The sequence below is a fragment of the Bubalus bubalis genome, chromosome 4 (genome assembly GCF_019923935.1).
Source record: "Bubalus bubalis isolate 160015118507 breed Murrah chromosome 4, NDDB_SH_1, whole genome shotgun sequence".
In the NCBI taxonomy this organism is placed as follows: Eukaryota; Metazoa; Chordata; class Mammalia; order Artiodactyla; family Bovidae; genus Bubalus; species Bubalus bubalis.
The window spans coordinates 30,877,899-31,022,077 of NC_059160.1; the positions used below are offsets into that span (position 1 = coordinate 30,877,899).

The 144,179-nt window shown below is 36.8% G+C and overlaps 2 protein-coding genes, 1 non-coding gene and 1 pseudogene across 9 annotated transcripts in view; 2 read left to right on the forward strand and 2 right to left on the reverse strand.

Moving 5' to 3' along the window:
- Positions 1 to 482: 482 nt before the first annotated feature.
- Positions 483 to 80,942, forward strand: LOC102403810 (solute carrier organic anion transporter family member 1B3). The gene is made up of 15 exons (XM_025283358.2): positions 483 to 616; positions 3,396 to 3,547; positions 37,980 to 38,121; positions 49,402 to 49,534; positions 53,588 to 53,709; positions 54,802 to 54,948; positions 55,142 to 55,240; positions 58,196 to 58,441; positions 63,535 to 63,699; positions 65,342 to 65,537; positions 69,411 to 69,576; positions 71,956 to 72,140; positions 75,300 to 75,364; positions 79,084 to 79,201; positions 80,351 to 80,942. Exons 2-15 carry the CDS (start codon positions 3,458 to 3,460, stop codon positions 80,544 to 80,546), a joined length of 2,070 nt encoding a protein of 689 aa, XP_025139143.2. The 5' UTR covers positions 483 to 616; positions 3,396 to 3,457; the 3' UTR covers positions 80,547 to 80,942.
- Positions 22,455 to 22,561, reverse strand: LOC112584754. The gene has a single exon (XR_003109161.1). It is a non-coding gene; the product is annotated as a U6 spliceosomal RNA (small nuclear RNA).
- LOC112584502 lies at positions 59,911 to 61,818 on the forward strand (annotated as a pseudogene).
- Positions 80,943 to 94,199: 13,257 nt separating the features above from the next.
- Positions 94,200 to 144,179, reverse strand: part of SLCO1A2 (solute carrier organic anion transporter family member 1A2) — a 52,961-nt gene continuing 2,981 nt past the window's right edge. The window contains exons 2-16 of one of the 7 annotated variants that reach the window (XM_044941227.1): positions 144,067 to 144,179; positions 143,599 to 143,720; positions 138,954 to 139,095; positions 136,817 to 136,949; positions 129,034 to 129,140; positions 124,663 to 124,809; positions 120,157 to 120,255; positions 118,857 to 119,072; positions 116,781 to 116,945; positions 114,158 to 114,353; positions 110,361 to 110,523; positions 107,830 to 108,002; positions 100,401 to 100,465; positions 99,737 to 99,854; positions 94,200 to 94,541 (exon numbers count right to left, since the gene is read on the reverse strand). The exon at positions 144,067 to 144,179 is cut by the window's right edge and continues 77 nt beyond it. In XM_044941227.1, the coding sequence (XP_044797162.1) occupies positions 94,325 to 94,541; positions 99,737 to 99,854; positions 100,401 to 100,465; positions 107,830 to 108,002; positions 110,361 to 110,523; positions 114,158 to 114,353; positions 116,781 to 116,945; positions 118,857 to 119,072; positions 120,157 to 120,255; positions 124,663 to 124,809; positions 129,034 to 129,140; positions 136,817 to 136,949; positions 138,954 to 139,095; positions 143,599 to 143,658 (2,001 nt within the window). In that variant the 5' untranslated portion in view covers positions 143,659 to 143,720; positions 144,067 to 144,179 and the 3' untranslated portion in view covers positions 94,200 to 94,324. Of the gene's footprint in view, positions 94,542 to 99,736; positions 99,855 to 100,400; positions 100,466 to 107,829; positions 108,003 to 110,360; positions 110,524 to 114,157; positions 114,354 to 116,780; positions 116,946 to 118,856; positions 119,073 to 120,156; positions 120,256 to 124,662; positions 124,810 to 129,033; positions 129,141 to 132,955; positions 133,061 to 136,816; positions 136,950 to 138,953; positions 139,096 to 143,598; positions 143,961 to 144,066 lie in introns of those variants that run through there. The other 6 variants (XM_006067626.3, XM_044941228.2, XM_025283361.3 and 3 more) reach the window with 6 other exon arrangements.

Genomic DNA, 144,179 nt, shown 5'->3' on the forward strand with positions numbered 1-144,179 from the left:
GGAAACCTGAGTTTGATACATGAATCAGGAACATACGCTGGAGAAGGGAATGGCAACCCACTCCAGTAGTCTTGCCTGGAGAATTCTATGAACAGAGGAGCCTGGCGGGTTACAGTCCATGAGGTTGCAGATAGTGGGACACAACCGAGCAATTTTCACAACAAAAAGAATCAAACAAAATAGTGTATTTGATCCTTTGAATATTAAAGCAATCTACAGACAAGTTTTAAAAATTGCCTTGTAGTCTTCTTTATATGGAAGAGTTTTAATACTTTAGATAATCTGTTGTATTTGTATTTTTAAAGAAAAATATGCAAACTGAGTAAGCAAATATAAATTATTCTCAGAAATAAAGCTTAACTTTTGAACTTTTATATACAAATATTTTGTAAGTTCTGAGACATTATTAACACAATTTTTAAAATATAAGTATGCAGTGAAGATTCTTATAATAAGTGGTCAATTTTCTTCTATTTTCCTAGGACAATGACCTAATAAGATAGTTAATCATCATTGGACTGAAAAAAGAAATAACCCAGCTAACTATTTAGCAAGAGACTCTGACAACAGATAAAGGGATAGACCTGTGGTTTTTGCTGTGGGATCCTAAGTCCAGGTAAGAAAGAACCTTTGAAATTCTCAAACTTCAGTGTTTCTCTTATGTGAGAAACTTCCACAACTTTCAAGGATAAAAATTGTTTTTATGGACATGATAAATATTACACATTTTATGCTGTGTGTCTTCTACATGCTTATATTCCAAGCCCTTAAAACCTATCTTCTAGAGGTAGCTGAGCCTCAGGCTTGTGTTTTTGAAAATAAAAGACAGAAAATCAGACATTGATAATTTAACAATAAAGTCTGAAATCCCATTCCTATTACTTTCTATCCAAGTGGAACTTTAAGTCTGAAAAAATGAACCTCCAGTTATCTTCTCAAAACATGCTCCAAGGCAATTATTATCACTGACTATATAGAATTATTAAACTCGCTCTTGGTTTCTTTGATTCCAACTGGATAATGTGGGTTGAAGTGTTAGCTGGCAAGCATTGAGAAATGGGATGTGTCTCAAAGCTACTTACCTACCTCGATGTTACTTGTTTCAACTCAAGTTTGACTCAAGGGGGAGAAAATAGGTCTTCAAGATTATTTTGTCTCTGATTCAATGAAAAAAATTCTGCTCAGCCCAGTTCCTGGCACAAATTATGGACTCAAAAATATCAGTTCCCTTCTCCAATTCAGGAAGATGGCTAGCCTAATAATTATTGTTGAGGTTATTTAATTAAAAATTATTAAGTTATTTACAGACTTGTAAAAGCTCTAAGAAGTTAGTGAATGCTGTTTTCCCTTTTTTCCCCCCTCTCAGTACCACCAGTACAGGTCAGACTAAAATGTCGTGATGTTTAGAGTCAACTCTGAATTGATATTCCACTCTTTTAATTAATTTGTAGTGATTTATTACAATTTAATCTTTTTCCAGAAATGAGGTAAAAGTGCCTACATTTCCAACTTTTTTATCTGGATATTTTTCCCAATATGTAGGAGAAAGGTGAGGACAAGTAGTCTGTCTGGGAAAGTAGTTGGAATGATTCTGTTTAATTAATTAAAATAAAGTGGAATTGTGGTTATGGTGAGGTCAGGCATGACCATAGTCTCTCTGAGAGGTGCTTAGAGTACACTAAGCTCTTTTTAACAAGTCCAAACTCTACCTGCTTTTCCAGCCTAGTTCCACAGGTATTTTCTCTATGAAATCATATTAGGCCATTCTAATTATAATTCATTGCATTGTTTTTTCTGCTCATTTTGACTACCTACTATGTGGAAGGCAGCATTTGACACTTTGTAAAGACATAAAGATGAATTAAGGGCTTCTCAGGTGGCTCAGTGGTAAAGAATCTGCCTGCCAGTGCAGGAGAGGCAAGAGATGTGGGTTTGATCCCCAGATTGGGAAGATCCCCTGGAGAAGGAAATGGCAACCCACTCCAGTATTCTTCACAGACAATTCCATCGACAGAGGAGCCTGGTGGGCTACAGTCTATAGGGTTGTGAAGAGTCGGACACAACTGAGTACGCAAAGATGAATTAAGCATGTTTGTCTTCCTAGATCTTGTAATGTAGATATGCAGAAAATGTAACAAAATTTTCTTTCTTTCTCTTTTAAAAAAAATTTATTTATTTATTTGGTTGTGCTGTAAACAGATTTTCTCTAGTTGTGGTAAGTAGGGACTATTCTTCCTAGGGGCTCAGTAGTTGCAGCTCGAGGGCTCTAGAACACAGGCTCAATAGTTGCGGTGTGGGCTTAGTTCCTCTGTAGTATGTGGACTCTTCCTGGACCAGGGATCGATCCCATGTCCTCTGCATTGGCAGGCAGATTCCTATCCACTGTACCATCAGGAAAATCCCCAAATTTTATTTCTAATAGATAATTGCTAATAATTTATTTAATCTAATCTAGTGTGTGACTCTATGTTACCTTATTTGTTAATTCAAGCTTCCCTCTATAAATTTATCTTCCTAAATTATAATCTCACTGAAACTAGAAATTTGTGTGTGTGTGTGTGTGTGTGTGTGTGTGTGTGTTTCCCCTTCATTTTGTGTTTCAGTACTCAGTGAAATGTGAAACCCGAGTTCTGTTCATGGAGCAGAAGAATGAAATCTGCAAACTTGCAAACACTCACACAGGCAAAGTTTATCTTAAAGGATAGAGATACAAAGCTCACAGCCTAGACACTGAGAGGGGGTGAAGAGCCCCCAGAAGGCAGGGATTGCAGCAGTTTTATATCTTTACTAGTATCAAACTGTATATCTTTGGTTGGCTGGTGACTTTAATATACATCATTTTTGACCAATCAGTTTGAGTATCACAAAGTCCAGATTGTCATTTTTATGGCTTTTTTGGATCCCCCATTTCTCAGTTTCTCTAGACATTGTGATGCCATCCCTCAACCCCCTCTTAAGACCCCAGACCAAAAAAAAAAAAGACCCCAGACCATTATTTAGGAACCAAAGGTATGTTTAAAAGTTAATGATCTTCTTAGAGTTTGGTGTTTTGTTTGTTTTGTTTCGTTTTCCCCTTGATAAACTGGACAGCAAGTAATGATTGTCTTATCCTTGGTCTGAATGTTTTATGACCCTCCAGACCAGGGAGGTATTCCTCTGATGTGTAGTAATTGGAACAAAGAGTGAGATGCTTACTTGGGAAGAGAAAAAAAAAAATGAAATTAAAAAGAACCAAGGTCTCAGAGTCTTAGACTGTCTAGCATTTCTGCCTCATCAGGACATAATAAATCCTACATGAATATTTGTGGAATTATTGATTGATGGATGTTGACCTTGAGGTTTTTTTCATTTCTGAATTGTTAACGTGAAATAAAACACTTTTTCTCTCTCAAAAGGTGATCACTTTGAACTAAACATCAACAACAACTGGAAACATTCACATGATATATGCAGTTCAATGATGGACCAAAATCATCATTCAGATAAGACAGCAGAGGCACAACCTTCTGAGAAAAAGAAAACTAGAAACTGCTGCAATGGATTCAAGGTGGAATGAGTTTTATATTTTCAAACTAAAATAAGTAAAAGGGGGAATTTTTATTTCAAGAAAAGGCATCCAGTTTTTTTAAAAGAACATTTATATTTCAAATTAGAGTTTTTGAAAGAAGCATACATTAAAATACAGAATGATACTTATCTTGGTATACATCAGTCTTTAAATCAGAAAAAGTATTTCTTTAGTGACATTTCTGGCTTAGAATCTATTAATGTTGAAAATTTAGAAAGATTTTGGAATCCTCTCTTCATTCTTGATGGAACAAAAGGTACTTACAAAAAATATGATTCAAATAAAAGTAGTCTTTGTATAATGGATAATATGTTTTTTTAAAAATCTTATATTTGACCTATTGACAGAGAAGATTTATCAGTCTTGTGAATCACTTTGTGGTCTTGATCTATTTAATTTAAAAAAAAAATAGCATTTTTATTCTATTAATTTAAATAATATAGTCTGATGGAAAAGAGATCTGTTATAACTAAAACACCTGGCCCAAAAGCCTAGTTGATGACTTGGGATGGTCAGTTAATTTTTCCGTATGCAATGGGTAAAAGTGATAATCCTGTCTCTTGCTTTTGTCATAAAACCATGAAACACTGAATGATATAGACTGTATTGGGATTTTCACAGACAGGGAAAAGCAATCCTTGGGCACAGTATTAAGGAAATCAAGACTAACGGAAATTGAGAAGTTTGCATGAAGCCATCTAGATTGTAAATGGAAAACTCTTGAATCAAAGCCTTTTCATAAATTTATTTTTTTAATGAAGAATAATTGCTTTACAGAATTTTGTTGTTTTCTGTCAAACTTCAAAATGAATCAGCCATAGGTATACATATTCCCTCCCTTTTGAATTCCCTCCCACCTCCCTCCCCATCCCACCCCTCTAGGTTGATACAGAGGCCCTCTTTGAGTTTCCTGAGCCATACAGCAAATTCCCATTGCTATCTATTTTACATACGGTAATAAAGCCTTTAAACCCTCATAGGGCTTCCCAGGTGATGCTAGTGGTAATACAGAACCTGCCTGCCCATGTAGGAGACATAAGAGATGCGGATTTGATCCCTGGGTCAGGAAGATCCCCTGGAGGAGAGCATGGCAACCCACTCCAGTACTCCTGTCTGGAGAATCACATGAGAGAGGAGCCTAGTAGGCTATGGTCCAAGTGTCGCAGAGTCAGACATGACTGAGCACGCACACATGCAGAGAAGACTAGAAGAAATCAAAACTCAACCAGGGCTGACGTTGATCATTATTTAAAATGTTTTCCTCAAATTTATAGTTTATCTAGTTGAATAAAGACCAGAGATTAAACTCAATTGCAATCGTGTTATATAAAGTCTTTTTTAACTTTGTCCAGGGAACATAAGGTCTGTTTGTTTTTCAGAGATTACTGGTAAAGTCTATTCTGATGAAATATTTAAGTAATATTTAAGCCAAGAAGCAGTCACCAGGAGAAGCTACTGGGCTAATGCATTTGGAACAATTCTATTGTCTAGGGGTAGTATGATGTGCTGGATTATTTTGCTTTTAAACATGGGCAGTTATAGTGATTTCATTTGTACATGTATTCAAGATGATGACAAACTAGCTAAAGCAAATAAAGTTGCCTGTGTAGTCTCTTGAAGCATATTTATAGAAAAGCTTCAAGTTAGCAAGTCATCAGTGTATATAAAATATGTTAATTGCAGTCCAATAATAAAGACCAGAGAAACAATCACAATAATAGTCTATTGAGCACTTACTGTTATGCAAGACACTATACCAGTGTTTTATTTTTTGTTTTCATTTTGGTTACACTGGATGTGTAATGATCCAACCAGTCCATCCTAAAGGAAATCAGTCTGAATATCCATTGGGAGGACTGATGCTGAAGCTGAAGCTCCAATACTTTGGCCACCTGATGCAAAGAACTGACTCACTGGAAAAGACCCTGATGCTGGGAAAGATTGATGGTGGGAACAGGGGACAATAGAGGATGAGGTGGTTGGATCTCCAACTCAATGGACATGAGTTTGAATAAACTCTGGGAGTTGGTGATTGATAGGGAGGCCTGGTGCACTGCAGTCCTTGAGGTCGCAAAGAGTCAGATACAACTGAGCGACTGAACTGAACTGAACACTGGCTATGCAGACTTTCTCTAGTTATGGCAGATGGAGCTTCTCAATGTGGTGGCTTCCCTTGTTGCAGAGCTCTAGGTGTATGGGCTTCAGTAGTTGTGGTGCATGGGCTTAGTTGCTCCATGGCATGTGGAACATTCCCAGACCAGGGACTGAACCTGTGTGCCCTGCACTGGCAGGGTTCTTATCCACTCTACCACCAGGGAAGTCCTGTCCTAGTGTTTCAGTTCTGCGTGCGTGTGTACTCAGTTGCTTCAATTGTATCTGACTCTTTGTGACCCTAGACTCTTTGTAACTGTAGACTGCCAGGTTCCTCTGTCCATGGAACTCTCCAGGCAAGAATACTGGAGTGGGTTGCCATGCCCTCCTCCAGGGGATCTTCCCAACCCAGGGATTGAACCAGCATCTCCTGCATTGCAGGCAGATTTGTTTTCATGGAGCCACTAGGGAAGCCTGTTTTAGTACTACTAGTGGGTGTATTAATTATCACAATTCAGTCAGCCATGTGCTATTATCTCCCTTTTCAGATGGGGAAAAAAAAAACTTTAAGAGGTTGAATGACTTTCTCTAGGTCCCTAAGTGGTAAGTGCTGGATCCAAGGTCTGAACTCAGGCAGCCTGAAATCCCATGATCTCAATTGTACTCCATGCTGCTAAAGTATCTGTGAGTTTCCATAATATTGCTATCTTCAAGATGTTCTGATAAGCATGGATTTATAAATGGATTTTTAAATAATCTTTGTCATTCTATACTTCCAAATATTCCCCTTCATACCAAATAATTCAGCTTCAAGCAAACATATGTGCCCACACACATACAAATGCACATGCTGTTTCTGAGGAGTGTATATAGACTCAGCATGTAGAGTGTGTAAAAGTACAAATAGATAGCAAATAATCTTGAATAACAACAGCTTGGTTTGATTCTTTCTTACCCCTTTCCCTCAATTTTTGAGCAGAACCAAGTAAGTTATAAAAACCCTACCAGTACACTGCTCATCTTTATACTTGTTTCTGTGCTTCAGATTTCTTGTACTGCTGTGTTATAATGAAAATTCTTTAAAAACATAAAAGTAATGCATCATCATCAAAAAAATATAAATAACAGGGAAAAGTAAAAGTTGTCTCAGTCCACCTTCATTCCTATTCCTTTTCCAGAAATCATTAGGATAACTATCCTATTTTTATCCACCAACAGAATCACAATCCCACAGTTTTCCTCTGGCTCATTGCCTCTGTCCTATTGCTATTTCTCAAGATGCAAAGTGCAATTCTGACTTGGAAAAACTTGTACTCACTATTTCCTCATCTGAAATGTTCTACTCCCATATCTTACACTTTCATCTCACTCAAATCTCTGTTTAAACTTACCTCATCCCTGACCACCCCATATAAACAGTGGTATGTATATATATATACACCATATATCACCCATATATATGGATAGCATTTCCTGTCCATAACTCTTCAACCAAATTGATTTTTTTCATAGCATTTATCACCACTTGACACTGACATGCAAATGCACACATATGAATAGGTGTGTGTGCATATCTATGTCCTTAATGGAATAAAACAACACAAATTTTTGTAATAATCATACAATTCTGAAGTCGAGAAGTCTGAAATAGGTCTCACTGGGCTAAAACCAAGGTTTTGGTAGGGTTGTGTTCCTTTCTGGAGACTCTAGAGAAAAGTTAATTTCTTTGTCTTTTCCAGTTTCTAGAAACTGTCCAAAGTTCTTGACTAATAACTCTCTTCCATATTCAAAGCTAGTGATGGTCAATCAAATATTTGTTACATTTTATCACATTGTTGTTGAATTTTCTGCTCTCTCATCCATGCTTAAAGGATGCTTGGGATTACACTGAGTTAACAAAGACAACATATGACAATCTCTTCAAGGTCATCTGATTAGCAACCTTAACTCCATTTTCAAACTTAATATCCCCTTACCATGTTACCTAATATATTCATAGTTAGACAGAGTAATGTCATGCAAAGATACGCAGGTCCTAATCTCCAAAACCTGTAAATATAATTTTGTCCTTAGAGGAAGTCATTTATTCTCTCTGTAGCTAAGATTTTTCATCTGTGAAAGGGAAATGTTAGCATCTGAGTGACAGAATTATGCTAAGAAATAAATCCACTAATGGAAGTACAACAGTAGAACAACATCTGGCGTATAGAACTATTAGTAGCTAGCTACCATTGTTTTTATTGCTTCTCTGAGCTTTATTATTGGACAGCAATTAACATGCTTTATACACAAGGCCATCTTGCTAACTCAAAACTCCTCTCCAAATATGCTGCATCAGACCATGCAGGCAATCGTGCGTGCTTTGGCCAGGTTGTCATCCCCTTGTTGTGCTTTTGAGAGTGAAACCACTGTCCCTCCAGCACACTGAAATGTAAAGCTGGGTAGCTGATTTGAGATCTTTCTTCCTTTTATATATAGACACTAATCACTATGAAATTCCTTCTTAGTACTGTATATGTACATCCCATATGTTTTGGTATGTTGTGATTTCAGTTTTGCTTGTCTTGAGGTATTTTCTAAATTCTTTTTAGCATTTTTTGCTCTACGGTTGTTCAAATGGGTATTGCAAATTTTCATGTATTTGTGAATTCTCCAGTTTTTACCCTGCTATTGATTTCTAGTTTCATTCCATTGTGGATAGAAAAGATACTTGGGATGAGAACAATCTTCTTAGATTTGTTAAAATTTATTTTGTGGTGAAACATGCAAAGATATGTGTACACTTGAAAGTAATATGTATTTTGCTAGTGTTGGGTGGGATGTTTTGTGTATGTCTTCTAGGTCAATTTGGTCTTATCCATTTCTTTATTATTTCTATTTACTATTTAAAATGATGTATTCAAATTTCTACTATTAGTGTATTGTGGTTTATTTCTCCATTCAGTGTTTATATATTTAGGTACTCTGATGTTGGGGATAGAAAGATAGAGATATTTATTAAATCTTCCTGGTCAATTAACTCTTTCATTTTTAATATTAAGGTCTTCTTTTGTCTCTTGTGACATTTTTACTTAAAATCTATTTTGTCTGAAATAACTACAACCACTTTTGGTTACCTACTTCGTGGAATATCTTTTCCTATCACTTCACTTTCAGTCTTTGTGTGTCTTTAGTTCTAAAGTGAGAAACTGAGTCTTATACATAGGGAACAGTTGAGTCTTGCTTCTTTTTAATTTTTAGTTTTTTAATTGAAGTGTAGTTGAATCACAATATTATATTAGTTTCCTATGTATAGCAATAGAAACTCAGTATTTTGACAGACTATACTACACTAGAACTTATTACAAGATAATGGATATAATTCCCTGTGCTATATCTTATATCCTTGAAAGTGAAAGTGTTTAGTCACTCAGTCATGTCTGACTTTTTGCAATCCCATGGACTGTAGCCCACCAGGCTCCTCTGTCCATGGAATTCTCCAGGCAAGAATACTGGAGTGGGTAGCCATTCCCTTCTCTAGGGGATCTTCCCGACCCAGGGATTGAAACCAGGTCTCCTACATTGCAGGCAGATTCTGTATCATCTGAGCCATCAGGGAAGACTTAGTGCTTATCTATTTTAACAGTTTGTATCTCTTAATTTCATACCCCTAATTGTGTCCTTCCTCTTTTCCCCTTCACCACTGGAAACTACTAGTTCTTTTTCTATATGTGTCTTTTTCTGTTTTGCTATACAGAAAAAGCCTTTGTTTGTATTAATTTTTAGATCCCACATGTAAGTGATATCATACAATATTTGTTTTTATCAAATCATATTTTCTAGGTCCAGTCACATCACTATAAATGGGAGATTTTCATTGTTTTTTATGATTGAGTAATAGTTCTACTGTAAACATTGGGGTACATATATCTTTTTTAATTAGTGTCTTTGATTTTTCCAGATATATACTCAGGAGTGGAATTGCTGGATCATATATTGGTTCTATTTTTAGTTTTTTTAGGAACCTCCATACTGTAAGTGTCTGCACCAATTTACATTCCCATCAACAACATACAAGTGCTCTCTTTTCTCTACATCATCACCAACACTTATTATTTGTAGTTGTTTTGATGATAGCCATTCTGACAAGTGTGAGGTTATATCTTACATTTGTTGTTTTGACGTGCATTTATCTGTTAGTGATGATGAGTATCTGTTCATGTGTCTGTTAGCCATTTGTATGTCTTCTTTGGACAATGTCTATTCAGATCTTCTGCCAATTATTTAATTATTTTTTTAAATATTGAGTTGTATGGGTTATTTATGTATTTTGGGTATTAACACTTTGCCAGTCATATTATTTTCAAATCCTATAGACTATCTTTTCTTTTTTATCCATGGTTTCCTTTGATGTGCAAAGACTTTTAGATTTAATTAGATCTCATTTGTTTATTTTTGCTTGAAATTTTTTAGCTTAGGAGACAGATCCAAAAAAATTATTGTTGCAATTTATGTTAAACAGTGTTCTGCCTACGTTCTCTGCTAGATGTCTTATGGTTTCAGGTCTTTATTCACCTCTTTATTCCATACTGAGTTGTGTGTATATATATCCATATTGAGTTTTATACATACATATATATATATATATATATATATACTCATACACCAAACATTTAGTGTAAGGAAATGTATTCATTTCATTGTCTTACATGTCACTGTTCATTTTTTCCAACACCACTTGTTGAGAGATCTGTCTTTTTTCCATTGTATATTCTTTCATCCTTTACTGTAGATTAATTGACCATAGGTATTTGAGGTTTTTCCTAGGCTCTCTATTCTCTTCTGCTGATGTGTGTATCTGTTTTTTGTGGTAGTACCAGGTTGTTTTGTTTACTGTATCTTTGTACAGTTGTCTAAAATCTGGGAGAGTGACACATTTAGCTTTGATCTTTTTTCCTCAAGACTGCTTTGGCAAATTAGGGTCTTTTATGGTTCCATATCTATAATTATAACAGTTATGAAGCTGATAATAACAAATTTGATAACAGAAAAGCTCTACATATTACATTCTCCCCTTTCGTATACTTTACATTATTATTATCACATTTTACGTCTACATATACTAACTTTTAGAATATTTTAATAATTATTTTTAAATATTGTTGTCATTAATCTTTTATACTAGAATAAAAACTGATTTGCCCACTATATTATAGTAATACAGTATTTTGTATTTGTCTCTATGTCTACCTTACTAACAAGTTTTGTGCTTTCTTCTGCTATCATGTTGCTGCCTAGTATTCTTTTATTTCAACTTGAAGAACTCCCTTTAGTGTTTCTTATAAGGGAAGTCTGGTGTTGATGATCTCCTTCAGCTTTGGTTTGTCTGGGAGAGTCTTTACCTCTCTTTCATTTGGAAGGTTTCTTTTGCTCAGTATAGTATTCTTGGATGATATGGTTCGTTTTTGCTTTTTTCTAGTTCTTTTAACATATTATTCTATTTCTCCTGACCTATAAGGTTTATAATGAAAAACAACTTGCTCTTAGTTTTCTGGGGGTTCTCTTTCTATGACAAGTTTCTCTCCTCTTGATTCTAAAAAGTTCTCTTTCTTTTTATTTTAATTATACTGTGCCTTCAGTTCAGTTTAGTCACTCAGTCATGTCCAACTCTTCGCAGCCCCATGGACTGCAGCACACCAGGCTTCCCTGTCCATCACCAACTCCCAAAGCTTGTTCAAACTCATGTCCATTGAGTCAGTGATGCCATCCAACCATCTCATCATCTGGCATACCCTTCTCCTTGCCTTCATTCTTTCCCAGCATCAGAGTCTTTTCCAAGGTGTCAGTTCTTCACATCAGGTGGCCAAAGTATTGAAGTTTCAGCTTCAGCATCAGTCCTTTCAATGAATATTCAGGACTGATTTCCTTGAGAATTGACTGGTTGGATCTCCTGGCAGTACAAGGGACTCTCAAGAGTCTTCTTTAGCACCACAGTTCAAAAGCATCAGTTCTTTGATACTCAGCTTTCTGTATAGTCCAATTCTCACATCCATACATGACTACTGGATAAATCATAGCCTTGACTACACAGACCTTTGTCAGCAGGGTAATGTCTTTGCTTTTTAATATACTATCTAGTTTGGTCATAGCTTTTCTTCCAAGGAGCAAGTGTCTTTTAATTTCATGGCTGCAGTCACCATCTGTAGCGATTTTGGAGTCCAAGAAAGTAAAGTCTGTCATTGTTTCTATTGTTTCCCCATCTATTTGCCATGAAGTGATGGGACCAGATGCCATGATCTTAATTTTCTGAATATTGAGTTTTAAGCCAATTTTTTTCACTTTGCTCTTTCACTTTCATCAAGAGGCTCTTTGGGTTCTTCACTTTCTGCCATAAGGGTGGTATCATCTGCATATCTGAGGTTATTGATATTTCTCCCTGCAATCTTCATTCCAGCTTGTGCTTAATCCAGCCTGGCATTCTGCATGATATATGCTGCATATAAGTTAGTCAGGGTGACAATATACAGCCTTGATGTACTCTTTTCCCTATTTGGAACCAGCCTGTTGTTCCATGTCCAGTTCTAACTGTTGCTTCCTGACTTGCATACAGATGTCTCAGGAGGCAGGTCAGGTGGTCAGGTATTCCCATTTCTTTCAGAATTTTCCACAGTTTATTATGATCAACACAGCCAAAGGCTTTGGGGTAGTCAATAAAGCAGAAATAGATATTTTTCTGAAACGCTCTTGCTTTTTCGATGATCCAGTGGATTTTGGCAATTTGATCTCTGGTTCCTCTGCCTTTTCTAAAACCAGCTTGAACATCTGGAAGTTCATGGTTCACATACTGCTGAAGCCTGGCTTGGAGAATTTTGAGCATTACTTTGCTAGAGTGTGAGATGAGTTCAATTGTGTGGTAGTTCGAGCATTCTTTAGCATTGCCTTTTTTGGGAGTGGAATGAAAACTGAGCTTTCCCAGTCCTGTGGCTACCACTGAGTTTTCCAAATTTGCTGGCATATTGAGTGCCGCACTTTCACAGCATCATCTTTTAGGATTTGTAATAGCTCAACTGGAATTCCATCACCTCCACTCGCTTTGTTCATAGTGATTCTTCCTAAGGCTCACTTAACTTCACATTCCAGGATGTCTGGTTCTAGGTGAGTGATCACACCATCATGGTTATCTTGGTCATGAAGATCTTTTTTGTATAGTTCTTCTGTGTATTCTTTCCACCTCTTCTTAATATCTTCTGCTTCTCTTAGGTCCATAACATTTCTGTCCTTTATTGAGCCCATCTTTGCATGAAATGTTCCCTTGGTATCTCTTTTTCTTGAAGTGATCTCTTGTCTTTCCCATTCTATTGTTTTCCTCTATTTCTTTGTATTGATCACTGAGGAAGGCTTTCTTATCTCTCTTTGCTATTCTTTGGAACCCTGTATTCAAATGAGTATATCTTTTCTTTTCACCTTTGCCTCTTGCTTCTCTTCTTTTCTCAGCTATTTGTAAGGCCTCCTCAGACAACCATTTTGCCTTTTTGCATATTTTTTTCCTTGGGGATGGTCTTGATCACTGCCTCCTGTATTATGTCATGAACCTTCATCCATAATTTTTCATACAGTGCCTTAGTGTGGCACATTACATAGATATTCTTAAATTATTTATTTATCATTTTTTCCTCCCAGCATTAGTATGTATTTAAATAATTAAGGAAATAGCTTATGCCACAAGAAGTTCCAATTTTCATAAAGCTCTTTAACATTGGTAAGCACTAAAACGAATCACTTAGGCAACAACCAGTATATTACCAAAAACTCTGGATTATGACAATGAACACATAGAATTTGGCTCAAATTAATCAAATCAAAATGCATGGATAAAAAAGAAATTTACAATGATAAAATCTGTTTAAAAAAAATAGAAAGGAATTAACCACAAGATAGTTTTCCAAAGTGAATTTTAAGGCAATACAATTGCCTAATTAGTACATAATAGAAAAGAGAAGAAATATATCAAATATCAAAAAATTTTAAGTGATTTTCACATTTATTAAAATTACATAAAGTAAAATTCAATCAAAGAGATCAAAATTGAAGACATCAAACACATTAGAAAAACATCAAAATAGTTATTAAAACATAAGCTTAATATTTAATAAAAATTAAATCTTTGGGCTAGGTATTAGATAGTGAAGTGAAAGTCACTCAGTTGTGTCCGACTCTTTGTGACCCCATGGACTATACAGTCCATGGAATTCTGCAGGCCAGAATACTGGCCTTTCACTTCTCCAGGGGATCTTCCCAATCCAGGTCTCCCACATTGCAGGCAGATTCTTTACCAGCTGAGCCACAAGGGAAGCCCAAGAATACTGGAGTGGGTAGCCTATCTCTTCTTCAGTAGATCTGCATGACCCAGAAATCGAACTGGGGTCTCCTGTATTGCAGGCAAATTCTTTACCAACTGAGCTATGAGGGAAGCCCAGGTATTAGATAAGCACTTTATAATATTTTTCACTCTATAATATACATGATTCTAACTTGGTTATGATATGTCTTACAGAGGTGGTAGGAATGGCTTTGGCATTTAACACTCTTCTTCCACTAGTGCAAAGAAATATATATATATATATTTGCAGAGTGTGAATGGAGCAAAGTTTTTTGGTTTTTTTTTTTAGGTTTTTAATCCATTTTGAATTTATTTTTCTTTATGATGATAGAAAATGTTCTAATTTAATTCTTTTACAGGTAGTTATCCAGTTTTCCTAACACTACTTATTTTTTGTTTATATTTATTTTTTTATTTTATTTTATTTTTAAACTTTACAATATTGTGTTGGTTCTGCCATATATCGAAATGAATCCTCCACAGGCATACATGTGTTCCCCATCCTGAGCCCTCCTCCCTCCTCCCTCTCCATACCATCCCTCTGGGTCATCCCAGTGCACCAGAGCAAAGTTTTAAAAACAAATCATATTAATAAAAAGAAAAAAGAGGATAAATCTATAATGGCCTTTCAAATTACATATATTTGGTGCACTGACAAACATTCACAAACACATGCATGACCTCATGAACATAATCTCCTTTGAACCGTGCAATGACCCTATAAAATAAATAAGCTAACTATTTTGTATTACCTTTTAATGGATTAGGAAACTGAAGTTCAGTGAACTGTGTAATTTTTTAATCTTTGTTTGGTTAGGAAATTAAAAACAAGGCAACTGGATCTAGATCTTCTGATTGCAAAATACAGTCTTTTTTCTTTCATCACATGCATACCAGGTAATCCATGAATAATTTTGTATCTTTGCTAAGAAGGAAACAAAGTAGTAGGTAGGGAATATTAGAAGAAAGAAGAGGGAATTAAGAGATATAAAGTCCATATACAAAATAAAGTCAGGGTTAAAAAAAGAGATACAGTATGTCAAGAACTTAGTTTTTCTGAAACATACCAGTAAATTGTATTCCAATCTTGTTTTAATCAATAATACTTCAGGTCAGTTCAGTCGCACAGTTGCGTCTGACTCTGTGACCCCATGGATTGCAGCACCCCAGGCTTCCCTGTCCATTACCAACACCTGAAGCTTGCTCAAACTCATGTCCATTGAGTCATTGATGCCATACAGTCATCTCATCCTCTGTCATCCACTTCTCCTGCCTTCAATCTTTCCCAGCCTCAGGGTCTTTTCTAATGAGTCAATTCTTCGCATCAAGTGGCCAAAGTATTGGAGCTTCAGCTTCAGCATCTGTCCTTCCAATGAATATTTAAGACTGATTTCCTTTAGGATTGACTGGTTTGATCTCCTTGAGGTCCAAGATTCATTTAAAAATTAGACTAAACTTTATGGAAATTGAGATCTAATAGTAATGTCATTCACAAAGCATTCTAGCTAGGAATTCTTCTAAGAAATTATACAATTTAAAGAAGAGAATAAAACAATAGATTTGTCTCAATAATACAAATAGCACAGTGATTTGAGATTATGTGTGTACTCATCTGTTCAGTTGTGTCTGACTCTTCACAACCCTTGGACCGAAGCCCACCAGACTCATTTGTCCATGGAATTCTCCAGGCAAGAATACTGGAGCAAGTTGCCATTTCTTCCTCCAGGAGAGTTGCTGACCCAGGGATCAAACCTGCATCTCCTGTTTCTCCCACATTGCCGCCAGATTCTTTACCACTGAGCCATTGGGGAAGCCCAATTTTAGATTACAAATATTCTGAAAGTAAGACTAATTGGGTGACATCAAAATCATGGTCAAGTGAGAGTCTCCCTTTTCCATCTCCTTAAATCTGCAACCAGTAGAACATCCACAGCCTAGCAAAGCTGACTCTGTACAACACACCAGGATGCCAGAGAAACTATGCATCTGTACATCCAAAGTTGAGTGGACTGGAATACAGAGAAGAGGTGGAACTGGGGGACAGCAGAGGCAGTTTCTATGATCCCAGACCCCCATTTATGGCTGCTGAGCCAACAGCCTCAGAGAATCTAATTGCATCAGGGGAAGCAGTGCACATAGCTGCAACCTCCCAGGCATAGCAAAGCTCAAAGCCATAGGAAATTGGGCAGTAATGGCAACAGGGCCGGTGATGATTTCCTCTAGTCTGGGAGGTGCCTACAACTCTGAGCCACACCTCCCATCCTCAATAGGTGCACCCGTGAATCTGATAACTCTGAACACAGCAGAGGCACTTGAAAACCCACCTTCCAGTCTATGCTTTCCCTCTCTCTGTGGTGAAGAAGTCTTTGTGGTGAAGGAGATCCTGCCATTCCAGTGACCTGCGTGGTGACATTGACAGCAGCAAGACATCAACAATCTCAGAGTCACAAGAAGGTGACAATTTTCTTAAAATGACAAGAGTATAGTGATCTAACTGATAGAGAATCCAAACTAGCTGTCATGAGGAAACTGAATGAGTTACAAGAACACTCAGAAAGGCAATTCAATAAGCTCAGGAATAAAGTTAATGAACGGAAGGGACACTTTACTAAAAAAGATCAAAATTCTTAAAAAAAAAAAATAGAGAGGGGGCAATTCTGGAACTGGAAAACTCAATAAACAAGATGAAGAATGCATTAGTAAGCACTAAAAATAGAGCAGACAATATGAGAAAGAATTAGCAAGCTCAAAGGGGGAAATCTAGAAATGATATAGATAAAAGAGGTGAGATAATTAAGACATAACAAAATGAGGAAGTTCTTTGAGAAATATCTGACTCTTTTATGAAAGGAAATACTAGCATGATGGGTATCCCAGAAGAAGAGAGGGAAAAGAGAACAGAGCTTATTTAAAGAAATAATAGCTGAGAACTCCCCAAACGTGGGGCAGAAATTGGAAATGCAATGAGGAATATTCATTCGCTATAAAGCTAAGAGAATATTTAATTACCTCAACACAAAAAGATGTTCTCTAAGACACATTATATTAAAACTAACAAAAGTCAGTGACAAAAAGACTTTTAAAGGTAATTAGGAAAGAATAGATGGTAACCTACAAAGGAAAGAAGGTTTCTTAAATTACAGAAAATACAGGCAGGGAGAGAGTGAAATGACATTTTCAAAATGAAGAAAAACTGTCGGCCAAAAATATCCTATCTAGCTAATGATAACTTCTAGAAAGTCATCATTCAGATATGGAGAAATTAAGAGTTTTCAAGACAAACTAGGGTCAAAGGACTTCATCAACACTAGACCTGCCTTATGAGAAACATTGAAACTCTTTTACCAGAAACAAAAAGTCTTTTACCAAAAACAAAAAGTCAAAGGTACATAACACTGAGTAAGGTGATAAACAGAGTCTGAAAATTGCAACTATAGAATTTTAGAATTCTATAGAATAGAATTTTAAACACTTCATTATAGAGTAAAGGTTAAAGAAAAAAAGTAATACAAATGACTGTAGCTCCTTAAATTGGTAACAAACTCACAACATAAAAAGGGATAATCTGAGATAACAGAAACATAAAAGTTGAAAAGATGGGACTTCCGTAAGCAAATGAAGATAAGGTGCTATCAGCAGAAAAACGATTATTTTATCCATGAGATATTTTATACAAAGCTCATGATAACCATGAAACATAAATCTAGAGCAGAGACACAAAACATAAAAAAGAGGAAACAGAAAAATCTGATTAAAAAAAACAAACCTACCAAACTGATTCACAGAAACACAAACACAAACAGAAAAAAAAAATGGAGATACAGACAAATCAGAAAACAAAAGACAAAAAGACCAAGTCCTCATTTATCTATAATCACCCTAAAGGTAAATAGATTGAATTCACCAATGCAACAAAACACAGGGTGCCTTTGTTGTCAGTCATTCAGTCACTCAGTCATGTCTGACTCTTTGTGACCTCAAGGACTGTGGCACGCCAGGCTTCCCTGTCCTGCACCATCTCCTGGAGCTTACTCAAACTCATGTCCATTGAGTCAGTGATGCCATCCAGTAATCTCATCCTCTGTCATTCGTTCTCCTCCTGCCTTCAATCTTTCCCAGCATCAGGGTCTTTTCAAATGAGTCTGCTCTTCGAATCAGGTGGCCAAAGTATTGGAGCTTCATCATCAGGCCTTTCAATGAATATTCAAGATTGATTTCCTTTAGGATTGACTGGTTGGATCTCCTGACAGTCCAAGGGACTCTCAAGAGTCTTCTCCAACACCACAGTTCAAAAGCATCAATTCTTCGGTGCTCAGCCTTCTTCGCAGTCCAATTCTCACATCCATACATGACCACAGGAAAAACCACAGCCTTGACTAGACGGACCTTTGTTGGCAAAGTAATGTCTCTGCTTTTGAATATGCTGACTATGTTGGTCATAGCTTTTCTTCCAAGCAGCAAGTGTCTTTTAATTTCATGGCTACAGTCACCATCTGTAGTGATTTTGGAGCCCAAGAAAATAGGCTGTCATTGTTTCATTGTTTCCGCATCTATTTGCCATGAAGTGATGGGACCAGATGCCATGGTCTTAGTTTATTGAATGTTGAGTTTTAAGCCAGCTTTTTCACTCTCCTCTTTCACTTTCATCAAGAGGCTCTTTAGTTTCTCTTCACTTTCTGCCATAAGGGTGGTGTCATCTGCATATCTGAAGTTATTGATATTTCTCCTGGCAATCTTGATTCCAGCTTGTGCTTCATCCAGCCCGATATTTTGCATGATATATTTTGCATATAAGTTAAATAAGCAGGGTGACAATATACAGCCTTGATTTACTCCTTTTCCTATTTGGAACCAGTCTGTTGTTCCATGTCCAGTTTTAACTGTTGCTTCTTGACCTGCATACAGATTTCTCAGGAGGCAGTAGTCTAAGGTAGTCTGGATGGATTTAAAATAAATCCCAACTATATGCTCCTTCCAGAAGACTCATCTCAGCTCTATAGACAAACATGGGCTTAAAGTGAATGGATAAAAGATGATACTTTAAGCAAATAACAGATAGAAAAGCAAGTGTAGCCATATACATATCAGACAACATGAATTTCAAGCTAAATAAAATAACAAGACACTAAGATAGGCATTATACAATGATAAAGGAGACAACTAATAAAGGAGACATAATAGTGATGAATACATATGCACCTGCAATAGGAGCAACAAAATATATAAAGCAATTATAAAAAGACTTAAAGAGAATTTGAGAGCAACACAATAATAATGCGACTTTAACACCCTGCTTACATCAATGGATTAATCATCCAGACAAAATACGAACAAAGAAACAGCAGTCTTAAATGGAACATTAGGCCAGAGAATTTGACAGATTTGTTTAGAACATTCCATCAAAATGAAGCAGAATACACATTCTTATCAAGAGCACATGGAACAGTCTGAAGGATGAACCACATGTTGGGATACAAAACACTAAATTTAAGAAGACTGCAATCATATCAAACATTTTTTCCCAGTTACAATAGCATGAAACTATAAATCAAAGCTGAATAAATCACAAATATTGGAGAGTAAACAATATGCTACTGAACAACTTCAATGAATACTTCAGACAGATGAAAATAAAAATATAACATACTAAACTTTCTGAGATGCAACAAAAGCTGTATTAAGAGAGACGTTTTTAGCAATAGAGGTCTATTTTAACAAATAAGATTTTGTATATATATATATATATATAAAATCTCACATCTAAAGGAACTAGAAAGTGAAGAACAAATGAAGCCCAAAGTCAGTAGAAGGAGTGAAATAATAAATATCAGAGCTGAAATTGATGAATCAGACTAGAAAAGACAATAGAAGAGATCAATGAATCTAAATGCTTGTTTTTTGAAAAGATAAACAAATTGACAAATCTTTAGCTCAACTCACTATGAAAAAAGGAGGGAAGACATAAACTCAGAACTGAGGAGGAGAAATAATAACAGATACCCCAGAAATAAAAAGAATTATAAGAGAATGTTATGAACAGCTATTTGCCAACAAATTGGACAATCTAGAAAAGAAATGGATAAATTCTTAGAATCATACAACATTCCATGACTGAATTGTGGAGAAATATAAATTGTGAACAGACTGATCATTAGTGAAGAGATTAAAATAGTAATCAAGAAAGTCCCAAAAACAGACATCCAGGAGCAGACAGCTTTAAAAAGCAACTCAAAATGGATCAGAATTAAATGTAAGAACTGAAATCATAAAACTAGAAGAAAAGATAGGCAATGCACTCTTTGGCGTTGGTCTTAGCAATACTTTCTGGATGTGTCTCCTCAGGCAAGGGAAGCAAAAGCAAAAATAACAAACAAAAGATCTTCTGCACAGTAAAGGACACCATCAAAAAAAAGAAGAAGAAAGAAAAGAAAAGGCAACCTACTGAATGAGAGAAGATATTTGCAAATCATATGTCAGATAAGGGGTTAATATCCAAAATATATTTAAAAACTCACAGAGCTTAACAACAAAACCAAACTCATTTAAAAAAAAATAGGCAGAGAAGCTAAAATGCATTTTTCCAAAGAAGACATATGATGGCCTTTGAAAGGCCATATATACATAGATACAGAAAGGTACATTGAAAGATGTTCAACATCATTAATTATTTGGGCAATGCAAATCAAAACCATAATGAGATATCACCTTACACCTGTCAGAATCTATATCATTAAGAAAAAAAAAAAATAAGCCAAGTGAGAGATAACAAGGATGTGATTTAGGATAATAAAGAGATGAAGGAAAAGTGTGTGAGTTTATCTGATCCAAGAACTGTTTTGCTTTTCATGTGTGAAATACTTGCATTTCAATTACAGTTCTGCTACATTTTTAGCTTTACTCCTCTGGTTCAATAATTTTGCATCTCTAAACTTTATTATTCTTATTCTGAAGACAGAAATGCATGACAGGCAAGGATTTTGTGAGCATTATAAATAATACTTGTAGAATACCGGGAACACATCCTAGCAAATATTAGCTTCCAGATAATAACATAAATTGTTTTCATGTCCTTCCTGCATTAATTGGAAAAAGAAATATTTAGTGAATGAGGAGAAACTAAGTTTTCTGTAGGGTGTCAGATGCAAACCTTCATCTTTATCTCCGCTATTAAACATTTTTCAAAGGATATATTGACTCTACAGTTTCTGTTTAAGAAAATTTCGATGTATACTAATATCTATGTCATAAGAAAGTACAGATTACAAAGAGAGTACATATACATCTATTCAGAAGATGTGGTATAAATTAGCATCTTTATTATGCATAATATTTTGGATAGTGCATTTTTCTCATTTTTATAGCTTCTTTTCAGTTTTTTTGTATGTGAAATGTTCTGTTTTTTTCCTTTGTTTTGAGATACTTTCCTCTACATCAGAGTGCCCAGTTAGATTAGTTGCTTTAAAATTCTTGTCCAGCAATACTAACGTATGTGTTAGTTACTAACATAATCTAAGGGTTGGACTTGGTTGATTGTTAATTTTCTTGAGACTTGGCTACATTTTCCTGGCTCTTCATGTGTTGGTAATTTTGGACATTGTTATATTCTTCCAAAGTCTGTTGATATTTTTTGTTTGTGTTACAAGGCAATTAAGTTTGTTGACCTGAAATTGCAATGTCTATCTCTTAGGAAATAGTTCAAATCTCAGTTCAATTACTTTATCCTTAGCCGACTAGCTTAAATTGTTCAGAGGTCAAATATTTGGAGAGTTTACATACAGAACTTAAGGCCCCCATTCTCTGGATCTCTCCTTTATGAGATTCTCCCCTGAATTTATTTTTCAGATTAGACCAATATTTATTGCAAAAATACAAGCAGGTTTTCTGATCCAAGTGCTTTGGCTCCTCTGATGCAAGGGTATATTTAGATAAAAAATTGAGAGTTTAAGATAATACAATTCCAATCATACTTGTATACATATACATTTCTAAAATTTATGTTTGTATACTGGGTCTTCATGGGTTTTTCTCCAATTGCAGTGAGTGGAGGCTTCTCTCTCCTTGTGTTCCTGGGCTTCTCATTACAGTGGCTTCTCTTGTGTAGCAGGGCTCTGGGACGCACGGGCTTCAGTAGTTGCTGCACTTGGGCTCAGTAGTTGTGGCTCCTAAGCTCTAAATCACGAGCTCAGCAGTTACGGCACACGGACTCAGCTGTTGTAAAGCATGTGGGACCCTCCTATATAGAAGATCAAATCTGCGTCTCCTGCATTGGCAGGCAGATTCTTTTACCGCTGAGCCGCCAGGGGAGCCCTTATATACATTTTGATCAGAACATTACACTGACGACCTACAGGCTTTTTTTAAATTGCAGGCAAAATGTTAATTTCTTCTTGTCTATCCGCACTTTAATATATTTCATAGACTTTAAGAAGTATCATAAAAAATATGGAACACTTCACACACCTGCATGTCATCCTTGCACAGGGACCATACTTATCTTCTCTGTATTGTTCCAAATTTAGCATATGTGCTGCCAAAGCAAACACCCTCCCCTAAATTTTAATCTAAACTCTTTTTTCTCATTCTTCAGGTCAAAAGAACTGTGAGTTTTTTAAAAGAATTTTAACTTTTCCGAAGAATGCTAACAGTGGCCTCACCTTAAAGCCTAAGAAAAAGAAACTAACCTTAGGTGTCTCCTTTTAAGTGTCAACTCCTCTCCAGAACTTGACAGCTTTTTTTGTTCTCCCACATTTTGGGGTGTTTTTTGTTTTCCCCTAAGACTTTACAGGATCAGCCAAGTGGGAACTTATTCAGCTACATTGGAGAACTAAATGTTTAAAAATCACCCTCAGCCTGCTGAGGGCACTTAAGAATAAGAATGCAAAAAATAAGATTTGATTCATGGAAATGTAAACAAATCTTGGTTTTATTGAGAAAAAAAAAGAGAGAGAGTTATGGAAAAGTTAGGGTGCAGTGGGGCAAGAATAAGCTGTTAATGTAACAAGCCTGAATATGGATTAACTGTACAGTTATCCACTGGTAAATCTCAAAACTGCTTCCATACAAAACTCTCTCTTGAGCACCAAACCTGCTGGGTCTATCAGGTAGAAGTTTATTTTTAGACATCTCAAATTTGATTTGTGAAGAGATGGTTTCATTTTCTTCCCTAAGACTTCTCTTTTTCTCATCCCAAATAATAGTATTACTACATAAAATGAAGCAAACTATAAAACAAAATTAGAATACTTATATTCTGTTATTTCCAAATTTTATTGGTTCTCCTCTTAAACTTTTCCCAAGCATGTCTATAACTTTCTGTTCCCCTCTTTCCATCTCTGTTCATCTTTCTTTCTGAAATCAGCTTCCTAACTAATTTCTTTGCCATAAATTCATCTTCCTCATGACTACAGAACTAGCCCCCTAAAATTTAATTTCCTTAGGTCACATTTAAAAATACAGATTGATCTCCCAGCGGTTGACATATTTCTATCCTTATATTTCACCCACAGATATTATTTTCGTTTTGCAAATGATCTGTGTTCTTACACTACTCTGGGCTTTCTGTGTTCTTCCACTACTCAGAGACAAAGTAATGTCTCTGCTTTTCAATATGCTATCTAGGTTGGTCATAACTTTCCTTCCTAGAGGTAAGCATCTTTTAATTTCATGGCTGCAATCACCATCTGCAGTGATTTTGGAGCCCTCCCCAAAAAAAGTCTGACACTGTTTCCACAGTTTCTGACTTTGTTTAAAATGTTTATTTCTTTTTCGGTTTCTAAGCTTCTTTTACTCCCTAAAGACTTCTTTCAAACGTTACCACATCTATAGGAACTTTGACCTTTGCAGACAGAATTAACCACTGTCCTGTGTACTCATAAATTTATAAATGTATAGCAATTGTGGTACTCCTTACTTTATTATACCGGCATTATTTGTTTATTGGGCTAGGAAAACATTAATTCTTTGGAGGCATTTATTATGTCTTAGTTGTTTTTACTTCTCTTCTTACTCTGTGTCTTTTTCCAACTCCAAGGCTTAGTGGAGTTAATTGCCATACTGTAGTTGCTCAACAAATGTTTGCTGAGTAAATGAATTGAGGTTCAAATGTTGAACCTCAAATGTTTATGTTGTTGATTATGGATGTACACGTGGCAATGTGGAAACTTGGAACTGCCTCTGACCTTAATTCTAGAGCTCTTGCCATAATAAACAAAGAACTGACCTGCCACTTCAGTTCAGTTCAGTCACTCAGTCGTGTCCAACTCTTTGCGACCCCATGAATTGCAGCACACCAGGCTTCCCTGTCCATCACCAACTCCCGGAGTTCACCCAAACTCACGTCCATCGAGTCAGTGATGTCATCCAGCCATCTCATCCTCTGTCGTCCCCTTCTCCTCCTGCACCCAATCCCTCCCAGTATCATAGTCTTTTCCAATGAGTCAACTCTCCACATGAGATGGCCAAACTATTGGAGTTTCAGCTTTAGCATTAGTCCTTCCAATGAACACCCAGGACTGATCTCCTTTAGAATGGACTAGTTGGATCTCCTTGCAGTCCTAGGGACTCTCAAGATTCATGTTGATGTATGGCAAAACCAATACAATATTATTAAGTAATAAGCCTCCAATTAAAATAAATAAATTTATATTAAAAAATGAATAAATAATAAATTTTTTTTAAAAAAGAGTCTTCTCCAACACCACAGTTCAAAAGCATCAATTCTTCGGTGCTGTGCTTTCTTCACAGTCCAACTCTCACATCCATACATGACCACTGGAAAAACCATAGCCTTGACAAGATGGACCTTTGTTGGCGAAGTAATGTCTCTGCTTTTGAATATGCTATCTAGGTTGGTCATAACTTTCCTTCCAAGAGATAAGCATCTTTTAATTTCATGGCTGCAATCACCATCTGCAGTGATTTGGGAGCCCTCCCCCAAAAAAGTCTGACACTGTTTCCACTGTTTCCCCATCTATTTGCCTTGAAGTGATGGGACCAGATGCCATGATCTTAGTTTCCTGAATGCTGATCTTTAAGCCAACTTTTTCACTCTTCTCTTTCACTTTCATCAAGAGGCTTTTTAGTTCCTCTTCACTTTCTGCCATGAGGGTGGTATCATCTGCATATCTGAGATTATTGATATTTCTCCTGGCAATCCTGATTCCAGCTTGTGCTTCTTCCAGCCCAGCATTTCTCATGATGTACTCTGCATATAAATTAAATAAGCAGGGTGACAATATACAGTCTTGACATACTCCTTTTCCTATTTGGAACCAGTCTGTTGTTCCATGTCCAGTTCTAACTGTTGCTTCCTGACCTGCATACAGGTTTCTCAAGAGGCAGGTCAGATGGTCTGGTATTCCCATCTCTTTCAGATTTTTCCACAGTTTATTGTGATCCACACAGTCAAAGGCTTTGGCATAGTCAATAAAGCAGAAAAGAGATGTTTTTCTGGAACTCTCTTGCTTTTTCCATGATCCAGAGGATGTTGGCCATTTGATCTCTGGTTCTTCTGCCTTTTCTAAAACCAGCTTGAACATGTGGAAGTTCATGGTTCACATATTGCTGAAGCCTGGCTTGGAGAATTTTGAGCATTACTTTTCTAGTGTGTGAGATGAGTGCACTTGTGTGGTAGTTTGAACATTCTTTATGCAGGTAAATACCAACTTTACCTTTTATCTCAGTACTAGTTGTGTCTTTCTGCCTGTGATATTTTAAAATGTATTTGATAATTGTAAATATTTGTATCTCTGTTCTGAAATCTCTCAATCTTAAATTCTCTATCTCATGGCATCAGTCTTTTAATATTTTTCATTGAAGAAATTAGTTTTTTATTATTTATTTATGTTCTAAGAAAGTCACCATACCATTCTTTCTCTGAACTTCAGCCCCACATTAGGAACATGGCTAAAATGCTCACAGCTCAGGTTATAGTTAGAATAAAAGAAAGCATATTTAGAAATCTATCTACAGAAACTCATTCCACAACCTTCTAAAATCCCAGTTTATGAAGAATCCTATTGTAGCCCTTGTGTTTGCACCTGTTACTCTTTTCTTCTTTGTAAATCCAATTTAGAATTGTACCATGCGAATTTTGATTTTATTGAATCTCTTGTTTTGAGCTAATCTTCCTTTTAAGATTGAAAATATGGACATTGCAAAACCTTTTTCAGAACTTTTAGAAAGCTGCTCTTATATAGGACAAGTTTTACTTCTGGTCACACTTGTATCTGCTTTAATGAGATAATGTCCTCTTACTTCCTAAAATCCCCTCCTCTTTGATTGTACCAAGTAGAGCTTTGATGATCAGGACTTAGATAAGAGTTTGACTCAGTATTTCTTTAATAATCAATAAATCATTTTGTCAGTGTGCTCATTACTGATTCTGCAGCAACTCAAATAGTGCCTGACAAAAAATGTGTTTGGCTAAATGATCAGACACTGAATGAATTTACAGCCAAAAGCTGAGTGATGATAGCTCGCAGTGATAATAAAATCAGACATTTATCAATGCTTATTACATGCCAAAAATTTATGTATATTATTTTAATTAATCTTCATAATAATTTTATTGTAATTATCTCCATCTAAAAGCTGAAAATCTAAAATATGAGAGGTTTCACTGCATGTAAGCTATATACCATATTTATAACCAGGGAACAACAATTTATTCAACAACCAAAAACCATTTATGGAGTACATACTCATAATGTGTCAGGCATCTGAGTTTGATAAAAAGCCTGATAACATTTTTTTTTCTATTTATTAGAGAATGAAAGGTAGAACTTGACTTTCAGTTCAATACAGCACACTGTGAATAATAAGGCTGAAGCCATGTCCTCCCCCCTCCAATTTTAATAAAAATGTAAAAGATATTAAAAGCAACTTGTGGATGTGCTAGAAAAGAAGAGATATATTGTGTAAATCAGAAACTATAAGAGTTTTTGAAAAACTAAGAAGGAAAAAGAATTAGGCTAAAGAAAGAAATCACAGTCTAATACAAGTGCAGGAGAAGAAAGCTGAAAAAACATGGATGTGACTCCAAGGGTGCTTCAAAGGCAAAAGCCAGTGATCATGGGATCAAGACAGGTCCCAGAGACAAGCAGCAGGCATCTGTATAGTGTGTTCCACTCATTCAGTCAGAGAAAACATGCCTCTTTCCTGTTTAACATTTCACCTGATTGTCAAATTACCCTCCCACCCCAACTTAGTCCAAGCAGAAAGCAGCAGAGGCATCTATCCTGGGCAGGAAAGGTGAGTGTGGGTGGATGCCTGGGCATATGCAGCTAACAGTGTCTTTAGTGGCTGGTGACACCCATGGAGAAGTGAAGGGCCCACAGGCAGATAAACTATTGACTTGTTTTAGTCACTACAACATGCCTGACTCTTTTGTGACCCTGTGGACTGTAGTCTGCCAGGCTTCTCTGTCCATTCAATGCTGGAACAGGTTGCCATTTTTTTCTCTGGGAGATCTTTTTGGCCCAGGAATCAAACCTCTTGTCTCCTGCATTTACAGGCTGATTCTTTACCACTGAGCCACCCTGCTGCCAAAGACTGCTGCCTCTCCATCCCAGAGAGGCTTCACAAAGACTGAATATTCAAAGACAAGGAAAGGGAGCTTCCATATGTAAAAGAAAGCAGGCAGGCAAGAATCACCAGATATTTTATTTACTTCACTACTCTTGAAAACAGGCAACAAACTCAATAAATTAAAAAATTCACCCATGGCTGTACACACACACACACACAGGCACACACACACACATAAGTGTGTATATGTATATATACATATCTATAAGATTTATTTACTTATAGTTATATATATTTATAAAAAGAACAGAACTTTAAAATTAGTAAAGGGCAGGGAAGAGGAATGGAGGAGGAAATGCTCACCAGGAAGTTCTACATCTGTATAAAATTTCATATATCAGGGGATGACAAAAGTGAAGAGAAGTTACAGGGGGGAAAAAAATGAACCTATGTAGTAACATGCCTCTGTCTGTCAGCCACAGTGACAGTTTGAACATATCCAGTAGGACATGTTACTTCTCTCAGCAGAAAGCTACCCACATTTTTTAAATGGGAAAATACATTTTTTATAGTTTTAGAAACATATGATGTTAAATTTATTGTCTTAACCAATTTTTAAAGGTACAGCTCAGTGGTGTTAAGTATCTTCATGTTGTTTACACGAATCTCTAGACTTTTTCATCTTGCAACACTGAAATACTTACTAAACACTAATATTCTCTGTTGTCTTCACCTGGTTTTGGGAACCCATATTTTTACTTTCTGCTTTTATGATTTTGGCTACTTTATTTTTTTATTTTTTTTTAACCCCATCTTGACCCCTCCTCCCTCCTCCCTCCCCGTACCATCCCTCTGGGTCATCCCAGTGCACCAGCCCCAAGCATCCAGTATCGTGCATCAAACCTGGACTGGACACTCATTTCATATATATTATACATGTTTCAATGCCATTCTCCCAAATATCCCACCCTCTCCCTCTCCCACAGAGTCCAAAAGACTGCTCTATACATCAGTGTCTCTTTTGCTGTCTCGTATACAGGGTTATTGTTACCATCTTTCTAAATTCCATATATATGCGTTAGTATACTGTATTGGTGTTTTTCTTTCTGGCTTACTTCACTCTGTATAATAGGCTCCAGTTTCATCCACCTCATTAGAACTGATTCAAATGTATTCTTTTTAATGGCTGAGTAATACTCCATTGTGTATATGTACCACTGCTTTCTTATCCATTCACCTGCTGATGGACATCTAGGTTGCTTCCATGTCCTGGCTATTATAAACAGTGCTGCGATGAACATTGGGGTACATGTGTCTCTCAATTCTGGTTTCCTCAATGTGTATGCCCAGCAGTGGGATTGCTGGGTCATAAGGCAGTCCTATTTCCAGCTTTTTAAGGAATCTCCACACTGTTCTCCATAGTGGCTATACTAGTTTGCATTCCCACCAACAGTGTAAGAGGGTTCCCTTTTCTCCACACCCTCTCCAGCATTTATTGCTTGTGGACTTTTGGATCACAGCCATTCTGACTGGCATGAAATGGTACCTCATTGTGGTTTTGAGTTGCATTTCTCTGATAATGAATGATATTGAGCATCTTTTCATGTGTTTGTTAGCCATCTGTATGTCTTCTTTGGAGAAATGTCTATTTAGTTCTTTGGCCCATTTTTTGATTGGGTCATTTATTTTTCTGGAGTTGAGCTGTAGGAGTTGCTTGTATATTTTTGTGATTAGTTGTTTGTCAGTTGCTTCACTTGCTATTATCTTCTCCCATTCTGAAGGCTGTCTTTTCACCTTGCTTATAGTTTCCTTTGCTGTGCAAAAGCTTTTAAGTTTAATTAGGTCCCATTTGTTTATTTTTGCTTTTATTTCCAATATTCTGGGAGGTGGGTCATAGAAGATCCTGCTGTGATGTATGTCAGAGAGTGTTTTGCCTATGTTCTCCTCTAGGAGTTTTATAGTTTCTGGTCTTACGTTGAGATCTTTAATCCATTTTGAGTTTATTTTTGTGTATGGTGTTAGAAAGTGTTCTAGTTTCATTCTTTTACAAGTGGTTGACCAGATTTCCCAGCACCACTTGTTAAAGAGATTGTCTTTAATCCATTGTATATTCTTGCCTCCTTTGTCAAAGATAAGGTGTCCATATGTGCGTGGATTTATCTCTGGGCTTTCTATTTTGTTCCATTGATCTATATTTCTGTCTTTGTGACAGTACCATACTGTCTTGATGACTGTGGCTTTGTAGTAGAGCCTGAAGTCAGGCAGGTTGATTCCTCCAGTTCCATTTTTCTTTCTCAAGATTGCTCTGGCTATTCCATACAAATTGTGAAATTATTTGTTCCAGCTCTGTGAAGAATACTGTTGGTAGCTTGATAGGGATTGCATTGAATCTATAAATTGCTTTGGGTAGTATACTCATTTTCACTATATTGATTCTTCCAATCCACGAACATGGTATATTTCTCCATCTGTTAGTGTCCTCTTTGATTTCTTTCACCAGTGTTTTATAGTTTTCTATATATAGGTCTTTAGTTTCTTTAGGTAGATATATTCCTAAGTATTTTATTCTTTCCGTTGCAATGGTGAATGGAATTGTTTCCTTAATTTCTCTTTCTGTTTTCTCATTATTAGTGTATAGGAATGCAAGGGATTTCTGTGTGTTGATTTTATATCCTGCAACTTTACTATAGTCATTGATTAGTTCTAGTAATTTTCAGTTGGAGTCTTTAGGGTTTTCTATGTAGAGGATCATGTCATCTGCAAACAGTGAGAGCTTTACTTCTTCTTTTCCAATTTGGATTCCTTTTATTTCTTTTTCTGCTCTGATTGCTGTGGCCAAAACTTCCAAAACTATGTTGAATAGTAATGGTGAAAGTGGGCACCCTTGTCTTGTTCCTGACTTTAGAGGAAGTGCTTTCAATTTTTCACCATTGAGGATAATGTTTGCTGTGGGTTTGTCATATGTAGCTTTTATTATGTTGAGGTATGTTCCTTCTGTTCCTGCTTTCTGGAAAGCTTTTATCATAAATGGATGTTGAATTTTGTCAAAGGCTTTCTCTGCATCTATTGAGATAATCATATGGTTTTTATTTTTCAATTTGTTAATGTGGTGTATTACATTGATTGATTTGTGGATATTGAAGAATCCTTGCATCCCTGGGATAAAGCCCACTTGGTCATGGTGTATGATCTTTTTAATGTGTTGTTGGATTCTGACTGCTAGAATTTTGTTAAGGATTTTTGCATCTATGTTCATCAGTGATATTGGCCTGTAGTTTTCTTTTTTTGTGGCATCTTTGTCAGGTTTTGGTATTAGGGTGATGGTGGCCTCATAGAATGAGTTTGGAAGTTTACCTTCCTCTGGAATTTTCCGGAAGAGTTTGAGTAGGATAGGTGTTAGCTCTTCTCTAAGTTTTTGGTAGAATTCAGATGTGAAGCTGTCTGGACCTGGGCTTTTGTTTGCTGGAAGATTTCTGATTACATTAATTTTGCTACTTTGAATACTTCATGCCAGTGGAATCATACAGTATTTGTCCCTTTATGACTGACTTACTTCACTTAGCATGTCTTTGAGGCTCAGCCATGTTGTAGCATGTGATAGGATTTCTTTCCTTGTAGCTGTGAAAGGAAAAGAAGTGAAAAGCAAATGAGAAAAGGAAAGATATGCCCATATGAATGTGGAGTTCCAAAGAATAGCAAGGAGAGATAAGAAAGCCTTCCTCAGTGATCAGTGCAAAGAAATAGAGGAAAATAATACAATGGGAAAAACTAGAGATCTCTCCAAGAAAATTAGAGATACCAAAGGAACATTTCATGCAAAGATGGACTCAATAAAATACAGAAATGGTATGGACCTAACAAAAGCACAAGATATTAAGAAGAGGTGGCAAGAATATACAGAAGAACTGTACAAAAAATATCTTCATGACCCAGATAATCATGGTGGTGTGATCACTGACTTAGAGCCAGAATCCTGGAGTGTGAAGTCAAATGGGCCATAGGAAGCATCACTACAAACAAAGCTAGTGGAGGTGATGAAATCCCAGGTGAGCTATTTCAAATCCTAAAAGATGATGCTGTGAAAATGCGGCACTCAATATGCCAGCAAATTTGGAAAACCTCAGTGGTGGCCACAGGACTGGAAAAGGTCAGTTTTCATTCCAATCCCAAAGAAAGGCAATACCAAAGAATATTCAAACTATCACACAACTGCACTCATCTCACACGCTAGTAAAGTAATGCTCAAAATTCTCCAAGCCAGGATTCAGCAATATGTGAACTGTGAACTTCCAGATGTTCAAGCTGGTTTTAGAAAAGGCAGAGGAACCAGAGATCAAATCGCCAACATCTGCTGGATCATGGAAAAAGCAAGAGAGTTCCAGAAAAACATCTATTTCTGCTTTATTGACTATGCCAAAGCCTTTGACTGTGTGGATCACAATAAACTGTGGAAAATTCTGAAAGAGATGGGAATACCAGACCACCTGACCTGCCTCTTGAGAAACCTGTATGCAGGTCAGGAAGCAACAGTTAGAACTGGACATGGAACAACAGACTGGTATGTCAAGGCTGTATATTGTCACCCTGTTTATTTAGCTTCTATGCAGAGTACATCATGAGAAATGCTGGGCTGGAGGAAGCACAAGCTGAAATCAAGATTGCCGGGAGAAATACCAATAACCTCAGATATGCAGATGATACCACCCTTAATGGCAGAAAGTGAAGAAAAACTAAAGAGCCTCTTGACAAAAGTGAAAGAAGAGAGTGAAAAAGTTGGCTTAAAGTTCAATATTCAGAAAACGAAGATCATGGCATCTGGTCCCATCACTTCAAGGCAAATAGATGGAGAAACAGTGGAAACAGTGTCAGACTTTTATTTTGGGGGCTCCCAAATCACTGCGGATGGTGATTGCAGCCATGAAATTAAAAGATGCTTACTCCTTGGAGGAAAGTTATGACCACCCTAGATAGCATATTAAAAAGCAGAGACATTACTTTGCCAACAAATGTCCATCTTGTCAAGACTATGGTTTTTCCAGTAGTCATGTATGGATATGATAGTTGGACTATAAAGAAAGCTGAGCAAGGAAGAATTGATGTTTTTGAACTATGGTGTTGGAGAAGACTCTTGAGAGTCCCTTGGACTGCAAAGAGATCTAACCAGTCCATCCTATAGGAGATCAGTCCTGGATGTTCATTGGAAGAACTGATGCTGAAGCTGAAACTCCAATACTTTGGCCACCTGATGCGAAGAGCTGACTCATTGGAAAAGACCCTGATGTTGGGAAAGATTGAGGGCAGGAGGAGAAGGGGACGACAGAGGATGAGATGGTTGGATGGCATTACTGACTCGATGGACATGAGTTTGAGTTAACTCCGGGAGTTGGTGATGCACAGGGAGGCCTGGCGTGCTGCAGTCCATGGGGTCACAAAGAGCTGCACATGACTGAGCAACTGAACTGAACTGAGCTGAAGGCTGCATAATATTCCATTACATGTATATGCCACATTTTCCTCATCCCTTCATCTGTCGATGCACATTTGCATTCCTTCTAACTCCTGGATATTTTGAATAATGCTGTGATAAACATGGATGCACAAATACCTCTTCAAGATTCTTCTTTTAAGTCTTTTGGCTGTATACCCAGAAGTGGGATTGCTGTATCATATGATCATTCTATGATTCTACATGAACGCTTTCCCTGCAGAAAGAAAAGCAAAAACAAAGAACTTGAGACAGTATAATAAACATGGAAGGCTTGAGGTACATACACCAAGAACATCAAGAAGGCTAGGGTTTCTGTAGGGGAAGGAGCAAGGGCTGAAGTTACAGAAAATGAGATTTGAAAGTAAAAGAGAGCAGGGGAGAGGAGAGATTATTTCAAACCTTGGAGGACTTTGCGAAGATGAGATATTACTATGAGCAAGATGGAAAAACAGAGAATGCTGGCCTGATCTACTTTTCATTTTGAAAGAATCTTCCTACCTAATGTGTTGAGAAGAAATAGTAGGCAAACAAGAGCAGAAGCAGAAAGGTCTACACGGATAAAGATGTGGTATCTATATACACTGGAATATTACTCAACCATAAAAATGAGTGAAATTGGGTCCTTTGTAGTGATGTGGATGAACCTAGAGCCTGTTACACAAAGTGAAGTAAGTCAGAGAAACAAATATTGTATATTAATGCATATACATGGAATCTAGAAAAATGGTACTGATGAACCTATATGCAGGGCAGGAATGGAGATGTAGACATAGAGATCGGACTTGCAGACACAGCAGGGGAAGAAGAGGGTGAGATGAATTAAGAGAGTAGCACTGACATATATACACTACCATGTGTAAAACAAATAGCTAGTGGGAAGCTGCTGTATATAGCACAGGGAGCTCAGCACCGTGCTCTGTGATGACCTAAACGTGTGTGATGGAAGAGGGAAGGGATATTCAAGAAGGAGGTTTTATATATATATTATATATATATATATATGTATATACATAAAGTATATATATATATGTATATACATAAAGTATATATATATAGCTGATTAACATCATTGTATAGCAGAAACCAATGCAACTTTATAAAGAAATTATAGTCTAGTGGCTCTGACTATAAGGAATCTGTCTGCAACACAGGGGACCCAGGTTCAATTTCTGGGTCACGAAGATCCACAGGAGAAGGTAATAGACAGAAGAGCCTTGTGTCCTACAGTCCATGGAGTCACAAAGAGTTGGAAACAATTGAGCAACTAACATACTCCAATTAAAAAATAAATGAAATGGGAAAAAAAGAAGCAGAAAGGTCTTCTAGGAGGCTAATGCAGTGCTCCATTCTAGACATGATGTTGCCCACCACTTTGCAGAGTAGGAGGCAATGAGAAGGAGCTGTCTTAATCAGCGTGGGCTGCTATAACAGAATACCATAGACTAGATGTTTTAAAAAGCAGAAATTTTATTTCTCACAGTTCTGGAGGCTAGGCATCTGCGAGCAGGGTACCAGCATGGTTGGGTTCTGTCGGGAACCATCTTCCTTGTTTTCAGATGACTATCTTCTTGCTGTATCCTCACATGGCAGAGAGAGAGACATATCCTATCACGAGGACTCCACTCTCATGGCCCAATTATAGGTATACCACTTTTCAAAACTTCACTTTACATCATTTATGTTTATGAAAGACCTTCATTAGTACCTGTTTTTGCTAACTGAAAGAAATTCAAAAAGAAGTTTTGCTTTTACAAGAAATGGTGAAGAGCAAAAATAACATTTAGCCTTGGTCACCTTGAATAATGGCAGCAGCATATCTAATCTCCTTCCCTGAAAACTACACTTAGCATTTCAGCATGAAGCTGCCATATGTTTGAACTGTGTTTGCAAGCATCTGTGTTTTATCTAGATTTGTTTTGTGCATTTGTTAGCAAGATGTGTCCTAAGGAAATAGATTCTTTCCCATTTTGGCTTATGAAAATTTCAGAGGAATGCTCTGCTTTTGAATAGTGGGGAAAACTTGTATCACCCCAATACCCCATCTTGAAATATCATCACTTTGGGGATTAGAGTCTCAACATATGGATTTTGTGGAGACACTAACATGCAGTTCATAACAGGATGATATTTTAATACTAGATGTAACAGGAATTTGCTAATGGATATAAATGAGGACCGTAAGAAAGATTAATCCATAATTTTTTTAAAATCAAATTGAGAATAAAACATCAATAACCAGTGGGGTTAAAAGTCTTTTTTTCTAAAAACACTGACTATATTGCTTTGTTGTCTTCATGTTAATTTGGTTTGCTCCAATATTAGTGAGGTTTTATAAATGAAAAGTATTTCAGCTTGCTTCCTAGAAATGACTTTTGAAAACGTCTAGTTACTCCCCTCACTGTTGACCTTTGTTATTTACTTGGGGCTAAAGAACAGTTTGTAATCATGGCCATCTCATATCATTATCTAGCTTCTTAGGCCTTACAAATAGCTGTGAAAAGAAGAGAAGCAAAAAGCAAAGGAGAATAGGAAAGATATACCCATTTGAATGCAGAGTTCCAAAGGATACCAAGGAGAGATAAGAAAGCCTTCCTCAGTGATCAATGCAAAGAAATAGAGGAAAACAACAGAATGGGAAAGACTAGAGATCTCTTCAAGAAAATTAGAGATACCAAGGGAACATTTCATGAAAACATGGGCTCAATAAAAGACAGAAATCGTAGGGACCTAACAAGAAGATATTAAGAAGAGGTGGCAAGAATACACAGAAGAACTGTGCAAAAAAGATCTTCATGACCCATATTATCGTGATGCTGTGATCTCTCACACTCACCTAGAGCAAGACGTCCTAGAATGTGAAGTCAAGTGGGCCTTAGGAAGCATCACTACGAACAAAGTTAGTGGAGGTGATGGAATTTCAGTTGAGCTATTTCAAATCCTAAACGATGATGCTGTGAAAATGCGGCACTCAATATGCCAGGAAATTTGGAAAACTCAGCAGTGGCCACAGGACTGGAAAAGGTCAGTTTTCATTCCAATCCCAAAGAAAGGCAATGCCAAAGAATGCTCAAACTACCACACAACTGCACTCATCTCACACGCTAGCAAAGTAATGCTCAAAATTCTCCAAGCCAGGCTTCAGCAATACATGAACTGTGAACTTCCAGATGTTCAAGCTGGTTTTAGAAAAGGCAGAGGAACCAGAGATCAACTTGCCAACATCCACTGGATCATGGAAAAAGCAAGAAAGTTCCAGAAAAACATATATTTCTGCTTTTTTTCTTTTTCAACTTTTTTCAGATTCCATATGTACATGTTAATATACCATATTTGTTTTTCAGATTGGATTTATTTATTTTTTTATTTTTATTTTTTTATCTTTTTTTTTTAATTTTATTTTATTTTTAAACTTTACAATATTGTATTGGTTTTGCCAAATATCGAAATGAATCCGCCACAGGTATACATGTGTTCCCCATTCTGAACCCTCCTTCCTCCTCCCTCCCCATACCATCCCTCTGGGTCATCCCAGTGCACCAGCCCCAAGCACTATTTCTGCTTTATTGACTATGCCAAAGCCTTTGACTGTGGATCACAATAAACTGTGGAAAATTCTGAAAGAGATGAGAATACCAGACCACCTGACCTGCCTCTTGAGAAACTTGTAGCAGGTCAGGAAGCAACAGTTAGAACTGGACATGGGACAACAGACTGGTTCCAAATAGGAAAAATAATACGTCAAGGCTGTATATTGTCACCCTGCTTATTTAACTTATATGCAGAGTATATCATGAGAAATGCTGGGCTGGAAGAAACACAAGCTGTAATCAGGATTTCCAGGAGAAATATCAATAACTTCAGATATGCAGATGGCACCACCATTATGGCAGAAAGTGAAAAAAAAACTAAAGAGCATCTTTATGAAAGTGAAAGAGGAGAGTGAAAAGGTTGGCTTAAAGTTCAATATTCAGAAAACTAAGATCATGGCATCCAGTCCCATCACTTAATAGCAAATAGATGGAGAAACAGTGGCTGACTTTATTTTTTGGGGCTCCAAAATCACTGCAGATGGTGATTGCAGCCATGAAATTAAAAGACGCTTACTCCTTGGAAGGAAAGTTATGACCAACCTAGACAGCATGTTTAAAAGCAGAGACATTACTTTGTCAACAAAGATCCATCTAGTCAAGGCTATGGCTTTTCCAGTAGTCATGTATGGATGTGAGAATTGGGCTATAAAGAAAGCTGAGCGCCGAAGATCTGATGCTTTTGAACTGTGGTGTTGGAGAAGACTCTTGAGAGTCCCTTGGACTGCAAGGTGATCCAAACAGTCTATCCTAAAGGAAATCAGTCCTGAATATTCATTGGAAGGACTGATGTTTAAGCTGAAACTCTAATACTTTGGCCACCTGATGCGAAGAGCTGACTCACTTGAAAAGATCCTGATTTTGGGAAAGATTGAGGGCAGGAGAAGAAGGGGATGACAGAGGATGAGATGGTTGGATGGCATCACCGACTCAATGGACATGGGTTGGGTAGACTCCGGCAGATGGTGATGGACAGGGAGGCCTGGCGTGCTGTGATTCATGGGGTCGCAAAGAGTAGGACACGACTGAGCAACTGAACTGAACTGAGAAATCAACTAATGACATTAACTTAAAGAAAAATTCAACTTGTCCTACTCTAATAATCCAAATGCTGTAACCAAGTCAGAAAATGATGTTTTGTGGATATAGTTATGTTAATGTTAAAAGGACTAAGAAGTACCAATTGAAATAGAAGAAAGTGAGTATTCTTTTAACACACACATGCACACACATACAATACTAAGTAAAGAAGAAAGCTTTTCAAATTCTGTGTATATATATATATATATATATATATATATATATAAGCACTATAGGATCTTATGATTAATCATTTTTCTGTTTCCTGCTTTTCCTTAGATGTTTTTGGCAGCCCTGTCACTCAGCTTTATTTCTAAGGCACTGGGTGCAGTCATTATGAAAAGTTCCATCACTCAAATAGAAAGGAGATTTGACATATCATCTTCTACTGTTGGCTTAATTGATGGAAGCTTTGAAATTGGTAAGTTTTATATGCATTTTGATTATTTAGTAATCAGAATTGCAGAGGTGAAAACTATTCATATATGCTCTCCACCACTGATCCTTAACCAGAGGTAAGGATCCCCACTCCCCTGCCGTGGCAATTTGGTAGTATCTGGAGACAATTTTGTTGTCATCACCGAGGGTTAGGGAATAGTACTAGCATCTAGTGGTAGAGGCCAGAGATGCTTCAAAACATCCTGCAATGCCCAAGGCAGCTCCAAAACAAAGAATTACCTAGCCCAAAATGTCAAAAGTATAGAGGTTAAACAGCTCTGATTTATACAAGCTCACTGTCTGTGAACTAATATTTTGCAGGGTTTTAACCTTTCTTTTCTCAAGATGCACTAGTACCAAAAAAGGTTGGAGAGAGGACTATGATTCTGATGATTTAGGGAGGAAGGAACAGTTTTGAAGCAATGTTTGTTAGGTTGTACTGTTTGAAAAAAGTACAAGTATTAGTCAGTTGTGTCTGACTCTTTGTGACTCCATGGACTGTAGCCCACTAGGCGCCTCTGTCCCTGGAATTCTCCAAGATTACTGGAGTGGGTAGTCATTGCCTTCTCCAGGGGGATCTTTGCAACCCAGGGATCAAACCCAGGTGTCTTGCATTGCAGGCAGATTCTTCACTATCTGAGCCATCATACCCCAATTCCAGGTTCACAAACACACGTTGCCCTGCAGTTTCAAAGCTGTTTAAATGCGTTCCTAGGACACAACGTACTATCTGTGAATGTTGACATCTTTAGCTGTTTTTCCTACAGCCTTAGGAAATAGCTGTAGGACAAAAATACTTGAGGAAAGATATTTACTCAATGCATTTTTCATTCACCTTTCAGTTCAGTTCAGTTCAGCCCCTCAGTTGTGTCTGACTCTTTGCGACCCCATGAACAACAGCACGCCAGGCCTCCCTGTCCATCACCAACTCCCAGAGTTCACTCAGACTCACATCCATCAAGTCAGTGATGCCATCCAGCCATCTCATCCTCTGTCGTCCCCTTCTCCTCCTGCCCCCATCCCTCCCAGCATCAGAGTCTTTTCCAATGAGACAACTCTTCACATGAGGTGGCCAAAGTACTGGAGTTTCAGCTTTAGCATCATTCCTTCCAAGGAAATTCCTTCCATCATTCCTTCCATTCTGAAGGGCTGATCTCCTTCAGAATGGCCTGGCTGGATCTCATTGCAGTCCAAGGGACTCTCAAGAGTTTTCTCCAACACCACAGTTCAAAAGCATCAATTCTTCGGTGCTCAGCCTTCTTCACAGTCCAACTCTCACATCCATACACGACCACAGGAAAAACCATAGCCTGGACTAGATGAACCTTTGTTGGCAAAGTAATATCTCTGCTTTTCAATATGCTATCTAGGTTGGTCATAACTTTGCTTCCAAGGAGTAAGCGTCTTTTAATTTCATGGCTGCAGTCACCATCTGCAGTGATTTTGAAGCCCAAAAAAATAAAGTCTGACACTGTTTCCACTGTTTCCCCATCTATTTCCCATGAAGTGATGGGACCAGATGCCATGATCTTCGTTTTCTGAATGTTGAGCTTTGAGCCAACTTTTTCACTCTCCACTTTCACTTTCATCAATGGTGTAATTGGCCATAAACATTAATTTCCCTGATTTAGCTTGACATCTACCCCAATAAACAGGAGTATATTTAAAGTCCTTATAAGTAAACCCCTTACATTCCTATTTTTGTCCTTTTCCTAGAGTTTTGGTAGTATTGACATGGTTCTCATAAAAGGACAGGGCAGTAAACAGTCCAAGCAATGTGCAGAAGTTCTTTTTTGGAGGCAGGAGGAAAGGCCACGTTTGTCAATTAACATTAATACATAATTCTACTGGGCCTGTGCATAAAGGAAGGATTTCATAGCCTAGAGAAATGTTAATTAGTCTTCCTTCTTACTCAGGATGAGAGGGCCCCTCCAAGCTCCAAGGAGGAGGCATATGTACTGAGTCATTAGTGGATATGATCGGTCCTATATCTGCCCATTTTACAACCTGTAATAAAGGGGGATTAGGTATATAAGCCCAATAAGTGTGATTAATCAAGTCAGCCTGAGCAGGGGAAGCAAAAGCAAGCAAAGCAAGCATAGCAACAAAAATATTTTCAGGATTCCAAGGCATTCCCTGTTGAGAAACCAGATTTTCAGCTTGATTAGTAAGGGTTTTTATCTGTCCCCAAGTAGGGAGATCATAAGGTTGATGACGTTGAGTGCAGCGTTTCTTGGAAAATTTTTAAAGCCACCATGGCTTGTATTGGAATCTCCTCCTCCTGGGGATTTTGCCATTTCTTCTCTATCTTGAACGCCGGTGGCTCCCCTGGGGCAGATCTTCTGAAGAGGGAGCCAACTGATTTCGTTGGATCCATCTGGAGAAATACAAGCATACCCTTTCCCCTGTGATATTAATTTTCCAGATTTTCATTGCTTAGTCAACCTCTCTTGACACCAAATGAGCAGAGGAAGGGAGGTATCCTTCAATGCCTCAAAATGTTTTTCTGCTTTTGTCAAAATATCTCCTTGCAGTAAGTTTAAAAAATTTAAAACAAATAAAGCTGTATTAGCAATAGTTATAGGATTAAACAATATATTGCATTGGAATCTAGTAAAGTCTGCTCTGGATAAGGAAGATAGAAGTGTTCCTGTGTATTCCCCCTTTTTAAATTTTTTTATCTGTAGTTTCAGTGTATGATGTGCTCATTCAATTATGTCCTATGTTTGTGAATTATAAGGAATGTCTGTAATATGTTTACTAGAGAATGAATGTAAACATTGTTTGAATTGTCTAAAAATATAGGCAGGGCCATTGTCTGTTTTTATAGAACTAGGTGTTCTCATTACTGTAAAGCAAGCTAACAGGTGAGTTATAACATGTCGTGTAGTTTCACCTGGAGAGGTGTGGCCCATGTAAAAGAAGAATCAATATCGAGTGAGACATGTAAGAAGGAAGAGGGAGAAAGTTCAGGGCAATGAGTTACATCCATTTGTCATAGTTTATTGGGTTGTAATCCTCAAGGACTGATATCTTGTGTAATTGTCAAAGATGTAGGGGCCTACAAGTAGAGCAATTATTAATGATTTTTTTAGCATACTGGTATGGAATTGTCCAAATTTGATGTAATGAGCCAGCATCATAGTATAATAGAGCATGTTGCTCTTCAGGAGTAGCAAAAGAGACAAGCTTATCAGCTTATTTATTGTCATGAGCCATAGGGCCAGGAAGACAAGAATGTGTTCGAATATGGGTAATATAAATGGGGAAAGTGCAGTTTTTAACAATAGATTGGAGATTAAGAAAAAGTTGTTGGATAACAGATTGATTAGAATTTATGATAGAAGCTTTTATATTTTTTAATACAAAAACTGAATATAAGGAGTCAGAAACTATATTAATAGGATAAGCATGTAGGTGACTAACCTGAATGAGAGCATATAATTCGTTTTGTTGAGCAGAGTGAAATTTAGTATAAAAGACTTTATATTTTTTGAGAGACCAGAATGAGGCTTTGGTGTTTTTAGTCCCATCTATATAGAAAGCATCAGTTTGAGGTATAGGTTGTGATGTGACAATGTTAAGAGATAATAAATTCAGTATTTTTGAAGAAATTTTAAAGTTTGTTAGCAGAGAAGGCAATGGCACCCCACTCCAGTACTCTTGCCTGCAAAATCCCATGGAAGGAGGAGCCTGGTAGGCTGCAGTCCATGGGGTCGCTAAGAGTCGGACACACTGAGCGACTTCACTTTCACTTTTCACTTTTATGCATTGGAGAGGGAAATAGCAACCCACTCCAGTGTTCTTGCCTGGAGAATCCCAGGGACGGGGGAGCCTGGTGGGCTGCCGTCTATGGGGTCTCACAGAGTCGGACATGACCGAAGTGACTTAGCAGTAGCAGTAAAGTTTGTTAGAAGGATAATGAAATGAAAATTTTCCAAAATATTTCAGAAAGCCTATTTGGAAATTGGTAGAAGTTTGTAATGTGTTCTCCAATTGAGATTTATTAATAGGTACTACAATTTTATGAGGATCAGAGCCAATTAGAGTCCTAGCTCTATTTTTTTCATTGATAATGATTAGAGTGATCAAATCAAGATAGGGTGTAAGTGACCTTGTCCCTCTAAAATGGGTATAAATCCATTCTATTGGGTATTTTTGTTGGGTAAGAAGTCCTGTGGGAGAATGGAGAGAGGGGAGTATAAATAACTCTAGAGGTAAATCAAGTCTAATACAAGAAAGAAATTGCTTTTGCAATTTATTTTATATAAATAGAGTTCTTATATCTCTTGTGAAAGTGAATGAGGGCTATTTACATTGGGATCTCTTTTTAAAGTGTCAGTTGACACTTTAATTAGTGTTGATAAATTAGTCAGTTGATAATTTGCAATGTCTAAAGAGGGTCTAATCCAATTTATATCGCCTAAAAGTTTTTAAAAATCATTCAAGATTGATAATTTATTAACATGAATTTGTGTTAGTTGGGGAGTAATACATTATCTATTAACAACAAATCTTAAGTAATAGTAAGGTGTAGATGTTTGAATCTTTTTAGGGGCAATGATTAATCCATAAGCTTTTAAGCATTGTTGAGTTATGTCAAACATCTGTTGAGTTTCTAAAACAGATGGAGCTGAAAACAATATATCATCTATATAATGAATAACAAGAAAGTTAGGAACTTGTTTTCTCATAGGTTTAAGGGCTTTGATTACATAATATTGACACATGGTGGGAGAATTCCAAGGGGAACAAGATTTCTCAATATGTTTTGACTTCAATTGTGTATTTATAAGTTTCTTCGGTTCAGTTCAGTCACTCAGTCGTGTCCAACTCTTTGCGACCCCATGAATTGCAGCATGCCAGGCCTCCCTGTCCAGCACAAACTCCCGGAGTTCACTCAGACTCACGTCCATTTAGTCCGTGATGCCATCCAGCCATCTCATCCTCTGTTGTCCCCTTCTCCTCCTGCCCCAAATCCCTCCCAGCATCAGAGTCTTTTCCAATGAGTCCACTCTTTGCATGAGGTGGCCAAAGTACTGGAGTTTCAGCTTCAGCATCATTCCCTCCAAAGAAATCCCAGGGCTGATCTCCTTCAGAATGGACTGGTTGGATCTCCTTGCAGTCCAAGGGACTCTTAAGAGTCTTCTCCAACACCACAGTTCAAAAGCATCAATTCTTCAGCACTCAGCCTTCTTCACAGTCCAACTCTCACATCCATACATGACCACAGGAAAAACCATAGCCTTCACTAGATGAACCTTTGTTGGCAAAGTAATGTCTCTGATTTTGAATAGGCTACCTAGGTTGGTCATAACTTTGCTTCCAAGGAGTAAGCATCTTTTAATTTCATGGCTGCAGTCACCATCTGCAGTGATTTTGGAGCCCAGAAAAATAAAGTCTGACACTGTTTCCACTGTTTCCCCATCTATTTCCCATGAAGTGATGGGACTGGATGCCATCATCTTCGTTTTCTGAATGTTGAGCTTTAAGCCAACTTTTTCACTCTCCTCTTTCACTTTCATCAAGAGGCTTTTGAGTTCCTCTTCACTTTCTGCCATAAGGGTGGTGTCATCTGCATATCTGAGGTTATTGATATTTCTCCAAGCAATCTTGATTCCAGCTTGTATTTTTCCAGTCCAGCATTTCTCATGATGTACTCTGCATATAAGTTAAATAAGCAGGGTGATGATATACAACCTTGACGTACTCCCTTTCCTATTTGGAACCAGTCTGTTGTTCCATGTCCAGTTCTCTAATTTCTCTTTTGTAAGGGGCCATTGCCTATCTAAATAGGCTTGTCATTTTTCTAAGTTATTTTAAGAATTGTATTGTTTGATAAATGAGCAGTGGCCCCTAGGGAAAATGTAGAATATATATTTGAGTTTGTCATTGTATAATTAAATCTCTTTCTACTAAATTAAGGGGTGCATCTATCACATAAGGTTGTAATGTTGTAGGCTGGCCTTCTGGTCCCTCACATGGATATATTTGGACACTTTGATAAACCTCTTGTACTTTGGTTTGAGAAACTCCTGCAATTTGGCAAGAAATTCTCTATATAGGCCAAGATTTGGGCCATATAAATGTTTGGAAATAATGGCAATATTGGATCTAGTATCAAGACGACCAGAAAATCTTTTGACATTAATTTTGATATTTATATTTGGTCATGTATATTTAGATACTCTTGATGTCCATAAGGATTGCTTTTGATCTGTATTACCAAATTCATCTGTCCATATATCATTACAGGAGTTAATAGAAATGTAGGTAAAATAAGTAATTGGGCAATTTTGTCCCCCTTTTTGAATTGTCACAGTATCTGAGATGACATCATAATTTGAATTTTTTCCTTATAATCTGAATTATTTCAGGATGAACAGTAATTTCTTTAGAAGTCAGACTAGATTGGCCACATATAAGGCCAAAGGTTTGTGGGGGTAGGGGTCCATAAAGTCCAGTAGGTATTCTAGAAGGGACTGCTTGGGGAAAAAGAAGAAAATCGTTTAGGGCTGGTATATCGATGGTAGCACTGTCAGATGTTGAGGGTTTGAGGGAAAAGATGGAGTTTGTCCCTGGTTTTTGTTGATGGGGACCTGGGGAGTCCCCATCTTTGAGTTTTTTGAAATAGGATTTTTTTCAATATCGTATTTAGATCAACATTTTTTAGCCCAATGTACCTCCTTACAACGAGGGCAGACTCCTGGAGGTTTTTTAATAGTTTTAATTTTGTGCTTGTGTGTGTTTTAGGGCAATCCTTTTTTAAATGGTTCTTATCCCCACAAGCAAAACATCTTTCATTTTTTTTTAAAGGTAGCAGTGATCGTTTCAGCTAACATTTGCATTTTTTGAGTTTTCGATCCTAAGTTGCAATAAAGACATTGGCCACCTCTGATGACTTGCTTTGGATCACAGCTAAGTTCACACAGCATTTGGGGCCCCTGTAAGTGCCTGCTTGCCTTGTAGGAATGAAGGCTCTGCCTCAAGAGCTCTCTGTTTGTAGGTTTGGGGGAATGGCCAGATAAACCCACCAGATAGGAGGAAACACATAACCCACCGAGGATAAGGGCTAGGTTTTTGGACCTCTCAACTGCTTAAACTAATTCTGGCCTCTGAGTAGTGCTGAGCCATGGAAACCACATGATGCTCAACTTCCTCTGCATGCCCCATACCTCCCCACCCTGCTCTCTGTCTCCCGTTGAGTCCTTGCCCTTCCTCATCTTGTGACTCTGGCAGAACTCCAGGGTGCTTATTCAACCTGTCTCCAAATATTTCCGGTCTCATGAATGGGAGTGATGGCTCTCTGACATTTCTGATTTGCATTTTCATATGTAAGCAACTTTTCTATTTGCACTTTGGCTTCCTCTTCGACAACACTATGGGAGATAGCAACTCTCAGTCTAGCTAAAAAATCAGCATAGGCTTCCTTAGGCCCTTGTAATATCTTTGTGTAGCTATCTTTAGGTTCTCTTTGAGGAGTAATTTGATCTCAAGCTTTAAGGGCAACTTCTTTCAATTGTTCATGTAACAAAGGAGGGCATAGTATCTGAGCTTCCACCGAATCAAATTGTCCCATACCGGTTAACATTTTTAAAGTAATCTGGTTTGGGGGAGTGCCAGCTCGAGCATTAGAATTGGCACCATCTCAAACCACATCATGAAACCACATTATCTATTGAAGAAATTTTTTTGGTTTAAGAAAAGCTTTTATCAAAATTTGTCAATCATAAGGAATAAAAATGTTAATAGAAGATGTCATAGCATTTAGAAGTTTTTTAGTAAAAAGCGAATGAGGGCCGTATATAGTTACAGCCTTTTTCATTTGTTGCATGTGAGAAAAATCAATGTCTTCGTATTGACATATTAGTTGTCTTTGAGCATTAACATTTTTTAACACAGGAAAGGCAAAAAGATCATCAGCCTCATAGACTCGAGATTGCAAAGCCAGTAAATCAGAATGTCTTTGTCGTGAAGGAGAATGAGTGGATCCTCTGTTTTCATAAATATGAGTGTTGTGTTAGGGGCCTATCATTGTCATCAAAAAAAGTATTGTTGACTTTAGTGTCAAGAGAGCATCAGAAGAATCATCATCAGATTCATCTTGTCCTCGAATGAGGGGACCTTCTGTTTCATGCCCGTTACAAGAGGAGGAGGAATGCTTGGGACAGCCAGAGCAGAGATGGTGGGAAAGTTCTGAAACATTTTATGTTGTTCTAATTGGGCCTTCAGTAAAGTATCATCATCTAATTTATATTCATATAATGAGTATTCTGCTTATTGACGAATATCAGGGGGGCTAGAATTGTCTTGAAATGGCAAGATCATGGCTTTTAATGAGGGCCCACAAGGGCCAGAAATCTATTGGAATATTTTCTCCCAGTCTTGTGTCTCGTTCGACATTTTTTGGTTAACCCAGTTCCAAATTTTTAAATCGAAACTGTCTTCATCAGGGAACCAGGGATTATATACAACCACTGTTTGGAGACAAGCCTCTATCTGTTGACGTGAAGCCAAAAGTCCTTGAAACTTAAATAAATGATGAAGTAAAGTAGAAAAGTGGTGGGGCTTTCCAGCCGTTTGTCCCATAACCCCTCAATTACCAACCTCCGTAGGTCCTAACAGTCATTCTGTCCACTTGCCAAGGGCGTTCACCAGGTCCCTGTTCAGGTGCCAATTCTCACGGTCTTTGTGGACCGGGACCTGGGGACTGGAGTCGATAAGTGGCTTCTTTCACTCAGCATTATATTTTTAGGATGAATTCATATCAATGTATGTGTCAGCATTTCATAGATTTTTATTGCTAAGTAGCATTCTATTGCATGGATATACCACAATTCGTTCATAAATTCACTTGTTGATGGACATTTTGGATTGTCTCCATTTTGGATATTATGAATAAACTTTTCATAAATATTCAAAAAAAAAAAAAAAAGAAGAAGGACGCAGGGGACCCAAGTCTCGAGTGAAACAAGGGCACTTTATTTGCAGAAACGCATGCTTATATATCTTCAATAAAATGATTACTCAGCCATTAAAAAGAATGAAATTCCACCAGTTGCGACAAAATGGATAGTCCTAAAAGGTCATTGAGGGGGTCCCTGAAGGGAGTCACTGAAGGGAATGCAAGCAGATGCTCTTTCCCATGATCTCAGTCCTGAGAACTGTGTGCAGCTTTGCTCGTTCCTGTTATACAGGAACTGATAAGGAACAGAGAGTCCTTGAGAAACAGCACACAAAGGAAGAAAACAACATATTGGATCCCTTAAAGTTGAACGTCCCCTGACAGAGCATGGCATGGCCAAAGAAAAAGAGTATATTTGTAAAAAAAAAAAAATACGTAATCTATAAAGCAGACATAAATTTTCAGTCCCTTCAAACCATTAAAAAGTGAGGGAAAAGGAAAATGGGCAGACTGTTTAACAGGATATAGAATGGGGGTTAAATTGTTTGTTTGTTTTTTTAAGAACATTGAGTATATTGCTTTGTTGTCTTCATTTTGATTTGGATTTCTCCAATTTTCATGAGATTTTATATAATTATTGAGCAATTGAATTATTTCTTTTATTTTATAAACTGGCTGCTGAATGCCTCTGCCCATTTTCCTTTTTTCCCCACTTTTTAATGATTTGAAAGGACTCAAAATTTATGATTTAATGATTTGAAAGGACTCAAAGTTTATGTCTGTTGCATAGATTACATACATTTTTTACAAGTATGCTCTTTTTCTTTGGCCATGCCATGATCCATGTGGGATCCCAATTCCTCAACCAGGGATTGAATCCTCTGTTCATTTATCTACTCGTGTCAGTGGTATGTACTTTCTTTTAGAGCAAATACCATACAGTGTTTATTCTTTTCTTATACTTCTGGCTTCTAGGACCATGGAAGGTACTTAATAGGAATTTAAAGAATGCTAGAAGTGAATGAAAAATGCATTGATTAAATATCTTTCCTCAAGTAAGTTTGTCCATTTTTCTCCATTCCAATACAACCGACTCAACTCCAAATTCTTCATAAAATTTTGCTTCACTGATATCACCAAGTAATTCAAGTCCTTTCACTCTTATCTAAAGTCAAGTCTATTTATTATTAATACCATACAACTGTATAGTGAGCGGCCTAAGGTAAGTGAGTTTTATCCTAATTAGATTACCAGATCTTGGAGGAAAGGCTTGATGAAAGTGAAAGTGGAGAGTGAAAAAGTTGGCTCAAAGCTCAACATTCAGAAAATGAAGATCATGGCATCCTGTCCCATCACTTCATGGGAAATAGATGGGGAAACAGTGGAAACAGTGTCAGACTTTATTTTTTGGGGCTCCAAAATCACTGCAGATGGTGATTGCAGCCATGAAATTAAAAGACGCTTACTCCTTGGAAGCAAAGTTATGACCAACCTAGATAGCATATTGAAAAGCAGAGACATTACTTTGCCAACAAAGGTTCATCTAGTGAAGGCTATGGTTTTTCCTGTGGTCATGTATGGATGTGAGAGTTGGACTGTGAAGAAGGCTGAGCACCGAAGAATTGATGCTTTTGAACTGTGGTGTTGGAGAAGACTCTTGAGAGTCCCTTGGACTGCAAGGAGATCCAGCCAGTCCATTCTGAATGAGATCAGCCCTTCAGAATGGAAGGAATGATGGAAGGAATTTCTTTGGAAGGAATGATGCTAAAGCTGAAACTCCAGTACTTTGGCCACCTCATGCAAAGAGTGGACTCATTGGAAAAGACTCTGATGCTGGGAGGGATTGGGGGCAGGAGGAGAAAAGGACGACAGAGGATGAGATGGCTGGATGGCATCACTGACTCGATGGATGTGAGTCTGAGTGAACTCCAGGAGTTTGTGCTGGACAGGGAGGCCTGGCGTGCTGCGATTCACAGGGTCTCAAAGAGTCGGACACTACTGAGAAACTGAACTGAACTGAACTGACCACATCTTATGGGCTTCCCAGGTGGTGCTAGTAGTAAAGAATTCACCCGGCAATGTAGGAGACCTAAGAAATGCAGGTTTGATCCCTGGAAGAGGGCATGGCAACCAACTCCAATATTCTTGCCTGGAAAATCCCATTGAGACAGGAGCCTGGATTACAGTTCACAGGATCACAAACAGACCAACACGACAGAAGCAACTTAGCATGCACATACTATGTCTTCTGCTTTATTTGTATCCATTCTGGGCTTTCTATTCTCTTGGACACAAATGTGGACTCAGTTACTGTTTGCTATAATGAATCATATAAAAATAATTTTGTTCTCTTTGTAGGAAATTTGCTTGTGATTGTATTTGTGAGTTACTTTGGAGCCAAATTACACAGACCGAAGCTAATTGGAATTGGTTGCATTATTATGGGAACTGGAAGTATTTTGACTGCTTTACCACATTTCTTCATGGGATAGTAAGTGGCTCTATGCTATCAATGATCATTTCCTTGTAAATTAATCATAGAATTTTATTTTTTATTTTTAAATAAGTATTCCCCTTAAGAAGAATGCCCACTAAGCATGTATAGAAATTGATTATACTTTCTATGTAATAATTAACTCATTGTTTTATCTACCGTGGCTCTCATTGATATTGAAATAGGAATAACAATAAATCAGATGCAGTTTCGTAGAAAATAAATAAGCTTTTTGTGACTTTTTACTATAACATATATTTTATGTCTTTGCCTACAAGATTTTGGTAGTATTTAATAGGACTTTATTTACTGACTCCAGGTCTAACTGCTCACCACTCAAAAATCAATACCTGAGAGGCAATTGTTGGTAGAAAGGAAACTTTGCTTTTAATCAGAATGTCAACAATCTGGAGAGAAGATGGACTCCTATCCCCCCAAAATCAATTTCCATGATTCTGTTTAGCCATAAAAGTTTTTGAAGGGAAAAGAGGAGGGATCTGTTAATCATTGAGAAAGTGTCAAAGTCGTTACCATCCCCCACAGTGGTCAGGCTTGTCAACTTCTTGTGATCTTTCTTTAGAGGTTACCTTGTTCACACAGTTTGTTCACTGAAGGGAAAGCTAGGAAAGAGATCTGGTCATCTGTTAATTACTTAATAGATGATTAATTGATTGATTGATTACGTCTTCATTTTTACTTCTTTGATCTATGGAAGGAATAGACAAGTTAGGTAAGATATCATGTGATCAAAACATTTGAAAGGTGTGCTTTGGCTGGAGATTGAGTAGCACATGGGGTGCCTGATTTAAAAGTTAGTTACAATGTAGTTTTGCTAAAGTGAAGAGACAAAGGGACCTCCTGCAGAGACCTCTTTCCTGCCAAAAGCTTCTCACAACTTCCCCACTCAACTCACTGCAGTATGGATTTTCCCACTACCATCTGAGTCTTCTACCTGTCTCTGTGTAGTTTTAATTCAAGTCAGATACTGATGACAGAAAACCAAAAACAGTGATGGCTTAAATAAGATAGGAGCTCATTTTTTACATAAAAAGTTAATGTAGCCAACCTAGGCCTTGACTGGCCTTGACTTCATGGTGTAAGTTGTGGCAATGTTGTTCCTTACAACAGGACAGAAGAAGGGAAGAAGAAGAAGAAACAGAACTCACACAGGCTGAGGCTTAAGGAACATCTTCAGAAGCATAACATTTCTACTGGCTTCAAGCTAGCCAGAACTTTGTTACACCTCACATCTAGATATAAAGTTCTTGGGGAAAAATAGACTTTATTTCAGGCATACATTTCCCAGCTAAAGATCCTAGATCCTGTTACCATAGAAAGGGGAGAATAATGGATACCGAGAGCCAATGAGCAGTTTCTGCTAAAGATATAAATTACTTACTCATTATCAATGCCAACAGCCATGCTTTTTTGTTACTATGTTAATTACTATATTTGATTTTCATAAGGTCTTTCTTCTTCCTGGTACTGTTCCTTCTTATTTCCATCATCTTACTCCCTCTTGATTTATTTCCTCCTTTTGGCTTCTCCATCATACCCACCCTTTCCTTCTGCTTCTGACGCCATAGGGTCAGTCTTGCCTAAGTTCCCTTACCAATCTTCTTCACTTTACACTCTACATGATTTCTGTCAAGTACATGCATTAAATGTAACTATCACTGTACAGTGAGTTTATCTTATACTCAAGATTTATGTAATCAACCACTTCATGGGTATCTCCAGTCTAACATCCTACAAACATTTTCCACCCATATATCCAGAACTGAATTTATCTCTGTGCCAAAACCAGCTCAGATTTTTCACATTCACTCTTTCAGCAGTGATTCATTTATCCACAGAGAGATTCAAACCAAAGGCAAGGATCTCATCTTAGACTTCTTCTTTGCTTCAGTACACATGACCAGTGGTCAGCAAATCTTGCTTTTACTGCCTCCTGTATGTCAAAGTTGTCCCTTTTTTCTTTCTCATCATCTCTGGCCTGGACTTTCTGCACCCCATCCCAACTTCATTGTAACTCACATTCTATACTACAGTATTCATTTTACTTTTTGTAATTTTTATTTTAAAAAATTATTTATTTGGCTGCAATGGTCTTATTGCACCACATGAGATCTTTAATACTCATTGCAGTGTGCAGAATCTTTAGTTGCAATATGTGAAATCCAGTTCCTTGACCCAGGCCCCCTGTATTGAGAGCTTGGAGTCTTAACCACTGGACCAGCAATGAAGTCCTACGGTGTTCATTTTAAAAACAAAAATCTTATTATTTTACTCCTACTTAAAACTCCCAATATCCTAGAGCAGTATTTTTCAAAATTCAGATCCTGAAAAACTTGTTGATCAATAAATCAATTCAGATTATTGAGACTAACAATTTTTTAATATGATAGGATAGAATAGAATAGAACAGAATAGAAGAAAACACAGTTATTCTGCAAAACTTTCTTTTTGGTTTTATAAATTTGTGTGTGTGTGTGTGTGTGGATATGTATGTATTGTGATTGTGATGCAAAATATATTTCTCACTGTTGGTATAGTCAAAGTATTGAAAGCCTCTTGCCTACAAATTAATATCTAGGTTTATTTGCATATATAGAAAACTTATTGATTTGGCCTTGACTATCTTCCCAGTTTCATTTTGCACAGCTTCCCATGGTTGAGGATCGCACTATAGGTCTAGAGTTTTCCAAATGTGCCATAATAGGTCACACTTTTGTTCATAGTGTTTCTACAGCTTTGAGTATTTTTCCTTCTTTGCCTACCTGTTAAACTCCTTTCTATCTTCAAAATTCATCTCTAATGGAATCCTCACTGTGAAGTTTCCTCTAATCCAAACCCTTCTCAATATCCAAGCAAAGTTGATCATCTCGCTTTCCTTTACAACAATTCGGGACCTGACATATTAACATTTTTGTATCTTTCATCATATACGTTTATCTTAGAGGATGTAAGATATTTTGATAACAAAAGCTGTGTGTTTTATTTCTAGTGATTTGGAGTTGCACATAATGCCTGGCATACAGTAGGTTGCCCTTGGAACTCACAGGGTACCTCAGTATTTTTAATTTATACTATTTATTGAAGTATAGTGGATGAATTATAATAGTAACAGGTGCATAACATAGAGATTCATTATTTTTATAGATTATACTCCATTTATAGTTATAAAATGCTGGCTATATTCCCTGTGCTGTACATCACATCTTAGTATCTTATTTCTTTTGTACCTAGTTGTTTGTACCTCTAATCCCTTGAACCTATTTACTCTCTCTTCCCCCAAATCCTCTTCCCACTGGTAACCATTAATTTGTTCTCTGTATCTGTGAGTCTGTTTCTGTTTTGTTATATATGTTCTTTTTATTTTTTTAGGTTCCACATATAAGTGAAAACATACAATCTTTGTCTTTCTCTGCCTGACTTATTTTACTAAGCGCAATACCTTTACATCCATTCATGTGTTTTTAAATAACAACATTTGTACCTATTCTAGGTCCATCTTTCTTGTTCTAATTAAGTTCTTCCTTATCAAATTGAAGTAGACTAGAACTTTTTAAACTAAGTTTTGAGGAGTCAAGCATATGACTCTGTGTGTGTGTGTGTGTGTGTGTGTCCATGAAAGAAATTCAGGTAAATTATTGATGGAAAATGCAGGTGAATCAGTATGACTGTAAATTAAATTTGAAAGTTTAGATTGTAACCATCTTTGAAGATAATTCAAAGGGATGAATAAATGCACTTAGCAATTTTTTTAAAACTTGAAACCAAGATATTTCATACATTGACCAGAATATAAGAATTCTTAGGATGACAGTAATGTGATAATCCACCTTGCCTGGGGAGTATTGCATGATATTTCTTAGTGAACACTTCTATTTTACTTTTACCTATCATTTCTCCTAACATATAGGCTGGGAAACTGATAAAGAGTATCCTGATAATTTGGAGAAGAGAATGGTACAGTTAAAGGGGAAAATTCCTCTGCATTTCTGGGAAAAGTAAAACTATTCAGTAAATATAGTGATGTTCTTACAGTTACAGGTATTCTAAAGACACCACTTTTAATCCATCAGAGAATTCAACATCAAATTTACCAACTTGTTCGATTAACCAAAATTTGTTATCCAATAGAACGTCATTGGAGGTAGTGGGAAAAGGTAAGAATTGAACTCACACTATTGAATATTACTGTCACAAATAAATATTCTAAAATTTAACAATTATATTACATCTATAAAAACTATTATATTATCTATTAGCAAAGTTTATTTAAAAACAATAAGAAAACATTTTCATGTATGTAAGACAAAATTCATTGTTAATATATAAACAGCTTCTAAAGCATTAAGAAAAAAGAAATATTTTGATATGCAATTGGCAAAGAAAATATGCAACTAATGTAAAAGAAGAGGAGGTGGCATGAATATATTTAAATGTAATTTTACTCTTTATGAAAAATGCAAATTATTACACAAATTAAAGATTGTTTACTTACTAAAACACAAATCTCTTTTATTATAGTACTAGTTAAAGATTTTGCTACCTATTAGATAGGAAAAGATTAAAAATAAAAAGAAATGAGGTAGAGTGAAAAGCCACATTTTATGTATTATAGAGAGTGTGTAAATTTCTCTTTTGGAGGTTAATTTTTAAGATAGTAAAGGACAAAAATATGCATATCTGCTTAAATCAGCAATTGTACTTTTATTGCTTTATCTTAAAGGAAATAATCAGGAATATACAGAAGGATTTATTTATCATTATAATCATGGCATCCATGGCACTCCACTACTCTTGCCTGGGAAATCCCATGACAGTAGAGCCTAGTGGGCTACAGTCCAGGGGGTTGCAAAAGACTCAGACATGACTCAGCAGCTAAAAACAACAAACAAGGAAAGAGATTGATTAAAGAAATGATGAAACTTATTCAGCACACTATGATGCAGTCATTAAAATCCTGCTATAAGAACATAAAGAATATTAGGCATGTTTTTGTGTTCACTAAAAATGTGAAAGATATAAGCAAACATCAGAAGTGGCTCCCTGTGTGGTGGGATTACAGATCATTTTACTTGTTTTCTTTGTGTTTCTCTACATTGTCAAATTCTGTAATGTGACTATAAATCATTCTTATAATTAGAAAAGAACAAAACACTTTAAATGGAATAATTAAAGAGTTGCATTAGTTGAGTTTTTAATAGGAATGCTAAGATTAATGTTTAAAATAAAGTATTCTCTTGTCTATGTAGGTTTGGAAAAGGATTTTGGGTCATATATGTGGATATATGTTCTCATGGGTAATATGCTTCGTGGAATTGGGGAAACCCCTATTGGACCCTTGGGGATTTCTTACATCGATGATTTTTCTGAAGAAGGACATTCTTCTTTGTATTTAGGTAATGTACAGAAAATAGTAGATTTTATGGTTACTTTCCCTGGGTGTAACTTGAAATAACATTGCTCCTCAACTCAGTCTTTTATTTAATGAAAAGTTATTTGGAGAAATATATTAAGTAGTATTACTTTTAAAAATTTAATAATAACCGTGTATTATTGGCATTTGATAAAAATGTTTTATAATGTTTCTAGGTAATTTGCTTGCAGTAACAATGATTGGTCCAATCATTGGCTTTATACTGGTATCTCAGTTTTCTAAAATGTATGTGGATATTGGATACGTGGATCTGAGTAAGTACTCTCAGAACAAGGTAACATGATAATGCTTTTGAAGTACATGACAGCATTCTTCCAAATAAGTGAATTCATTCTTTAAGTGGCTTTTTGCAGACTAATCATCAAAAGTTACAAACAGGAAATGTGTTAATATGTATAATAAAAATAAAATACATCTCCTGTCAACATCAGGTGGTGCTAGTGGTAAGGAATCTGCCTGCCAGTGCAGGACATGCAAGAGATGCTAGTTCAATCCTTGGGTCAGGAAGATCCCTTGGAGTAAGAAATGGCAACCCACTCCAGTATTCTTGCCTGGAAAACTCCATAGACAGAGGAGCCTGGGGACCTACAGTCCATGGGGTCACAGAGTCTGACACAATTGAGCACACACATAGCTAGCTAAATCAGGCTTTTACAGCTAAGCACAAAATAATAAAATTTAAGAAACTTAAGATGACTTCATCCAAAATAATTGCAAATTAATTGCAGGTCTCTCAGTAGGCCCTCTGATGTCACTTACCTGCATTTCTTAGAAAACCCTCTCTATCTACATAGTTTAAAGTCTCTTCTAAAATGTGACTCCTCTTCAGAGAAGCCTTCCTTCACCATCTTCTACTGGCACCAAAAGTTAAACACCCCTGTTGATCACCAAGAGCAGGTCTTTACTGTAGTGTTTATCACAATGAGCCACAAATATTTGTACACTGATATGCCATCTCTTTTAGAACATAACAATATAGTGTCTGCATTGACATATAATAAGTAATTAGTATTTGGAAATAAGCAAATCAGATTTTCAAATCAGATTTGCACCAGGGCTACATAGAGTACACCTCACAGCAGTCCAATGATAACCACAATCTTGCAAGCATTTTAATATAAAACTAAAATGTGGGCCTGATGGAATACATTATGTCTTCTATTTTGGATGTGTGAATCATATTCTATGTTTCTATTCATTCACTTCCAGGTTCATCATTGTTTTTACCACCAGGAACCTAGAAGTAAATGGTTATTAAAATCTTTGGAATGATAGTTTTGTAACCTCTTTTCTATAGTCAGAAATTACTACTCATAGTGTTTTAGATACATGGTAATCCCATTTCTACCACTGAAAGTCAAGACTTAATTACATCTTCTCTTAGTCAGTCATGGGTGTGATGTAAACATAATATGGCAAGCTCCAATGCCAAATGAACCAACAAGATGACAAGTGAATAAAGAGTGTTAAGTATGATGGTTAAACTTGTAAGAACTGGTGGTAGTGAACTACCCTCTGAACACACTTGAAAATGAATTTCTTACTCAGGCTCAACCTATCCTTTTCATGCAGAAATCAGGATCCAGCATTGACAAAATCTACTGATTGGTTTTTAAGAAAATCTAGAAATCCAGACTTCCATGTAGAATCTTCCAATTTTTATGATAGTGTGTGAAGCAACACTTCAGAAGGCTGTGTCTAGACAGATTATGATCTCTTGTTCTTTTGTGTAGACCAGGGATAGAGCACAAAAAAAAATGTTACCAAGGTGACATTTCTGACAGATGATGAATAAGTACTTGGCATATACATGGAGTCTCTGATTTTACCAATCATTTCTAAAGTCTACTAGAGTTGCTGATTATGAAATAATATGAACACGCAAATCAATTTTAAACTCAGATCTATGCATAGTTTAAAACCACTTCAATAAACAGAATGAATAATTTACTTCTTTATATCAATTCAATGTTTTCTCGTGTTAAAGAGTTTTTCTTATAGATCAAAGAGTAACAACACCATTCTTGTTCTTAAAATTTCTAGGGTGTGTTTGTGTGTGTGGTACTTCCTTATTAGAATGTTTACTTTATACTCACTGAAACAGTTCATTTATACCTGTTTAGGTATAGCACATGGACTTCCCTGGTACTCAGAAGGTAAAGAATCTGCCTGCAATGCAAGAGACCCAGTTCGATCCTTGGGTCAGGAAGATCCCCTGGAGAAGGCAACCCACTCCGATATTGTTGCCTGAAAAATTCCATGGACAGAGCAGCCTGGGAGGCTATAGTCCATGGGATTGCAAAGAGTCAGACACAACTGAGTGTCTGACACACACAAATATAGCACATACATACCACTCACACAGCTTTAAGGGAAAATATTATTGAAATAAAATGATTAAATTTTCCCTAAAATTTTGAGTTCAGATTTTGAACTCAGAGTTTCAGTATGTATATATCTTCACCATTATCATCCCCTGTGCTGTCAAAGAGTTGGAAATGCAGGTTCTAGTTGGGGGGAGGGGGAACCTTACTATTAGCTCTGGGAATTTCTTGCAGACTGCTATAAGTTTCATTGCTGGTGATTTCTTGACCTCAGAAGATGATGCCAATATAAGTTTTCAGACAGTGAGGGTTCATGCCTTCCATATTGCCATCGTTGTGATGCTCAGTCATGTCCAACTCTGTGATCCCATAGACTTCAGCCCGCCAAGTTCCTGTGTCCATGAAATTTTCTAGGTAGGAATACTGGAGTGGGTTGCCATTTTCTACTCCAGGGGAGCTTCCCAACCCAGGAATGGAACCTGCCATCTCTTGTGTCTCCTGCACTGGCAGTTGGATTCTTTCCACTGAGCCACCAAGGAATTCCCAAGTTGGCCCTTAAATAGCTTGCAGGCTTTAATTGTTCCACAAGGACAGCTGTTCAGTCATGTCAACACAAAAGCCACCAAGTTCACACAGGCTCCATCAATGACAACAGTGTCATGACTGATTCCTAGACAAGAGCAATTGTAAGATGTCTTTAAAATTTAGACTTACCCTTATTTCAAAAATGAAAATGTGTGAAAAAAAGAAAACATTGTCTCAGAATGGATGAAACATCATTTACTTTCTTCATCTATGAAGTACAGCAATTATTACCAATATTTCCCAAAAATTCCTGCACTGCAAAATGATTTTTGACTGGCTTCTTCTAATTCTTTATTCTAGGCACTATCAGAATAACTCCTAAGGACTCTCGTTGGGTTGGTGCTTGGTGGCTTGGTTTCCTTGTGGCTGGACTAATAGCCATTATTTCTTCTATACCATTCTTTTTCTTGCCCAAAACTTTGGATAAACCAAATAAAGAAAAAAAAGCTTCAGCATCCTCAGTATCTTTGCCTATGAAAAATGAAGAAAAGAGTCAAATGGCTAGTTTGATGAAGACTGGGCAAAATGTTACTGACACTGTAACTGGTAAGTATTTCACATTTATAGTCAGTTTGGAGTTGTTAATCCCAGTGAAAGAGAGAGGTAAATATTCCAAAATAACGTCATACTCAAGTCATCTAAAGTGAGTGTTCTTCTGTACTAAATTTGGCTGGATTAGTCTTCTAAGATTCCTACTAAAAAACTTCATAGTATTTTCTGAACACATATCAGATCTGTAGAGAAGAGGATTCGCTTTAGCAGGGAGAAACCAGTTAAAGGTTAAAAAACTATCTATTATTAGTAAACCAAAGAGTATATAGTCACTTCCAAATTATATAGTACAAATTATGAGTTAAAAGGACTCTCTCTCTTTTTCTTTCTTGCTTTCTCTCTCCCTTCCTTCCTTCCTTCCTTCCTTTCTCTCTTTTCCTTCTTTCCCTTCTTTATTTCCCTCCCTCCCTTCCTTTCTTTTGCTTCACAAATGGTACCAGGAATCATATTATGCCTTGATAATAGAATATTGCCTCTGTTTTTCAAGTATTTAAGTACAGTGAGGTTGTAACAAGAAGAATATAGACAACAGCCATATAGTGCCTATATAAGGAATTCTGAGTGCCTATAAATTGGGCAACTTTATACTTAGGTGGAGACATGGAGTATGCAGAAGGAAATCAGATCAAGTTTCTTTCTAGATAATTAGAGTAAGATTGTCTTCTTGGTACTTATATAGAAAATATTGCTTACCTAAATATTCAAAAATGAAGTAGAAACATGAGTAGTAACAAAGAGTATTGGAGTCAGTCATATGAATAAGAATCCTCCATAGCACAGGATAGTGACTTTCCTTTCCAACGTAAGCTGCCAAAGACTAATAGAGAACAATTTAGGAGCACTAACCTGTGATTGATCCAGCAGCAGTCAGAGCAAGATGGTTGAAACAATGAGATGTTAACAGTGCAGTTTTCAGATCACACAGCAATAGTGGAGCAGTAAGAGTCAAAGCAGAGCAACACCTGAACCCTTGGCAACCTTTCAAGTTAAAGCTCAAGTGACGTTAGAGATTGTTAGATTAGCCCAAGTTCTCCCTCTGGTTAGTTCTTCCACCTACTCCTTTTATTGTTACTTTCTCCTCTCCATCGCCCTAATCTGAAAGCAGTGGTGTTACTTGTATGGGCTCATGAGAGATTTAATTTTTCGACTACACTGGTGACTTGAAATTGGCCAAATGGGAGAAGTTGCCACCACTTACTACCAAAATTGGGAGATACTCAAATCAGGCATTGTGCTCCCAAGAATCAGTTGTTAAACATTTACCAGCACATCACTGAAGAGGTTTTTGAAATTAATATGCACAATAAAAATAGCATCCCATTGAATTTTCATCCAATTTATGCTATTTTCATACTGCAGCAAATTAAATCCATTAAAAGTAGTTGATTATTTAAACCTGTAAGGAACATGGTTGACTGTAAGCCCAGAAAGAATGGAGAGGATAATGAAAATACAAAATTACCCCCTCGTGCTGCGCTGGTCATAGCATCCTGCTGGCCAGTTCCGCGTCGCCCTGCGCTGCTGCAGCCGCCGCGGAACCATGGCTGTGCTCGTCGTGTTCCTGTCCTTCTCGGTGGCGGGTGTCTTTGGGAACGAATTCAGTATATTAAGATCACCAGGGTCTGTTGTTTTCCGGAATGGAAATTGGCCTATTCCAGGAGAGCGAATCCCAGACGTGGCTACATTGTCCATGGGCTTCTCTGTGAAAGAGGACCTTTCTTGGCCGGGCCTTGCAGTAGGTAACCTATTCCACCGTCCTCGGGCTACTGTTATGGTGATGGTTAAAGGAGTGGACAAGCTTGCCCTACCCCCAGGCAGTGTCATTTCGTACCCTTTGGAGAATGCAGTTCCTTTTAGTCTTGACAGCGTGGCAAATTCCATTCACTCCTTATTTTCTGAAGAAACTCCTGTGGTTTTGCAGTTGGCTCCCAGTGAGGAAAGAGTGTACATGGTGGGGAAGGCAAACTCAGTTTTTGAAGATCTCTCAGTAACGAACGCTCAGACAGCTCCGCAATTGACTGTTTCAAGAAAACTCTGTTCTCACTTCACTTCCCCTCAATTCTCTGAGTAGAAACAATGAAGTCGATCTCCTTTTTCTTTCTGAACTGCAAGTGCTACGTGATATTTCAAGTTTGTTGTCTCGACATAAGCATCTAGCCAAGGATCATTCTCCTGATTTATACTCACTGGAGTTAGCAGGCCTGGATGACATTGGGAAACACTATGGGGAAGACTCTGAACAATTTAGAGATGCCTCTAAGATCCTTATTGATGCTCTGCAAAAGTTTGCAGATGACATGTACAATCTCTATGGTGGGGATGCAGTGGCAGAGTTAGTGACTGTCAGATCGTTCGACACATCCCTTGTGAGGAAGACGAGGAATATCCTTGAGACAAAACAAGTGACGGACCCCTCAATTACCTATAACCTTGCATATAAATATAATTTTGAATATCCCGTGGTTTTCAACCTGGTACTTTGGATAATGATCAGCTTGGCCTTGACTCTGATTGTCACCTGTTACAATATTTGGAACATGGATCCTGGATATGATAGCATCATTTATAGGATGACAAACCAGAAGATTCGAATGGATTGAACTTTCCTTATGACAAACTTGGAAAGAAAGAGGGTTTGAAAATTGGCTGTTTCATTAAAATAAATCTTTTAGTGTAGTTTAAACTAGATAGTACACTTTAAATTTATAAAAAAAAAACAAATTTTGTTCTCTTTTGTGTGTGCCTGTGATGTTCTTTTAGAGTGAGTTATATAGTATTGATGTGAGTTGACTTGTGTGATATAGATTCCATAATATGCTTAAATACGATGATATAACCATTTAATATAATTTCATTCCATCTACTATTTGGAAATATGCACTGTAATAAATGTAAAACATTTAGAATAGTTTGTGTTATTTATGTTGGGAAAATGCACTGAATTTGAAATGTTTAACTTCCTTACACAGGACAGGTTAAAAGTGACATTTGGGCTGTTATATACTATGAAGCATTTGTAAATGTCTTAATGTAAATATCTCTGAAACAAGAAAAGGTTTTTAACTTCAAGCAGCTATTAAGTTTGAATGTGCTTCCACAGTCATTCACATTTTCAGTTGCATCTGATTGACAGATGATAGCTGTTTTTTTAAATCTCTTCTGAAATTTTGGTGATCTGAATGGTCAAGTGTGGATATTAAACATACTACATTAATCTAAGAAGGAACTAGCTTTGTGGGGTTAAGACACTTGTAATCATATACACAAAAACATTTGGGGGACATCTTGGGGCATGATTTCAGTCATTTTTCCCCTTGTGTAAGTTACTCTGGTTTACGGTACAAAATTGTTCTATATAGAATGTTAAGTTGTTAAGTGGAAGTAGATACTCCCTACTTTTTATGTGAAAGTGGACCAATGTCTATAAAGAGTGACAAATAAAGTTAATGATGATTAAAAAAAAAGAAAATACAAAATTAGAACAATTGTTAATATCATCTATATTATCAACTGTGTTTGCAAGATAGTGACCAATACAAGATAGCAAAGAGGTCCTTCATATGTGCTACTAGGAACAGGTGAAATAACTAAGAAGTTTTAGTCAGAAAAAATATATATCTAATTTGAACAGAAATAAGACTAATTGATTAGAAAGAAATAAAGCTTTCAGTAAAGAAACAATTTGTAAACATGCAGAATCAACCAAAAATGGAGCAATTTCTTTCTGAAATAATCAGCTTAATGTCACTTGAGTTGTTTATTGATCCAGTTATTGAGGTTACATAATGGATCATGATTATGTAGAAGTACAAATGATGTCCAAGTTCTCAGTCACCTCAAAAATTCAAGGATTTGATGAACCAATATGTCTTATTTCTTTTGATCAAATATCACAACTCACATAGAATGCCTCACAAGTCAATGGTTCTTCCTGATTGGGGAGTCTCATGGAGCACAGTTTAGCATTTTGACCTAATAATTTTAAATATTATTTATCCCTGCTATAAATTTCCATACATCTTCTTCTTTCCTCTTCTATGTCCTTTGCCCTAATCTTTTTTCTTATTATTATAAGCAGATGAAGCTATTTCTTAATTACCATTGAATAGAAGGTTTGATTCTGACCATGCTTGATGGAAACCGTTAGAGTTGTACAGCACAAGATCTTTCAAAGTCCATACCATCCATTTCTCAAGAATGATATCTGGTTTGGTCTTGCTAGACTTTGATACTTCCCACTGTTTTTCTAAGTAGTTCTTTTCACTTTAACTCCCATTGCAGCTGGTTAACCTGGTGATCATAGACTGAAATCACATAATTCTTGCTAGGTACAGAAATTATGGATTTGTTGCACTCCTGTCTGTAGGCATGGCTTTTTGCCTACTGTTGCAATAATGTCATTTGAGACACAATATCTCTTTAATAAAGGTGATTGCTCTTACTGCCAGAATTACTGAGGCAATATTTTATGGTAGAAACTATATACCAGAAAAAGAGTTTTGAGTCCTGGTACTAAATTAACCTTTATAATTTTTGAACCTTAGTATTCTATTTTTGTGAGCTTTGGGTTCATACTATTCTTAAGGTAAATTTCTACTTAATCATTATATTATTATATAATCATTTTACTATTAAATGCTAATAAATAAGAGACATTTCATTAGCTTTTGTTCCTTCAGTACCTAGCATATTACCTGGTACCCAATCAAAACCCAAATATTTGTTAAATAAATGAATAAATGAACTAACATGTATGCAGGTATAGTAGAGTGCTATTAGTCAAATATGAAGTGAATGAGCAAGTTGCTATAACAAACAGCATGAATGCTTGATCCCATTTGGGAATAAAATGAACAAAATAAATAGTTCATTTTATTTAGTTTATTCATAAAAATATGAATGTACGTATGGAAAGAATGGAAGTAATATATTTTAAGAAAACTGCTGGCAGTAGAATTGCAGAGTACTCTGACTTTTTGTGCTATATACTTATGGAATTTTAAGTCATATAAATTATATTTACCAGATTAAGATATTAATGTATATTTAAGCTGCATTATATTTTCTTTCTTTTGATGTTTTTATAGGTTTCCTCCAGTCCTTGAAAAGCATCCTTACCAATCCCTTGTATGTTTTAACATTATTTTTGACACTGCTACAAGCCAGCAGCCATATTGGTTCTATTACTTATGTGTTCAAATACGTAGAGCAGCAGTATGGCAATTCAGCATCTGAGACGAGCATTTTGCTTGGTAAGACCCATTGTTTATGTTTGCTTTATAAACGACAAACTACCGAGTAAATGAGTTCCAAGTGATATTTTGTTGTGAAGGCAATTTCCTGTTTTATTAAACATAGTTTTCCTTTTTTCAAATTTTATCAGATCCATCCATCTTGTGATATTACCATTGTTCTGCCTTTTGAAGTTGCATCTCATGTAATTTTTTATAATATTATTTCTTTATTTATTGGCTGTGCTGGGTCATTGTTGCAAGGACTTTCTCTAGTTGTGGTGAGCAGGGGCTACTCTTGATGGCAGGGTGCGGGCTTCTCATTGTGGTGACTTCTCTTGATGTGGAGCACCGGCTCTGTGGAGTGCAGGCTCCAGTAGTTGCAGCACACAGGCTCAGTAGCTGCGGCTCCTGGGCTCTGGAGCACAGGCTCAATTGCTGTGGGGTCAGTTCAGTTCAGTCGCTCAGTTGTGTCCCACTCTTTGCAACCCCATGAATCGCAGCACACCAGGCCTCCCTGTCCATCACCAACTCCCAGAGTCACTCAAACTCACGTCCATCGAGTCAGTGATGCCATCCAGCCATCTCATCCTCTGTCGTCCCCTTCTCCTCCTGCCCCCAATCCCTCCCAGCATCAGAGTCTTTTCCAATGAGTCAACTCTTCACATCAGGTGGCCAAAGTACTGGAGTTTCAGCTTTAGCATCATTCCTTCCAAAGAAATCCCAGGGCTGATCTCCTTCAGAATGGACTGATTGGATCTCCTTGCAGTCCAAGGGACTCTCAAGAGTCTTCTCCAACACCACAGTTCAAAAGCATCAGTTCTTCGGTGCTCAGCTTTATTCACAGTCCAACTCTCACATCCATACACGACCACTGGAAAAACCATAGCCTTGACTAGACGGACCTTTGTTGGCAAAGTAATGTCTCTGCTTTGAATATGCTGTCTAGGTTGGTCATAACTTTCCTTCCAAGGAGTAAGTGTCTTTTAATTTCATGGCTGCAATCACCATCTGCAGTGATTTTGGAGAACTTAAAACTATAAATTTAACTCCTAATAAGGTTCTCAGCCTAATTTTTTTGTTAGAAGAACCTTCATCTTTAACAAATCTTGCAGGACTATGAAGTGAAAGTTATAAGGGGAATCAATTATTCGTGACACCACATACAGGCCTGTTTATCACCTCAGGGCATATGTGTGTTTAGATGAATAAAGAAGAGATATTAATTTAAGTATTCAAATCTGAAGTACTGGGAAATTTTATAGTAAGTTTTTAAGGATAGGAAATCCTCATTTTAACGAAATATATAGGATTTAGGTGATAGGATAAAAAGTCTCAGAGTCAGGAAGATGATACTTTGTTGTAGTTTTCCAGGGAGAGAACAAAAAGTACCTTATAGAAACAATATGTTCAGATATACAAATATTCTCAGCCACTGACTTTTGCTACTGGGAAGCTAAACCTTTAGCATTGGCAGGGGGAAATTATTTTCGTCTCTTCCACATGGTACACTAGTCCCCTACCTTCATCCTAGACTGTGAGTCTTCTGTTTAAGAAATAATAAGCTTGGATTAATTTGATTGATAGATAGCATTTCACACATAAAGACATTCGGGATAACCATATTTATATAATTACACAATTACATTTTTTTCTCTTCTAGGATCCATAAGCATACCATCTTTGGCAGCTGGAATGTTTACAGGAGGATTTATTGTTAAAAAGTTCAAGTTTACCTTGGTTGGAATTGCCAAATTTGCACTTTGTGCCCATTTGATGTCCTTCCTATTTCATCTAATAAATTTTGCACTAATCTGTGAAAACAAATCAGTCGCCGGACTAACCCTGACCTATGATGGGTTTGTATATATCAATATATCAGTTGCACAATATGTAAGCTATTTAATGTAAGAGAATGTAAGAAAAGCAAGGCAGATGCCAATCTTTACTAAAGTTTAAGCTGAGAGGACTTTCAATTTATAAATTCTTAAAACATTTCTTAAGATCTCAAAAGATTCATTTCTTAAAATCCATTTTTCCCTCCTTAAAGAAAAATTATAACTAACAAATCATTGTTAATCAACTGTACTCCAATATAAAATAAAATTCTTTAAAAAATAGACACATAAAAGAAAATCTACATAGTCTGTAATAGTAATAGTTATTACTTATGGGGTGTTTACAATGAATGATGGGTACTTTTGTCACTATTTTATAGATAAGAAGAGCAAAACTTAGAGAGAGACACAGATTGTACGATTCTGACTCAAATCTGAAGGTTTTGACTCCAAAACTCTTAGTCCTAACTACTACAGTCTTGGATGACTCATGAGAGAAACATAAATGACATTTCCCAAAAGTGACTAAAAAATCTTTATCTGCAGTTAATTTTGATGTTTAACAATTATCTTTATAAGAAAACTCTTATATTGTGCTGAGTTCTCCTCTTCTGCAAACCTATTATGTTTTCTGGTATTATCTTTATTAGCACTAGAATTGATATTCTATACATATAATAGCACATTAGGCCTAGAAAACTACTTTTCATTATTATCACACATTGTGCAGTATAGCTAGTACTACAATGAAAAGTGGAAATGTTAGTTGTGTCCAACTCTTTGTGACCCCATAAACTCTAGCCCACCAGGCTCCTCTGTCCATGGAATTTTCCAGGCAAGAATACTGGAGTGGATTGCCATTCTATTCTCCAAGGGCTCTTCCCAACCCAGGGATCAAACCTGGGTCTCCCAACTTGAAGGTAGATTCTTTACCATCTGAGCCATCAGGACTATGGTCTCTATCCCAAATCAAAGGCAAGCCTTCTGTGCAGCTTTCTTTGTTTGTTTATTGTGGTAAACATCACATAGCGTAAAATACACTATTTTAACCATATTTAGCTGTATAGTTCAGGGCCTACTAAGTACATTCATATTTCTATACAAATCTCACCAAAATCCATCTCCTGAAATTTTAACCTTCCTAAACTGAAACGCTGTCCCCATTAAACACTAGTTCCCCATTGCCTCTCCCCATGCCCTGCACCCCAAACCTCTGGCCCCTACTAATGTACTTTCTGATTCTATGAAGATTTATTGTCATCTCCTGAATATAACCAACAATTTTGGTTTAGGAAAGTTCACATCAAGTAACAAGCAAAGATCCCTGGATCATAGTTTGGTGACCATGGTTCTTAGCGCTGCTTATTGTTGGCTTTGAGCTTTTAAACTCTGGATCTTATAAGGTGTCCATTTGAACCTGTTGAATCTTCCCACATTCACTTAACATCATCTTATTCTCAGAGGCTCGCCAACTTAATCTTGAATTATCTCCCCACTCTGTCCTCATCCTCTTTGTTGTTGAATATTCCTATCAACTATCACTCACTCTGGTTAATCAAAATACAGAGTACCTAGAACATTGAACTTTAGGGGGAAAAGAACCCTGGAGATTACACAACCCAACCCTCTTATATCCTCTTTCTTTTCTAGTTGACACCTGGAGAAACTGACTTGTTTGAAAACAATCAGTGACTCCAGAATGATGCTACTTCACATATCACAAGTATATAGGTTTTAACCTAAAGTCGAGTCCCTGAAAACAGTACAATAACAGTGCTGTCTAGTCAAAGAAGGCAGCTCGACTTCTATGTTTCTTTTAATTCAGTAAAATTGCACTAAGTGCCTCCTTAAAAATCAAGATTTACAGGCTATATCAGTGACCTCATGAAACTCATCCTCTAGTGATGACTATTAACAGAATGTATATATGCAGCATTTATGAAATGCTAGTCACTGGGGTAAATTTTTAAAGTATGACTTAGTGCAGAGGTTCTCAGAATGTGGTCTGAGAACCTATAGACTTTATCAGAGGGCCAACAAATTCTAAACTATTTTTATACTAATACAAGATAGTGTTTTCCTTTTTTTAATTTATTTATTTTAGTTAGAGGCTAATTACTTTACAATATTGTATTGGTTTTGCCATACATCAACATGAATCCGCCACGGGTGTTCACGTGTTCCCAATCTTGAACCCCCCTCCCACCTCCCTCCCCATACCATCCCTCTGGGTCATCCCAGGGCACCAGCCCCAAGCATCCTGTATCCTGCATCAAACCTGGACTGGTGATTCATTTCTTATATGATATTATACATGTTTCAATGCCATTCTCCCAAATCATCCCCCACCCTTCCTCTCCCACAGAGTCCAAAAGACTGTTCTATACATCTGTGTCTCTTTTGCTGTCTCACATACAGTGTTTTCCTTTTTCATTTTCTCATGAGTATCTAGTGATATTTTCTTTTTTTTTAATCTTATATTGGAGTATACTTGATTAACAATGTTGTGTTAGTTTCAGGTGTACAGCAAAGTGATTCAGTTATACATATATGTGTATTTATTCTTTTCAAAATTCTTTTCCCATTTAGGATATTACAGAGTGATGAACAGAGTTTCCAGTGCTTGTATAGTGATATTTTCTAAGGCTACAAGATATGTAACAATAATATCAGTCTGATGGCTAAGGATGTGTGCACTTGTGCATTCTCATGTATTAATTTTTTACTGCTATTAATTTCTAGTAGTGTGTGTGTGTATATATATATATATATTTCACTAAATAGAACCCACTTGAAGAAAAAATCTTTAGGATCCTCAGTACTTTTCAAGAGTGAAAACGCTGCTGAAAACAGAAAGTTTGAGAACAGCTAAACTAATACTTTTCCAAAACAAATTTCAATGAGGATTTATGACTTACAAATGGCAAAACTGATTTTAGAAAGTGAAGTCACATTGCTACGAGGTGGCAGACCTAATGGGAGCACAGGACTGTCTAATTGAAATGTCTGGACTGGGTTATTAATCATTATGCTAAATTACTCCCCATCTGTTATATGTCTCCAAGCAGGATTAGACATTAGATGCTTTTAGTAAAATTATTGATTACAGAATTTCTGAGTCTACCTTTTTCTTTCTTTGTGAAAATTATTTTCTCATTCAAAGATAATTTATCAAGATTTTTACCAAAAACAAGAATTTTTTTTAATCTGTAGTCAGAAAATTAACTGTGCAAATAGTTTGTTTTATAAATATAGCCATAAGATTATATTTCATAAGCACAACTATGTTTTACAGTAAATTATTATAAAATTTGTTGTAGTTTCTTATGAAGCTTTTCTAGTCTCTCTCAATTGATTATATTGCTCTTGATTTAAAAAAATTGATCCTTAAGTATTCTCCTTTGTCCATGTTGAATTACTTTCTTCTGTAGTCAAAGTATAGATTTTAAAATTCAAACTAGTTGAGTAACATTCACAGATTCATGGGACTTTACAGGGAGCTGGGAAGAACTTTAGCCTAATGCCATGACCCCACTGAACAGAATCATTTTCAGAAAAATGAAGTGATTTTTTTAAAGTAATTTTTTAATAGCCTCGTAAAGACCTACCCTCTTTGGTCTCTTCTTTATGTTTTACTTTTTCTACATAATAAATAGTGTCCGGGTAGTGATAAAAGGTGAGAAAATTAATAAGCACCAAAAATAAACTTTGTCATTTTGGAAAAGCAAAAGCAAAATTTCTCTAATTTAAAGACAACACTTTCCATTATTCCTCCTCTCCTCTTCCTCTCTCATCCTTTCCCTTTCCTTCTCTTTTTCTCCTCGTCATCTTTTTTTCCTCTTTCCCCTTCTTTCTCTCTTCTCTCTCTGATACATGTCTATCATATATTTCCAGAAATACTCCAGTGGCATCGCATGTAAATGTACCACTTTCTTATTGCAACTCAGACTGCAATTGTGACCCAACTCAATGGGAACCACTCTGTGGGAGCAATGGAATAACTTACATGTCACCTTGTTTAGCAGGATGTACATCTTCAAGTGGCAGCAAAAAGTCTATTGTGAGTATTGGTTTTTACTTTCTTCTCCTTAATCAAAGTTGCAGATTTGATGTAACTTACTAAACTTTGATAATGATGTGTCAGATATTTTTACAACTAAGGTCCCCAGTAAAGAGATAGAAAAAGATTCCCCTTATTGCTTGTCATTATGATGGCCGTAATATGTAAACAAAGCCCCACATAAAATCCTACCTGAGACACAACAGGTTTTTCTTGGCTTGAATTCTCAGGAGAATACTCCCACTTTTTCTTCTTGTGTTTATAAGACTATGGCCTTTTGAAATTTAAGAACACTTAGATCTTTAGAAAGCACTTCATTTGACTAAAGGATATGATTTCCATTCGGTTGGAGGCACTCAACCCTTCAAATGCTAAGCAGAAGTCTTGAACCAATCCCTTGTCAAGCTAGATGAACAGCCATTTATGTGCTGTCTTGCATATAGATTCTAGAGATCTTATCTCTAAGCTCAATATCTTTTGACTTCCCAAGAAATTGATTAAGGCTTCTTCCTCACTTGAAAATCCTATGGGTGGAGGAGCCTGGTAGGCTGCCGTCCATGGGGTCATGAAGAGTCGGACACGACTGAGCGACTTCACTTTCACTTTTCACTTTCGTGCACTGGAGAAGGAAATGGCAACCCACTCCAGTGTTCTTGCCTGGAGAATCTCAGGGACAGGGGAGCCTGGTGGGCTGCCATCTATGGGGTCGCACAGAGTCGGACACGACTGAGGCGACTTAGCAGCAGCAGCAACTCACTTGACTGTCCAATTTTTGACTTCTAATTTTGATTTTTTTTCAAAACTGGCACTTCTCCTATCCAAGGTAACAATATTCTGCTTACCTATTGCTAACATCTCCCATAGGAATGCCATTGCCTTCTTCACTAAAAATATCCCCTTCCATGCAAATTATGAGTTCTTCCCTAGGTAACTTCCAACAGCTGGGCATCATCCATGGTGTTATCCATTCCACTTCCAATCCACTGAATATCTCATTTCCTGGGCCATTTTCCTATCACCAGTGTTAGCAATATCATCCAATATGATCATTGCTCTCTACCACATCTTTTTGTCTTTGCTTTTCAAATTTTTTCCATCATTTTTCTTGCTCATAGTCATGTTAATTGCATAAATGAATGGCACCAAGGACTTTGAAGAACCTAGGTTCTTTGAAGCTGAAACATAAATTTGCACAAAAATTCCCCAAAGACTATATGTAAAAAAAACACATCTCATATTTATGGCTATAGTTAGTGCCTTTCACTAAGACTGCCCTTTTAATATATTGTTCCCCCATGTCCATGCGTGAAGGGCTGGAAGCGACATGATGTTAGAATCCTAAAGAGAGCTCTGTCTACTATGAAAACATCTTAAAACTAGCAATGATTTTATCATTTGGGGACCACTGGGGAGTGTCTTTTACCAAATTCTTAGTAATACGTCATCCCTTCTTAATCACTCAAAATAATGTTCTTTGTACCTAAGTTTGGTTTTATTGACCAATGGACTTGCTATATAAACAGCTTCTCCATAATACACTTAGTGAAAACGTAAAACTCGGTCATCAAATAAGTATGAATTCAAATTCTTCCTCAGTTCCTCCCTCAGTATTTTGTCTTTGGCATTAACGGGTTCAAACCTCCCTTAAACATTGGTTTAGCTTAGACTCAAAAAAGAATTTATTAAAGCCATCTAGCCACATAAATTGCCTGCTAAAGTAAGTCTCTAAAATCATTTGTTCCTAAATTTTCTCCTGCTGAGCCCTAACTTTTAGGGTATTTTGCTGTGCTGAACCTCTTGCGTAATGGCATTATTTATCCTATAATCTGTCACTATGCAATCGAATGGTGTGTTTGCTGGCCAAAGCATACTTCTAGCATCTCTGCCTGGTTCCTTTTGCCTTAACCTCTGCTACGTTCTGGTGGGTGGACTTAGTCCTGGGTTTGGCCCCTCCCAAACTACCATATTTTCTGGATTCGCTAGACAGTTCCTACCCAGGGATCGTCTCACATCATAGAAATTGCTAAAGAGAGTAAGTAAGTGTGCTATAGAAAATAAAAGTGAGTAGTAGAGAAATATTCTAAACTTTCATATTAATGAGAAAATAATTTACAGAGTTCTAGACATTACTTTTTTATACTCTTTCCTAATTTTTAATTTAGGGATGACTGAAAAGTTAATAAAATATTTTTTTTATCTAGAAAGGAATCCAGAAAACTATTATGCCTTTCAATACTTAACATTGTTAGAATATTTTCTTTAAAACTGTAAATATTTTAGCTTAAATGAGTGAGATGTCTTTAAATATAATGGAATATATTTATAACCCAGTCATATTTTGCAAATATATTCTGTAATATTTCAAAAACTATTTTTTAGGTGTTTCATAACTGTAGTTGTGTGGAAGAAAATGGTTTCCAGAGCAAAAATAACTCAATGAAGTTGGGTGAATGCCCGAAAAGTGATGACTGTAAAAGAAAATTTTATATTTACATAGTAGTGCAAATACTTACCCTTTTTTCTGCTGCATTAGGAAGCACCTCAAATATCATGCTGATTTTTAAGTGAGTATGACTTCTTAAAAGGGGTTTGGCTTCCCTGGTGGCTCAGAGGGTAAAGCATCTGCCTGCAGTGCAGGAGACCTGGGTTCGATCCCTGGGTTGGGAAGATCCCCTGGAGAAGAAAATGGCAACTCATTCCAGTATTCTTGCCTGGAGAATCCCATGGACAGAAGAGCCTGGTGGGCTACAGTCCACGGGGTCACAAAGAGTCGGAGATGACTGAGCGACTTCACTTATGTATATTAGCTGATAAACATACCTAATAATGTACATATTTTTCCATTATATTTGGAAACCAAATTCAGATTTTGTTATGTTTAAATTTTATGAGTATATTTTCTTAGAATTACTGTGCTACTTCACTGCCATAATTATTAATAATTTTGCCTTGGATTCTTCCACTACAAAATCTACAAAATTTGATCTCCACTACAAAATTTCTTCTCTTAATAAGAATTTTAAGACAAAGACTGATTGACAACTGCCTCAATGTGGAAGAATCCTGTTGTGATTCTAAAAGAACTTCTAATTTTAAGATGCTTATCAGAGTGAATCACCTATTTATTTCATTTTTTAAACTTTGGGAACCAGACAGACAAACTAATATGAACAGTCTCTGATATTCCAGTTTTTAATCCTAGCCAAAAGAATGGCTTTTGACCTACCCTCATAGAGAAAAGAAATACCCTCATAGAGAAAAGAAACATATATGAGCAGAATTTATTCCTTTCTTCATTGATTAGGCAAATATTTAAATCACATTTGGTGAGGAATAATCCATGGTGAATAAAATACATAAAGTACCTGTTCCCATACAGATTGATGTAGGACTCACACTGCAGTGAACAATATTTTACATGATAATGATGTGTTTATGCATGAGATCATGCATGTAAGTATGAGCATGGGGGTCTATGAGTGTGTGTGCATGTGAATGTAGGAGTGTCTGTGATCATTACTGTATATGTGTGTATGTGTGTGTGTATGTGTGACTATAACACATAAATCTATCATTTCCTCAGGGCTGTCTAAGATTTCAAGGCCCCTTGCAGGAAGATACTATCTCAATCTCCAAGTCCCCTCAATTCTCCTGCCCACTATCCCACTCCTTGGGTAAAAATACAAGTTGATAACAAATATCTCAATTTTGCCTCTACTGCATCTGGCATGCATGCCAAAAGCACCCTTTAAGAAATTAACAGCAATGAAAAGTAACACTTCAGGCACTTGCTACAGAGAGTTCAACCAAGAACAAACTGAATTCTCTCTCTTTCCAAAAGCCCTTTTTAAAAATTCTGATATTCAAGAGAGACAGCTAAATGCACTAGTTGACTGTCACTGCTGGTTCCCTCATGACTACATCCTCAGGGAAGACACCACCTCCTTGAATAACATGACATCCTCTGCGTGCCAGCATGGCTTCACTGCCCTCAAGTATATTGTTGTGAATGCTCAGTTCAGCTAGTTGGAAGTGTCCCTGTCTTTTGAAAAAACAGACAAAAACCCCTTTCAATTCATTTTCTCTTTTAATGAATAACTCTGCTGTGTTTAATTTTTATTATGCTATGCTTAATTTAATTTTTATATTGTTTATTTTTATAAGCTTTCTTGGATATTTTTGAGAATCTCACTCAACAGTAGCACTCCTAAAAGACTTAACAGACAATTTTGTGTAAAGAAAATGGAGGATTGGAGGGCTAGCTCCATATATTGGATCCTCATAACAGACAAGATAAGTCTACTAAGAAAATAGGTTCCTAGGGCTGCTGCTGCTGCTGCTGCTGCTAAGTCGCTTTAGTCGTGTCCAACTCTGTGCGACCCCATAGATGGCAGCCCACCAGGCTCCCCCATCCCTGGAATTCTCCAGGAAAGAACACTGGAGTGGGTTGCCATTTCCTTCTCCAATGCATGAAAGTGGAAAGTGGAAAGTGGAAAGTGAAAGTGAACTCGCTCAGTCGTATCCGACTTTTAGTGACCCCATGGACTGCAGCCTTCCAGGCTCCTCCGTCCATGGGATTTTCCAGGCAAGAGTACTGGAGTTGGTTGCCATTGCCTTCTCCGAAACTAGGGCTAAGAGAGGCTAAATGACTTACCAAAGGCATCTAGTTGGACTTCACTTGTGGCTCAGTGGTAAAGAACCTACCTGTCAATGCAGGAGATATGGGTTCAATCCCTGGGTCTGGAAAATCCCCTGGTGAAGGAAATGGTAACCCACTCCAGTATTCTTGCCTGGGAAATCTCATGTCAGAGAAGTCTGGTGGGCTATAGTCAATGGAGTTGCAAAGTGTCGGACATGACTTATTGGCTAAACAATAACAAAGGTATCTATTTACTATGAAACATGATTTATCTCTTTATTATCAAGAACAAAGACTAGCATAGAATCTCGTAGGAGGCACTTGGCAAAGGTTTGTTGAATGACAAAGTTTATCTCTGAATAAATACAGTCATTTAAACCAAGAAAAAATAAGCCTTTGTATCAGTTAAATCAATATTTTGGTAAAAACAGAATTTTTGAGCCTTAATCCCTCACCGTATCAGAGATGGTCATGTCATTAGCTAACTGAACATAGAAAAATGGAATCGTGGAAAGACCTTTCTAAATGCAAGACTGAGTTAATTTTTAAGAAAGGATTAACATGTACTTACTACCTTTAAAATGACATTTAAATACACTAGACACTAGAATATAGATAACTTTTTGATCTTCCTGGTTATATTTTGTTGATATGAAACATATTAGTTAACTTTTCTGTTAACAGCAATGATAGAAAGAAGGTACAAAAAAGAATTCTACTCGGTCTAAAACCTACATAAACATATTTGCTTTCTCATATGGCCTATGTAAACTAAATAGATTACATGAAATTATTATCTTCATAGATATATAATTCTCAGGATTTCCTAAAGATAAAATATGAAAATGTTTGTAAAACTGTCTTGAACTTGTAACACAGTGAATAAGTAAAGGAATAATAACTATTAATGTCATTCAGATGTTTGCCTACTAAAACAACTGAAAATATAACTTTAAATAATGTCAATGCTTTGCTTGAGGGTTTTTATTCAATCATAAAGAATAACACTGAAAAATGCTTTAATATTAACTCAGTTTGGTATTTTAGGGATGTTTAATGTTTCTTTGCCTTTATCTTATTTCAGAAATGTTGAACCTGAACTGAAATCACTTGCCATGGGTTTCCATTCACTAACTATTCGAACACTAGGTATGATAAATATGTAGATGATAAATTCCAGATATAATTTTTCATGTCAAAGACTAAAATGTAATTGATTTCTAATTGTAAGAAAGTTTTTTAAAGGTATAAGTAAAAATTATTTGTATCTTTGTGGTAAATGAAAAATAATGAGATAAAGGAAAACTAAATGACCTAAAAGAAAATCTGATTGTCAATTCTATGTAAAATCAATCTGTAAGAATAAGGCATCATTGCACTTGTATTATATCCTTTCTAAAACAAGAATCAGTGGTCTCCAAAGATTTTTAACTTAAGATGTAGGGATATTTCTTCCCATATGCAGAGTGAAGGGCTATCCTTATACATTGAGGGGCTTAATGCCCAAAACAGCTCCAAAGGCCCACAGATCATGCCAAACAACAAATGCAGACTTTCACAGTCCCACTGACTAGTTCTGTAAAGCAGAAGGAAAAGGGAATGCATGTTAACTGAACTCAGGTTTGGCTGCTGCCTGCTCAAAAGTCAATACTCCAGTCAAAACTCCAGAGGCAAGTGTTGATAGAAAGGAAAGTTGTTTTAATCAAAAAAGCCAGCAATCTGGGGAGAAGGCAGACTCATGTCCCAAAACCAACTCTAAGATTCTGCTTTTCCCTTTGGGAGCAGTTATGATATCTGCAAAACAACTCCAGGGTGTACATCAGACACTGAAAGATTCTGTGACTTTATTAAATCGGGAAAATAAATTGTTGGCATATATTTTTCTTAAAGAGATGGGAATATCAGAGCACCTTACCTGCCTCTTGAGAAACCTGTATGCAGGTCAGGAAGCAACAGTTAGAACTGGACATGGAACAACAGACTGGTTCCAAATAGTGAAAGGAGTACATCAAGGCTGTATATTGTCATCCTGCTTATTTAACTTCTATGCAGAGTACATCATGAGAAATGCTGGGCTGGATGAAACACAAGCTGGAATCAAGATTGCCAGGAGAAATATCAATAACCTCAGATATGCTGATGACACCACCCTTATGGCAGAAAGCGAAGAAGAACTAAAGAGCCTCTTGATGAAAATCAACGAGGAGAGTGAAAAAGTTGGCTTAAAACTCAACATTCAGAAAACGAAGATTATGGCATCCAGTCCCATCACTTCATGGCAAATAGATGGGGAAACAGTGGAAACAGTGTCAGACTTTATTTTCTGGAGCTCCAAAATTACTGCAGATGGTGACTGCAGCCATGAAATTAAAAGATGCTTACTCCTTGGAAGAAAAGTTATGACCAACCTAGACAGCATGTTTAAAAGCAGAGACATTACTTTGCCAACAAAGTTCCATCAGCCAAGGCTATGGTTTTACCAGTAGTCAAGTATGAATGTGAGAGTTGGACTATAAAGAAAGCTGAAGAATTGATGCTTTTGAACTGTGATGTTGGAGAGGCCTCTTGAGAGTCCCTTGGACAACAAGGAGATCCAACCAGTCCATCCTAAAGGAAATCAGTCCTGAATATTCATTGGAAGGACTGATGTTGAAGCTGAAATTCCAATACTTTGGCCACCTGATGTGAAGAATTGACTCATTGGAAAAGACCCTGATGCTGGGAAAGATTGAAGGCAGGAGGAGAAGGGGACGACAGAGGACGAGATGATTAGATGGCATCACCGACTCAATGGACATTAGTTTGAGTAAACTCTAAGAGCTGGTGATGGACACGCAGGCCTGGCGTGCTGCAGTCCATAGGATCACAAAGAGTCGGACATGACTGAGCGACTGAACTGAATTGATTTTTAATTTTACAAAGGGTGGCTTTGATTTGTGAAACCTGAGAATTCCTAATCCTGGTTTCTCAGTACCAATTTTCATCAGGTATATTTGTCTCAGACACCAGTTCCTTGACATTCTGAGGTTTCTCATTCTAAGTCTCAAATTGAGACTGACTATAAGTAAATGAGCTTCCCTTGTGGCTCAGCTGGTAAAGAATCTGCCTGCAATGCGGGAGACCTGGGTTCGATCCCTGGGTTGGGAAGATTCCCTGGAGAAGGGAGAGGCTCCCCACTCCAGTATTCTGGCCTGGAGAATTCCATGGAATCTATAGTCCAAGGGGTCGCAGAGAGTCAGATACGACTTAGTGACATTGACTTCACTTCACACAAGTGTAAACTATGAATCACTATCATTTTTATCTAATAATATAGAAGTTGAAAATCAGCATATCTCTAAAATTTTGGTCACATTACCAATGCTTAGAACTAGGGTAAATCTCAGAGTTTATTAAAATAGCAGTAAGAGTAGATGGACTTCACAAGTGGCTCAGTGGTAAAGAATCTGCCTGCCAAGCAGGAGACATGGATTCAGTCCCTGGGTTGGAAAGATCCCCTGGAGAAGGAAATGGCAACCCACTCCAGTATTCTTGCCTGGGAAATCCCTGGACAGAGGAGCCTGGCAGGCTACAGTCCATGGGGTTGCAAAAGAGTCAGACATGACTTAGTGACTAAACAATAACAACAAGAGCAGATGAGCACTTTGCTGTAAGACAACAAAAGTGCTCCTGTAAAGCCTCAAAAACTGCAAGACCATACACTACAAGTAAAAACTAGGTTAGGTAACAGACCACTGAAGACCTTGACATCATTATGAACAGGACATTAACAGAAACAAAATTTAGCACCAGAGTCTGTAATTTGGACAGCCCAGGCTGCTTCAAGAGGTATTAAAAATGAACACAATCAATAGAGGGGAAAATGCATGATTGTGGGCTCTAATGACTCCAAGATGATGGGAGTGGATCCCTAAGGCAAGAAATAAGCACAATCAGGAGCCTTGTTGTTGTTTGCTATTTAGTTGCTAAGTCATATCCAACTCTTTTGTGACCCCATTGGACTGTAGCTTGCCAGGCTCCTCTGTCCATGGGATTTCCCTGGCAAGAATACTGGAGTGGGTTGCCATGTCCTTCTCCAGGAGATCTTCTAGACCCAGGGATTGAAACTGCATCTCCTGCGTTGGCAGGTGCATTCTTTACCACTGATCCACCAGTAAAACCTGGCATTCACCTTAAATTTTGCTTACAAATAGAGTTGAAAAATCTTCTGTCTTTGCAGCTTCTGTCTTTGCATTTGAGCAAAGAGTTTTTTACTTTCCCTGTGAAGTTATATCTCTACTCCTTCTATTTCAGCTGTCCTTGCCTAAGAAAAAAATTACACATGACCAACATAACTTCTGTGTTTTACTGACAGTTTTCTGCTTTTTTACCAACCAGGTTTAAGTTAATTAGTATTACAAGAAGAACAATGTAAAGACATGTAATCTCGTTTTTTCCCTATGTGTGTTGGCATGGTAAAGGTAGATAAAAGATGCCTTTGCTATTGTATGTGATTTGAACTTTGGAGATTCCTAATAATTTTGAATCTTTTTTTAAAAAAATAACTATGCTTTTCTGTAAGGCTTTATTGAATTTGTTACAATATCTCTCCTACTTTATGTTTTAGTTTTGATCACAATGCATATGAAATCTTAGCTCCCTGATTAGGGATCAAACCCTCACACCTTGCATTGGAAGGCGAAGTCCTAACCACTGGAGCACCAGGAAAGTCCCAGTAATCTTGATTCTTAAGTAGAGTTAGACCAAATAAATGGATGAGTCCTCCAAAATTTTCAACTTCTACATAATCCAACAGGTATCAGTGTGGAATGTCACTGTTTCCTTTGAAACATTCTCCTCCACTGACATCTTCTCATCTGATGTTACAGGAGGAATTCCAGCTCCTATATATTTTGGAGCTCTGATTGATAGAGCTTGTATGAAGTGGTCCATCAATAACTATGGGAAGCAAGGGTCTTGCAGGATATATAATTCCTTGTTATATGGGTAAGTTGTCATAAATATACTTCATTAATTTTTTTCCTTTGACTCGGTTAATTCCTAAAGAATGAGATATCATTTTCAGTGTAGTAACAGTATTAATAATTATAGCCACCATTTAATAAGTTTATAAATAGCTCAAAGTTATAGAATTGATTCCATTCACCTTCAGTTAAACCCAATAACTGTTCAAAGTATCTTTTGCATAAAGTTTGTCAACATTTAGTTAACAACGTTATGAGACAAGAGCTTCCTAACCTACAAGGTCAGTGGTCATCAATTCTTCTTGTTCATTATAATCACCTGAGGAGCTATACCTGTGGCGGATTTGTTTTGATGTTTGGCAAAACTAATACAGTGTTTCAGGTTTAAACATAAAATAAAATAAAATAAAAAAGAAGTCATTAAGAAAAAACAAATAAAAGTACTAATTTCTTTTTTTTTTTTTTTCTTTTTTTGGCTGTACCACACAGCTTGCTAGGATCTTAGCTCCCCAAACAGGGATTGAACCCACACCCTCAGCAGTGAAAGTACAGAGTCCCAACCACTGGACCACCAGGGAATCCCCTCAAAATGCTATTATATGTGTCCTATCTTCAGCAATTTTGATTTAATTGGTCTGGGGGGTATGGCCTGGGGAATGAGGGTTTTCAAATCTCCTCAGGTGATTCTAATGTTCAACCAGTTGAAAATCACAGGAATAGATCGTGCACGCTAGGTAATTTTATGTAGTTGTTGTAAAAAATTTTCAGTAGACTACAAGGATCTTGTGGACCATAAGCCCATAAGGTAAACATAGGCTCCTGGTTCAATCTAAATGGATTCAATTTGATTATCTCACAGTCACTTAATTTCCTTTATAATCTGTTCTCATTACACATTAACTAATCAGTCTTTGAGAAAGTTAAACATTCCAAACACACCTTACTTTATGGGTAGCACTTGTGCAGATCTTGAACCAACCTTGGCTTCTGTGGTTAACATTCCTTTAAAAATAATCACAGGCTGCTTCTGCTCCTATCAAAAGAATCACTGGAATCGCTACTTCAGTATTTCTACATAAGATTTCAAGCATCATTTTTTAAGGTCTTCTGCATACTGGAGAGCAGCAATGTAAAGTGTTTTATACATGGATTCTTTTTTCTCTTTTCGCAGACATACTTTCTTTGGCTTGACTACAGGCTTAAAATTTCCAGCCCTTGTTTTATTCATTGTATTGATTTTTGCTATGAAGAAAAAATACCAAGGGAAAGATATTAAGGCATCAGAAAATGAAACAAAAGCCGTGAATGAAGCAAATTCAGGACCATTAATTAATGATGCCAAAGTGGACCATGAAACACATATTTAGGGGAGAAAAAATTCTTTTTCTGCTGCTGTGTTTTCAACTAACATTGTATTAATTGAGTAGGATGTTATTTTTGAGTAGTTCCTGGTCTTTTCACTGACAATTTCCACATTCTATACTAATGATGGAGCCAAAACCAAAGGGAAAAAAAATGGGAGTACTCATTGTTAACATATGACCATGCATTTGTGGTTAAGATTAGAATGCATGATCCATACAAATTTAAGGTGAAAGTTATAAGTAATATGTAACAGAAAAAAAAATTTGTTCAGATGATTGTAGTACAGTAAAACCAGTGACTAGAAAATAAGTATAGGTGAAAAAGGAAGAGAGAAATTAATAGTCTAAATATGGAGAAAAGCCCGATACCTTACAAATAAACCAGTTTGGACCATGTTATTCAAACCTAAAGTCTATTATAATGGAGGGCTTATGCTATCATGACATCTGTCATTTGTGAATTAAGTTATATACTTCTCAGACCTTATTATTTTATAATTTGAAATTGTGTTTGACTATCACACAACCCTTGATGCATATTCTTCCAACCTCTTATTAAAATACTACTGAAGAAATAGAGCTAATCGAAAATTTGCAAGTTGCCATTGTCAGCATATTACAGGCTGCATTAAGTTTTCTTCAGGTCCATGGAAGTGGATTAAGAAACACTGACATTAACTTGAGAAAGCAAAGCCCATTTAAAGGTGTGTCTTCACTTTGTCTGCTGTCTATAAGAAATGGAGTCTGCACTGAATCATTTACCAACTGTCTCAAAACTACCTGGCTTTTTGTGTTTGTGTTTAGCGCATAAACAGACATCTTTCACACCTCCACAAGTCGGACAAGAAGTGGAGTGAATGAGACCAAATATCTGAACATCACATTTGCTAGTGATAACAGCTTTTTATAACAAAAGCTAAAAACTGTAGTTTTATTCTCAGGCTAAAAGATAAAAAGTTAGAGGTCATTAAAATCACCTGTGAAACATGTTTTTAAAGAAATTACAATCATACACCTACCCAAGATTCTGGTTCTAAACATTTGTGGTACAAGCCTGGACCTCCCCTTTAAAAAAAGTCCCCATAGGGCTCCCCTGGTGGCTCAGTGGTAAAGAATCTGCCTGCTAATGCAGGAGACACAGGTTCTACCCCGATCCAGGAAGATCTCACATGCAGTGGAGCAACGAAGCCGCTGTGCCACAACTAACTGAGCCTGTGCTCTAGAGCCCAGGAGCTGCAACTACTGAGCCCACATGCCACAGCCACTGACGCCTGTGCACCCGAGAACCCACACTCCATAGCAAGAGAGGCCACGGCGATGAGAAACCTGCACACCGCACCTAGAGAACAGCGCCCACGCTCCATAGCCAGAGAAAAGCCTATGCAGCAATGGAGACCCAGCACAACCAAAAATAAATAAACAAAATTATTTTTTAAAATTTACATAGAACTCTTGATAAAGAGACACAAAAAACCAAACTATATGATAGGAGACGATATCCCTGAGTATACCAAAGACACACCACACAAATGCTTGCTAGAATCTGAGAATTACATTGGAAGTTATAGATATCAACCTGTTGTCAAACTGTAGACCTAAGAAAGATTCATTAATCAAAAAAGCAGAAATTTGGAAAAATCACCCACAGGCAACATTACTATATGACAGGTCTAATGGGATCTTGTCTCATTAAAAAATAAAGAAAGAAAATTACAGAGCTGTTTTTTAAAACACTGTATGAAAATAAAGGCAGTATCTTGAATATTTAGTTCTTCAACAATTATTGAATGTCAAGAAACTGATAGGTAAAATGAAATATGACTGTAAAATAAACAAAGAAGGACACTACCTCATGGAGGTTACACTTTAAAGGGGAAGAAGAACATTAACAAGATTAAATTATAAAATTTTATAAAATTATATAAATTAAAAGATAATTTTATATTTATATGTGACATGAACAGTGAAAGAAAGGAACATTAACAGATATACAACAGATTATTTGGTCTACTTCAGAATCCAAGAACCCAGAATAAATATTAATCTTTAATTCAATTGCATTTATTAAACATAAATACAGATTCTAGGGGAAAAAATCAACGGAGACAAGAATATAATAAGAAAAGTCTTTGAGGAACCAAAATAATGCAAGACTCTAGTTAAACCATACATTGGATAAAATTGAAAGAAGTCAATGGCCCAAAACCTAAATCCATGATGAAGAAGATACATTTGGAAAAAAACAAATAATGCCAGTCGCGGCAATATGGATGGACCTAGAGATTATCATACTGAGTGGAGTAAATCAGACAGAGAAAGACAAATATCATATGATACCATGTATATGTGGAATCTTAAAAAAAGTACAAATGAGCCTTTTTATAAGACAGAAATAGAGTCATAGACATAGAAAACAAACTTATGGTTACCAAGGGGGAAAGGGGGATGGGAGGGTGAGGGATGAACTGGAAGACTGGGATTGACAAATACACACCTACTTTATATAAAATAGATAACTAATAAGAACCTATTGTATAGTACAGGGAACTCTTCTCAATATTTGTAATGACCTATAAATGGAAACCCACTCCAGTACTCTCACCTGGAAAATCCCATGCATGGAGGAGCGTAGTAGGCTACAGTCCATGGGGTCGCAAAGAGTCGGACATGACTGAGCGACTTCACTTCACCTCATGTGGGAATAGAATCTAAAGAAGAGTAGATATTTAAAAAATCAGTAAAAACGTATAATAAAAAGATAAAAAAGCAATTTGTGAAATAAAGGTAAGTTATTTAGAGGACAAACAAAGCACCAACCTAAGGAATCTATTTTTGAGGAAGAAATGGAGTTGGAAAAGAAATATTAATCAGAAATTTAGTGGTAGAATGACTTCCTGCTCTGAAGAAAGACTTGAGTATCCAGACTGAGGTCTCCTTGTTTACCTGTGTCTTCACACTCTCTTTCACCTTCATGAAATGGGGTCTTTGATTAAGATGTTTTTTTCCTGAAATGCTCTTTTTTCCATGTAACTGCTTCTTATCTAAGTTCAAATCTAAGTTCAGTCACTATTCCTTCAATGTCTCTGACTTCCTCATTTGTTGAAAAAAAAAAACTTCCAATATATTTGTAGCAGTATAACATTTATCAAAATGGTAATTTTATACTTATTATGGTTATTTTATAACTGTCTGTGTACCCCACTAGTCACAAGCTCTAGGAGGGTAGAAACTGAACTCATTTTACCTACTTATTTTATTCCTTCTATCTAGCTGAAAGTGAAAGCCACTCAGTTCAGTTCAGTTCAGTCACTCACTTGTGTCTGACTCTTTGCGACCCCATGAATTGCAGCACACCAGGCCTCCCTGTCCATCACCAACTCCTGGAGTTCACTCAAATGCACATCCATCGAGTCGGTGATGCCATCCAGCCATCTCATCCTCTGTCATCCCCTTCTCCTCCTGCCCCCAATCCCTCCCAGCATCAGAGTCTTTTCCAATGAGTCAACTCTTTGCATCAGGTGGCCAAAGTACTGGAGTTTCAGTTTTAGCATCATTCCTTCCAAAGAACACCCAGGACTGATCTCCTTTAGAATGGACTGGTTGGATCTCCTTGCAGTCCAAGGGACTCTCAAGAGTCTTCTCCAACACCACAGTTCAAAATCATCAATTCTTCTGCACTAAGCTTTCTTCAGTCCAACTCTCATATCCATACATGACTACTGGAAAAACCATAGCCTTGACTAGATGGACCTTTGTTGCCAAAGTAATGTCTCTACTCATTCATGTCCAATTCTTTGTGACCCCACACAAGAGTGGGTTGCCATTTCCTTCTTCAAGGGATCTTCACCACACAGGGATCAAACCCAGGTCTCCTGTATTGCAGACAGACTCTTTACCATCTGAGCCACTAGGGAAGCCCCCAATATCTAGTTGGTGTCTGACAAATAGGTGCTTTATCAATTATTCTTGAAAGACTGAATGAGTGAATGAACTCCAAAAGTGCCAGTCACATGAAATATGAATGTTATAAACAAGAACTAAAAACAACATGCAAAAATAAGTCATTGGATAAGTAATGATGGTTTCTGATATTTTGAAGATTTTCTTTAATATTTTAAATGAAAAGGTAAAAATTTTAATGTCAAAAAAGTACTTTTTGACTGCCATCTGATGCTAAGCACAAGAGATTTAAAACATTTATGAAACAGAATCTTGGCCCTTTGGAAGCCCACAAATGAGGTGGACAATAGGCACACAAATGTATGATAGTATATTCTCTTGCAGTCAAGTGGTTAAGACTTCAACTTCCAAACTAGAGGGTGGGAGGTGTGAGTTCAATCCCTGATTGGGGAGCTAAGATCCCACATGACTTCTGGCTAAAAAACCAAAACACAAAGCAGAAGCAGTATTCTAGCAAATTTATTAAAGACTTAAAAATACAAATGTATGATAATATACAATGTAATAAATATTAGAATAAAGATGTTCATGTATCTCATTCATAGGGACCATGCTAGTCTTGTCTCAATTTCAATATTCATCTTTGTGGAGACTGTACCCCCTGAAAAAAAGTATTGAGAATTAATCACAACAAATTTGGCACGGTCATTGTCACTTTCCTCTTGTGCACCTTCACTAAGGTGCACTTGTGCACTGTGCTAGGTCGCTTCAGTCGTGTCTGACTCTTTGCAACCCTGTGGACTGTAGACCACCAGGCTCCCCTGTCTATGGGATTCTCTAGGCAAGAATACTGGAATGGATTGCCATAGTCTCCTCCAGGGGATCTTCCTGACCCAAGGGTCAAACCCATGTCTCTTCACTGGCAGGCAGGTTCCTTACCATTAGCACCACCTGGGAAACCCTATATAGGCTTGCTCACCACATGGAAACCAGGAACCAACATGATGAGATGATTAGATAAGCAGTGTGGTTTCAGCAACATCAACTCTAAACCTGTAGTTTATAAGACTACAAGGTTTTGTAAAGGGAATGTCCTCAGAAGTAGATGAAAAGTGGTGTCAACTACACATTGGCACTTGCCATCTATCTCTACAAGGATTAAATCATATGCTGCTGCAGCTGCTGACTTTCAACACCCTCTAAGAGGAGTTCACCGTGGAGAGCAGAAATGAGGCACTCTGTGCTCTGGGAAAAATGGCAGAATAGAGCTTCAGATAGTCAGATATTTTCAGGAGCCAATTTTATGAACCCAGTTCTTGTACCTGTACCTCTTCATCTCCAGAAAAGTTCTAAAATCCTTCATGGTGATGACTACTCCTCATGACTAGCAGAAATCTTCTGCAAAAAATATGGGCTTGATTGCATGTATTCTCCCTTCATCAAAACCACATACATACTGACTTTGCCCTCTGCCTCCTAGAAGTAGTTTCTCAGAGCTATCCGAAATCTGTCTCCTGGGTGATAGTCCTCATTTTGCCCCAAATAAAACTTAACTTACAACTCCCACATTGTGCATTTTTAAGTCAACAATAAAATTTTAAAATTATCACTAAAAAAAACCCCACAGATACACCTCTGAGTCTCAACCAATCTCCACTGTTAAACTTGAGGCTGTTTCATCTTATATCCTTAGAACATTATGCCTTTGAATTAAGACTTCACCTCTAGTTTGGTTGGAAGAGATCATATATTTATCCAGAGTGAGATTCCAATCACAGTGGGCATGAAATTTAAATTATTTTTAAGCAATATATTTTTGAAAGGAGTGGAAGTAGAAAACATGAAGATATTCAGAAAGCAAGAGCAAAAGTAACAGAAAAGTGAGATCATAAGCACTAAAAAACTTTTGTCTATTCACCATTATGTTTAAGACTGATCCTCCCATAATGATTCTATACATTTAAACCCTTTGTAAAAATGTCCTTTTGAGTCACATTCATTTCTTTTAAGTTATTTTTTTAATAATTCTAATAATTTGACTAATCTGTTTTACATCAGGGTTTGGGGTTGATGATTGTCTTGTCTATTCTGTGTTTTTTATTACCTTTTTATGTCTTATAATTCTTTGTTGAAGGCTATACATGTCGTGGAGAAGGCAATGGCACCCCACTCCAGTACTCTTGCCTGGAAAATCCCATGGACGGAGGAGCCTGATAGGCTGCAGTCCATGGGGTCGCTAAGAGTCGGACCTGACTGAGCGACTTCACTTTCACTTTTAACTTTCATGCATGGGAGGAGGAAATGGCAACCCACTCCAGTGTTCTTGCCTAGAGAATCCCAGGGATGGCGGGGCCTGGTGGGCTGCCGTCTATGGGGTGGCACAGAGTTGGACACGACTGAAGAACTTAGCAGCATACATATAGTAGCCGACAGTTGACATGGAGGTAAGTATTTTTCAAACTTGGAAATGAGCACATCTTTCCTTCTACTAGACCTTTAGTGTGGGATCTGTAACAAGAGTGAGGCTGGGTTTGAGGTGTGTTGTTGCACTGGTTACCCTCAGGAACTTCCCAGGTGGCTCAGTGGTAAAGAATCCGCCTGCCAATGCAGGAGACACAGGTTCGATCCCTGGATCAGGAAGATTCCCCTGGAGTAGAAAATGGCAACCCACTCCAGTATTCTTGCCTGGAAAACTCCATAGACAGAGGAGCCTGGCAGGCTAGAATGCATGGAGTCGCAAAAGAGTCAGACACCACAGAGTGACTGAGCATGCGGGCACACACGCATGGTTACCCTCAGTGCACCAAGAGCTTCAAATTCCTCTGGGAAAACTTTATTTAGGATCTATTACGTTTGTGGATTTGGTTCTCCCTTTGCCATGCTACCCATGAAAAATCTGTCTCTTGCCACTCACACAAATATATCCCACTCTTCTTTTTATTGGATCCTTGTTACTATGGGTGTGATCTCGGGTGGCCTCAGTCTGCAGCAGCTTGAAGAAAGGTTTGGGTTCCCAGCCTGAGACTGAGGTCAGGCCAAGTCAGTGAGAGCAGTGAATCCCAATCACTAGAACATCAGGGACCAGTGACCAGAGACAAGGCCCTGACCCATCAACTGCATAGAAATGAATTTCCACATAGAGATGGAAAGTAATAAAAACAAGTTAAGTGTTTGTTTATTAGGAGGAAAAAGAGTCCATATGGTAGCAGGCACATAGGCAGGCTCAGAGAGAGTCAAGCCCTCATGGTAGTTTGAATCCCTTTTATGGGGCATTTCTTCTGTTTTTTTTCTTCCGCAAATCATCTTGCTTTGCTTGGTTCTGAATCTGTATTTGGTTTATCTCAGGGTCCATATAGTCAAAGCTATGGTTTTTCCAGTAGTCATGTATGAAAGTGAGAATTGGACTATAAGGAAAGCTGAGCACCAAAGAAATGATGTTTTGAACTGTGGTGCTGGAGAAGACTTTTGAGAGTCCCTTGGACACCAAGGAGATCAAACTAGTCAATCCTAAAGGAAGTCAACAACAATAGGATCCTCCATGTGTGCACGTGCATCTCTTAGCCAAGATGAATTCTAGTGAAGAGGCCTATGAGTAGGTTGATATCACTATGAGGTGATGCCCCCTCTCCTTTGACTTCCAAGGAGCCTTTCTGTATGTTTGTAGTCAGGAAGGTCTCCTTGACTTTGAGAATGAGGAATATGAGGTCTTTGATCTCTTATCTGAACAGAACTCAGCTCCTCTCTCACTCCTGCTGTTTTGGAGTATCTATCCACAGGGCACCAATTCCACCTTCTTAGCCTGGAGCCTATCTCTTGTCTCATGTGGACATGGCTATGGAGACAGGAAGGCTTGGTGAACCAGGATCTTGGGGGTGACCTGTCCTTCCCTGGATGTTGGAGCTTTTCTTCCTGCTGCCCTTCCCAGCCACAGGAGTTTTCACCAGCACCACAAGCTACAGTTTTTGTTGCCCGTCCTCATGGAAGAGAAAAGCTTCTCTTCCTTAGAAGTTGTTGTTGTTCAGTTGCTCAGTGGTGTCTGACTCTTTGTGATCCCATGGACTGCAGCACACCAGACTTCCCTGTTCTTCACCATCTCCCGGAGTTTGAGGAAACTCATGTCCATTGAGTCAGTGATGCCATCCAACCATCTTATCCTCTGTCACCCCCTTCTTCTCCTGCTTTCAATCTTTCCCAGCATCAGGGTCTTTTCCAATGAGTCAACTCTTCACATCAGGTGGCCAAAATATCGGAGCTTCAGCATCAGTCCTTCCAATGAATATTCAGGGTTGATTTCCTTTAGCATTGATTGGTTTGATCTCCTTGCTGCCCAAGGGACTCAGCAGGAAACCTTTATTAAAATTAAATTTCCCATTTAACTCTAATGTTTGCTTTGGGATTAAAAAAAAAATCATGATCCTCTTGAAGTATAGCACATGGAATTTGTTATGACTTTTTTTGATTCTTATTCTAAATAAATATTCACTTTTAACTTTATTTTGTATTCATCATCTTGAATTTAGTAAAAAATATTTATTTATTTGGCTGCACCAGGTCTTAACTGCAGGATCTAGTTTCCTGACCAGGGATAAAACCTGAGCCCCCTGCATTGATAGCATGGAGTCTTAGCCACTGGGTCACAGGGAAGTCCCCATTTTGAATTTTTTTATAGGCCTCTCTCTCAAATTTGGTAAGCTTAAAAATCCATAAAACTCAGCCCTGCCTCTGCTAGTGACCAGGCTCTTCCTGTCTCCCTGCCACACCATGTTTCATCATCTTTCATCCCAGTGCTTCTTGTCACTCCTTGAGTCTAGCATCCTCACTTCCCAAAGGAAGAAGGAAAAAGGGCAAAATGTCTTCCCAGAAAGCTTTGTCTTCTTATTTTGGAAAGAAATCCCTTCCCATCTATGCCTCTGCCAGTATCTCATTGATCAAAGCTTATAGTCTCTGTAACTGTAGCCAGCAGCAAAAGAGATGTTCTTACATTTGTTTCTACCCTTCTGTAAATCAAGACACAGTGTTAATCTTTCTTTTATCAACCCAGAGTCATCATTACCCTAAAGACTGGATGAGAAGCTTTTGGGGAAAAAAAAGAAAAAAAACTCTGATTACTTAGTGACTCATCTTATGTCCATAGGGTTTGAAATTACTTTGTGCTGTTTGTCGTTCTGTCATTGCTTTCTGTGTATATGTATTCACCTAATAAGATGGCACCAACTTGAATTTTACAGCCTACAACTTAGTTTATTACCATGTCCTTACATACATGCAACAACACGCATATCCTCTAGAACCAAGTATAGAAAATAAATTGTTCAATAAACACCCACTGGAGAAACTTTGAAGCTCTCACAATTGGAGGACTCAGTTTCTTCCCTTTCTGTAAAATGCCCTACTTCTTTTTTTATTGTTTTTGCTGATGTGTTCTCTGTGAAACATTACTTTTTCGTTGTATTTTACATGCACAGGGAAAGTGAAGTCGCTCAGTCATGTCCGACTCATTGCAACCTCATGGACAGTAGCCTGCACCAGGCTCCTCCATCCATGGGATTTTCTAGGCAAGAGTACTGGAGTGGGTTGCCATTTCCTTCTCCAGGGAATCCTTCCTGACCCAGGGATCAAACCCAGGTCTCCCGCATCTGAGCCACCAGGGAAGTGAATCGCAGGGAAAAGAAATCAGAATATAAAAGAGACGAAAATGCATTGCTCTTTGCGTCTCTTCCTGGGTCTGATGCAGCAGAGGCAACCACTTCTCTGTGGTTCTGATAAGATGTGTTTGCCAATTTTATCTGAATTTATCATGATTAAAACACATTTAACTCTGTGCTATAAAATATGAAACATTTCTCTCCTTCCCTTTATGCTTTTCCCCAATTTTCATGGTTTTTCTAAGCACTTATTTGTAAAGTTCCCCTAAATATTAGTTATATTTACAATTATAAGTAATATATTTAATCATTTCTTATTCTAAGAACTTAGGCTCCTCGCAATATTAAATAAGACCATGAATGACTCTAGGCTTCCCATTACCTGTTTCCTGCTGTTTCTCTCCTCTACTTTCATCTGCTATACTTTTACTTCTACCCTATCCTGAGAGAGGCCAAATGCCCAGAAAAATATTTGACTTTCCCAGGCTTCATGAACTTGAACAACAGAGGTCAGGAGTGGTCACAAAGATTCCAACACTCAAGAAGCATCAAAAGAGAACCCTACAGCATAATGTCATCTTTCCCAGCAAGGAATAAGGGTGAGCCCAAGACACTGGGTCCAAAATCATATCTCTCTTGACCAATTTGCTCAATTTAGGGTATTCAAGTGGGTGAACCATGCATAGAGTTAAGACTCAGCTTTCCCTGATCACTTTAAACCCATCAACAGTAGTCAAGAAAGAGCCACAGGTACTCAAGCAAGACTCTGCTTTTTCAGTTTGCCTCCGTGACAAGGAGTCATGAGGGAACCCAGTCATGACACCGCCTGATTTTGACACTCATGGTCTTGCCAACACCATCTGCCCTGAAATCCATCAGGACTCATCTCTCTATGTCAGTTACCTAAAACTGCCCAGAATTCCAGATGATCTCTCATCCCCTTTCTTCTAGTTTTCATTGTCTAATTTCCATACTTCCGATTATCAACTTTTTCTCTCAGACTCAAATTTTGAAATCTTCCCACTTTCAGTGCATCCTCTGGAATTCTGAGTCCCTCATCTCCAAAACTGTTCATATTCTAAAACTCATAAACCAGCATTCTTTTTCACAGCTTCAGCCTCACCAAAATCTGGGTTTCTCCTGAGGACTCTGCTTCCCCCAAAAGCTTCTCATGTGGTAGCTGTTTTTCTCACAACTCTCTGGATACAAGGTGAGTCCTTGCTCCTCTTTTACCTTCCAGACCACTGTCCCATTTCCTCCCTTCCCAAATACAGCAGATCCAAGTTTCATTTCACCCTAATACCCAATGGTCCCTCATCACAGTTGGCACACCTCTCCTGAGTTGGAACTCCTCAATTGCAATGATTTTAGCTCCACTCTCCAGTGTCAACACTATTCTTGTCTTGAATCATGGTTCTTTTTAATACAGTCAGAGATGAAATCTCAAATTTCACAAGCACAGAATTTAACTTTTAATCCTCCACCCAAACCTGTTCTACTCAGTCCTCTCTGTTGCTTTCTTCTTAAATGATGCAACCAATTTTCAGGGGATCATATTGGTCTGCAGAGTTTAGTTGCTAAGTTTGAATAGCTGAAGAAAAAAAAAACCAACAATCTTTGCTACATGATTTTTAATTACTTGCTTAAGTTTGTCAGTACTCTGGAAAAATGAGAAAATATATGATATGAATCACAAAGGAGGGAATGAACAGAAAGCAAGTGATAGCATATTAGTGAGTCAGTTCAGTTCAGTTCAGTCACTCAGTTGTGTCCAACTCTTTGCGACCCCATGGACTGCAGCACTCCACGCTTCCCTGTCCAGCACCAGCTCCTGGAGTTTACTCAAACTCATGTCCATTGAGTCAGTGATGCCATCCAACCATCTCATCTGCTGTGGTCCCCTTCTCCTCCCCTCTTCAATCTTTCCCAGCATCAGGGTCTTTTCCAATGAGTCAGTTCTTTGCATCAGGTAGCCAAAGTACTGGAGTTTCAGCTTCAGCATCAGTCCTTCCAATGAACACTCAGGACTGATCTCCTTTAAGACAGACTGGTTGGATCTCCTTGCAGTCCAAGGGACTCTCAAGAGTCTTCTCCAACACCACAGTTCAAAAGCATCAATTCTTCCGCACTCAGCTTTCTTTATAGTCCAACTCTCACATCCATACATGACTACTGGAAAAAGCATAGCCTGACTAGATGGACCTTTGTTGGCAAAGTAATGTCTCTGCTTTCTAATATGCTGTCTAGGTTGGTCACAACTTTTCTTCCAAGGAGCAAGCATCTTTTAATTTCATGGCTGCCATCACCATCTGCAGTGATTTTAGAGCCCAAAAAAATAAAGTCTGTCACTGTTTTCCTATCTATTTGCCATGAAGTGATGGGACCAGATGCCATGATCTTAGTTTTCTGAATGTTGAGTTTTAAGCCAACTTTTTCACTCTCCTCTTTCCCTTTCATCAACAGGCTCTTTAGTTCTTTGCTTTCTGCCATAAGGGTGGTATCATCTGCATATCTCAGGTTATTGATATTTCTCCCTGCAGGCTTGATTCCAGCTTGTGCTTCTTCCAGCCCAGCGTTTCTCATGATGTACTCTGCATATAAGTTAAATAACCAGGGTGACAATACACAGCCTTGACATACTCCTTTCCCTATTTAGAACCAGTCTGTTGTTCCATGCTAGTTCTAACTGTTGCTTCCTGACCTGCATACAGATTTCTTAAGAGGCAGGTCAGGTTGTCCAGTATTTCCATCTCCTTCAGAATTTTCCAGAGTTTGTTGTGGCCCACACAATCAAAAGGCTTTGGCATAGTCAATAAAGCAGGACTAGATATTTTTCTGGAACTCTCTTGCTTTTTCAATAATCCAACAGATGTTGGCAATTTGATCTCTGGTTCCTCTGCCTTTTCTAAAACCAGCTTGAACATCTGGAAGTTCACAGTTTACATACTGTTGAAACCTGGCTTGGAGAATTTTGAGCATTACTTTACTAGCGTGTGAGATGAGTGCAATTGTGTGGTAGTTTGAGCATTCTTTGGTATTGCCTTTCTTTGGGATTGGAATGAAAACTGACCTTTTCCAGTCCTGTGGCCGCTGCTGAGTTTTCCAAATTTGCTGACATATTGAGTGCAGCAGTTTCACAGCACCATCTTTTAGGATTTGTAATAGCTCAACTGAAATTCTTTCACTTCCACTAGCTTTGTTTGTACTGATGCTTCCTAAGGCCCACTTGACTTCGCATTCCAAAATGTCTGGCTCTAGGTTGGTGATCACACCATCATGATTATCTGCATCATGAAGATCTTTTTTGTACAGTTCTTCTATGTATTCTTGCCACCTCTTCTCAATATCTTCTGCTTCAGTTAGGTCCATACCATTTCTGTCCTTTATTTTATAAAGGACAGAACTTCATAATCTATTTTAAAAGAATCATTTCTGGAATGAATAGGAAGAGTTAAAGAAAAATTCCAAAATAGAATGAAAATATTTAGGCTTCTTTCACTTAAAGTCTTTGACTTTGTTCACCTCTTTCACTTTGTTCACTTAAATTTGAGCAAAATCCTTAAATATTCAAATACGAAGAAAAGAATTTCAGTCTCCTAATAATCATGATATCAAAGCAGGATTTCAATAGAATTAAATAGATTTTCATAATAGGAAATTTTAAAAAATCATTTGGAAGAGATGTGGGAAATATTTTGCGTGAGTTAAAAAAGAAATTGTTGTTTTAACAATTTAACATAAAAATAAAGCTGGTTCTAATATCCTGTTTTGTTTATAAATGTCTCTCTGAGGAAAATCTCAAATGCCATTGTTGCCTCAGAAATACTATCATGAATATTTTTTCTTCTTGAGTTAAAAAAAAAATGTTGAGGTTCTTAAAAATAAGGAAAAGTTATCTGCCATACCTCTATTGATTTTAAAAATGATTAAGTTGTATTGTGTTTTCCAATTCTGGAAAGCATGATATAGAGGGTGGGAAGATTTGGGAGAATGGCATTGAAACATGTAAAATATCATGTATGAAACGAGTGCCAGTCCAGGTTCGATGCACGATACTGGATGCGTGGGGCTGGTGCACTGGGACGACCCAGAGGGATAGAATGGGGAGGGAGGAGGGAGGAGGGTTCAGGATGGGGAACACATGTATACCTGTGGCAGATTCATTTTGATATTTGGCAAAACTAATACAGTTATGTAAAGTCTAAAAATAAAATAAAATTAAAAAAAAAAAGAGTATTATAGCTTTGTCTTCAATTCATCGTCATTCAAAACTTTGGCATTTTCATCCATTTCTTTGCCCTCATTTTCCTTCCCTATAAACTTTGCCACAAGCATAGTTTCTGAAGAGGCATTTTCCCCAGGTAGTCGATACTTCCTCAAAATAAAGAGGATCAAAAAGGCTGGAATATAGCTTAATCCTCTTAGTGCTGCCGGTAATCCAAGATAGATGTATCTATTAAAAAAAAAAAAAAAGTTAAAATATATTAAAACTTACAAAGATACAACTAGCTTTGCATATTTTTGATTATTAATATTTTACCCCACAAGGACAACAGCAGCTAATTGTTTTGCATGTCAGCCTTAGGAATGAATCCCATGAATCTTAGGAATGAACCTAATGAGCTTTCATTCATTAGCTGATGAATTCTAACTTTTGTTAAAATGATTTGGGGAATTTTTTATCCAGGAAAATCAAAATTTATTTTCCTCTTTTTAATCTTGTGTTACTGTTTTTATTTTATCTTTTTACATTAAATATACTAACTTAAATTTAATACTGACAGTGATAGCAGTTTTTTTCAGAATTAGCAAGAATGCTTCCAAAGAATCACCACAAATTGTAATATTTACTCCTGTGTTTCCTTACATGATCTTCATCAGGTTAAGGAAATTGCTTTTGCTTCTGAGTTTGCTCAGAGTTTTAGTTTTGAATTTGTAAAATATCACCAAATCATTTTTCTGTATGTAGTTAGCAGAATAGCCAAGACTAGTAGTATTATTCAGAACAAACTCTGTTAGTTTTTACACATTAATAGATTCAATTTGTTAACTTTTTGCATGTATGACTAAAATCAGCTTGTCCTTTTTGCCTTGTACTGAACTTGTCCAATGTCAATATCAGGATTGCAGTAGCTTTATAAAATGAACAGGGAAATTTTCCCTCTTTTTCCATTATACAAGAATAACTTGTATAATGCAGGGATCATCAGTTCATTGAAGATTTGTAAAACTTGCCTTCAAAGCTTCTGGACTTGATGCCTTTGGAAGATGAGAATTTGTGACTCATTCACATTTTTTAATGACTATGAAAATATAGTACTATATATTTATAGTAAAATTTGGTAATACATATTTATCTAAAAAACTTCTACTTAATATGCTTCCAAATTACAATGTTTAAAATTCCTAAGTATCTGTATTTATATTTTTTCCATTTCTAATAGTGCTTATTTGCACCTCTTCTCTTTATTTGCCATTCCAGATTGTTGTTATTATATTTTAATCTTTTCAAAAGCACAGCTTTTTTGTTACCTCGATGGTCTATAGTCTATTTATGAATTTCTGCTTCTTGTATTCATTTTCCTAGTTCTAAAATTTTTTCTTATTAGGAAACATATCAAGAATTAAGGAAAAAAAGAGTTAAACATATTTATACTCATCACCCAGGTTTTTTAAATGATTAAATTTTGCCATTTTTGTTTCAGACCAATTTAAAAGATATTAATACATTTAATTCCTCTGTGTATTCCTATGATCCTATTATATTCTAACCCACTCCAGATGTAACAGTATGTTGAATTTTATGGATTTTGTTCCTACTTTATTTCTATAGCTTTACAAATTATGCATGTATCCACTCATACTTTATACAATTATTGCATATATCTTTACATTTTAAATAATTGGCATAATATTATGTTTTTATTCTGAAATTTTTTTCTATCAGTCCACCATTTTAAAACTAGGCTTATACATGTAGTTCTACATTGTTTAGTTTTAACTATTGAACTATATTGCAACATATGAACATAAAAGCGATTGTTTTGCCCCTTTTCTGTTTACCCATTTCTGTCCCCTGTAACTTTAAAAACCTAATTATAGTAAAGAAATCACTAAACAATTGAAACTAATTCCTGATTTATGCTTTCTTGAATGTACACCATGTGTTGCCTAACCTGTTGATTCTTTTCCTAGATAAAAAGAAGTAAAAATGAAGAATTAAATAGTTAAAAAATGATAAGCTCTCTGCCCTCCAACAGCCCTTTTAGCAATCCTGCAGGAAGATCATTCAGGCAAGTTAACACCTGAAGAGAGAGTCAGCCAGTCTGCACTCAAAGGAGAAGAAAACAGAACTCTCCTGCCTCGATGATTCACTGAGATCCTTCCCCGCTCCCCCCCCTCCCCCCAATATTTTTCCTTTAAAAACAGTCATGACTGAGCAGAATCCTTGGAGTTGGTCTCTGGACATGAGTTCACCTTCTCCCAAGATTGGCAGCTTTTCTGACTCAAGCACATTTCCTCTCTACCAACACTGCCTCTCGCAACCAAACCTGCTGCTGCTGCTGCTGCTGCTGCTAAGTCACTTCAGTCGTGTCCGACTATCTGCGACCCCATGGACGGCAGCCCACCAGGCTCCCCCGTCCCTGGGATTCTCCAGGCAAGAACACTGGAGTGGGTTACCGTTTCCTTCTCCAATGCATGAAAGTGCAAAGTGAAAGTGAAGTCGCTCAGTCGTGTCCGACTCTTCGCGATCCCATGGACTGCAGCCTACCAGGCTCCTCCGCCCATGGGATTTTCCAGGCAAGAACACTGGAGTGGGTTGCCATTGCCTTCTCCGAACCAAACCTGCGTTCGGTAATAAACACACCACAGCTTATTATCCATTTTCCTATTGGACACTTTTGTTCAGATTTTTTCTAATAAAACTGCAATAAACCTTGGTTGACATGTCTCCTTGTGCATGTGAGCAAGAGTTTCTCTAAAATATGTCTAAGGATTTTAGAGGATGCAACTTAGTAGAAAGAAAGAAAAGAAAGAAAGTGAAGTCGCTCACTTTCTTTCGTGTCCGACTCTTCGTGAGCCCATGGACAGTAGCCTGCACCGGGCTCCTCCATCCATGGGATTTTCTAGGCAAGAGTACTACAGTGGGTTGCCATTTCCTTCTCTAGGGAATCTTCCCAAACCCGGGATCAAACCCAGGTCTACCCTCATTGTAGACAGATGCTTTACTGTCCGAGCCACAAGGGAAGTAGGTACATTTTGATGCCTGCAACTTAGTAAATATTTCCCAAAAGTTTTTTCAGTAGTTTTGATTCACCACCAGCAGTGTATGAGAGTTCCTGATGCTCACGTTTATGTTCTCTCATTCTTCATTGTCTTTAATTACAAACAAGTTTTTAGTTTTATATGCAGTCAGTCACATTTGCCCATTTCTTGTTCTCTAGTTTGTGTTTTTGTTTCAACCCAAACCCAAGGCAATAAGGATCATAAAGATATTAAGATCTATGGTTGTTGATAATCTATCACTATTGGTTGAATCATATTTCTTTATAAGCCATATGTTTATTTCTCTGGGTTGTGCTGATGTTTTTTCCTTGATTTGAACATTTGTAATTTCACTTTTATATGTCTATTTAATGCATCCTACTAGGCATTTAAAGAGCACTTTTGATCTGAAAATGTATGTCTTTATTAAATTCTAGGAAATTCTAAGCCATTAATTCATTAGTTTATTTCTGCTATTTCTTCTGCTCTCTGTTCTGAAATTTTCTGAGATATATCTTTTAATTTCTAATTGATCTTTAAAATTATTAAGGTGGTTCTTTTGTGTTTATGAGATCAAATCATTAATTTTCATTCCAGATAATTTCTATAATACCCACTTTCAGTTCACCAATTCTCATTTTAACTTATGTGGACTTGAAATTTATTATCTATTTAGAATTCCTTTTATTTCAATGCTATCCATTTAATCTCTAATATTTCCAAGAGTTCTTATTCATATTCTTATTTCTCCTAGAATTTTTTTTGTTATTTCTTATTCATTTTAATGGGTATTATGCTATCAATTTATTATTTTTAATCCTATTGAGCTGGTTAAACATCTTATTTTAAAGTTTGTCAGACTCTTACATTAGAGTAAATTTAATCTGGAATGAAGTCACCTTTCAACTGGTAATTTATGTGCTTGTCATTTTTACTATTGGATTTATTCATGTATTTTAATGTTTTAGTTTACAAGCTCTTTTTGAGTATTTTGTTGTTGTTTGTTTATTTTGGTTTTCTTTGCTTGCTTTGTTTCTCAGTATTTACTCCTCCAAATCTTTTCATTTTCCCTTTGCTCTTCCCACTTCCCTGGGTTCTTAGGTCTTTCCTAGTTTTTTTCATAGTGATACTATAAATAATCACAGAGGGAGCAGATCATTTGACCTAGTTCTTGGGTGTATCTGTATCTTATTCCCTCCTTAGTATCACAGCAATAATATGCAAAATATTTTTAAAAATCTATTTTACAATGAGATTTCTATTATTTTCCTATGGTTGTTGATAGTTGGGTTAAAAAAAATCACTATATTAGATAATACTTGCATAGTCAGATGGTTCAAATCTTCTATATCCTCATGAATTTTTCACCTGTATTTTATATTCACTTGTTGTAAAAGTTTGTGTTGCAATTTTCTACTCTGTAGACTGCTGCTTGTAATTTTGTGAATTTTTGTTTTATATATTTGAAGTTATAGTGATAGATTTATATGGATTCATGATTGTTATATATTTTTGGTAAAGTATTTTCTTTTATTATTAAGTAATACCCTTTTTTAACTCTATAATTTTTTCTTACTTTAAATTCTGTTTTGTCTTATAGTCAGTATAACCGAGGAAAAGGGAACTAATGAAAACATAAATCTCATTCTATCTGCTCTCTTCACAGTTCTTGACATATATATCCTTTTACTGATCAAGAGAAGACCTTAGCCTCTTTTAAACAATACCAAATCATTTTTTAGTAATTAAAAGAGTTGTCTTACTGCCCATAGTGAGCAATTAAGACAAATCTAAACAGAATTCAGGTCTCCAAATGGAAAATAATCTGAAAATAAAGAGAAAAATGGAAGAGTTTTGTTCAAAAACAGGTTGATATCAGATGAAGTTTTTTCAAAATCAAATCTATATTTACAAAAAATAAGACTTGAAGAAACATGACGAATACTGTGTCAGTGAAATTTACTAAGGGAGAAAAAATATTTTAGAGATCAGAAGTGGATGGCCAAAGGAAGTAAGGATTTAAGCTAGTAAAATGCTGGAATGATGTAGGATTAAATGAGGATACTTGAGAGTAATATAATTTAGATAGGTAGTTACTCCACAGACATGGCCTTCAATAATATACTGATTGCAACCAATTTAAGGAACAACCTTTTGAAAGCCACCTGTGCTTATATTTATCAAGTGCTTTGAAAATATTGAGGAAATAAAATGAATATGTAAATAAGAAATGGCGATATAGTATCAGTACCTATTTTGTAAATAAAACCAAAAGTAGTCTAGTCACTTGATAAAGAAAGTGTTAGACATGTACTATGGTACCATGTACCTTTTTATACATTATCTCTGCTTAGAAAGCAAATTTTAAATTACTATCTTTACCTGAAGCTGTTGGAATCATATATCCTGCATGCCCCTGACTCACCACACTTCAAAGTTCCCCAGTGTAAACATGTGGAGTCCACTAAAGCTCCAAAATATATAGGTGCAGGAATTCCAGCTACAATTAAAAGGGAGAAAGAAGAATCCATTAGCAAGATAAGAAGATATGTTGTTTTGTTTGAAAGTATTACAAGTTTCTCTATTTGTAGAACAGTTTAACAGAATATAAATCTACAGCTTTAAATTTTACTTTTAGAAACTAGAAGTTACTTTTAGAGTTAAGTTTCTAGATTTAAAAAGGTAAGTAATTAGATGGATAAAGGCAAAATAAAAAATTATCAGTAGAGAAAAGCATTGAATTAAAGATTATTTATACTTTTTTCTGCAATATTTTGGGCGAACCACAAGCACATTTTATTTTAACAAAGCATTGCCTCTTTGCTTTTCAAGTTTATTGATGAAAAGTAGAATGTCAGGTAGGTCTTTTTCAAGTAAAAGGAAGAAGTTTTTCATTTCTTCTTGTTCTTTATTCTCATACTAATTACAAAGTGCTATTTACAAGCAGAAGGGATATTTGCTAAATTGTTACTCTGAGGGAGTGACTTCATTTACTTAGTATTTAATAGTGGTCTGATGTGATATTGGGGAAAATAATTATTTTTACCTAATACTCGTGTACAAAATGCATGTAATCCCACACCAAGAGACTTCTCTTCAGGCTTGACACACCTAAAAAAATTAATGAATTCATAAATTTAAAAACTACCATAGTTTCTTAAAACAACTATTTGTATGCTAGTAACGCATTGAGCATTAGCAAATTTTCTTGCATACTCAAGTCTTGGCTATTCAAGGCCTAATTATTCAGTTCATAAGTTTCACAGAAGCCCCACCTCTGGTCTTTGGCATTTTATCCATCACTTTTTGCTCACTCATTTCTATCATAAAGTTATCAAAGAAGAAAACATTTCATATCAATTGATTTCTACCCCAGTATCCTCTTCTCAAAGTAGTTTGTGATTCTAATGGTTATACCTTTACCCTCAAACCAAAGAAGAATGCAACCCTAGGTGTATTTAAATTATTCATATTAACAAAATACAGAAAAGCCAAGGATTTACATAAGTAAATGTAAAGAGAAAAGAAAGCAAAAATAAAAGTTTTCCAAGGAAAGTGATTAAAAAAAAAAATCCAAAGCAAACATATTTTAAGTGACTGCACAGATTCATCCATTCTTTCCAAAACTTCCCCCACCTTTTCACCATTGCCTGAAATTCCTTACGTAGAAATGTGTGTGTGTGTCTGTGTGTGTATAAGTCGCTCAGTCATGTTCAATTCTTTGGAACCCCTTGGACTGTAGCCTGCCAGGCTTCTCTGTCCATGGAATTTGCCAGGCAAGAATACCAACCCAGGGATCAAATCCAGGTCTCCTGCATTGCAGGCAGATTCTTTACCACTGTGCCACTTGGGAAGCCCTTATATGTAGAAATAAAGACTATCATTTCCCATGGCATTTTCTATGCTCCACTTACTTTAGCATTAGCATGGCTATCTGCTCAATGAATTCACTTAGAGATTTCCTCTGTATTCCCTTCCCTTCTTTGACTAACCAAAGCTGAGAAAATGAAAGCAAATTTTTAAACAAAATGACACAATACATTTTTAGCAAAAACATCATATTATCGGTTCTTACCAATTATCTTACCAGTTATCATATTATCTTCTTAACTTGCTAATGGATTCTTCTTTGTCCCTTTTAATTGTAGCTGGAATTCCTTCACCTAAATATTTTGGAGCTTTAGTGGACACCACATGTTTACATTAGGGAACTTTGAACTGTGGTGAGTCAGGGGCATGCAAGATATATGATTCTACCAGCTGGCGGAATAGGTTAAGACAGTAATTTTTAAAATTTGCTTTCTAAGTAGAGATGATGTATAGTTCATGATCTGAGCTGACTGTGGCTCAGATCATGAACGCCTTATTGCCAAATTCAGACTTAAATTGAAGAAAGTGGGGAAAACCACCAGACCATTTAGGTATGACCTAAATCAAATCCCTTATGATTATACAGTGGAAGTGAGAAATAGATTTAAGGGACTAGATCTGATAGACAGAGTGTCTGATGAACTATGGATGGAGATTCGTGACATTGTACAGGAGACAGGGATCAAGACCATCCCCATGGAAAAGAAATGCAAAAAAGCAAAATGGCTGTCTGAGGAGGCCTTACAAATAGCTGTGAAAAGAAGAGAAATGAAAAGCAAAGGTGAAAAGGAAAGATATAAGCATCTGAATGCAGAGTTCCAAATAAAAGCAAGGAGAGATAAGAAAGCCTTCCTCAGTGATCAATGCAAAGAAATAGAGGAAAACAATAGAATGGGAAAGACTAGAGATCTCTTCAAGAAAATTAGAGATACCAAGGGAACATTTCAGGCAAAGATGGGCTCAATAAAGGACAGAGATGGTATGGACCTAACAGAAGCAGAAGATATTGAGAAGAGGTAGCAAGAATGCACAGAAGAACTGTACAAAAAAGCTCTTCATGACCAAGATAATCACAATGGTGTGATCACTCCCCTAGAGCCAGACATCCTGGAATGTGAAGTCAAGGGGGCCTTAGGAAGCATCAGTACATCAGTACAAACAAAAATAGTGGAAGTGATGGAATTTCAGTTGAGCTATTTCAAATCCTGAAAGATGATGCTATGAAAGTGCTGCACTCAATATGCCAGCCAATTTGGAAAACTCAGCAGTGGCCACAGGACTGGAAAAGGTCAGTTTTCATTCCAATCCCAGAGAAAGGCAATGCCAAAGAATGCTCAAACTACCGCACAATTGCACTCATCTTACACGCTAGTAAAGTAATGCTCAAAAATCTCCAAGTCAGACTTCAACAATGTGAACCGTGAACTTCCAGATGTTCAAGCTGGTTTTAGAAAAGGCAGAGGAACCAGAGGTCAAATTGCCAAAATCAGCTGGATCATCGAAAAAAGGAAGAGAGTTACAGAAAAACTCTGTATCTCTACTTTATCTCTGTTTTATTGACTATGCCAAAGCCTTTGAATGTGTGGATCACAACAAACTGTGGAAAATTCTGAAAGAGATGGGAATACCAGATCACCTGACCTACCTCTTGAAAAATCTGTATGCAGGTCAGGAAACAACAGTTAGAACTGGACATGGAACAACAGACTGGTTCCAAATAGGGAAAGGAGTACGTCAAGGCTGTACACTGTCACCCTGTTTATTTAACTTATATGCAGAGTACATCATGAGAAACGCTGGGCTGGATGAAACACAAGCTGGAATCAAGACTGCAGGAAGAAATATCAATAACCTCAGATATGCAGATGACACCACCCTTATGGCAGAAAGTGAAGAACTAAAGAGCCTGTTGATGAAAGTGAAAGAGGAGAGTGAAAAAGTTGGCTTAAAACTCAACATTCAGAAAACTAAGATCATGGCATCCGGTCCCATCACTTCATGGCAAATAGATGGGGAAACAGTGGTGCAGTGGCAGACTTTATTTTCTTGGGCTCCAAAATCACTGCAGATGGTGACTGCAGCCATGAAATCAAAGACACTTGCTCCTTGGAAGAAAAGCTATGACCAACCTAGACACCATATTCAAAAGTAGAGACGTTACTTTGCCAACAAAGGTCCATCTAGTCAAGGCAATGGTTTTTCCAGTAGTCATGTATGGACGTGAGAGTTGGACTATAAAGCTGAGCACCAAAGAATTGATGTTTTTGAATTGTGGTGTTGGAGAAGACTCTTCAGAGTCCCTTAAACAGCAAGGAGATCCAACCAGTCCATTCTAAAGGAGATCAGTCCTGAGTGTTCATTGGAAGGACTGATGCTGAAGTTGAAACTCCAATACTTTGGTAGCTGAGGCAAAGAGCTGACTCATTGGAAAAGACTCTGATGCTGGGAAAGATTGAAAGCAGGAGGAGAAGGTGATGTCAGAGGATGAGATGGTTGGATGGCAGCACTGACTCGATGGACATGAGTTTGAGTGGACTCCGGGAGTTGGTGATGGACAGGGAGGCCTGGCATGCTGCAGTCCATGGGGGCACAAGAGTTGGACACGACTGAGTGACTGAACTGAACTGAACTGAACCGATGGGCATTTTCTTGGCATAAGTTTTTTACTACTTTGAAAAACTCTTCAGCACAATAGGGTGAGATACAGTTGACCAGTTCACTATCTAACACAGATTGTTTAGGCAACATCAATGATTTTACTCAGAAGGAAGTAATAAAAGTCAGGAGACCTCACATGACCCTCTTGCTCCCATGGTTACCATTTAATATAGAAAATATGGTATTTAAATTTTACTGAAGAGTTTTTCTTTCTCCTCTACCTCTAACATACCACCTTATGAGCTCACAAAAGCATGAAGTCCTTATAGCTAAGAAGTTACAAAACAGTTAGAAATAAAACTTCATAGAAAATATTAGCTGAGGTATAGCTAAAGCAATACTTGGAAGAAAATTCATCATTTTATATATATTAATCAAAGTGAGCAAATTATGTAAGTGTTCACCTCAAATAGTTAGATATAGAACAACAGAAAAAAGACCAAAAAAAAATTTTTAATAAATAAAATAAAAAGCAGAAATAGATGAAATAAAGAGCAACAAAACTAAAAATTGCTTCTTTAAAAAAGAAATTAAAAGCAACCCCTGGCAACAATGATTAAGAAATAAAAATGCAATAAACAAAATACAGGAAAAATGGAAAATCCTTCAGATATATCAGAGAATATCCAAATGATCAAAGAATATTATAAACTGTTATGCAGTAACATCTGGTATAAGCATAAATGGAAAATGTAAATAGACACTAACATTAAATTGAAATGTTATAATGAAACATTTATGAAAATAATGAAAATAATAACCAAGTATCACTGACCAAGTAAGCCCAAAGTACAAGTAGTTTTATGAGTGAGTTCATAAAACTTTCAACAGATAGATATTTAATGTAAGTAGTTCCAGAAATTGAAAAATAGAAAATTTATCAATTCATTTTGTGGGTCTAGAATGATTCAAAAACAAACAAACAAAAAGAATAGAAAATAACATTTATGTTTTACCAATCAACATAGATGCAATAATTTTAAATAAATTATTATTTAAATGTGACTAACTATGGTTTTTCTTAGATGTCCAAACAGCTCAACAGAAAAATCTATCACTTTTTTCACTACACTAAAAGTACTGAATTGGAAGATTATATGTAAAATTTTTCCTAGAAGAGGAAAAATAGTAGTTTGATACTGATTCTATGATTAAAAACTCAGAAACTAGATGAAAATATATATACTAAAAATGTATAGCAAGCATCATATTTAATGGAAAATTTTTATATGGTTTCCATTAAAAATAGAAAAGAACATGAATACTTGTTATCACCATTACAGTTTAACACAGTTTTGGAGGTCCAAGTTGATGCTATAAGAAAATTTTTAAAATCTAAGATGTATAAGCTTTAGAAGCAAAGAGATAAAACTCTCCTTGTGTGCACATATTTCTATAAAGAACATGTAACAAAGTCAGCAAGTTATCAGAACAAATAAGAAAAGTTGCTGGATAAATAGTCAATGTTAAAAAATCAACAGCATTTCTCTAAACCAACAATAGCCAACTAGAAAATATGAGAAAATAGTACCATATTAAATTACAAATAAGCCCATATCCATATATATATATGGATATGTATACATATATATGCATGTTTGGATATAAATGGGTACATATATAATTGTACATGGTACCATTTTCTGTGTGTGTGTATATATATATGTGTGTATATATATATAATATATGTGTGTATGTGTAGTATCTATACAGGAAATTTTAAATAAATGGAAAAGTATTTCATGTTCACAAATATTTGATGTCAGAGTTTCTTTAATTAATATATATAATCCATACAATCAAAATTTATATGTAAGTATAAAGTTTCATGCATCAGTAGCTAAATCAATTTGGGGGGGAAAGGGAAGAGTGAAGGTGAAAGTGACGAGTGGGTGAAGAAGAGCTACCGTATGAGACATGAACATATGCAGTGTCACAATTTGAGAACAGACAAATAAAACTCTGGATGCGTGAAAACATCCTGTGTTACATAAAAACTTTAAATATGATAAAGATGGCACCATGAATCAATGGAAACAGGACTTCTTATTTGTGCTATGATGCTGGGAAAACAATTGTTTGGATAAAAATAACATTGAATCTCTCTCTCCCTTTCACCACACATAAAGATAAACTTATGATGATTTAAAGAACTAGGTAAAAGCTATATAGCTTGTAAGATAAAATTTAGGGGAATCTTTTTATAAATTAGTAATATAAAAACCCTTTTGAAATGGGACTCCACAATACATAAACCCTAAGGCAAGTAAATTGTCAGATTTCAGTACAACAAAAGTTAGGATTGAATTTCACACACAAAAAAAACTATGAAAAATTTGGAAGAAAAGATGAGAGATCAGGAGAAGATAATTGTATCAAGTAAATAATATTAGATTAACATCTATGATTCACCAGAAAACTATAGGAATTATCATGAAAGTGGACAAAAATAATGAATAAGCATCTTGAAGTAAAAGTACTAGTAGCTAGAAAAAAAGTTTAAGGAAATTCTTAAACTCATTGATTTAGGAAATCACGTATTAAAACATCAGTAAGCTACCATCTAATACCCATTGGAATAGTAAAAGTCAGAAAGTTCAATAATTCTAAATATTAGTGATGCTGTGAAAATGAAAGTCGCTCAGTTATGTCCAACTCTTTGAGACTCTAGTTCATGGAATTCTCCAGACCAGAATACTGGAGTGGGTAGCCTTTCCCTTCTCCGAGGGATCTTCCCAACCCCAGGGATCGAACCCAAGTCTCCCGCATTGCAGGCGGATTGTTTACCAGCTGGGCCATAAGGGAAGCTCAAGAATACTGGAGTGGGTAGCCTATCCGTTCTCCAGAGGATCTTCCCGACCCAGAAATTGAAGCGAGATCTCCTGCATTGCAGGAGGATTATTTACCAACTGAGCTATGAGGAAAACCCAATGAAGAGGCATGAATTGATGGTATGAGAATAACTCATAAATAAAAGCAGTATTTGGTGAATTTATGTTTGCATGTGCATTTTGAACCAAAACAAATTTGTAGCACAGTATTGTTTCTGTGCATATAAAACACAATACACAACAAACAGTATTTTACAAAGAAAAGCATGTATTTAAGACTGTATGTCTACCATATTAATGTGGATGCCTATGGTGATAGGAAGTGGGAAATGGAATGAAAAAAATAAAAATAAAGTAAAATAAAATAAGAGAAAAACCTCACCCCACCTAGGATGAACTATGAACTGAGAATTACAATCAATTTAACTCTTCTTCAAGATGGAAAAAACTATGGACTTTGTCTACTGGCTATGTTTAAAATTGCTTATGAGGCACGAAGATGCTGTCATTGAAAAAGCTTGTGTGATAAACCTAAGTTTACAATCTAGCTCTCCAATTTCCTAGTTTTAGTAAACCCTTCAACATTTGTTTCACAAGAGCCTCTTAAGACAGTTGAGCATTCATTATTATATCCATTTTTTTATTAAACAAAAAAAAAGCTCAGAAAGATCAATTCACCTGCCTTTGCCCTATTGATAATAACTGGTGAAACTGGGACTTCCAACAGCTTTTAATTCCACTGTCTTAATACATCAAACTACAGGAAATGAACTATAGGCAACCACTCTTACCTAGGAAAATGACCATTTCATATGGTTTACCCTAAAATATAAATGCATCTCTTCTTGTGTTAAACCATGAGCGTTTGCTAATTTAACTCTAAGTAATAAGGTAGGAAAGATAGGGAGGGAAATAGCAGCAGATGAACATTTAACTTTGCTAACTTAAAAATTTTTGTAAAATTCAACAATGCTTATTTGGAAAATCTTAATAAATGGTATGATATATTAGAGCACCAAGTTCTTAGATACTGTGAGCTTCATGTGACTTTCTTAGAAAAAGCTTCCATACTAAATAACCAGAAATAAATCCAAATAAAGAAAATAATTCTTGTACCTCAGGAGAACCATATATCCAGGGATGGCAGATAAGGAAAATATGAAACTACTGAACACAGACAAGATTAAAAAGTACTGTAGCATCATGGAACAGTCTTTTCCTTTGTCACATAGCCCAAGAACTGCAGATGAATTTCCTGGTGTTGGAATGCAGCTACAATTTTGGAACACCTGCCAAAAATAATATATTACCTTATGTAAGGAAGGAAACTCTTGAACACAAATCTTAAATATTTTCTTTTCCCAGTTAGATCAAGAGAGACGTTGTTTACTCCCTTTATTCTCATATCCTTTATGATCTCTCTCAGGATTATAGCGTGTGACAAAACATAGAAGGGTGGTTTCCAAAAAATGGTACTTCTTTCTAAATTTATTAAATAAATTTGCAATAACTCAGCTGTCCTAAAATCATGCTTTTTACAAACACACACTATTTTAACAGGCACTAAATATGACAAATAAAATTTGCTTCAGAATGCCCAATTGAAATATTTAGATACTTACCAATAAACAAAGCTTTGTTTAAAATAAAGCTTATTTCACAAACAGAATAAAGTCAACCCTTTTTGAATTCTTACATTCCCAGGTTTTAATAAGAATCAAAATTTATATTTTATTTTGATCACCAACCAAGATTTTAAGTGACATTTTGTAAGCAATTAAACATGCCCAATTCCATCTTCTTAAAAAGCTGTCAGGATGTAAAAAACACCGAAAGCACGGGTGTATATACACAGAAAGAAAGAAAAAAATAGCAAAACAATTGACTGGATAATTGAGATCAAAACTGCCAACTTTATCTCAGTCGATAGTAGTATTTTTCAGTCTAGACAGTTTTAAATGAAGTTAAGTAATCATGTCAATTGCTATGAAGCTAAAGATCAATGCTCAGGAATGCTTAAGCATTCAAATAAGATTTAGGAAGTAAAAATGTAAACTAGGTGAGCATACACAGTAAGTCCCCTACACGCAAACCTTCAAGTTTTGAATTTTCAAAGATGTCAGTATGCGTTCACATACCCGATCATGTAAGTTAGTTCATGTGTCTGGCATACACTGTCACATGTGTGTATCATCTACAACTGGTTGTGCTTCTGTGTACTTCACTATGAAAGTGAAAGTCGCTCAATTGTGTCCGACTCTTGGCAACTCCATGGAATTTTCCAGGCCAGAATACTGGAGTGGGTAGCCTTTCCCTTTTCCGGGATATCTTCCCAACCCAGGAATCAAACCCATGTCTCCCGCATTGCAGGCAGATTCTTTACCAGCTGAGCCACAAGGGAAGCCCAATACAATACAGTACAGTACAGAGTCCAATAGTGCAGTATCTTTATTTAGAGCACAGGATGTCTGGAAGCAAGCGTAAGAGCAGCGATGATGTAGCTTGTACTGCTAAGAAGCACCAAGCAATAAAGATGGAAACAAAAGTGAAAATAATTGAGAGAGTGGAGTAAGGTTTAAAGATGGTAGAAGTCTCTTGTTCTTATAATATTGAACTCCTTGCTGTGCAACACAAGGAGCTTACTAATAAAGACCTGATAGAACTGGAGGCCCAGAGGAAGGACAGAGACAAGAGGAAGAAGTAACTGAGGAACGGAAAAGATTCACAACACAGGAATGGGCAAGGGCATTTTCCTGATTTGAGGAGGCACTGTTAGTTTTTGAGGCACGGAACACAAACGTAGAACAGTGCACGATCTAGTGCTACTGTGTCCTCTGCAATGAGAAACAAAGTGCTACCATCCAGAAGTCAGGATCTTTACTGATCCACTTCTGGATCTAGTGATCTTTAGTGCTACTATCCAAAGCGCTACTATCCAGAAGTCACTGGATCACTAAAGATCCTGACTTCTGGATCTAGTGATCTTTAGTGCTACTATCCAAAGTGCTACTGTCCAAAGTGCTACTATCCAGAAGTCACTGGATCAGATTTTCAAGAGGGTAGATTATGTTGAATCCCGCAAGAAACAAGGACCTGTGCCACCAACATCAGGCGTGAGTGAAGTCGCAGCTTGCCCTCCATCTCCTATTGCTGATGATCCTTCAGTCTACCATCTCCCACCTCCTCTCCCTCCTCCCATCAGTAACTCTTCTTGATTGTTCACTCAATGCCAGCCCCTGAATGTCAGCTCTTGTACTGTACTACTGTACTTTTCAAGGTATCATACTGTAAGATTAAAAATGTTTATTTTGTGTGGTTTTTTGTATTATTTGTGTGAATGTATTATAAACCTATTACCGTACAGTATTACAGAGCCAATTGTGTTAGTTGGGTATCTAGGCTAAATTTGTTGGATTTACAAACAAACTGGATTTACAAACATGCTCTCAGAATGGAATGCATTTGTATGTAGCAGATTTACTATAGAAAGTAACATTTTTTACACAAAAGTTTCTAATTTGGTTTTGAGGAAAGACTTTAATTTTACTTTTGTCAAATATGGACCGAGTTCATAGCTGGAATGTACCAATGCAGTGCATAAGACAAAAGTTCTGTTTAAAAAAAAAAAGGCCAATAGGATATTTTACCATTTTTCTTCCTGCGCCAGAGGATATCTCACAACCAGCAAGACAAGCTGACATGTATGACAAGCCATTGTTTCCACACACAGGGTCCCATACTTTAGTTGGACAGTTACAATCCATGTTGCAGTCAGCAAGGAAATTTTTCACATGTAAATTTTGATGTATTCTGAAATGATTTAAAATAATGCCATAGATTTTGAAAGAATATTAGAGCTTTTTCTTTTTATCTCAATTCACAAGTATATTTCTTCTGCTCCCCAAAATAGAAACAGAAATCTTTCAACTGTCAATATATGGCCTGGATATCATAACTCTGGCCTAACAGATACCTTGCTTTGGTGACCATGGCCACTTTTTCAATGATTTCTTTCAAGTAAATAAAAGCCAGTAAACGAGCATTAACTGAAAACTTACTATACAGAAAATATTTTTCCAGGTATTAATCAGAACTCAAAAATGAAGATAAATAAATCCCTGTGTTTGGTCCATGCATGCATGCTAAGTTGCTTCAGTCATGTTTGAATCTGTGTGACTCTATGGACTGTAGCTCACAAGGCTCCTCTCTGTCCGAGGGATTCTCCAGGCAGGAATACTGGAGTGGGTTGCCATGCCCTCCTCCAGGGATCAAACCCATTCTCCTACATTGGCAGGTGGGTTCTTTACCACTGGAGCCACCTCCATGCTGCTGCTGCTAAGTCGCTTCAGTCGTGTCCAACTCTGTGCGACCCCATAGACGGCAGCCCACCAGGCTCCCCCGTCCCTGGGATTCTCCAGACAAGAACACTGGAGTGGGTTGCCAACAAGAGAGATTATTGCTTTATAAAAGCAATCTCAAGGGCTCAAAATCTGTAAGTGCAATTTATAATGCAGATAATATATTTAGCTCCAGAAATGTAACTATTAGCGTAAACAAATACAGTCTTCTAGTAAAAAAAAGCTGTTCAGTGATCATCAAGAAGACCAACTCACAGCTACCCTTAAACAGACACTACTGTGAAAATCCCAGAACCCAGCAGTGAGACCAAAACACCCTCTGAACCACAGAGACCAAGAATGATGACCTCAGAAGGATAACAGGAGCAATAAAACTTTGACTGGATGGCTCCTCCCCCAGGTTAGCACAACACACGTCAAGAGAGCTCCCCTCCGCTTATGGTTTCTCTAGAGCGAAAAGAGAACCCAGTGCCCCCAGATTGTGGAAAGCTTCCCAGGAGGCCCACTCAGGGATCACTGGGGGAATCTGAAGGGTCTGACCCTGAGAATATATAATGTATCAAATCATCAGATTATACCTGATGGTTTTTGTCATTTATGTCTTAATAAAATTAGGGGGAAAAGGGCATAACACAGAAAAAGACAAATATTATATGGTATAACTTATATGTGGAATTTAAAAACAATGATACAAATGAACTTATTTATAAAAGCAGAAACAGACTCACAGACATAGGAAACAAATTCATGGTTACCAAAGTGGAAGGAGAGGAGGGACAAAATTAGAAGTTTGGGATTAACTGATATATACTATGAAAATAAATGGAATTATATAAAAAATAGCTTATGTAAAATAAATAAGAACCTACTATATATCATTGGGAACTATATTCAATATCTTGTAATAACTTATAATGGAAAAGAATCTGAAAAATATGTGTGTGTGTATGTGTGTGTGTAACTGAATCACTTTGCTGTACACCTGAAATTAACACATTGTACATCAACTATATTTCCATTTAAAAAGAGGGCTTCCCTGGTAGCTCAGTTGGTACAGAATCTACCTGCAATGCAGGAGAACCCAGTTCAATTCTTGGGTCAGGAAGATCTACTGGAGAAGGGATAGGCCACCCACTCCAATATTCTTGAGCTTCCCTGGTGACTCAGCTGGTAGAATCTATCTGCAATGTGGGAGACCTCGGTTCAATCTCTGGGTTGTGAAGACCCCCTGGAGAAGGGAACAACTACCCACTTCAATATTCTGGCCTGGAGAATTCCATGGACTATATAGTCCATGTGGTCACAAAGAGTTGGACCCGACTGAACGACTTGCACTTTCTTTCAATTTAAAAACAGATCTAAAAGTCTAATTACAATAGTTTTCTTGTGCTTAACGTAAAATGATGAAAAGAACCCTAGCATGGGAGTCTAGAAACTGAATTAAAGTCCTGGCTTATGACTAGAGTGTGCCTTTTTATACATTTGCTCTGGGAATCAGGATAATTGGACATGGAGATAATCTTTAAGATTTTCAGTTCAGTTCAGTTCAGTTCAGTTGCTCAGTCACGTCCAACTCTCTGTGACCCCACGGACTGCAGCACATCAGGCCTCTCTGTCCAACACCAACTCCCAGAGTTTACTCAAGCTCATGTCCATTGAGTCAGTGCTGCCATCCAACCATCTCATCCTCTGTCATCCCTTCTCCTTCTGCCTTCAATCTTTCCTAGCATCAGGGTCTTTTCAAATGAGTCAGTTCTTCGCATCAGGTGGCCAAAGTATTAGAGTTTCAGCTTCAGCATCAGTCCTTCCAATGAATATTCAGGACTGATTTCCTTTAGAATGGACTGGTTGGAACTCCCTGCTGTCCAAGGGACTCTCAAGAGTCTTCTCCAACACCACAGTTCAAAAGCATCAATTCTTTGGCACTCAGCTTTCATTATATTCCAACTCTCACTTCCATACATGACTACTGGAAAAACCATAGCTTTGACTAGACAGGCCTTTGTTGACAAAGTATTGTCTCTGCTTTTCAATATGCTGTCTAAGTTGGTCATAGCTTTTCTTCCAAGGAACAAGCCTCTTTTAATTTCATGGCTGGAGTCACCCACCATCTGCAGTGATTTTGAAGCCCAAAAAAATAAAGTCTGTCACTGTGTCCATTGTTTTCCCATCTATTTGCCATAAAGTGATGGGACAGGATGCCATGATCTTAGTTTTTTGAATATTGAGTTTTAAGCCAATTTTTACTCTCCTCTTTCACGTTCATCAAAAGGCTCTTTAGTTCTTTTTCACTTTATGCCATAAGAATGGTGTCATCTGCGTATCTGAGGTTATTGATATTTCTCCCTGCAATCTTGATTCCAGCTTGTGCTTCATCCACCCCGGCATTTCGCATGATATACTCTAATTACATTTGCATGATGTAATCTGATAAATACTCATATTATGTATTTGATATGATTCTAATCATATAGTCCTTGATAATTTTAAAGGAGCCATTTTATGATGCTCTTAATTTCATCTTAACTAATTACTCCTTTATCCTAGATATGTCCTACAAATGAATTTTTAAAATTCACATCAATATGCAAAATCTTCCTGTGAACCCATGTAACCCTCAAAATGTAAATCAAAAACCATTCAATGATATAGATATATATTAAAATAAAATATATAAATTTATAAAAAACATTGCTATACATGTGTTAGGATTCAGTTAAGCTAAATTTAAGCCCATCAAGGAAAGATATAAAGGTGATTGAGACTATATATATATATATAGAGAGAGAGAGAGAGTCAACTCGTAATTTTACCTATTTATGGTTGTATAAAATGTATGCATAACACATTCTAATGCAACCTAAAACCATAGGTAGTTTTTTCATTTTACTATCTACTAGGATATCACAAAGACACACAAACACAATCATAGACCTACTAACTCTGTGATATATTCCCAACCTTTTTAAATAAGATGGAGAAAGACCACAAATTAACTCCAATAGGCAACAAATCTGTTTATGGATAATCATTGTGGAAAATATTAACAGTTGAAAGAGTATAATAGTCATTAGAAAATAACATACCCTTCATAAGACTTGGTTATGCCAGCAACTGAAGAACTATCACAGATCATGAAAAAACACAAAAAATGGAGAAGATACTCAGCAAAAGATAACCAACATCCTATGTGGGCAGCTTGTACGGCAGTAATCTTGAACTTCTTCATAAATAAACCGCCAACTATATATCCAATGCATATTGGAGGGAAGTTATAAATACCTATAAATGCAATTAGAATATTATATACAAAGTGACATAGTGAAGGAACAAATATTATAACACATTGATCTACTATGTCTTACGTAAAAAATCATTTAGGTCCAACTCATAGTGAAGAAGTTTAATTTAAACTTATCCCCACTTAGTTACATATTACATACAGAGAGATTTTTAAATGCCTCACAACATTAAAGTAATTTTGGAAGACTGTTATCATTATCATGCATTTAATTAATAGCAGAAGTGTGTAAATTTCTTGTCTGAAAGGGTTATGTTCTATATCTCTTTTCTTAGGATGCAGGTAGAAGTGACAAATCAAAGTCAACCAGCCATTTGTTACTTTCTGTTCTTTGGGTGAGATTATATATATAATGATTTGTATGTAATGTATATTGTTAAATCATAAATAGTAATAGTAAATCATAAATAGTACGATTTGTATGATTTTACAGCCATTTATTCCCACTCTGATTCTTAAGAATTTGACTCAGCTCAAGGTATTTTAAAGGTATTTTAAAGGTATTTTGCTGAGCTTGTAATTGTCAAGTGTCTTTACATTCCATGCCTTACTGCTACTGACTAGCACTCTCCCTCCCCTAATCCCCTAATAAAGGAAAGAAAAAAGGGGGGAAAGATAGCCCTAGGTTGCATCCTTATAATACCAGGGTCTGTCTACTGAATCACATTCTTGGAAGAGCTTAATATCCATTCTTGAGTCCGGTACCAGAGAGTCCAATTTAGGATGATTGAGATGGGTCCTAGGTATATGGACTTTTAACACTCTAAGGGATGTGGATGCATGTAATCTGGAAATTTTCCTTTCAAAACAGTAAAAAAAATCTCAGGAAAAACTCAAGGTGGAGTAGAACTATGGAGTTGAGAAATAGACTGCTTTCTGCCACATCAGTAAATAAAGGACAGCACAGTCATCAGCAATTGCAGCCACCACAGACGGCGCGCGAGTAAGCCCAGAAGGAACTCAGGAAAGAAAGAATACTTGATATCTAGCAGCCATCAGACTGCAGCCACTCCCTATGGTGAGCCCTGAGGATGTGAAACTCAGCATGTTAAAACACCCAAAACTGGCCCCAGATAGCTGAGATGCATTTCAAAGGAATGATTTCAGTGAGCCCAGACTCTTGTATCTTTCCGTACATAGAAAAGTGCTAAATTCCTTAACTTGCCATATCTGGTTTCCTTTAATTAGCAATCATCTTTTGATGTTCTGACTACCTGCCCTTTGTTGTAAAACTTTATAACCTAGCTGCTCACCCCCTTACCTCTTAGGAGCAGACTAAGGGGGTTAGTCTCTCAGGGGGTTACTTGAGATGCTATTTCCCAGGCTAAAACTCCTAAAAATTTCTCCTGAATAAACCATGACTCTCAGCTTTTAGGCTGTGAATATTTTTTAAGTCCACAGGGATTAGTGTGGTAGCAGGAAAATCAGAATATACGCGCTGCAGAGATATCACAGAATTCCAAAAGAGGGTCTTCCCTGGTGGCTCAGTGGTAAAGAATCTGCCTGCTGATGCAGGAGACATGGGTTATATCCTGGAGGATCCCACACGCCATGGGGCAACTAAACCCTGGTGCCACAAATACTGAGCCTGTGCTCTAGAGCATGGGAGCTGCAACTACTGAGCCCACGTGCTTTTCAACTAAATGAAGCCCACTGCTTCATTTAGAGCCCCTGCTCCTCAACTAGAAAGTAGCCCCTACTCACCACAACTAGAAAAAGCTAGGACATAGCCACAAAGATCCAGCACGGCCAAAAATGCATAAATAAATAAATAAAATCAGAGGAGCTGAGGAGCTAAGTTAGAAACCATGGAATTGATGGATTGGAGCCAGAAAAGCAAAATCTGGGAGTGAAATACAACTCCTCATTAGTTAACTGTCTTCCTTTTTACATGAACAAATTATCAATGTGAAACTTTTATCACACGTGCATTCCCTAAGATTTCTACAAACATTTCAAATTTGCATTCTGACTAGAGAAAGACCCAAGTGTGTTAGTCACTCAGTTATGTCCAACTCCACGATCTCATGGACTGTAGCCCACCAGGCTCCACTGTCCATAGAATTCTCCAGGCAAGAATACTGGAGTGGGTTGCTATTTCCTTTTCCAGGGTATCTTCTCAACCCAGAGATTGAACCTGGGTCTCCTGCATTGTGGGCAGATTCTTTACCTTCTGAGCCACCAGGGAAGCCCAGAGAAAGAAAGACCCAAAGAGAAAAAGAAAACAGGGTTCTATGCCTTCTTCCCTACCCTCTCATGATTTCCCTGGAAGCAGAAGGGGGAGAGTAGCAGAGGCAAAAATATCCTAACAGATTTTAATTGAGGAGTTTCCTAACTTCATCATCACACTGATCAGCATTTCATGGGGGAAAAAAGTGGGCTACTGATACAGAGAAGAACAAACATACCAAGGAGAAAGATTGCCTCTGAAGCTGATTTTCCATAGTGCTGTTCCATATATTTAGGCATGAAGGAAACCATACTGACAAATGCATTGAACTGCAGCACACTTATCAGTATGAAAAGCATGTAAATTGGGTTGCACAAAAGACTTTTCATGAAGGGTAAAAAATCTGAAAGGAAAGAACGACAAAGGTGTCAAACTAACTTGGCTTTGCATTTTATGACCGACTTTTTCTGAAATATCAACCTCCCCTGTAAATTCTGTTTTCCTGTTTTGTAATGCACATTTACAAAATGTGCATTACAAAATGATTTTGATTCTTTTTACCCTTTGAAAGGTAAAGCTGTATCATTGTTTTGGTAGCTTCTGCGAGTCAGTGAGGCTGCTGACTGGACAGGGTTCAGAACACAATCATTTACCTTCACTAAGTTACTATTGTGCCTTCAGGAAAAAGCATATGGGTAAAATATTGTTTGAGTTCACACCATTTCCTTTTTTATCCTTCTTTTTTCCTCTACTACTATCCTCTCTTCTCTAGATATCATCTAGCATGAGAGATACTTGTTCTCTTGTTCTGTTCTCTGAAGTCAGGAAGGAAATTAATTTGATAGAGAGGTATCACAATTGATATTATCATTCCTAAGCATTTAAAATGAAGATACATGTGGAAATTCACAGCATAAAAATTTTCTCAAGTACTAGGTTCTCTGCTTCTGCAGTACAATTTCGGTGGTTCTGCTTATGGTTCACACATAATCTCTTAAAACAGGTCTCATGCCTGAGATCCTGATTCATTTGGTATATACTAAGAATATACCATGCAAACCATTTGGTATATTCAAAAGATACATGGTACATACTGTGTAAATGCTTTAACCAAAACATTTTCCTGTTTGTATGGACTAAGAAAGCTCAGAGTCAAATTTGTGACCTAGCTCTGGCAAAGATTCTGGGTCATACTGCCTGCATTTGGTCAAAATGTCACTTATGGTTTCTTTTTACTTCTCCTATCTTCACGTTCTTCATCTTGATTTCCTTACTTATCATATACTGTCTTAGTTTGCTTCATAAACTGCCTAATAACCATTCTAGAACAAAGTATCAATAAATAAACTGGAAGAGAAGGAAAAAATGAATCTAATTGTAGGATTCATATTTATGAATAAAGTCATGGCTGGGGAGAAACTTGTGTCAGAGCTCTTTGAAGCTTCTTAGGTTACCCATGTTTGTTGACATTCTGTTCTAATAGATGAGTCTCAGTAGTTTCTATTTATTTTCTAGATTTCTTATACTGAGTTAAGCCCTTGTTATCCTTTCCTCTATCAAATATAGAGAATTACATGACCTGTCACTTTTCTTTTTCTGCCTTAGCTTCCAAGAAGTTCACAGACAAGCTAGTATTTTTGTTTCAGAACTATATAGTTCTTATTTTGATTAGCGTGTATCTTTCCTCTTTTTTTCCTTGATATGAATTTCTTTTTTAATTAGATCTATGCTCTCTATCGGAGAAGGCAATGGTAACCCACTCCAGTACTCTTGCCTGGAAAATCTCATGGACCAAGGAGCCTGGTAGGCTGCAGTCCATGGGGTTGCGAAGAGTCAGACACGACTGAGCAACTTCACTTTCACTTTTCCCTTTCATGCATTGGAAAAGGAAATGGCAACCCACTCCAGTATTCTTGCCTGAAGAATCCCAGGGACAGGGGAGCCTGGTGGGCTGCCATCTATAGGGTCACACAAAGTCGGACACGACTAAAGTGACTTAGTAGCAGCAGCATGCTCTATATAAAATAGTTTTTTAAAGCAAATGGGGACAAATTTATTTACTTACTTATTTGAATGCCCCGGTTGACATAAAATTTTATATAAATGCTGATCTGAGATAATTCAGCTTCTAAATAATATCACGTATTTTCATGTAATAGCATGTGAAGAATCAGACTAGCTAGAAATTGACTGCTGTCTGCTAATATCAAATTGTCTTCATGTAGCCTAGCACACTGTAACATTAGACTAAAATACAGACACAATTATAGAAAATATAAAGTAAATTATATAGACTTGAAATGTTTATATTTGCCTTTAGTGATTCCATCCCTTTTCTTCTTGACGTCTTCTTGTTTCTCTTTGTCATTTTTAATGATCTCAGCATTATCCTCTAGTCCTTCCTTTGGAAGCATTTTGGGCAAAAAGAAAAAAGGAATGGCAGTGAGCACATTCACTCCTGCACAAATCAAAAAGCCAATCCACCATGCACCAACCCAACGAGTATCAGTGGGAGTTATGGTCAGATCATCTGTAAAGAGATATACACATTTTTTTATTAGCTTAAGTCATTATTTCCTGTACAAGCTATATAAAATCGTTACCATTACAACTGTCAAGTTCTAGCCAAGTATAGAATTTGCATAAAATTCAGACATTGATAAAACTTGTATGAAAACATATGTTATTACAATATTGCCCAGCAGTAAACTAGTTTGACTATCTGTCCTACCAGGTAAGGAATTAATAAATAGATACAAGGGCTTCTCAGGTGGTAAAGAACCCCCTGCCAATGCAGGAGATGCCAGAGACTCAGGTTTGATCCCTGGATCAGGAAAATTCCCTGGAGTAGGAAATGGCAACCCACTCCAATATTCTTGCCTGAGAAATCCCATGGACAGAAGACTGGTGGGCTACAGTCCACAGGTTTACAGAGAATCAGACACAACTGAGTACACAAAAAAATGTATAAATAGGTACATATTAATTAGCTATAAGGGGACTTCCCTTATAGCTCAGTTGGTAAAGAATCTGCCTGCAATCTGGTTTGATTTCTGGGTCAGAAAGATTCACTGGAGAAGGGATAGATTACCCATTCCAGTATACTTGGGCTTCCCTTGTGGCTCAGCTGGTAAAGAATCCGCCTTCAATGAGGGAGACCTGGGTTTGATCGCTGGATTGGGAAGATCCCCTGAAGAAGGGAAAGGCTACCCACTCCAGTATTCTGGCCTGGAGAATTCCATGGACTGTATAGTCCATGGGGTCACAAAGAGTCGGTCACAACTGAGCGACTTTCACTTTCTACTTGTTATCTACAAATGATTGCTTGATTTTAAAAAATTCAAACCTATGTGCTTAAATCTCCTGAAAAAAAGAAATATGATTCGTGCGATAGAATGAGTATTGGATTCTGTGTTAGAACACCAGCATTTTATCATGCTCTCCTGTTCACTGGTTTGAAATACTTGAAAAATTATTTAAACTCCTCAACCTCAACTTGGTCACCTGAAAAGTACAGATTCTATCTGAGGGTCAAGTAAGCAAAATTTAAATGTCATGACCTACTTGATGATGCTTTGTGTACTATAGGCATTGTATAGATTTTATGGAATTACCTGTGTTCACTGATTCAGTGTCAACATAAACATTTGCACAGAATGACGCTAATGAAAGACCAATCAAAGGACCAATGATAGCTCCTGTTTCGATTAACCCTAAAAATGAAGGTAAACGTAAAGTTATGGTAAAGTACTACTCCCAAATAAAGAGTTCTAATCCCATGAAGAGTCTGAGGATCGAATTGTTTTTACCTTATGTAAAAATATTTTTGTATTTACATAAAAATATTTTATATAAAGATATTTTTGCCTTATGTATTCAATCTGTTGGAAACTTAACTTGGTTTACAATAAGTAACACGGTTGTTTCTTTAAATGTTGAAAAAGGAATCTCATAATTTGATGCCACTTTATCTAGGTCTCCAAATTCTCTTTCACTCCAGGTTACAAGTAAAGGCTTGTGATTAGAAGTGATTAGCTGCAGCAGGATGAGGATATTGTATGCAAACTCCCTTCTCCAAGATGAAAATATCCCTTTTTACTTATGAAAGACTAACTTAAAATGATCAGAGTGTTTGTATCAGAGTGTTAATAATAATTTTGAAATGAAACTAAGGAAATGCGAATCTTTAAATTCTATGGCATCATATTCCACAATCTCAAATTGACCTGGTAAATTGATAAGACAAAGATTAGATTAATAGACTGTCCATATTATGATTCAAAACCATGTTCTCTTGTGGTATTATAGGTTGGTTAGAGTGATGGCCTTTTATGGCGAATTCTGTTGTATTTTATAAGTCAACCATTACTGTGTCCCATATTGGAATAGAATTTTCAATACTGTATCATGGGTGGATATTTTGATTACAGCTGAGATCTTGCTATTGAAAAAGTCACATTATAGAGCAAAATCCTTTTGATTTTTTCCACAGTCATATTTTTGAATGAATTTTAAAGCAATATCAGGTTATGATAAATTTCTTGGGGCATATTTTCAGAAAAATTTCATTCCCAAATCTACAACTTGATAATGTCCTTAAATGCACAAACTTCTAAATTTTGATAAAATCTAATTATCTATTTTTTTCCTCTTGTTGCTTGTTCTTTTGGTTTCATATTTAAAAACTGTTGTCTAATTCAAAGTCATGAAGATTTACACCTGTGTTTCCATCTAAGAGTTTCATAGTTTACCTCTTATATTTGGGTCTTTTATCCATCTTGAGTTAAATTTTTGTATATGGTACCAGGTAGGAATCCAAGTTCATACTTTGGCACCTGGATAGCCAGCTGCCCTTTAACCATTTGCTGAAAATAATCTTTTCTCATTGAATGATCTTAACATCTATCTTAAAGTCAATTAACCATAGAGGTATGGGTTTATTTCTAGACCAGCACTTCTATTCTATTGACCTATATATCTACCCTTGTGGCAGTTTCACAATGTTATTATTATAATTTTGTAGTAAATCTTGAAATCAGAAGTGTGAGTCTGTTGTGTTTTTTTTTCTTTAATTTATTTATTCATTTATTTTTGACTATGCTGGGTCTTCTTTGCTACATGGGCTTTTCTCTAGTTGTGGTGAATGGAGGCTACTCTCATTGCAGAGCACAGGCTCTAGGGCACATAGGCTCAGTAGCTGTGGTACATGGATTTAGTTGCCACAGGCATGTGGGATCTTCCTGGACCAGAGATCAAATCTGTGTCCCCTGCATTGGCAGATGAATTCCCAACCACTAGACCGCCAGGGAAGTCCATTGTTCTTATTTTTAAGGATGTTTTGGCTACCCAGTGCCCCTTGCATTTCCATTTGCATTTTAAGATCAGCTTGTCCATTTCTCCAAAAATAAAAGTGATACTATAATTTTCCTAGGCATTGCTCTGAATATGTAGATCAATTTGGGAAATACTCTCAAGTTAGAATACTTGAACTTTTTCTGGTTCTATCCTCACTTTTAATGATACTTCTCTTCCATCTTACTGTCATATCCTTTCTTATCCTCCACATCCCCCTTCATCCTTATTTGACTTTTTACTCCTTTGGATTGCTATCATCAGCTATCTCATGACTTGTTTATAATTCTGAGTCTATAGTGATCCTTCCCTGCTTCCGTTAAAAATCAAGGCATGAGCTTCTTCAACTTTCTTCCTCTTTACTTCAGAATAGATCTTCATTTATTGCCTATGCCTTCTCCATAGTTCTATGGGTTAGTCCACCCTGTACACACCTGACTTCTTGATGCTAACCCTGTCTTTCTTCTCTGATGTCTTGTTCAACCAAACACTCTCTCTTGTGTATCTGTTCAATCTCCCTCATCCACTGATTTCTGCAATATATCAAATTCACACTGATTTCTTTCCTGCCATTACACTCTGCATCTACTTCCTCACCACTCACTCTGCTGCTGCTGCTGCTGCTAAGTCACTTCAGTCGTGTCTGACTCTGTGCGACCCCATAGACGGCAGCCCACCAGGCTCCCCCATCCCTGGGATTCTCCAAGCAAGAACACTGGAAAATCCCAGGGATGGGGGAGCCTGGTGGGCTGCCGTGACTCTACTCAAATGCTATCACTTTCTACTCAAAAAACTCTCAGTGATCTCTTTGCCACTTATCTATGTTAGTTGCTCAGCCACTTATCTAGTGTCCTTTTAATGGTCTTCGTCTTCTTATCTGGCCAGCTTTCTTTTGACACTCTTCTTCTTAAGGCTCAGAAATCTATACATTCATCTATTGTTCTACTTCTTCCCTATGACTACCCCTATTTTAAATTTTCTTCCTTCTACTTCTTTCCTTCCTTCTACTTCCTCCCTTACTTCCTTCTACTCTACAACTAAGAATTGTTGCTTAGTATATTATCCTGGGACCTTTCACTATATAGCATAAGTCATCCTATCACAATCTTATTTCTCCCTCTTGATTTTATTTTTGTCTCTGTATAGATGATTCTCAAATTTTATGTCAGGCTTTTATATTCTCTTCTAAACTCTAGAGACATACATGGAAATTTTTTCTTGGTATATAGCTAGTTAAATTATACCTGGCCATATTTATTTCACTTTCCCCTAAGTTTAATGTAATTTTTCAAATTTAATTATATACATATTTATCAAATTTTATTTATTTATAAGTATGTAGTTATTTGTTTTCCCAGGTGGCTCAGTGATAAAGAATCTAACTGCAGACAAGGGTTCAATCCCTGGGTCAGGAAGATTCCCTTGAGGAGGGCATGGCAACCCACTCCAGTATTCTTGCCTGGAAAATCTTGTGGACAGAATAGACCAGTAGGCTACAGTCCAGATGGTCACAAAGAGTTAGACACAACTTAGCAACTGAGCACATGTAGTTATTTATATACTAAATTTTATATGGACAATGTCTTGCTCATCTTAATACATCTAGAGATTATCAGTTCTTTCTATGTATTATATACTCTAATATTTGTTGAAGAAAGAAATACATATTTTAACAAGGCATTTGTTAATTTATTGCAGGTGAGCATCTTGTATTCTTTCAATATAAGTATGTAGAAGGATTTGAAAGTATTGAATAGAAAGACACTTAAAAAGATTATTGCAAAATCAATAAGTCATCAAAAAATCTCCCAAAGTTGCTTCAAATAATGGTTCCTAAATATTTTAATTCCTCATTATGTGTAGCTCTGTTCCTACCTTCTCTCACCCTCTTTGATTCTTCTGGTTTTAAAAAGCTATTTCAACATTAATAGCAAAATGTCCCAGTATTCAAAGTTATGATTTTACAACTAACAACAGATGGAATAGCTAAGGAATATAAACAAATTATGTACAATAAATTAAGACTTTTTAGGAGATTGTAAGGCAACATACAAAGGTGGATGTTAAGTTGCCTATTGTGGGAGGTACTGATAGATTTTAGGAAAGGAAATTTCAGGAAACATAACTAAAGGTCTGAAGACAGATATTTATGGAAAATGTTGTAGAGAGGTTGTGATATCATAGAGAGATTGTGATAAAGAGAAACTATATAGGAAACTAAATAGATAAATTGAGGGCAGAGCTAGGAATAAGTGGAGGGCTCATATTTAATAAAGAGTCAGCATGCTTCATCAACATGAGAGAGAAGACATTTAATATATTTGAGAAAAATTATACTGCAAAAATTTTTATAAGAAATTGATTTTAAATACTACAGATCAAATGACCAATATCAAAGCCAACAAAGACCTGAACAAAAATAGAAGTAATGAAAATAGAAAGATTTTGAATAAATGACATTTTAGAGAAAACACTGCTAAATTTCTTCATAGATTGGGTATATATTGGTGCCAAGAAACTGGAGAAGGCAAATAGAACTCCAGGGGAACTAGATTATCAGTATTTTCAATAGTAAAAAGCAATTTTAGCAAAGTGGCTTACTTGGAGATAGCTTATAACTGCTCTGTTCAACAAACTTTAATTGATGGCCAATTGCGCCAAAGCCCTCTGTTCAGCATTCTGGAAATGCCTAAGCATCTAAATAAATAACTCATATCCATGCTCAAGGAAATTACTGAAAAGAAGCTAAGGTAGATTTTCCAACTCACCAATATACAAAGGAGAGTTTTCAGATTTGGCAAAATCTTCTATGTAGGAAATACCCAAAGGCATGATGGGAGTTTCACCAATTCCACGTATAATATTTCCAACTAGTACATACACCCACATTAATGATTTAACTTCCTTCACACATTCTGCATTAAAAGAAAAAAAGCATCGCATTAGTGTTTGAGTAGTGAAATATTAGCAATATTTAACTCTGAGTTTTTGGTAAGCATGTCACAGTTCTTATGTGACCTCAGCACTTGTCAACAATTTACTATGCCAGAGTCTGGATGGGAGGGGAGGTTGGGGGAAATGGACACATGTATATGTATGGCTGAGTCCCTTTGCTGTCCACCTGAAAGTATCTCAACATTGTTAATCAGCTATTTTGTTGTTGTCATTTCATTGCTACATCGTGTCTGATTCTTTTTGACCCCAGGGACTGTAGCCAGCCAGGCTTCTCTGTCCATGCAATTCTCCAGGCATGAATACTGGAGTGGGTTGCCATTTCCTTCTCCAGGGGATCATCCCAACCCAGGGATCAAACCCAGGTCTCCTGCATTTCAGGCAGATTCTTTAGCACTGAGCCACCCCAGGGAAGCCAGCCCATTAATCAACTCTTTCGTTGTTGCTGTTTAGTTGCTATGTTGTTTTCCATGTTGTTCTGTCCATGGAATTTCCTAGGCAAGAATACTGCAGCGGGTTGCCATTTCCTTCTCCAGGAGATCTCTCTGACTCCAATATAAAACAAAAAGTTATAAAAAAAAATATTGAATTCAAAGCAATACTGCATAAAGTGAAAAAAATTTACTATGCCAGCAAAGACTCATCGGGCCATCTTTTTTGCATTTTCTAATACTTAGGTATGGCCAACAATAAGTGGTATCCTGGAGCCAGTTCCTATTGGGTTAGGAGAGATGAGTATACACATGTCTTTCCAATTCAGTATTTAGCAGTAGTTTCGTGAGAGTATTTACACCACAGAAATTTACCAACACTAAAAATCATAGCTTTTTTTCCCCTCCAGAGACTTAATTTACTAGCAACTACTAAACTTAGTTAACTGCTATAACTGCTACCCAATTTATATACTAACTTTGGGGAGAGGAAAAAACACAAATATCTCTTTCTAGAATTGTTACTATATTTATAAGATTCAAGAGTTTAAGTTCTCTACAGTTATAATTATTTTATAAAAACTAAAAATATTTAACTGGGTAGTAATATAGAGTCCACTATGTACTTGACCACCAAATAACTTTTTCTAATTGAAAATTGAAGTACAGTGACTTACAATACTATATTAGTTTCAGGTGTACAACATAGTAATTCAATACTTTTATAGATTATACTCTATATAAGGCTATTATAAAATATTAGCTATATTCCCTGTGTTGTACAATATATCCTTTTGTCTAATTTATTTTACCTAGTAGTTTGTATCTCTTAATTCCCTTCTCCTGTTCTCCCCTCTCCTATCCTTCTCCCCACTGGTAATCACTAGTTTGTTCTCTGTACTTATGAGTCTGTTTTGGATTTGATATATTCATTATTTGTTTCATTTTTTAGATTCCACATATAAGTCAAAACATACAGTGTTTCTCTTTTTCTGACTTATTTCGCCAAGCATAATACCCTCCATGTTGTTGTAAATGGCAAAATTTCATTCTTCTTCATGGCTAACATATTCCATTGTGTATATACCACATCTTCTTTATTCATTCATCTGTTGATGGATACTTAGCTTGCTTCCATATCTTGGCTATTGTAAATAATGCAACTGTGAACATTGAGATGCATGTATCTCTATGAATTAACATTTTTGTTTATATATATATAAATATATATAATATATATTAATATATATTATATATAATATACATACAGGAGTAGAATAGCTGAATCCTAAGGAAATATTAAAAAGCAGAGACATTACTCTGCCAACAAAGGTCCGTCTAGTCAAGGGTATGGTTCTTCCAGTGGTCATGTATGGATGTGAGAATTGGACTGTGAATAAAGCTGAGCACTGAAGAATTGATGCTTTTGAACTGTGGTATTGGAGAAGACTCATGAGAGTCCCTTGGACTGCAAGGAGGTCCAACCAGTCCATCCTAAAGGAGATCAGTCCTGGGTGTTCATTGGAAGGACAGATGCTAAAGCTGAAACTCCAGTACTTTGGCCATCTTGGCAAAGAGTTGACTCATTGGAAAAGACCCTGATGCTGGGAGGGATTGGGGGCAAGAGGAGAAGGGGACGACAGAGGATGAGATGGCTGGATGGCATCACTGACTCAATGCATGTGAGTTTGAGTGAACTCCAGGAGTTGGTGATGGACAGGGAGGCTTGGCGTGCTGTGATTCATGGGGTCGCAAAGAGTTGGACATGACTGAGCAATTGAAATGAACTGAACTGAAGGAAATGGCTACCCACTCCAGTATTCTTGCCTGGGAAATCCCACTGACAGAAGAGCCTGGCAGGCTGTAGTCCATGGGGTCACAAAGAGTCAAACACGACATAGCGACTGAACAGCAATATGTTAGCTCTATTTTTAATCTTTTGGGGGCTTCCATACTGTTCGTCACAGTGGCTATACAAATTTACATTCCCATAAGGGGCCTACAAGAGTTCCCTTTTCTCCATATCATCACCAACATTTGTTACTTGTCATCTTTTTGAGGACAGCTATTCTGGCAGGTGTAAGATGGTATCTCATTGTGGTTTTTGATTTGCATTTTCCCAATCAGTAGTAAACTGTGCCACCTGCAGAAGTGAGGGTCCTGAACACAGCTGGGTCTTGAAATTTCTTGTGAGGCTATCTGTCAGTCATGTCCAGTCCAGAAAATCATAATCTCCATTTCTTGGTTTTCATATTTTATCTTTGATGAGCATAAGGACTTATGTCTATAGATATTAAGCAAATTCTAGGTTTTCTCTAAGGCAAAAATGAATATACCAAGGAATCAAGGAATCGACACACTCTCCTGGAGGCACACCATATTGGGAAGGCACACCATATCTATCTACTACAAAGCACATTAAGAAAAATAGGAAATAGGACCTGAATCATTCTTTGGTAAAAACCAGCTCAAGGAGAACACAGGCTACTGCTGATGTCACTGTTTCCCTTTGTTTCCCCAGGGGTTTCCTTTAGCTCAGAGTTTCTCAGACAGCTATTCTTAAACTCCTTTGAACTATTTAGAATAAGGACCCACTATATAATAGCACAGGAAACTCTACTCAATACTTAATAATGGCCTATATGAGAAAAGAATCTAAAAAAGAATGGATATATGTATAACATTCAGTCTGCTGTACACCTGAAACTAACACAACATTTTAAATCAACTATACATCAATGAAAATTTAAAGAAAAATAAACTATTTTGCTTCCCTCTTATTCCATGCTGGTAGTGACATTTCCAACCTAGGGGACCACCATAACTTTCACTAATATGAATCCAGCATGAAAATGTCCCCATCACAGGAAAAGAAGTTCTGGTCTAAGGCAAGTCAGTAGGGTCACCTCTTTGCTATAGAATATCAGTTGTTTGCTATTCAGTCACTCAGTCATGTCTGACTCTTTGTGACCCCATAGACTGCAGCACACAAGGCTTTCCTTTCCCTTCACTATCTCCTGGAGTTTGCTCAAACTCATGTCCATTGAGTCAGTGATGCCATCCAACCATCTCATCCTCTATCATCCCCTTCTCCTCCTTCCCTCAATCTTTCCCAGCATCAGGGTCCTTTCCAGTGAGTCAGCTGGTCACCTGATGCAAACATCAGGTGGCCAATAATACAACACCACTCTTAAGAATTTTCTTTCTACCTCTGTTTTCTATTTAGATAATTGTATAGACCAAATTGTCAGTAAAACCCATCCTTCTAAAATGCTTTCCACAATGGAATTAACTCTACAGCAGCCCTTGGGAGGATGTATTTGACTTTTTTTTTTAATATCTGTTTATTTATTTGGCTGCAACAGTTCTTAGTTATGGCAGGTGGGATCTTTTTAGTTGTGGCATGTGAACCCTTCATTGTGGCGTATGGGATCTAGCTCCCTCACCAGGCCCCCTGCATTGGGAATGCAGTCTTAGCCACTAGATTACCAGAGAAGTCCCTGACTTTTTTTAAATAACCATTTTAAAGAATAGACAAGGCAGTCTTAGTAAGTATATGCAAATATTAGAGGACTAACATTCTCTGTTCTCCATTCCTATTCTCTGTGATCCTCTCAAAAATCCTGGGGGCGGGGGGTGTGGTGTGGAATATCTTTTTGTTCATTTACCTTATTTAACCAAACCCAATAACTCATTCAAAGCCCCTCCATAGAAAGTGTTCAGTTACAAATTAACTAAAGTAATGAAATTTATAACCTGATGGGTCTTTTGTTGGTTTGAAAATCTGGGTTCCATTTTCCATACACAAGAAACTGTTTGAGGACAAATTGCCGGAAATTGAAACTGTAGATTCATATTCATATCTGTATGAACACAAAAACATGCCTGTGTTATGGGGTCAATGAGGACAATGTGAGCATTGTGAAGATGTTCATGCTTCATTTAAGATACAACATCCAAACCCAGGAAATGAGATCTCCTTTCATCTTTGCCACCCAATCATCCTGGATTGATGTCAAAAAGAACTTGCCACTCATGTAAATGTGCGTTTCACTCACAGTTAGCTTTTGATTATCTGCATATCTACACTTTAGATTACCTAACATCAACCTTTTGTGATTTTTAGGTGATCATTTCCTGGAAATATTACTGTGGGATAAGGAACAAAAACTAAGAAAAATAATAGACTCTACAAAGTATAATTAGGAAAATAAAGGCTAAGGGGGAGAGGAACAACATAATGAAACAAGTCTCCCACTTTTTTTTCTCTAAGGTTTGCTCATAAGATACATATTCCCACTTTATGAGAATTCAGACAATAATCTTTTCATGCATTCACCAATCTCCAAGAAAAACAAAACATTTGCCCATCATAATGAGAGACCTTTGGATATTCAAACACTGCGACAGTGCAGTGTAATGACGTTTTCTCTTCTCATAACAAAATGGTTAATAATTATGAACGTATATCTTATATACCACAGGCAAATTATCACAAGAACCTTAGGCCCTTTCCACAAAGTAAATTATTTTTTAATTAATTTTTGTTGGAGTATAGTTGATCCATAATGTTATGTTAGTTTCTGTTGTACAGCAAAGTGAATCAGTTATACATATACATATATCTACTACTGTGCACAAGAATCCCTTAGAAGAAATGGAGTAGCCATCACAGTCAACAAAAGAGTCTGAAATGCAGTACTTGGATGCAATCTCAAAAATGACTGAATGATCTCTGTTCGTTTCCAAGGCAAACCTTTCAATATCAGAGAAATCCAAGTCTATGCCCCAACCAGTAATGCTGAAGAAGCTGAAGTTGAACAGTTCTATGAAGACCTACAAGACCTTCTAGAACTAACACCCCAAAAAGATGTCCTTTTCATTATAGGGGACTGGAATACAAAAGTAGGAAGTCAAGAAACACCTGGAGTAACAGGAAATTTGGCCTTGGAGTACAGAATGAAGCAGGGCAAATGCTAATAGAGTTTTGCCAAGAGAACGCACTGGTCATAGCAAACACCCTCTTCCAACAACACAAGAGAAGACTCTACACATGGACATCACCAGATGGTAGACACTAAAATCAGATTGATTATATTCTTTGTAGCCAAACATGGAGAAGCTCTACAGTCAGCAAAAATAAGACCGGGAGCTGACTATGGTTCACATCATGAACTCCTTATTGCCAAATTCAGACTTAAATTGAAGAAAGTGGAGAAAACCACTAGACCATTCAGGTATGACCTAAATCAAATCCCTTATAATTATACAGTGGAAGCCAGAAATAGATTTAAGGGATTAGATCTGATAGACAGAGTGCCTGATGATCTATGGGCGGAGGTTTGTGACATTGTACGGGAGACAGGGATCAAGACCATCCCCAAGAAAAAGAAATGCAAAAAAGCAAAATGGCTGTCTGAGGAGGCTTTACAAACAGCTGTGAAAAGAAGGGAAGTGAAAAGCAAAAGAGAAAAGGAAAGATATAAGCATCTGAATGCAGAGTTCCAAAGAATAGCAAGGAGAGATAAGAAAGCTTTCCTCAGTGATCAATGCAAAGAAATAGAGGAAAACAATAGAATGGGAAAGACTAGAGATCTCTTCAAGAAAATTAGAGATACCAAGGGAACATTTCAGGCAAAGATGGGCTCAATAAAGGACAGAAATAGTAGGGGCCTAACAGAAGCAGAAGATATTAACAAGAGGTGGCAAGAAAACACAGAAGAACTGTACAAAAAAGATCTTCATGACCCAGATAATCATGATGGTGTGATCACTCATCTAGAGCCAGACATTCTGGAATATGAAGTTAAATGGACCTTAAGAAACATCACTATGAACAAAGCTAGTGGAGGTGATGGATTTCCAGTTGAGCTATTTTAAATCCTAAAAGATGATGCTGTGAAAGTGCTACACTCAATATGCCAGCAAATTTGGAAAACTCAGCAGTGGCCACAGGACTGGAAAAGATCAGTTTTCATTCCAATCCCAAAGAAAGGCAATGCCAAAAAATGCTCAAACTATCACACAATTGCACTCATCTCACACACTAGTAAAGTGATGCTTAAAATTCTCCAAGCCAGGCTTTAGCACTACATGAACCGTGAACTTCCAGATGTTCAAGCTGGTTTTAGAAAAGGCAGAGGAACCAGAGATCAAATTGCCAACATGCGCTGGATCATCAAAAAAGCAAGAGAGTTCCAGAAAAACATCTACTTCTGCTTTATTGACTATGCCAAAGCCTTTGAATGTGTGGATCACAAAAAACTGTGGAAAATTCTGAAAGAGATAGGAATATCAGACCACCTTACCTGCCTCTTGAGAAACCTGTATGCAGGTCAGGAAGCAGCAGTTAGAACTGGACATGGAACAACAGACTGGTTCCAAATAGGAAAAGGAGTATGTCAAGGCTGTATATCGTCATGCTGCTAATTTAACTTATATGCAGAGTACATCATGCGAAATGCAGGTCTGGAGGAAGCACAAGCTGGAATCAAGATTGCTAGGAGAAATGTCAATAACTTCAGATATGCAGATGACACCACCCTTATGGCAGAAAGTGAAGAAGAACAAAAAAGCCTCTTGAAGAAAGTGAAAGAGGAGAGTGAAAAAGTTGGCTTAAAGTTAAACATTCAGAAAACTAAGATCATGGCATCTGGTCCCATCACTTCATGGAAAATAGATGGGGAAACAGTGGCTGACTTTATTTTTCTGGGCTCCAAAATCACTGCAGATGGTGATTGCAGCCATGAAATTAAAAGACGCTTACTCCTTAGAAGGAAAGGTATGACCAACCTACACAGCATATTAAAAAGCAGAGACATTATTTTGTCAACAAAGGTCCATCTCCTCAAGACTATGGTTTTTCCAGTGGTCATCTATGGATGTGAGAGTTGGACTATACAGAAAGTTGAGCGCCGAAGAATTGATGTTTTGAACTCTGGTGTTGGAGAAGACACTTGAGAGTCCCTTGGACTGCAAGGAGATCCAACCAGTCCATCCTAAAGGAGATCAGTCTTGGGTGTTCATTAGAACGACTGATGTTGAAGATGAAACTCCAATACTTTGGCCACCTGATGTGAAGAGCTGACTCATTTGAAGAGACTCTGATGCTGGGAAAGATTGAGGGCAGGAGGAGAAGGGGATGACAGAGGATGAGATGGTTGGATGGCATCACCAACTCAATTGACATGGGTTTGGGTGGACTCTGGGAGTTGGTGATGGACAGGGAGGCCTGGCGTGCTACAGTTCATGGGATTGCAGAGAGTTGGACACGACTGAGCAACTGAACTGAGACTGATACATATATCCACTCTTTTTTAGATTCTTTTCCCTTTTCAGTCCTTATGGAGCATTGAGTAGATTTCCCTTGCTATACAGCAAGTTCTTATAGTTATCTATTTTAAATATCATAGTGTGTATATGTCAAGATCCCCATGCTCTTTCTGAAAGTAAATTATAAGCTGCGATAATGGAAGAAAATATCTCCAGCTAAATCTCTCTTTGTTAAAAATTATGCTGGACTAGTTTCTATATTTCTACTAGATAAGAGAAAGCCAAAATAAATAAATAAATAAACTTACCCTTCTGAGTTCCATATGAGCTAAAGAATGTTATACTAGGAAGTCACTGATAATTCTAGTTTCTATGCTATTGAACTTAATAAAAAGGGTCAATATACCTTCCCCGTAGAACAATTGTCCAGTCATGGCCACAGAGCTTGGCTGTGAACTGTGGACAAACGCTTTTGTCTCCACACCCATGATCCCATGACACATGCCAGCTTCAGACAAAAGACTAGCACCTTTAGCAGAGGGTAGAAAGAAATATAAATAATAGCTGAATATTACTTGATGTTGTCTTGGATAGGATGGAAAATAAAAGGATAGTAAAAACTTTTTGCCTGAAAACTCCTGATCCCTTCAGAAATACCTGAGGAGATGTCATATCATTTTCATTTATCTGATCCACAAAACTCATCAAAATAATTCATTCTAAGTCCGTTCATCCCGAAAACTTCAGCAAAACGACAGCTGATGGATTATAAAATGGCAAAGGAAATATAATGTCACAAAGGTAAAGAGAATGGAAGATTGACAAGAAGAAAGGGAATTTGAAATTTTGACAAGAAGAGAAGATTTGGAAAATGGGAAAAATCAATAAGTGGGTGGCCACTGAACTAGAAAATATAAGAAACACAGGCCTGAGGAAGTGCCTGCAGGGGAGCAACCAAACATGAGCCACACATCCTTGGAAATTTCAGAGAGGATACTAGATAAAGGTGGGAGTGCATATGTCAGAGGACTGATTTTAAATGTGTATAAAGAGTAGTTAAACCTTTATAGGCATTGTCCATCAGCCCAACAAAAATGGCCTTTGACTGCCGACAGTCAGAACAGGCACTTTGAAGATAGCTTGTTGTTGTCATTTAGTCCCTAAGTCATATAAGAGGCCATACTAAAAACTAGGGATATTAAGTAAAAGAAGAATCTATGTACTGAAGAGTGAGACTCCCACTCCCACCTGGCTGGTAGCCAAGTTGTACCATGTCTCAGACAGCAGATTGGAGAACCCCTGCCTACATTAACTGACAGGTTATGGGCAGTTCTGAGCCAGCTCTGAACCATCTAGTCCCTGTGCTGTGAAGAACACGACCAGGTCGTACAAATGGACACAGAACTTCCGGTTAGTTTGTTGTTGTTATCCCTGTTTCTTAAGTATGAATAGCTAACCAAGGACCACCAGATGTATGAAGACCTATAACATAAGAACAGAGACAAATAAAAAACTGTACACTTGAAGGAGACAGAGACAAGAAGACAAATGAAGAAAATGTAGATGGAAAAAAACATTGCATTCTTAAAATAAGAGCAAGATGTTTCTTAAAAAGATACCTTCAAAGAACAACAAACAATACCTTGAAATTTAAAATATGATAGCAGTGTTATTGACTGGAGAATCCCAGGGATGGCGGAGCCTGGTGGGCTGCCATCTATGGGATCGCACAGAATCAGACACGACTGAAGCGACTTAGCAGCAGCAGCAGCAGCAGCAGCAAAAGTTAGAAATGCAGTCAAAGGTTTGGAAGATAAAGAAATCTCCCCTGAAAGTAACAAGAAGACAAAGAGATAGAAAATTGGAGCAAAAAGATGAGAAAACTATAGGTTAACTCAGAGTGTAACAATATTCAGGAATGAATGGAAGTTTTATAAAGAGACATGGAGGAGTGAAAGTTCCAGACAGAGCATGTGTGCTAAGTCATGTAGCAAGAATACTTGAGTTGGTTGCCATTCCTCAGTTGGTAAAGAATCTGCCTGTAGTGCAGGAGACCCAGGTTGGATCCCTGGGTCAGGAAGATCCCCTGGAGAAGGAAATAGGGATTCACTCTTGTGTTTTTGCCTGGAAAATCCCATGGACAGAGGAGCCTGGTGGGCTGCAGTCTGTGGGGTCGCAGAGTCAGACACGACCGAGCACACATACATGCCATAGGGAAATGAAAGTGGAGGGAGGGATATTATCCAAGAAACAATACAAATAATTTTTATAAATGTCCAGATTGAAGGCACCTAGAACAATAAAGGAAAAACACTTATACCAAGGTAATTATCATGAATTCAAACTTTGGAGTTTAAAGGAAAATCCCAGTAGCTCCAGAGAGAAGAAACTGGACACAGGGTTTAAAATGCTACAGGATTCTCAAGAAAAACATTGAAAATGATGTTTTCAACATCCCTAAGGTGAAAACCTCAAACCAGGATTTTATACCAGGTAAACTGTCAACCAGGTATGGAAGGAGAATAGGAATATTTTCAGGTGTCCAAGGTCTTAAAATCTTTCTCAGAAACCTATTAGATAATGTTTTCCACAAAAAAAGAGTAAGAATGAAAAGGAAAGTGGAAGATACGATACCCAGGAAGTAGGTAACTGGATAGAAGAAAGAAGCAAAACAAGTTCCCAAGGAGAATAGTGAGTGAAAATTTCAAGGAAGCAGCCATGCAGCAGGCAGGGAGAGTTCCTAGTTCAGATTGCAGATGGAATCAGTGGTGACAGGGGAAGCAGCTCAAAGACAAAAATGAAACCGTCTGATGTGTACGAGTATATTCAGAAGACATTGCCCTACTGGTAGAGAATTTGGTGATGATTAGTGGGAAATGAAAATGAATCAAATATAAAATGAGGGGAATTTCCCTGTTGGTCCAGTGGTTAAGAATCCACCTTCTAATGCAGGGGATACAGATTCAGTCCCTGGTCAGGGAAGATCCCACATGCTACAAGGCAACTAAGCCTGTGGGCCACAACTGCTGAACCCACACACTGCAACTAAGACATGCAGCCAAAAATAAATCAATGAATATTTTTTAATATACATAAAATGGGGCAATTATTTAATCTAGGAAAAACTAAAAGTGATGTAAAAAAGGAAAAATAGCATGGTTCAGCTGAAATATAAAATATTTACATAGTCACACATGGAATAGTAACTATGACTTTACAGTCGGAAGGCAATATGTTTATTATATAACACTAAATTATCAAAAACTAAAAGGATAAACATTTACTTAGAAATATGGAAGCAAAGAGCAGAAGACCAAAACGAGTTGGGAGTGGCCACCTCTGAGGAGCAATAACATGAGCAATGTTGAAGGGGTGGAGGACATCACTTTTTCAAAGTAATTTTACTTTTTGCAACTTTGTACTCATTAATTTGGTAAAAGTTAAAATAAAAATCAACCTGAAGACTAGTCTATCTCTTGGTGACCTACAATTAAACAAAAACTATAATTGTACAGAATACCTTATAATTAAACAGAAATAACTGGGAAAAAAATTGTCCCTAGAAAGGAGTAATCCCAAATTTTTCCAGGTCCTAAGAAATTTCATCAATTTCTAACATAATTTCACAATAAGAAAACAGACTCTGTATGATTTTAGGCCATGAAATTTTTGCACCTTGTTTTATGTCCCTGGCTATGTTCCAGTGTCTCCCAGTTTACAGTCCATGGAAATTTGAATAAAATTTGTATCCTACTATTGTGTGAAAACTGTATAAATTTAATTATGTTGAATTGGTTCACAGGGCTTTTCAGGTCTACTATATCCTTCTACTTTTCTGTATATTCATTCTATTAATTTTTGAGACTTTGATATTGAAACTCCAACAAAAATCTCAATTTATCTACTTTAAAAAATAATTGTAATATATAGTAACCTCATTCTGTATTTCCAAGTCTCCTATAAATGTGTTATCATAGTTTGATAATTTTAAAAAATTAAAATTAAAAAAAGAATCTTCATCAGACTCAAATCCACAAAAGCACTGTCCCAAACCTCTGTTTCATAAATTGACATGTTAAATGGAAATCAGACAGCCAAGAGCATAGAAGAGGCAAGAAGGACAGAATCTGCACCTACAGTTCTTTTTGCAGTTCTTATGACAGTTCTCTGTGCCTTTAGGAAGCATTATTCCTAGAAAGGAAATCCAAGCTTATTTCCTGCAGCTGAAAATTGCACCTAAAAAATCATCGGAACCTGCAATACTTACCGGCCCATGAGGAAGTGAGGTAGTGATTGTAAGAAACACCCTAGGCCCATAACCACACATCCAACACCAATCATTATTGGTCTATGCAGTTTTGTTCCAAAATAGCTCACGAATATAATCAACAAAAGATTTCCTAGAAAAAAATTGACGTGAGAAATGAATATTTCAATAATTATGAACAAAGCCTGAATTAACAGCCTCACCCAATCATTAACTACCTAGCATTCATTGTATAATAAATATATCAAATACCGGAATGGGTGCTAGAGGTGCATGAAGTAATAAGTGATTAAAACACAACTCCTGCCATGAAGGAGGGCTCTGTTTCACAATGTGTTTCAACAGAAGTTCTTGACCTGCAATCTATAAACCCTGAAATAGTCCATGAATAGAAATCAGGTGTTCCATGAACTTGAGTGAGAAAAATAAAATTACATCTTTATTTTCACTAACTTAACTAAATATTAGTATTTCCTTTGACAATGAAAGCAGACACAAACTACAGTAGTATTGGTAGCATGTACAATTTTGTCACCAATTATCACCAACAGAAGTTACAGGTACTTGCATATGACATTACAGTTGATGCAGATGCCTCAAAATATTATTGACACCAATGATTACTTCAAAACTAGAGTTGATATTGTTATCTAATGTGTTGGTAAAAAGTGCAAAGGATAATTTAAAATTTTGATAATTTTGATACTATTTTGATAATATATTTTATTTCAATATAATTGGCTTCTTTTGTACTCTTATAATTTTTAATTTATGTAATTAAAATGTTATTCTGAGAATATTTGGCATCAGATTGCCAAAGAGGCCCTTGACACAGAAATATTAACAACCCCCGCCAATCTCTTAGTGATTCTGTGTTACCTAGAGGATAAAAGATAAGTTTTGTTAGTGAGCATACAAAGCTCTCCAGTAGCTTATTTCTCACTCCTGCCCATTTCTCCAGACTTATAATCTAGTAATTCCCACCTGAAGCTTGGCCAGTTGATAATATCAGCCTTAACATTGCTCCACACATGAGCTACCATGCTGTTTCATCCTTATGCTTCTTCTTCTAAGGGAATTCTCTTCAAACTTATCAACCCTGTCTCTTCATCTGGAAAACTTTTCCTTCAAGAGCCTATCTCCTTTAAGGGAGGTTGTGTCTCTTCTCTGTGTTCCTATAGGAATTGTCATATACCTGTGTCACCAAACTTACTGCATTCAATTAAATTATATTGCATCTATGCCCTTCATTAGACTGTGAGCTGGGTTTACACAGGGCCTATAGAAGGAGTGACTTCTGGCTCCATGGCCAGGATCTGTCACACGTGAGGTGCTACATGAGGTCTGAGAGGACAAAAGACTAGGAGACAAGATCAAGCATCACTGGTTTCAGTTTTGCCTCTCTCCAATCCTAATTTTTCTGTCAGATACTGATTAAAAGTATTAAAGGCAACCTTCCTCTTAAAGGAAGTAAAATCCACTATAAAACTAAAGGAGTAGCATTTGTATTTTCATGCCAATTTGTTCACAGGAGAAATCTTTCTCTTCCTCATTCTTTCTCTCTGTCCTCACATCTTCCCAATCAGCCACAAATATCAGAGCCCAAGAGTAGACTTTATTTTTCCCTACCAGCTGTTTCTAAAATAAAGTCAGTGAGACATGAAAACAGTTTCTTATTCCCTCTGCACTTAGAAAAGAGAATTGTCAACCTCCCAGAAACAACAGGAGAAGAAAAATATTTGCTTTAAAAAAAAATGAATTCCCTTTTTCCCCTTGATATCTTCTAAACATGAAGATAAAGCCCTAAAGGTCATTAAATGATAGATTAAATATTAGTACTCCAAACACTCTGCTGCTCATGCTAGCTGACCAAAAGACTATTCGATTTTTAAAAATTTAACCATTAGAATAAAAAGTCCTGTGATTGGATATGTGGCAATGTTTAAATGTTATTTGGGGATAATATTTAAATGAATTTTTTCTAAACATATTCCAAAGTGAGCCAGGTTATTTAAGCCATTTTAGAAAATGTATTCAGTCAGATTGAATGATGTAAAGCAGAAAATAAGGAAAGTAAAATTCAGACTAGCTCCATAGATAATACATACAAAGAAGCAATGCAATAACAACTCATTACCAATCTCAAAACTTCCATTAATAAATCCAACTAGAGATGTTGGGATGTTGAATTGTCTTTCTATTTGTGTGATCATGGAATTCATATAAGATCCGGATAGTGTTTTGGATACAAATGCACATGTTATTGCCAACAGAAACATCTAGGAAGAAAAAAAGTACAAGAAAACATGAAAAACTTATTTTTAAATTGTATATTTGCCACTTGTTGATGAAATATCTTCTACCAAAATACTGATTGTTTCCAGTTCAAGTAACTCTTATGTTTGGAAGAACCTTTTAAAGTGAACTCTTCTTGTTGTCTATGCTATGTTCTCACTTTAAAAATTCAAAGTTGAACTAATTGATTAGTGATATTGAATTTTGTAGGTCATTGGGAGCCTCATTATTTTATGGAAATGTCTTATACATACAAACAAGTTATCATTCTAAATAAGACATAGCAAATGATTTAGATAGATTTTCAGCACTATAATGCTATTGTAGAACAAAAGAATGCATGCATGTTAATTTTTAAAAAAGAATGTAGCATTACACAAAGGCATTATTTCTGTAGCAAATTTGCTTAAGTTCTCTTATAAAGGAGCAAAGCTATATGCAATGTATACAGCATTATTTTGCTATTTACTGCCAGCTAATTTATTTAAAACAATATTTTAATTATAAACAATAACAGAAATATTTCTAAACTGAACAGATACTTTCTAAGATAAACAAATATGAATACAATATTCCACATATTGAATCATGTTTCATATGTATTGGTATAACTTTAGACAGCTGTCAGGCTGACGCAATCCATAACAAAAATCAAGGACAAATTAACAGATAGAATCATTGTGATCAGCAGGAATGAGAATGGTTAAAATATGAAAGGCTAACATTTTGATAGTTTTATTAAATCAGAAGGGAAAAGATTTAGATCTTAGAAAGGGATTTGAAAAAGAAGCATTGTATACTGGGTAATCATAAGTTAGGTAGATTAATTACTGATTCAAAATCAACAAATTATGGATAAATAGATTTATGTCAACCTGAATGGTGGTCTCCAATCTTATACCATGGGCTTTTTCCTTGACCTCCTTAAAAATATTTCCTGATGACATTTCCATCCTGAAAGACCATTCAATTCACTCTCCAGCTAGTACACTCATACACTAAAATCCTTACCCCTCCAATTTCTCAATCTTGAACCAACCTCATAATTTATACACTCCCTTCAAGAAAGGGCTCCAACTCAGCCATGTGCTCCTCTTGATCAGAAAATGATCTCAATATCTTCACCTTCAAATTTACCTCTCCCTGCCCCTCTAATTTTCCTCCCACTTTTAAAAGGATGGATCCCTCCCCCTATATCAGAGAATTTCTCCATCCATGTTCTGGAACCCATTCTTTCCATTGCTGAAGTCCTAATTCATCAATTACTAACCCCCTCCTCTAATTTCAACCTCACGCTTTTACTACCTCCCTGTCTACTAACTTATAAATATATGCAAGATATTTCTGTCCTAAAAATCTTCCTTCTGCCCTGGTGGTTGCTCCAGCTACTATCAAGCTGTTTGGAAGAACAGTCTAGATTCATTGCCTACACTAACCTTCCACTCACCCTTCAGTCTACTACAGTCTAGCGCCTCCTGAAGCTCCTCTGTAAAAGGTCATTAACAACTTCCTGATTGCCACATCCAATAGATACTTCTCAGTCCTCAGCTAACTTGATGTCTCAGAGTCATTTAGCATTATCAATCTCTCTTTCCTTCCTGAAATTTCCTCTCCCAATGCATATTTATGTCTCTGCCTACCTGCTAGACTCTGTATGCAGTAATCTTTTCTCTGGCCAACTTCCTCAGGCATTTGTCTCATACCCTCTAGTTTTCGCCTGATATCTTCTTTCTAGTAAATCTCATATTCCTATAGCTTTAACTACCACCCAGATGCTGAAATCTCTCAAATGGATACAGTTTAGCTTAGACAATTGCAATCATTTTTTGTGTCTCCTCTACTCTCTCACTTCCAATCTCCCTTCTACCTGCCACCACCACTAACTTGGCACATGATAACTATTCATCAAATTAATGAATAAAATTCATAATTAGTATGTGATTCCACTTCCTGAAGCTTTTCAGTGGCTTCCCATTAACAAAAACCCTTACTTTTTACATGACAAACAAAGCCTCATCTATATCTCATTATCTTCTCCTGCCCCTTGTCCCCAAGCATAATATTCTATTTATAGTTCTTTTAATTCACCATGCTACTTTAAATCTCAGTGACTTTTACAGGTGGTCCTCCACTTGTAGTGTTTTCTTCACTTTGTGCATCTGATAAATATATGCTCAATATTTAAAATTCGCTATACCATTATTTCTATTGTGGAGTCTTCCTTGTCTTTCTACTTCCCAGGTATCCTCCTTATCTTCCCACTTTGCTGTGTTCCTGCCTGTATTACATCCCTCAGCACAGTGCACTTTATTTTTTTTAAGGGACATTATTTTTTTATTGGCCATGCCACACGGCACATGGGATCTTAGTCCCCTGCAATGGAAGCCAGAGTCCTAACCACTTAACTTCCAGGGAATTCCCCACAGTACACTTTACTTATGTGTTTGGATGCCTATAACCTCCTACTTCACTATCCTGAGAGCATCTCAATGAGAGGAGCCATATATTATTTACCTTTAAATCTTCAGTCTCACAAACAATAGATACTCAGTGCAATTTATTGAATAAATGACAGAATCAATATTCAAAAACATCTTGAAAAAGTAGTCAGATCTGAAAGTAAGCTGACTATAGATGGAATTCAATAGGATTAACTACATCTAAGCCAAAAGTTACCTGCACCAATTAATTTGGGGAAATCTGAATATAAATATATGTGGGAAAGACTTGGGGAATTTAAATATCAAGCTCAATATAAGTCAAAATGAATATTGTCATATGACTGACTAGATAGCATAGTTATATCTCTAGCTATTTATTCTTTTATATTAAATCCCATTTATAAAAACCATGTCTGGCATCTTCCTGTAAATCTTTGCAGAGTACACTGTAAATAACTTTCACATGATTTTATAATTCAGATTTTATATTTAAAAATAAGCAAAGCCAACCAAGCATAGTACAAATCATATTTGAAAGAATAATTTCTTTTATTTAACATTTTAAGAAAGGAAACTAGATAAATCATGATCCCACTTTTCTTTTCCTGAAACATCTAGGTAGGCTGTCTAACTAGTGGCTATTCCTACTCATGTCTAGTACAAAATAACCTTGATATTTATAAAGCTAGTCCTATCAGCTTTTAATAATGCCCCAGCTTTTGAAGCAAACTTGTTGAAGAGAGTCCTTTATTACTTTCTAAAAATGCTTGCTTAATGAGCATATTTCAAAGGTCAGAGAATCAGAGAAACCCAGATGATTTATTAACCAACTGTCTTTTACCTGATAAACTTGTGCTTGTAATATTTGGCTGTCATATTCAGATAATATCTAATCCTGCCAAACTCCAACATTACAAAAAATTAAAAGCCAATTGTTAATATATAATTCTTGACTTTTACCCACAAATGCTATTAATAATAACTAGTATTTATTGACTGTTTACAATATTCCAGTCATTGTTTGGAGCATGTAAAAAGAAAAAAAATTCTATGAGATAAGAGTAAATTATCATTATCTCTTTCAGAGGAGAAAACTGGACCGCAAACAGGTTAAGCAACCTATCCAAGGGCACGTAGCAAACCAGCAGTTGAACTCATTACAAATCTAGGAAGCCTGGTCCTCCGTCTTTATTTTTAAACCCTCGGTTTTAGGAGATGGACATCAGAATTAAGGTATAATTTAAGGGGATTTTTTAAATACATAATTAATGTAGCATTTCAGGCAAAAGTAGTTTTCTAACTCTATATCATGATTCTCAACTTTCCTGTACATGTGTAGATTTTTCCTACACACATATAAAGAGAAAACAAACTTTCGATAGGAAGAAAATTGGTGGCAGTGTCGTAGTTTGATAACCACTTGTAGGCAGTAGCAGTAGAATCAGGACAAGTATCCAGATCTTCTGGTTTAAAATAAATTCAAATTTTGCTTGAAAGCAAAATGGTTTTATGGCTATGCAAAAAGAATTTCTCTGAAGTTGTTAAGAATACCCAAAACAGCTAGCAAAATGGGCATTTTTCTTACAGAGGATGACTGGTATGCTGCAAAGCTTGAAGCAAACATTTGTTTTAGTGGGTCATTGTGAAGTCATCACTGAATACAGATTAACAAAGCTTTTCTGTCCAATGTACCATTTTCCAGGAGAGATCTCCATACTCCTCTCACCAGAAGGGTGAACTTTAAATAGGCCTTTGATCCAGGAAAGTAAATGGTACTGTATTATGTGTGCTTGAAAATGTTTAAGATCCTGTCTCCCATTTAAATCCTTTAAAGCTATTCTGATTAAATTTCCTAGAATCAATAATCCTATTTAGACACACTCTCAGTTACAAACCAACTTCATTAAAGCAAGAAATTATCAATATATCAGGTAGTATGATGTTATTATCAGATCACTGCATGAAGATATAAACAACTTTACAAGATCTAGGTTTAAAAAGAAAATACAGTACATATACATACATCCACACAAAGCAAGTCCATACCTTCAACTTGGAAAGACATCTTATTCTATGAGTTTCGATTCTTTCCTCAGTTTCTCCCATGTTGTTCTTCTGAATAGTCCAAGATATTTATGTTCTAAATCTTGATATTTCTTAATTCTAGTCTTTTAAGAAGACAAAAATCTATTAAATTACTGACAAAGTCATAAAGGGTCATTCTTCTGAAGAAAACACTGAATCTGAATAATAGAATCAAGAATCCATTGTGTAACAAAAATACCTAGGAAGCTTCTGATTCAGATCCAGAAAGTAATGACGTTAGAGAAGATTTAGTTGTTAGTTTTCCATTGAAAAAGTTACATCAAATCACTTTAGTTACTCTTTAATGAGATTAAAGATTAGAATAATTTGTTATGGTCTCCTTGCAAAATAATAACCACGTGGTTAAAACAAAACTTTTCACTTCTTTAGCCAAAATAAATAAAACCAAAATGAGCTCCCTGGACTTACATGAAAATGCTGCTTTTAGGAACACATGGACTTTGATTTGTGTTTGTGCTAAGTATCTGATTTACCAAGCCTACAAAGGCTCAGAAATCTCATTTGGCCAGGCTCCCTCTTCA

Bases quoted from the DNA above. Each gene is read 5' to 3' on its own strand.
- LOC102403810 (XM_025283358.2), top strand. From the start codon at position 3,458: ATGATGGACCAAAATCATCATTCAGATAAGACAGCAGAGGCACAACCT. The intron at 54,949-55,141 runs GTAATGTACAGA...TAATGTTTCTAG, and splicing joins ACATTCTTCTTTGTATTTAG to GTAATTTGCTTGCAGTAACA. The intron at 79,202-80,350 runs GTAAGTTGTCAT...CTCTTTTCGCAG, and splicing joins TATAATTCCTTGTTATATGG to ACATACTTTCTTTGGCTTGA.